This window comes from Salvelinus fontinalis, chromosome 13 (genome assembly GCF_029448725.1).
Source record: "Salvelinus fontinalis isolate EN_2023a chromosome 13, ASM2944872v1, whole genome shotgun sequence".
Classification (NCBI taxonomy): Eukaryota; Metazoa; Chordata; class Actinopteri; order Salmoniformes; family Salmonidae; genus Salvelinus; species Salvelinus fontinalis.
The window spans coordinates 44,464,542-44,608,720 of NC_074677.1; the positions used below are offsets into that span (position 1 = coordinate 44,464,542).

The 144,179-nt window shown below is 43.9% G+C and overlaps 2 protein-coding genes across 3 annotated transcripts; one reads left to right on the forward strand and one right to left on the reverse strand.

Moving 5' to 3' along the window:
* Positions 1-12,124: 12,124 nt before the first annotated feature.
* acadvl (acyl-CoA dehydrogenase very long chain) lies at positions 12,125-43,955 on the forward strand. The gene is made up of 20 exons (XM_055942992.1): positions 12,125-13,060; positions 13,153-13,222; positions 16,523-16,597; positions 16,870-16,942; positions 17,066-17,130; positions 17,366-17,500; positions 19,759-19,903; positions 20,225-20,354; positions 21,827-21,952; positions 22,784-22,982; positions 23,135-23,239; positions 25,220-25,306; positions 28,740-28,802; positions 30,451-30,552; positions 30,792-30,889; positions 33,814-33,886; positions 34,001-34,073; positions 35,786-35,858; positions 40,792-40,867; positions 41,800-43,955. The coding sequence occupies exons 1-20, from the start codon at positions 12,990-12,992 to the stop codon at positions 41,935-41,937; spliced, it is 1,977 nt and encodes a 658-aa protein (XP_055798967.1). The 5' UTR covers positions 12,125-12,989; the 3' UTR covers positions 41,938-43,955.
* A 3,952-nt stretch (positions 43,956-47,907) lies between these two features.
* Positions 47,908-100,709, reverse strand: LOC129868773 (integrin alpha-X-like). 2 transcript variants are annotated; one of them, XM_055942993.1, is made up of 30 exons: positions 100,521-100,709; positions 100,213-100,345; positions 95,845-95,939; positions 95,414-95,469; positions 94,912-95,026; positions 94,610-94,740; positions 94,233-94,378; positions 93,570-93,723; positions 93,135-93,267; positions 92,806-92,879; positions 92,414-92,543; positions 78,292-78,440; positions 77,980-78,129; positions 75,891-76,091; positions 72,439-72,575; positions 63,256-63,416; positions 62,522-62,679; positions 58,684-58,812; positions 57,871-57,938; positions 57,626-57,758; positions 56,845-56,958; positions 56,685-56,764; positions 56,422-56,508; positions 56,266-56,326; positions 56,031-56,132; positions 55,647-55,718; positions 55,421-55,528; positions 49,696-49,797; positions 49,178-49,288; positions 47,908-48,936 (listed from the first exon to the last, which is right to left on the reverse strand). In XM_055942993.1, the coding sequence occupies exons 1-30, from the start codon at positions 100,573-100,575 to the stop codon at positions 48,799-48,801; spliced, it is 3,483 nt and encodes a 1,160-aa protein (XP_055798968.1). In that variant the 5' UTR covers positions 100,576-100,709; the 3' UTR covers positions 47,908-48,798. The 2 variants fall into 2 exon arrangements, with proteins under 2 accessions (XP_055798968.1, XP_055798969.1); XM_055942994.1 differs by lacking the exons at positions 95,414-95,469; positions 100,521-100,709 and having other exon boundaries at positions 100,213-100,302.
* Positions 100,710-144,179: the final 43,470 nt, after the last annotated feature.

Sequence of the window (144,179 nt, forward strand, 5' to 3'; positions counted from 1 at the left end):
TTTCAGGATTTTTGTTATAGATTCTGTCTCCCACAGTTGAAGTGTACCTATGATAAAAATTACAGACCTCTACATGCTTTGTAAGTAGGAAAACCTGCAAAATCGGCAGTGTATCAAATACACCGTGGTATAGTCTATAATACCTATCAGAGATATTACAGCACCGTGAAGGACGGCAGGAGGAAACAGCGGGCAACTGAGTGCTCTGTAGCAGCGCAGCCCGCAGGGTCATTATAGCCTGAAGGAAAGACAGAGGTATAAGGTTACAGAAACCAAGAGAGAGGGGGGGTCTGGAGAAACTCAGTGAAATAGGGACTGGCGCTGAGAACAGATAGTAAATTAAGAATAAAGCAATAAGTAACAATAAGATGGGATAAAGTAAATAAATAAAGATAAGACATTATAAATAACTAACTGAAAAGGTATCTGATCAAATCTAAAAACACTAAGTATAGTTGAAATAACAAAGTAGACAGTTGATAAAATGAATGGAACACCAGTAGAGATCTTAGAGGCTAGACACCCCCTAAGCAAAGAAGAAATAATAAAAACGTCTATAAAATGGGAAAAGCGCACATGAAAGTTGAACACCAAATGGCCAGTGGTAGGGACACACATTCCTCCTGTGTGTGAGGAAATGGAAATGGAGACTCTGATAAAGAACCATAAACCAAATGACAAGAAACAGAAAAGGAAAAATAAACGAGAAAGAGAAAATGAAATATTAAACATGTTCAAAGAAGAAGGTGTTGGTTTGTTACAAAGCATGAAAACAGCAAGAGAAATGCTGAAGAAGGATGACAAAGGAAAAGAAGAGTGGGTGACTAACCCCCCACCTTATTCCAATGGACAATTTCCAATGATAATTGGACACATGGAAATAAAAGGTGAAGTAGAGATGACGGAAGAAAGAGAAGAGGTTGTCACACCTGGTGCAACATGTGCACCCTCTCACTCAACAGACAGAGACAAGAAAAGGACTGATGCACACAAGAACAGAAGAAGACGGGTTCAATTGCTATGGAGGCCTGAGAAAAGCCCTGGCAGCAATGGAAACAGCAATGGATGAAAGAGAGTCATCAGAGCCACATACAAGAGAAAAAAAGAACAAAAGACAAAAAGGAAGAAAACCTCAGGAAAGGCCTAAAAGTATTAGCAGACTACCAAGCAGAACAGAATCTCAGTGAATCAGAAGAAGAAGAGGAAGAGAGCGACAGATCCTATAGGAATAAAGTAGAAAGAGAAAATCAAGTAATGGAACAAAAACTAAGAGGAATATGAACGACTAAAATTAGAACTAGAGGAGAGTAATAGAAGACCAGAAAGAGAACATGAGGCTTCGGCCCGCAATGCATATGAGGGCACGAGGAATGAGTCTGCAGAAAACTATCCCAGGGCACGTAGAAGAGGGTCAAAGAAAGAATCTGGCTTTTATAGGAAAAAGTGTCCAATCCTGATAAAAAGGCACTCAGGGACACTATATACTATGGGCTACGCAGGACCTGGAGGGGTTGGTTGTCCGCCTGCCAGATCTCCATGAGGGGGCTGGAAAGTGGATCAGAACCTTTGAAGAACATACAGTGGGGAAATGACTGGCAGTGGGTGACATAAAGGCATTGTTAGCAAGGGTAACGAGCGTGCATAGAATGGGAGAGATCATGCAGGACGGTGGCATCGACGGCACAGAAGGGGAAGTGATAATGGATGGACTAATGTTCAACAGACATAGACCAGCCATCTGGCAGGCTTTAAGAGCAGCATACCCAAGAAAGTTGACCCCAAAACACTGAGAGGTGAAGCTATTGGGGCCACATAAAACCCAGCCACATACCTACATGGACAACTGAAAAGATGGAGGATGGAAACAGAACAAGATCCAGAGGGAAACGAACTAATGACAACAATGTTCCGGAGTTCAGTGATAGAAGCCATGCCCCAGCCAGTAAGAAGCCAGCTAAAGGATGTGGTAGGACTTACTTCAAAACCCTACAAAGAATTCTGTGACTGTGATTCATGCTGTGGAACAACATAAGAAGATGACCAGAGACAGATTGAACAAGGAAAAGACATTCAAAGGAGACTGACCCAGTTGCAGCTGGATGAACTAACCAACAAAGGGAAGAAGAAAGTCCAGGCCCCAGTAACGACCCCTGTGCCAGAGATGGGAACAATGGCTGCTGTCTCCCCAGGAGGGCCACAACTGCTCGACCCCAGGCAGGCTCAAATGCCAACCACACTGCCAGTAGTAAATGTGTACACACAGCCCCAGAATTGGAATGGTGGGAAAAGACAACAGAAAAATGTACAGCCCGATCAAGGGAAAGGACCCAGGAGCCCTCGAGGGCCACCTCGTGTCTGTTGGGGATGCCAACAATCAGGACACACCAGACGAGAATGCTCTACAAACCCTTGGCAGGATCGGACTGGAGGAAACACAAATAACAGGCAACCACCAACAAACAATAGCCCAAGGGGCTGGCAGCCACCTGGTACTGAAAACCAGAGTGGTTGGAATCCGAATGGTGGATGGCGGGGCGGCCCAAACCAGCCTTCGGGCCCTGTGAACCCATGGTCAGGGCCTAATCAAGCATACTAGGGAGGCCCAGAGAATCCTACAGGGGAGGGTCAGTTTCCAATAATAACCACAAGGGCTGACAAGAACCTATGCTGCAGGTTCAGATAGAGAACAGAGGCACGTCCATGATGATAGATACTGGAGCCACTTACACATGTGTGAGTTCAAATTATGCCTCTCATCTCCCCATGTCTGGAAAATATGCCAAAACAATAGGATTCTCGGGAAATACGCAGTTAATTCCAATGACTGTTCCAGTTCGTCTGACTGCTGATGGCAAATTAGCTACAATTCCAATATTAGTATCAGATCAAACACCAGTTAATCTACTGGGAAGAGATGCTCTATGCAAAATGGGCATAGAAATGAAATGTTCTCCTGAAGGAGTGATTATAGAAAGAACAGGATTACAACTACCAGTGGTGACTGCAGGTGAGACAGCTAATGTATATTGGTTAGGAGGCATTGAGGCAGATGTAGACAGAACTGTAAGGAGATGGGGTAAATTTATGCAGGCCCAAATACCTAAAGCAGTTAGAGCAAAATCTGAATATCACTGCACAATGCAATTTGACCCTCATCAGGACCCCCATGTTAGAACAACTCTGGGTTATGGGGGCAAATGGCAGGAAAATACCAATTATGTCTCAGTATGTGATCATTGGGAAGCAGGGAGCTGCAATGGATGTGATGGACGGAGACGGATCTGAATTTGTGCAAAAATGGTTCAATGTCTCTGACTCTGTCCCTCACATTACATTGCTAGTAAATCAGGGATTTACATCAAAAGATCTAGGGCCTATGATGAAGAAAGCTGGGGCAAAGAGATGGGATAAAACAGACAATCCACTGATTTTCCATTCAAAAGATAAGGCATTTATCAAAAATAATAACCACTACAATGATGATGGGTGATCCTAGGGAAATAGAGGTCAGTGCAGGCCAACAGGTAGTGTTAGGTGAGGGAATAGGACTGATTAGTGAACTCAGAACAGAAATGGAGAAAATCATACCACCAGAGGTATGGTCACAACATGCTACAGATGTCGGGTTAGTAAAGTCAGCAAGTCCCGTCACCATCAAAATAAAACCTGATGCTAAACCTCCGTGGAAAGCCCAGTATCATATGAAGCCTGAGGCTGAAGAAGGGATAAGATCAACAATTGAAGGACTGCTCAGGGCAGGTGTATTGATAGAGATGCCCAGCCATTGTAATACCCCTTTGCTACCTGTTCTTAAAGCCGATGGTAGAAAATGGAGACTGGTACATGACTTAAGAGCTGTCAATGACATTGCACAGGATTGTCCTGCGGAAGTTCCAAACCCTCACACACTGTTGACCAATGTTCCCCCTGATGCCAAGTACTTTACTGTGATTGACCTATGTAGAGCATTTTTTAGTATACCCCTGGCGGAAGAATGTAGGCATTTGTTTGCATTTAGATACAGAGGCAAAACTCTGTCTTACACAAGACTTCCCCAGGGATTTAGGCATAGCCCGCATTCATTCAATCAAATACTGAGAGCTGATTTGGAAGAATTAATGCTTGATGGCACTCTGATCCAATATGTGGATGACCTGTTAATCTGTGCCTCAACAGTGGAACAGTACCCCTTTGACTCATTAAAGGTACTGCAGCGATTAGCAGAAGGAGGACACAAAGTCTCTAGAACAAAACTTCAGTACTGTCAACCCCAGGTTGAGTACTTAGGTAGAACAATAGCTCATGGAACTAAAGCAATAGCTCCAGGACAGCTAGAGGGTATTAGCAAAGCGCCGTTGCCACAAACAGTAGCACAAATGATGACCTTTTTGGGAATGACAGGATTCAGCGCAGACTGGATAGAGGAGTATGTGATCAAGACATCTCCTCTGAGAGAAATAATGAAAGAAGCAGAACAGCTTAATCTGAGAACACAACTAGATTGGAACACTGATGCTTTGGTTGCATTTGAAACACTTAAACAGGAAATGCAAACAGCACCAGCTCTAGCAGCCCCAGATTACACCAAACCATTTTTATTATACGTAGCAAATAGGTGTGATAATTATGCAGCAGCTGTCCTTATGCAGGAAACATGTAGTGGTAGGAAGAAACAGCCTATCGCTTACTACAGTTCTAAACTAGATCCGGTAGCTCAGGGTTACCCACCATGCTATCAAGGGTTGGCAGCATTACATTATGCTTATGACAAGGAGTCAACTATCACCATGGGGCATCCTGTGATCATAAGCACTCATCATAAAGTTGTGGAGATGATAGAACAGGGTAAATTGGTATTAACTAATGCTAGGACTTTGGACTCTATGACTTTACTCACCTATCCTGATGTCTCCATTAAAAGATGTAGTACTGTTAATGCAGCCGAAAGAATTCATTTGACTTTGAAGGGAAAGCTCATGACTGTGTTGCAGAAGCCTTAACATTTACCAAACTGTGTCCAGACCTAAAATATATTCCATTAATAGACAGAGAGGGATGGAATATGGAGAACTACTTTGTAGATGGTTCTTGTTTCAAGGACTACACAGGTAATCATGCAGGGTTTGCAGTAGTTAAACAACAGGGGAAGGCTTTCACTGAGGAAATATTGGAACATTGTCCTCAACCTTGTTCAACCCAGCTGGCTGAACTACAAGCACTAACTGCAGCATGTTTGCTAGGAAAAGGAAAGACCGTGAATATCTATACTGATTCAGCATACGCACATGGTGTATGCCACTTGTTTGGTGCCGTCTGGAAACAGAGAGGATTTAAAAAGAGTGACGGAAAATTGTCAAACTAATGACAGCTTTAATGTATCCTCGGAAACTAGCAATAATCAAATGTCAAGCACACAAAAAAGGTAATGACTTCGTTATTTGGGGTAATAATGCAGCTGATGAAGCTGCCAAAAAGGCTTCTAGATGTATTGCCCCAATTCTAACTGCACCTTTGATGGACATGGTTGGCATTGTGCCTATTACAACTCCGGCTGAGCTGGTTCAAATTCTGGCTCGTGCTGGAATTGATGAGCAAAATACCTGGCTACAGAGGGGAGCCTCTGGATAGACATGGGATATGGAGAACACATGATGGTGCCATACTAGCCACCAATACCTTATTGACTTGACTTATTAATGATGCACATGATCTAGATCATTGTGCAAGGGGGGAGGTGATAAGAAAAATCTAAAAACCTTATCTACAGGCAACAGTGAGATCTTGTCAAGATGCGAAATATTTGCGAAAAACAACATACGTAAAGGTATAACAACGCCCATAGGTCACATACCGGTTCCAGAAGGCCCATTTCGACACATTGGAATAGACTATGTAGACATGATAAAACCTATACGTGGTAAAAGGTACAAGTTAGTTATCATCGATAGGTTCAGCAGATGGATAGAAGCAATACCATTGGCTGATCAAGGATCAGGCACAGTGATAAAATTCCTATCAAAAGAAGTAATACCCAGGTTTGGTATTCCGTCCGAAATTAGTTCACACAATGGTTCAGCGTTTATACAAAAAGTTGTAAAAACATAATACAGCAGCTAAGAATGAAACAAAGATTGGGATGTGTTTATCATCCGCAATCACAAGGTATAGTTGAAAGGGCTAACGGTTCCCTGAAAAACAAGTTAATAAAGATCTGTAAGTCTACAGGGCTTAATTGGGTGGATGCTTTGCCGCTTGCTCTGAGCTGTCGCATGGAGACCAACAGAAACACGCAATTATCACCGCATGAAATGCTTACGGGTCGACCCGTGCCTATACTAACGTTAGGAGGACTTTATAAAGGTCCCTCAGATATATTGCAAGATGAATTAAAAACATATGTACAGCACCTAACTAAGATGCACAAAGCTATATATTCACAGGAGAAAAAGAAGGTGCCCGAGCCGGAACCAGAAGGACCTCTCCTGGGGATACCAGGAGATCTAGTCTACATTCGAGTGTTCCCGGAGGAAGTGGGATCAGCCGAGGAGAGAAGGACCCTACGAGGTGGCCAAAGCAACGAGAACGGCCGTCCAAGTGAAAGGAAGCCAGACGTGGTACCATCTGAACCACTGCACCCGAGTCCCATCAGAGAGAAGGAGACAACCGCATAGAGATGAGGACACAGAGGATGCTGATTCACCAGGTGGGAGCCCGGAAGGAGCAGGAGCAGCGGAGATCGAGATGCCGGGGAGGAACCAAGAAATCAGCTGACCAAGTGGAAGCCAGGATACAACGAATGCACCTCCTAATGCACCCAGAAGAGGACGAAGGAGAGACAACACTGGGGGAAAAAACCTGCGAACAACCAATATTCTCTCCTGTGGGGCCAGAGAGCCCAGGGATGGGGGGGAGTGACATGCCTGCTACTCCTAATGACATACCTGTTGTGGCAGACCCCCTTGACAGAAGCCCTCTACAGTGGGACCCCGAAGTACTACCTACAGAATGGGAGCGACTCTTCCCTGATGGAAGTCCAGTCAGTTCTGAGGAAGGGGCCCCACAGGAAGGAGGAGAGGAAGGAACCCCACAGGAAGAAAGAGGAGAAATCCCACAAGAAGGAGAGACCTCACGGGGAGAAGGAGGAGTTCCACAGGCTGGAGAGGAGGGCGACTTCCCCACAATTGACTTTTCAGCTCTTGAATGGTCTCCTTAACAGACAATTGAAGTTAGAACAGAATAACAATGACATTGACATGACAAGAGCAACAGTGAACACTGGTACAGAAACAACAGACTCACGCAACAGACTCTCACAATCGAGCAGTATGGTGGAAGCAGGAAGAGAAGAGAGGAACCTGCCGAACAATCTGAAAAGACTGACAAGGTTAGCATTTCTGTTCCACCTCAAATCATAACAGAAACAGGAGAACAGAAGTCAATCTCAATCAAGAGGATCAAACCTCTACCTGAGACTGCATTTTGTGGATGGACACATCATCAGATAAAGGGAGAAGTCATCTAGGACCCTAAAGGATGTGACCTGACATTAACCAAAGAAGAAGACGAGTGGTTTCTTACCATGAATAAGATTGAACCTGTTGAAGGTGAAGAATTTATAGTTAAAATGGCAAGAACAAGATTAACTGAAGGGAATAGCATAACTGTTATTAGAATTGGTCCTACGCCGATACCGGAACAAGAAGAGCCTGTGACAACTAGAACAACGTAAACAACAGTGGCAGCTGCTGCAAAGACTACAGTAGTTACCACTAGGATACCATCTACGGCCCTTACCAAAGAGTCCACTGTACCCACAAAGAAACCTGAAGCATCAGAGTCAGGAGGGTTCTTTACTGACATTTGGAACTTTCTGACAAATTCTAACAATCTACCTCCAGACAAGAACATTGTAACAACAACAAATATCTTAGAATCGGAACCACTCAAGGACACCACACTGGAAGTAGTGAAGAACGACTGGTATAAATGGGCTAGATATACAGCAGCTAAACATAGAATGGACAGTTGCATTTTGTGTAGCAAGTCACCTTTGTCTGATCTTTTAATATTACTTGAACCTGCATCATTTAAAGACTGAGTTGGAAAAATGTTCATTGTACTAATAGAAAGTACTATATTCCCTTGTGCAACATAGAATGCAGAATTGCTCTAGGTAGCACTAGGGGTAGGAGTATGTTGAATGAAACCATGTTGGGAGATAGTGAATGTGCTGCCTATGACATTAGAACTGAATTGAATGGACCTCAACTGGACAAAAGAACCATTGTTAAAGGAAAATATGAATGTTTCTAAAGCTATGGTACTGATAGAAGTGATGTAGGAAACACTACTGTCAAGTGTGATACTATTTGGGTATTAGAAACTGCAGGGGTTCGTAAATTTGATGAGAAAGGGTTGATTGAGAATAGAAAAGGTTTGTGTGGTCACATAACTCAGGTTGCACCATCTCTCACGATGTTGAAAAATCAAGACAGAGGTGTTGCTGATAGTTTCTGGATGTGTGGGCTGGGGGGGTGAAGAAATGGGCTGGGGGTGGTGAAGAAATGGGCTGGGGGTGGTGAAAAAATGGGCTGGGGGGGATGAAGAAATGGGCTGGGGGGGCTCTTTAAACCAAAATCTGCAAGACCTGTATTGAAGTAGTAAAAACAGCAACAGAGGTACTGTGACCGAAACACCAACGAGATGCGTTATGCATTTTGTATAAACAAATAGCATATTCTATAATTGTGGTACAACAAAGGTAAACAGTAAAGGGCTTACTATGACATGTAAGCCCTTTACTGTTGCTAAAGCTGTGGAGCATCATCTGCTCATTCTCCTCTGCTCCCTTCTTCTCCATCCCTCTCTGTCACCAGTGAGGTTGCCGTGGTTCCGTTGGTCTCTGAACTCTTCTCCTGCTCATTTACACATGTACACATGTTAAAGCTGTGGAGCATCATCTGCTCATTCTCCTCTGCTCCCTTCTTCTCCATCCCTCTCTCTGTCACCAGTGAGGTTGCCGTGGTTCCGTTGGTCTCTGAACTCTTCTCCTGCTCATTTAAACATTTACACATGTTAAGCTTGCTGAAAATAAACGCAGTTGACAGTGAGAGGACGTTTCAGAGAGGACAGTGAGTTTTGCTGCTACGGCACTGGGTTGGTTCATTTGTTTTTGCAGACTAATATTATTCTGTTTGTCCTGTGGGTACCTTTGCCACTGTTCCACCCCTTGTGTATTGCGCTGTCATGGTGTATTTGTTTCAAAATTTCAAAGTTCTTGAAATTTTCTGGATTGACTGACCTTCATGTCGTTTCCCTTTGCTTATTTGAGCTGTTCTTGCCATAATATGGACTTGGTCTTTTACCAAATAGGGCTGCCTTCAGTATACCACCCCTACCTTGTCCCAACACAACTGATTGGCTCAAAGGCAGTAAGAGGGAAAGAAATTCCACAAATGTACTTTTAACAAGGCACACCTGTTAATTGAAATGCATTCCAGGTGACTACCTCACGAAGCTGGTAGAGAGAATGCCGAGAGTGTGCAAAGGTGTCATCAAGGCAAAAGATGTCTACTTTGAAGAATCTCAAATATAAAATATATTTTGATTTGTTTAACCCTTTTTTTGGTTACTACATGATTGCATGTGTGTTATTTCATAGTTTTGATGTTTTCACTATTATTCTACAATGAAGAAAATAGTAAAAATAAAGAAAAACCCTTGAATAAGTAGGTGTGTCCAAACCTTTGACTGGCACTGCATGTGCCAGGAAAAAAAGAAGTTATAAATTCTTCTGTCCTAGTTAAAAATAATCCATCTACCTTGTGGATCTGTTAGGACAATTTGCACATTAATCAATCAATCAAGTTTATTTTATATAGCCCTTCGTACATCAGCTAATATCTCGAAGTGCTGTACAGAAACCCAGCCTAAAACCCCAAACAGCTAGTAATGCAGGTGTAGAAGCACGGTGGCTAGGAAACACTCCCTAGAAAGGCCAAAACCTAGGAAGAAACCTAGAGAGGAACCAGGCTAGGAGGGTTGGCCAGTCCTCTTCTGGCTGTGCCGGGTGGAGATTATAACAGAACTATGCCAAGATGTTCAAAAATGTTCATAAGTGACAAGCATGGTCAAATAATAATCATGAATAATTTTCAGTTGGCTTTTCATAGCCGATCATTAAGAGTTGAAAAACAACAGGTCTGGGACAGGTGGCGGTTCCATAACCGCAGGCAGAACAGTTGAAACTGGAATAGCAGCAAGGCCAGGCGGACTGGGGACAGCAAGGAGTCACCACGCCCGGTAGTCCCGACGTATGGTCCTAGAGCTCAGGTCCACCGAGAGAAAGAAAGAGAGAAGGAGAAAATTAGAGAGAGCCAAGATTTTCAAAATGTTCATAAATGACAAGCATGGTCAAATAATAATCAGGAATAAATCTCAGTTGGCTTTTCATAGCCGATCATTAAGAGTTGAAAACAGCAGGTCTGGGACAGGTAGGGGTTCCGTAACCGCAGGCAGAACAGTTGAAACTGGAATAGCAGCAAGGCCAGGCGGACTGGGGACAGCAAGGAGTCATCATGCCCGGTAGTCCTGACGTATGGTCCTAGGGCTCAGGTTCTCAGAGAGAGAGAAAGAAAGAGAGAACGAGAGAATTAGAGAGAGCATATTTAAATTCACACAGGACACTGGATAAGACAGGAGAAGTACTCCAGGTATAACCAACTGACCCTAGCCCCCCGACACAAACTACTGCAGCATAAATACTGGAGGCTGAGACAGGAGCGGTCAGGAGACACTGTGGCCCCATCCGAAGATACCCCCGGACAGGGCCAAATAGGAAGGATCAAATAGGAAGCAAAATTATTGTTAATAAATATCATCACCTCTTTTGAGTTTCGTTGCCCATGGGATAAGTATATTTCGCCCCCAGTCATCTTTTCACAGAACTTCAGATGTATTTTTTTGTGAACTTGTTCTAATAGCCTTTTGGTAACGTTCTCCATGTTTGTTGTCAAGGAAGCGAATTATTTTTATACAGGATGTACCGCCCCCACCTACTGTCAACCAATCATGTCAATACAGAGCTATACGGAGCTATGTGGAGCCCTCCACATTGTTACAAAATTTGGGAGGCTCATGGCATCACCTACTGAGCTCGATTTGGCCTTCGCAAGCCTCGGAGGCTCTGCAACTGTGTCACACCCTCCACACAGAGCCTCTGGACCACATGTTCGGATCAAGCATACATAGGCTTTAATCCTGCTGTAGAATTCATTCCAGCCAGCAGTAACCAGTCACTCAGAAAAAAAGAAAAAAAAAAGACTCTGGAGTCAGTAAAATGAGTGGTTCAAAAAGAACGAATCATTCGCGAACTGCAAATCACTATTGTTCACACGCGTATCTTTGGGCAGATACGTGTTGGACTTTAGCTACGTGGGCTAAAGTCCAACTCCAAAACATAAATGAACAAAAGAAAACTGTAACAATATGCAGATCAAAAACGTGAAAACAACCCATTGATCATGTCCTGTGTTGTCAGGAAGCCACGACTATTAAATTGGTCAAAACGTAGAGCATGGCTTGAACCAGAACCGATCATTAAAAACACAACATTTGAATAATCAAATCGTTATTCAATTCCTCGTTAAGTAATGTTTCTTTAGACAATAAAAACAAAAAACAAAACCATTTATGTTTGATTTCAGATTCAAATAAAATAAGAGGCAGGACTCTTAACTCGTTTATCTTGTCATGTAATAGGAAATATTAATTGGACAAAAAGTACAACTAGATTTCATCCACATTGCCACACTTCACAAATACTGCACCCTCAACTTCAAAACTCCTAGTTATACAACCATGTAATTTAGAAATTCGCTCGAAAGAAACTTGACAAATATTTATTGCTTTGGCGAATAGTCATGACTGGTTCAGTCTATCTGTCATGTGGTAAAACAAGGATTATATTGCTGCTTACACCTTGATCACGCCAACAGTATGTTGGTACATCAGAAGTACATTCCTTTCCAATGGGATGCGGCATTAGCCTTGCAGCATTGCTTTGCAGAGGAAGTTACAGTGTGTTCTGTGTGGTGAATGTGTTGGATTTATCGAACGTATGCGTCAAACTGTATGCTGCGGCTTGAGTGAAATTGTAGGCAGAAGGTGAATGTTGAACTTTTGTTGCACACATATTCAGATGGTGACGCGTTCTATTTTGCGCAAACGTACTATCGGTGTGATCAAGGCGTGACAGAAATGATAGCAGAAGGTGAATTATGAACTTTTGTTGCACACATATCCAGATGATGCTGTGTACCATATTGCGCAAAATACTGTCGGTGTGATCAAGGCGTTAATCTGGATGCAAATGCAGTTTTGAGATCCACAGGAGTCATTTGCGTAGCTGGACGTTTCTGACTGGTCTTGGAACTATGACAACTGGATGGGATATGTAGTGATTTTGCCAACACAGCCTATGCCCCTTAACCTTTTTTAAACTATCGCTTTTGTTGATTTAAATCGGAATATATGAGTATAATGACTAATTCGGGAATGGAACAAGCTAACTGGCTCGAGAAAAGTAGATAAAATAGACTACAGAGCTACAATGAATTGCTAAATTACCTCTGGACACGAAGGGTCTACGGAGCTCCTCCTCCACCTTGTCACTCTATGCAGCCTACATTTCCGTATTTCCTGTGCATAGATTCCAAGAAGCTAGACAAGTCTTCCGTATGAGCCGTCTAGACCCGGTCAGACAGGCAGCTGGTGTGTCTAGAATCCTTCTTTCTATGCTCTCGCCATTTTCTTCAGTGGATTTTTTTCTACGTTACACAACGGCAGTAGCCTACTTTAATAAGTCACCGGTTTTGACTCAGAAGGACAAAGTCGTCCATTTGGAGCGCTTATTCGGGACACAAGATCAAACAGATCTCTTTAACCTTAATTTCATTTAATTCTGAAGATAGTTAAGGCGGTCGTTCAATATGCTTTTGGGCAAAGTGAGCTTGACTCCTGCTTTGTGCACAGCACTTCGTATCTCCCCTGCCTTTTCCGGGTAAGTAAATACGTTCTCACTGACAAAACAGCTTTAAAAATATGTATTTATATACGTTCAATAATTTTCAATTCGTATTTATATTCGTGTAGGATTCAGAAGCAGATCGGAGCAGCAGCCACGCAGAATGCCCGCCTCTATGCTTCTTCTCAGGCCGCGGAGGTAGGCTATGTATGGACAGGGCGCTGTCATAAAACAGAACACTCACAGCCACGTACTCTTTTTCCTGGTAAAATTGGAAAAATTGTATCAATGATCAAACATTGTAGAAGTGATTATTCTAAACAGGAGCGTTTGTTGCCATCTTGACAGCTCATAGGTTATGTGTTCAGGTGTCCAAACAAACGATTCTGCGTCATAATGTTGTATTAATAAAATGTTATCCAAATGAGATAAAGTGTAACTGATAAAAGGATGACATTGCTTCCAGTGGAGGTAACCTATATGGACCTACCATATCCATTAGGATATGTAATAGCATCGAGAAGTGGGGGAAAGTTCACCGTGGACTCACGTGACTCCAATGTAGGTTATAGGTGGTGCTGAGTTCTATTTCCATTCAATGATAGACAGGGGACAGCCAGGTCACACAGTGCATGTGTCTGACCAATGACCATGTCAATAGAGTACCACATGTGTCATAATACCCATAAAACCTAGTGGTCAAACAGGGAAATGGTTCCAATTGTTTTTCCACCATACATTTTTCCCATAGGGGATTGTAGAAACACTTAAAATAAGGGCTGTTGGGTGTAAGCTTACCCTGGCATGAAGTTTTGATAACCATGTAAATCTCTCTCAGACAAGGTGACTTTAATCAATATATTTGCCTGTATTTACCTCCCAAAAATGAAACGCTAATTAGCTGCTAATGTGGCTATCATAAAGGATATTTTCTCCAAATCATTTGAGGGAGTGTGCACATGTGGCTATTCTGTGAGTGTTAACAAAGAAACAGGTACTCCAATATGCTTAATTTAGAGTTATGTAACTTTAGTTGTCATGCATATGTTGGGCTATATGCTTTTGATTTTTAATGCATTGTAAGGCTGCATGATGTGACTAATGAGGATTTGAAAAAAGTCACATGAAAGGCATGAGCTCTGCTTAGTTTTTTTTTGCGCAGGCTGTACACTTTTCATCAGTCCCTCATTCACAATTTGACAAGCACTTGATAATGCCTCAAATTTCCCAGCTGCGTCCCCTATATGTGTGGCTGTAATGCCCCCTAGAAAAAATCCATGCCTTTTGCGGTCGGTGGCCGTTGTGCCCTTGGGCTGAAATAATAATAATTTCCTTCTCCTGGCTGCGCGCCAAAGCACCTCTCATTCACATGGTTCTCTGTCACACGATTGGGTCTTTCTCACAGGCTAGTGAGAAAGTGTGAAGACTGACATATCGGGGTCGCAACTGCACACGTCCTTATCCCATTCCAAGGTGCATATTGGAAGAACTGTCCACATTTACTTGTCGTCAGCCAACAAGATGAGTAGGCCTAACGAACAGCAAAAGCACAAGCCTATGTCAACCTGATAGGCCCCCATAGTACAAAAGTTGACCTATTCTGTGCAATAAATAATTTCCCAGACATAGTCTGGGACAGTTGTGGGATGCGATAGATCCCAAATTAATATAACCACTAACATCAAAACTATTTTACGTAATGTGGCTCACACAACCGATCAGAACGTTTAGCTTAAAATGTTGAGAAACTATTAGGCTATTTCTACACATTATAAGCGCAGCAGTGCGCACACCGCTGTAGGCTAGAAGCGTGAATGTCCCATTAACTTGAAAACACCATTTATCAAAAGTGACCCAAATGCGATTATGCATGTAATGCTTTTATTATAAAGGTGCATTCTTATGGTGAAAATTATCTTCCCCAAACTTGAAACTCACGCTCTGTGTAGGTATGCCAGTTAGACTCTACACACACATTGTAAAGCGGATTAATGTGGTTAATTTTAACAAGTTATTTGGCCACTTTAGTTGTGATACAAACCTTATTAAAACATATAGGATGTTATAAAACATGAGGTGTGCGACTATGATTTGAAAAAGTTGCAAAAAAAAGGCATTTGGCAGTTTTTTGCCTTAAGCTGGGCATCATTCACAAGTGATGGGCTATTGTTGCCATAGACATCCGGCACTTACAAAATATCACTGGTAGACCAGATGGTGGCGCTATAACAAGTGATTGACAATACATACATGAAAAGGTCATGTCTCACCCCGTTTGATCTAAAGTCATGAAATTCGGTACATATGGTGCTTTCACTTGAACTGGGAACAGGAAAAAAAGAGGTCAATGATCTCCAGGTCGGAAAGTGGGAGCTCTAGAAAGATGCCCAAGTTTCCCGACTTGGAATTTTAAGTTGGATGACCGTTCCAAAAAAAAATCCCATTAGGGGCTTGTTTTTCTCCAGAGTTCCCAGTTGTCTTGAATGCGACAATAGGTCCCTCTCCTCACAAGGAACAAATTTGCCTCATGGACCCATACGGTCCGCCATGATGGATTTTCTGCCATTAACAATTTAGTGAAAAACATTTCAAACGCTACTCTTCTGGCACCGAATGACCGATCTGTACGAAACTTGATATGTGGAATCTATGGACAACTGTCTCTCAACGCAATATTTTCTAGACTAGTATTGACCAATAAACATTCACAGGGGCGTGGTCTTAAAATATATATATCAGTCAAGGATATTTGTTTTGTCACACAATTTGGTACACATGTTGCAAACACTGTCAACACTTAACATATGCAAGAACCTTCATATCAACCACACGGTGGCGCTATAATTAACACATGTTTATAGCTCTTGATTTGTTTGACTCGGTGCATAAATTTGGCACACGTTCAGGGATATGAGTCTTGCTAACCCACTCGATATCCCAGACACCACTGGCCTGATTTTGAAAACTTGGGTGAATGATGCGTCTTTCCATAGATATCCGTAATTTACAAAATTACACTGATAGGCCCAAGGGTGGCACTATAATAATCAACTGAAATTCAGAACTTATATCAAGCATGTTGTCCCATTATGAGCTTAAATTGTTGTCACTAATTGGCCCGAGATGCGGCGCGGGCATCATTTGTGTGGGACATGTTTAATGTTGCCTTGTTTTTAAATGAACACTCAGATTCTTAAGAGTAATATATTACTGTTTCTCTTTCATATTTAATCCTTGTGTATAGGAAGGATCAGGGTCTTCTACTCTATCTTTGACAAACCCCTTCGCTATTGTTGCCTGTTTCCCCTGTCTAAAGTACTGTACCACTCCATTCAATTATCCTGATCCCCCCTATCAATAATCCATCGGAAATTCAGTTCTTTCAGTCCCTATCTCTCTAACATATTGTAACCATAGAACTAGAATGAGATTATATTTTTATGGTTGTAATCTCTTCTCTCTGTATGACATTGCTTGGTTGTGTTTGTCCCTCTACAGGCAGTGCTGGACAAGCAGGCTGTTGGCACCACCACAGCAACCAAGGCAGCCACTGCCAAGAAGGCACAGAGCGTGGTATGAGTGGAAGACTTATTTTTGTCATAACAACACTCATATTCACCCTTGTATGTTTTAAATCAACCTTCCTCCCTATAAAGTACTGCTTTACTGAAGTTGTCCATACTGGATGTGGCTACCGTTTGGGTCTCCATGTTTTCAAAGTTCAAGATCAACAATTATGACTGAGCTGCGCTTAGATCCCTCTGAAATGCGTTAGAAAGTACAGTATGCATTTCCTGCTTTTTTTTGTGTGACAGTATCAACATGACTCCATGTATCTCTTGTAGGAGTCCCAGTCTTTCGCCGTCAACATGTTCAAGGGCCAGATCAACCCCTCACAGGTCTTTCCCTTCCCCTCAGGTGAATGGACTAGTCATGTTTAGCTGTCAAGGCATCCATGTATTGTTATGCAGCCACTTAGCTGTTATGTAAAGGAGACCTGTTGGAACAACTAACAGTTGAGGTCTTTTTGCTGTTTCCCAGTGATGAACGAGGAGCAGACCCAGTTCCTCCAGGAGTTAGTCCCACCCGTTTCCAAATTCTTTGAAGTGAGTTTCAATTCACCTTTTTTTTTGTGACCAAATTTTTATTTTGCAAATAGTAAACCACAACACATATTTCCTCTTAAGTTATTCAAGCTACATTTCTTTACTGCCATTAGATTTCTCAGCGGAAAACAAAAACAAGCGTTTCTTATTGGACAAGTTCAAAAATGAGTTTTAATGACTCCATCCTAAGCGTATGTAATCTTCCGACTTCAACTGTATATATGGTGTGCTGTAGGAGGTGAATGACCCAGCAAAGAATGACTCCCTGGAGAAGGTGGAGGACAGCACCATGGAAAGCCTGAAAGAGATGGGGGCCTTTGGCTTACAGGTCCCCCAGGACCTGGGGGGCGTGGGGCTCACCAACACACAGGTGAGAACATACACTTTTATCTCTATACACACACAGTCTTGTACAACTAACCTTGTGGAGACACACAATTCAAAAAAAGTATATTTTCCCTAACCTGTACCCTAGTTTCTAACACTAAAACCCATTGAAATAGCATTTGACCTTGTGGGGAGAACAAAATGTCCCTATTTGGTCAAATGTTTGTTTGTTTAATATTGTTGTGGGGAGTTCTGGTTCAACAAGTATAGTTAGAACACACACACACTGACCTGGGGGGGCGTGGGGGTAACAACACACAGGGACACAGACAGACACACACACACACACCTTAAGAGCTATACCCCAACCAGTACGCAGGTAAGCAGGGATACCCTTTTACCTCTATACAGTAAGAACACACTATTCCAACACATAATACACAGGTTAGCAGAAACACCAGCACACGTGTGCAAGGATGCATATACAGTGCCTTTGGAAAGTATTCAGACCCCTTGATTTTTCCCCCACATTTTGTTATGTTACAGCCTTATTCTAAAAGGGATTAAATAAATAGTTTAATCGTCAGCAATCTACACACAATACCCCATAATGACAAATCGAAAACAGGGTTTTAGAAATTTTTGCTAACTTATTAAAAATAAAAAACAAATACCTTTGATTGGACATGATTTGGAAAGGCATGATTTGGAAAGGCACACACCTGTCTATATAAGGTCCCACAGTTGACAGTGCATGTCAGAACAAAAACCAAGCCATGAGGTCGAAGGAATTGTCCGTAGAGCTCCGAGACAGGATTGTCTCGATGCACACATCTGGGGAAGGGTACCAAAATATATCTGCAGCTTTGAAGGTCCCCAAGAACACAGTGGCCTCCATCATTCTTAAATGGAAGAGGTTTGGAATCACCAAGATTCTTCATAGAGCTGGCCGCCAGGCCAAACTGAGGGAGAGAAGGACCTTGGTCAGGGAGGTGACCACGAACTCGATGGTCACTCTGACAGAGCTCTGGAGTTCCTCTGAGAACCTTCCAGAAGGACAACCATCTCTGCACTACTCTCAGGTGCCTTTATGGTACAGTGGCCAGACGGAAGCCCCCCCTCAGTAAAAGGCACACGACAGCCCGATTGGAGTTTGTCCAAAGGCACCTGAAGACTCTCAGACCATGAGAAACAAGATTAACTGGTCTGATGAAACCAAGATTGAGCACTTTCTGACCTGAATGTCAAGCGTCACATCTGGAGGAAACCTGGCACCATCCCTAAGGTGAAGCACGGTGGTGGCAGCATCTTGCTGTGGGCATATTTTTCAGCGGCAGGGACTAGCAGACTAGTCAGGATCGAGGGAAAGATGAAAAAACTAAGTACAGAATACTTAGTACTAAGTACATCTCTCTGTACTTAGTTTTTTCATCTTTCCCTCGATCCTGACTAGTCTCCTAGTCCCTGCCGCTGAAAAATATGGTTTATGAAAACCTGCTCCAGAGCACTCAGGACCTCAGACTGGGGCAAAGTTTTACCTTCCAACAGGACAACAACCTTAAGCACACAGCCAAGACAATGCAGGAGTGGCTTCAGGACGAGTCTCTGAATGTCCTTGAGTGGCCTAGCCAGAGCCCGGACTTGAACCTGAAAATAGCTGTGCAGCAATGCTCCCCATCCAACCTGACCGAGCTTGAGAGGATCGGCAGAGCAGAATGGGAGAAACTCCCTAAATACAGGTGTGCCAAGCTTTTAGTGTCATACCCAAGAAGACTCAAGGCTGTAATCGCTGCCAAAGGTGCTTCAACAAAGTACTGAGTGAAGGGTCTGAATACTTATGTAAATGTGATATTTACTTTTTTTTATTTTTAATACATTTGTACACATTTCTAAAAACCTGTTTTTGCTTTGTCATTATTGAGTATTGTGTGTAGATTGCTGAGGGGGAAGTTGATATATTTTAGAATAAAATTTGGAAAATGTCAATGGGTCTGAATGCTTTCTGGAGGCGCTGTGAGGTGTTGGTGGTGACACTGCTGTTTGTGAAGGATGCTACCATAAGGTTCAAGCCATGTCCACCGGATAAAGAATGATGTGCCGGTAGTAGAAAATCCATCCCTATGTCGAAACAAGTCAGCACGAAACTGAGCTACGTATGTTGCTCTTGATAAGGATGGCTGCAGAATAACTTTTAAGACTTTTTTTAAACTTTTGTGTCCTCTGACAATACTACACCAGACTGGTAGAGTGTACTGTGTAAGTGAAGGACACTCATGTTTTAACGTCCTTTATATTGAACAGTATGCCAGGCTGGTGGAGGTTGTGGGCCAGCACGACCTGGGGGTTGGCATCACTCTGGGTGCCCACCAGTCCATCGGATTCAAGGGCATCCTGCTGGTTGGTAGTCCCGCCCAGAAGGAGAAATACCTGCCCAAGCTGGCCACAGGTGAGAGAGAGGCGGCAGGTAGCCTAGTGGTTAGAGCGTTGGTCGAATCCCCGAGCTGACAAGGTACAACTCTGTCGTTCTGCCCTTGAACAAGGCAGTTAACCCACTGTTCCCCAGTAGACCGTTGTTGAAAATAAGAATTTGTTCTTAACTGACTTGCCTAGTTAAATAAAGGTCAAATAAAAATAGAGGCTTTGTCGTTACTCTCTCTTAGTCATTTTATTTGGTTCCGCCTATGTATTATTATACCTAGACTGTATAATTCCACGTATAAGGCATTTAAAATCTGTTGTCCTTATTTCTCCTTCCTCTTTTATCTAGGTGAGACCCTGGCTGCTTTCTGTCTGACTGAACCAGCCAGTGGCTCTGACGCTGCGTCCATAAAGACCCTCGCTACCCTCTCTCCCTGTGGAAAACACTACATCCTCAATGGAGGCAAGATCTGGATCAGGTACTGCTGGACCACCGACATCGTGCTATTATTTAGTATGGCAAACACACGGTTTAGTGTAGTTTATGTCTTGTACACATTCATAGCTACATTGGAAGTCTGAAGTTTACATACACCTTAGCCAAATACATTTCAACTCAGTTTTTCACAATTACTGACATTTAATCCTAGTAAAAATTCCCTGTCTTCTGTCAGAATAATAGTAGAGAGAATTATTTATTTCAGCTTGTATTTCTTGATCACTTTCCCAGTGGGTCAGAAGTTTACATGCACTCAATTAGTATTTGGTAGCATTGCCTTTAAATTGTTTAACTTGGGTCAAACGTTTCGGGTAGCCTTCCACAAGCTTCCCACAATAAGTTGGGTGAATTTTGGCCCATTCCTCCTGACAGAGCTGGTGTAACTGAGTCAGGTATGTAGGCCTCCTTGCTCGCACACACTTTTTCAGTTCTGCCCACAAATTATCTATAGGATTGAGGTCAGGGCTTTGTGATGGCCACTCCAATACCTTGACTTTGTTGTCTTTAAGCCATTTTGCCACAACTTTGGAAGTATGCTTGGGGTCATTGTTCATTTGGAAGACCCATTTGCAACCAAGCTTTAACTTCCTGACTGATGTCTTGAGATGTTGCTTCAATATATCCACATAATTTTCAACATAACGATGGTCATTATGGTCAAACAGTTCTATTTTTGTTTCATCAGACCAGAGGACATTTCTCCAAAAAGTATGATCTTTGTCCCCATGTGCAGTTGCAAACTGCTTTTTTTATGGCGGTTTTGAAGCAGTGGCTTCTTCCTTGCTGAGCGGCCTTTCAGGTCATGTCAATACAGGACTCGTTTTACTGTGGATATAGATACTTTTGAACCCGTTTCCTCCATCTTCACAAGGTCCTTTGCTGTTGTTCTGGGATTGATTTGCACATTTTTCACCAAAATAAGTTAATCTCTAGGACACAGAACGCGTCTCCTTCCTGAGCGGTATGACGGCTGCGTGGTCACATGGTGTTTATACTTGCGTACTATTGTTTGTACAGATGAACATGGTACCTTCAGGTGTTTGGAAATTGCTCCCAAGAATGAACCAGACTTGTGGTCTACAATTTATTTTCTGATGTCTTGGCTTGTTTCTTTTGATTTTTCCCATGATGTCAAGCAAAGAGGCACTGAGTTTGAAGGTAGGCCTTGAAATGCATCCACAGGTACACCTCCAATTGACTCAAATGATGTCAATTAGCCTTTCAGAAGCTTCTAAAGCCATGACATCATTTTCTGGAATTTTAGAAGCTGTTTAAAAGCACAGTCAACTTAATCTATGTAACTTCTGACCCACTGGAATGTGATTAAGTGAAATAATCTGTAACAATTGTTGGAGAAATTACTTGTCATGCACAAAGTTCCTAATGTAAAGTTGTGGTTGTATACAGCATTGCTATTGTTTTCTTTGACTTATCCTGACTCTGTGTTGTCAGTAATGGTGGTCTGGCTGAGATCTTCACAGTGTTTGCCAAGATGCCCATGATGGATGAGAAGACGGGACAAATGAAAGACAAAATCACAGCCTTTATCGTGGAGAGGAGCTTCGGAGGAGTGACACAGTGAGTGATGGGCGAAAGGATGGAGAGCGGCTGGGAGATGGATACAGATATGGAAGGATGGAGGGATTGGAAGAGGGAGGTCTGAAATGGGGGAATTTAAGTAAGAGTATGTATTGTATGTTTCTTGTTAGAAGCTTCACATGATTGTTGATTTAATGACTATCCCAGTCTCTATATTACTTTTCTGTCTCTCCATAGTCTTGTTTTTAGTGAATATTTTAAGAAGTTTCTGTCCTGAAGATGCACATCCAAATTTTAAAGAAGTTGCAGACAAAGACAAAACAAAAACATTTTAATTTCGGGCTTTAAGCAACCACTCTTTTCGTATACACCCCCCCCCCCCATTTTTCAATTACGACCTTGTCTCATCGCTGCAACTCCCCAACGGGCTCGGGAGAGGCGAAGGTCGAGTCATGCGCCCTCCGAAAAGGAGCGCGGTTTGGCGGGTATTTTAACTCCCATCCGCTTAACCTGGAAGCCAGGTGCACCAATGTGTCAGAGGAAACACCCGCCTCAAGGAGTCGCAAGAGCACAATGAGCCAAGTGAAGCCACTCCGGCCAAACCTTCCCCTAACCCGAAAGATGCTGGGTCAATTATGCGCTGCCCTATGAGACTCCAGGTCACGGCCGGTTGTGACACAGCCCGGGATCGATCCCGGGTCTGTAGTGACGCCACTGCGATGCAGTGCCTTAGACTGCTGCTCCACTCGGGAGGCCCTAAACAAACACCCTTATCCAGGTGACATGTTGTCAATGCATTCATCTAAGGTAGATAAGACACAATGGGACTACATGTATCGTCGACATTTCTGTACCTTCTACCTCCTCCAGCGGTCCCCCTGAGAAGAAGATGGGCATTAAGGCATCCAACACGGCGGAGGTGTACTTTGAGAATGTCCCGGTACCCATTGAGAATGTCCTGGGAGAGGTAGGTGGCGGCTTCAAGGTGGCCATGGCCATCCTCAACAACGGCCGCTTCGGCATGGCCGCCGCCCTCTCCGGCACCATGAAGGGAGTCATCACCCAGGCTGTGAGTAGCGCTGTGTGGGACTATCCAAATAAAGTGTTACCTCTGTTTGCCCTTCAGTTGAGTCTGTCGGGTCTCATTGAAGCTCTGTTACTGTGTTTGTTTTAGCACTTCTTGACCTCCCATACTGACTCCTGTCCTGTCTCCTTGCCCAGGTGGACCATGCAGCCAACAGGGTCCAGTTTGGCAGTAAGATCCACACCTATGGAGCTATTCAGGAGAAGTTGGCACGCATGGCTATGCTGCAATATGTCACTGAGGTACACAGAGTATCTATTGATTGATAATCAATTTATATCTTTCTTTTCCACACACTCAAAACTCTTTACATAGTATGAGGAGAAACTCAGCTCAACCGCCACCATGTGTAGCACCCTGTGGGTGATGCCCTGGCAGCCATTTTAGTTCAGAATGCTCACCACACTTCAGCTGACATGGTGTCAGTGGAGGCTGCTGAGGGGAGGACAGCTCATAATAATGGCTGGAACGGACCAAGTTGAATGGCATCAAATACCCGGAAACCATGTGTTTGACGCATTTGAAACCATTCCACCTATTCCGCTCCAGCCTTTACCACGAGCCCATCCTCCCCAATTAAGGCGCCACCTGTGCATGGTATGCTTACAGCCACTGGCAGAAAGACGGAAGCAATCGCATAATGCACATCATAATCCATTACTCAATCAATCAACCAAATGTATTTATAAAGAACCTCATCAGATGTCACAAAGTGCTGTACAGAACCCCAGCCTAAAACCCCAAACGGCAAGCAATGCAGGTGTAGAAGCACGGTGGCGAGGAAAAACTCCCTAGAAAGGCCAGAACCTAGGAAGAAACCTAGAGAGGAACCAGACTCTGAGATGTGGCCAGTCATCTTCTGGCTGTGCCCGGTAGAGATGATAAAAGTACATGGCCATTAAGGCCAGATTGTTCTTCAAGATGTTCAAACGTTCATAGATCACCAGCAGAGTCAAATACTAATCAGTGGTTATTGAGGGTGCAACAGATCAGCACTTCAGGAGTAAATATCAGTTGGCTTTTTATAGCAGGTCATTCAGAGGTCGAGACAGCAGGTGCAATAGAGAGGGAGAGAGCGGGTCGAAACAGCAGGTCCGGGATAAGGTAGCATGTCCGGTGAACAGGTCAGGGTTCGATAGCTGCAGGCAGAACAGCTGAAAACTGGATCAGCAGCATAGTCAGGTGGGATGGGGACAGTCAGGAGTCATCATGCCAGGTAGTCCTGAGGCATGGTCATAGGGCTCAGGTCTGCTGGGAGAGGACGAGAGAGACATGGAAGAATTAGTGAGCATACCTAAGATCACACAGGACACCAGATAGGACAGACTGAGCCTAGCCCCCCCCCCCCCCCCCACACACACACACACAGACTATTGCAGACTACTGGGCACTTAGACAGGTGGGGTTGGGGGACATTGGCCCCGTCCGACGATACCCTGGACAGGCCAAACAGGCAGGATATAACCTCACCAACTTTGCCAACGCACAGCCCCCACACCACCAGAGGGAGATCAACAGGCCACCAACTTACAACCCTGAGACAAGGCTGAGTATAGCCCACGAAGATCTCCCCCACGGCTGGAGCCCGAGGGGGTGCAAATCCTGACAGGAAGGTCACGTCACTGACTCAACCCACTCAAGTCGAGTATAGTGAAAAAAGCATGGCAAGACGTGATGCACCCCTCCTAGGGTCAGCATGGAAGAGCACTAGCAAGCCAGTGACTCAGCCCACGTAATAGGGTCAGAGGTCAGACTACATTCAATTATAGGACCTACTACAGAGATGAGTCTTCAGGAAAGACTTAAAGGTTGAGACCGAGTCTGTGTCTCTCACATAGATGGGCAAACCATTCCATAAAAATGTAAATCTATAGGAGAAAGCCCTGCCTCCAGCTGTTTACTTAGAAATTCTAAGAACGATAAGGAGGCCTGATTCTTGTGACCGTACATATAGGCACAGTACCAGTCAAAAGTTTGGACACCTACTCATTCAATGGTTTTTCTTTCTTTTTACAAATTTCTACCTTGTAAAATAATAGTGAAGACATCACAACTATGAAATGACACAGATGGAATCATGTAGTAACCAAAAAAGTGTTAAACAAATGTATTTTATATTTGAGATTCTTCAGAGTAGCCGCCCTTTGCCTTGATGACAGGGAGCTTCTTTTGGTATCCTGTTGTGATTTTCATGTCCTCTTCTCCCCTCCCCTTTCTTTCAGTCCATGGCATACATGATCAGTGGGAACATGGACAGTGGATCCAAAGATTACCATATTGAAGCTGCCATCAGCAAAATCTTTGCCTCTGTGAGTACAGCACTGTCTGGTTTTATCTTCTTTTAAGAATTTCACAACAATTACTTCAATTGTGTAAATATTCCATAAGATACATTGCAAAATGAATGCATTTTCATCAGAAACTTCAGGACACACAATGTATTTGAATCAGTCAGAAAATGTATTGATTTGATCCAGAAGATCCTGCATAGACTGTAAATACTGAAATAAGACGATTAGTGTGTTTTCTGACTGTAAGACAACAGTTTCCTGCCCAGAATGCAACCATTTGAAAGGCTTGACTTAACAAAAGCCCATTGAGATGCGCACGATTCAAGACGGGTGCGCTTCACACTAGAGGTGTCCAAAAAGTTAGATCTGTTCTGGATCCTTGGCTTTTCCACCCGACCAGATATGCATAAATATATATATATATATTTTTAAACGTAATCGTTCTGAATGGACCTAAGGACAGTCGGACCCAAACAGACCGTGCCGGTTCGGATCTGAGAGACCCGTTCAGATTCGAGAGTAGAAAGAGAGAAAGAAACCTCCTCAATAAACAAGCGATATTGGCCAAATGATCCACAGTTACGTGTCCTTAACTCTCTTTAACAAATAAAAATTGATATGTAGCACCCTCAAATTTATAGCATATTGTTTTATTGGTTTTTAATTTCCTAAAACAATGGTTCAGCTGTCTGAGATTTGAGCGCTGAATGCAACAGGGCATTGTATGCCTGTAGGTCTAGGCGTCCACTGTATGAAATGAATATTTACAATCCAAGTCTAAAGGAAGAGAAGTTTAGGCCTAGATAGACCAGCGCCATGTTCCCAACACCGACATGCATTTCTTTATAGGGAAAGGGGGATACCTAGTCAGTTGTACAACTGAATGGGGAACAGTGGCTTAACTGCCTTGCTCAGGGGAAGAACGACAAATGTTTACCTCGTCAGCTCGTTGATTTGATCCAGCAACCTTTCTGCTACTTGTCAGATAGGCTACTACTGCTATACAGATAGGTGTACAGAAGGAGGCTAATTTGTACATTTTCAATCAGCTTATTTAATAAAGATGAGCATTTATATTGTTAGATTAATGGAGTTACTCTGCTAGGCCCAAAACATTCTTCCTCACCTCCTCACTGTCGGAGTTAATTGGAACGCTGCTGCGCATGTAACAGTATAACTTTACGTCGTCCCCTCGCCCCGACACGGGCGCGAACCAGGGACCCTCTGCACACATCAACAACAGTCACCCACGAAGCGTCGTTACCCATCGCTCCACAAAAGCCGCGGCCCTTGCAAAGCAAGGGGCAACACTACTTAAGTCTCAGAGCAAGTGACGTAACTGATTGAAATGCTACTAGCGCGCACCCGCTAACTAGCTAGCAATTTCACATCCGTTACACTCACCCCCCTTTCAACCTCCTCCTTTTTCCGCAGCAACCAGTGATCCGGGTCAACAGCATCAATGTAACAGTATAACTTTAAACCGTCCCCTCGCCCCGACACGGGCGCGAACCAGGGACCCTCTGCACACATCAACAACGGTCGCCCACGAAGCACGGTCGTTACCCATCGCTCCACAAAGGCCGCGGCCCTTGCAAAGCAAGGGGCAACACTACTTAAGTCTCAGAGCAAGTGACGTAACTGATTGAAATGCTACTAGCGCGCACCCGCTAACTAGCTAGCAATTTCACATCCGTTACACTCACCCCCCTTTCAACCTCCTCCTTTTTCCGCAGCAACCAGTGATCCGGGTCAACAGCATCAATGTAACAGTATAACTTTAAACCGTCCCCTCGCCCCGACACGGGCGCGAACCAGGGACCCTCTGCACACATCAACAACGGTCGCCCACGAAGCACGGTCGTTACCCATCGCTCCACAAAGGCCGCGGCCCTTGCAAAGCAAGGGGCAACACTACTTAAGTCTCAGAGCAAGTGACGTAACTGATTGAAATGCTACTAGCGCGCACCCGCTAACTAGCTAGCAATTTCACATCCGTTACACGCACAGCCTTCGTAAGCCTGCCTAATAAGACGTACCCCACCAAACCTTCACAAAAGTTTCTGAACTCTATTAGGGTACTATCAAGTCTACAAGTCAATTAAATGTTTATAAGGAAAATACGAACAGGTTATTATATTGCGTCATTAAGTTTTGCGTCTCGCCTTAGGTTTTTCCTTTCCATGGTTTGAGTGAGAGTAGGCCTATAGGGCTACGGTAATTCTATTATGGCAAAACGCAACATTAGCTTAATTTGCCTCAACAGAACTCAACAAATGTCAGCAATTGCTAAGGCCACTTATTTTCCAACAGCCATATTTTTAACCCATATCTAACTAAATATAGCACAAAATTAAAATGACAGTTCGAACTTAATTGAGCCAATTAAAATGTATCAACAAAATTAAACAAAACACTTTTTGCATATATAAAGAATTGGTTTCGATTCTTAAATACATCTAAAATAATAATAGTAATGATTATAGCGTAATGATAAAACATTATAATAAATACGAAAATAAGTTCGAAAATTTGCATCAAACCTGAATAGCACACAGTCTATTTGACCGGGCCAACATTCTTATTACATTTGTCCTCTAAAACTTGTCCCCAAGGACATCCCCCTTGTAGGCTTCTTTTCACTATAATCTTCCTCCTCCAACTTGTATTTTACTTAAATGAAAAAGGCCTCCATCTTTGCTATCAACAGTAGCCAAGGCTCCTTTCACTTGCGCGCTCTCTCTCTCTCCTCAGCAGCAGGAACATGTGACGTGAGCAGCCAAAACCAGTTTCAGCTGGACATAAGCTATACGTTTTATTGTTGCAATTGGCTGACACCGATAACAACACAGTTCTCATCCACTCGCATACATTCAATTAACTGAGCATGGGTCCAGTCGGTAAATCCATTTGAATTGCACATACCTGAGACTCATGGCAATTATATCAAACTGACCTAGATCCGAGACAAAAGTCAGAGTTTAGGACTCGTACCCGCTCGGGGTCGGATATCGGATCTGTCGGACCCGTGCCTCTACTTGGCGCTGCTACAACTCGTACGCTACGGGACCGCAACAGCAGAGAAGTTTAGCCTCGCGCTCCAACGCTCCTAGTTGTTGCGGGAATTGACCCACTACTACTGTTTACTTTGTGCATCTATTCTAAGTCATCTCACTCGGTCTACCTTTAAACCCAACCTAACTTGTGACATCACCTTATGCACTACTGCCCCACAGTGGCAAGAAGTGACATCCCCAAAAACACACAAACTATACCACACATGAATAACTCCTAGCCTCCCACGCATAGGCTATTTTCTGTCCTTAAGACTCAAACTGAAAACGAAATAATATAAAAATGAAATAGAAATGTTTTTGTAAAATGAAATAATCTTAGCTAATAGTAATAAAAATGAATATAAATCTATAATAACCTTGTCTCTCTCTCGTAGGAGGCTGCCTGGGAAGTGACTGACGAGTGTATCCAGGTCATGGGAGGAATGGGCTTCATGAAGGTTAGTCTGCGTCACTGGCTGCTGGGATTGTTGGGAGTGGTTGTGTGTGTGTGTGTGTCGTACATAGAGATGTAGTGTATGATTTACAGGGGTGAAAATAGCGTTTGTTCCCGGTATGCGAATGCACCCCCCAAAAAATGATGGGCCTAATAGAATTACATCTAGAATCCCTATTCATTCCATTGGATCTCTTTGGACCTGGAAGAAAATATGTTACATCTTTTTAAATGCATTATTTGAAAAAAAAATTGCAGTATTTTTTTTTTATTGTACTTTCACAATTTTCACCCAAATTTAAGAGATGCCAAAAAAAAATCAGTAAGCACTTACACACACCTGCATACATGTATAGAGATATTTATATATATATATATATATATATATATATATATATATATACATACACATACATACATACATACATACATACATACACACACACACACACACACACACACACACACACACACACACACACACACACACACACACACACAGTGGGGAGAACAAGTATTTGATACACTGCCGATTTTGCAGGTTTTCCTATTTACAAAGCAAATAGAGGTCTGTAATTTTTATCATAGGCACACTTCAACTGTGAGAGACGGAATCTAAAACAACAATCCAGAAAATCACTTTGTATGATTTTTAAGTAATTCATTTGCATTTTATTGAGTGTTAATTGGAACGGGGTTATTGCAGTGATCCTTTACAGATTTGAAGCTTCTGAAAAATGAAAGATCCTGTAAGGAGTATTTAGAAAAAGAAGTCTCAATGTCTAACCAAATAGAGGAGTCATTGTTTGCGATCCAGATAAAGCCTTCATGACCTTTGTAATGTGTCATAAACTTTATGGGATCACTCACATAAGAGGACGAAACAGATTTAAAACTGCAGTTCATCACAATAAAATGACAGCTCTTAATAAGGATTGTTTAAAAAGACCAGCTCTATACAACATTAGAACATTGTTTTGAGCTGTCGAACAATCAATTCAGTAGGCTCCTGTAAGCTTGCCTACCTGCGCGCATTCGTCCACTCTAAAAGAATTCCTGCAACCATACAGTGCGCTGTACACCTGCCATTTAATGAATGGAAAAGACATCTGTTACAAAACACACCAAAAATCGAATGAATGAAATTCAGTGATTTTTGTCATTTATTAGGCCTACCTACACTTGTAGCCTGAATTCATGTGTCATCTGCTGTCTGTGCGTTTCGGTCTCAGCCACTCATCTCTGCCTTTTGTAGAATGTCACTGTTATCATCCAACCACACTGCATTTTGGAGCATATTCTACATGTTTTCAAGTCCATTCGCTCATGTTTCATGCGACTGACATGGGGTAATGATAAATAATAGCCTACAGGTCTTGGCATCTTTGTTTTAACAATTGCGATAGACTCCTGTTCGACTGGTACGGCGTACCCGCACTATTTATTTCCAGCTTACTTTCATCCCTGGTTTAATGTCAGCGTCTTACATAGAAATAGATTTAGATCACTACAATGGACATTGTTGGTGTGTAGACATGACTACAGAGAGGCGCTATTGTTTTATGCCGGGTGTGTGTGCTTACTGTGAGTGACTAGGAGTGGTGCCTTTGAAGACTGACATCTTATGGCTGTTTCCTGTGGTCTGTATGCAGGGCTCTGGTGTGGAGAGGGTGATGAGGGATCTTAGAATCTTCAGGATCTTTGAGGGAACCAACGACATTCTCAGACTGTTTGTGGCTCTCAACGGATTCCAGGTACACTACATGTCACCTATTTTGTCTGAACGATCATACTGTCTTTGTTTTTGAAATGGAAATAGAATTGCATGAACGGCAATCCCCATTCAAGTCACTGTCTCATGATGGGTGGGCCGGAGGCCATATTGAGTCTACCCAATATATGTTCCTTTTGTAGTAATTCTATTCCAATGTGGTTTTCTATGTCGGTGTGAGATATGGAGAGTGAATGGTATTGATCTTCCTGTTGTTTTCAGGATGCAGGGAAGCACCTGAAGTCTCTACAGCAGGCTCTGAAGAACCCTCTGGGAAACGCTGGGCTGCTGGCTGGAGAAATGACCAAGAGGGCCAAGAGGTCAGTGTGTAACACGCTGTTTAAGAAGCCCACTTGTCAACACACTAGGGCTGACCCCATTTAGTCGACTAGTCGATAGTTTGGTCGACCGAGATTTCTTTAGTCGAGCAGTAGCAAAAAAACAAATACAAAAAAAAATATCATGTTGTACAAGACACCCCTCTGATTTGCGCTGAGTGGACTGATCCATTGTGGAGGCCGTGGGGATGGCTCAGTCCAAGATGTGCTACTGAAATTGTATATGGATATATTACATAAAAACGATGGTGTAACACTAATAAAACATTTATTTTAAAACAAATGCGCTCTCTCCCACGTTGGATAGTGGTCGCTGTCCGTGGTTCTGAAACGCATCATAGCGCTGTTGAATTGGCGCCATTTCCTAGACCTTGTTGCTTGTTAACAAAGTTAACCAGCATATTGGTGTTGAGAACAATGCGGCGGAGGTGGCAGCAGAATGAGGAGATGAGAAGACAGCCCTTGACTTATTGCCTAAGAAAAGTGAGGAGAGGGGAGACCCCAACATAACTAGGTCTATAATCGACAGTCTAACTGTTTAATGTGCCTGGCTTTATAAATCATCAATATATATATATATATATCTACATAAATAAGACAGATCCTGCTTCTGTTGCCTGTTTGAGTGTTTCTTTAATAGCCTACTGATGAGCACCAAGCCTAGCACAACATGTCAAGTAAACAATTTCACAAATTCAGCTGTTTTAATCTTTACTTTACTGTAATAATGACTACACTTTATAATTAGCTTAAACAATAAATAAGCCGTTAGATTTTGGACATTTAATTCCCGAACGAATGCAACTGTTTTTAGTCTTTGCGGTAATAAAGGTGGACAATCAGAGTTTCACCCCATTGTCATGATCGATGGTTTCAAGTTTGTATCCGTCATTTTTTTTTTTTGACAAGCTGATCATAACAAAAAAGAAAATACTTATGCATTTCCCGCAGTGTAAATGCATTGCACATAGGCTCGGGATAACTCCTAACAAAGTTGGGTAGCTGAAATTCAGTGCTTATGTAACGGATGTGAAATGGCTAGCTAGTTAGCGGGTACGCGCTAGTAGCATTTCAATCAGTTACGTCACTTGTTCTGAAACCTAGAAGTAGGGTTGCACCTTGCTCTGCAAGGGCCGTGGCCTTTGTGGAGCGATGGGTAACGATGCTTCGTGGGTGTCAGTTGTTGATGTGTGCAGAGGGTCCCTGGTTCGCGCCCGTGTCGGGGCGAGGGGACGGTTTAAAGTTATACTGTTACACTTAAATAGCCAAATTGATTAGTCACAGGAATCAGGACTAATAAAGCCAACTCAATGGCCTGTTTTACAAACGGTGGCCCTACCATTGTAGGCCGACATGGTAGGCTAAAATCTAGTAAACACGTGAGCACGAGCGTACATCTTTTTTTGGTCCTGTCTGGATGTTGCTTTTTGGTGTTTTACAAACGGTAGGCTTATCACAGATGGGCGTTATTTTCAGGCAAAACTGTAGGCTACACCTCGGTAAGCACGGACCGACATCTTTTGGGTCTCGCCTAAGGAGAGTAACATTTCCAACCAGAATAACCTACAATTGTTCGGCGAACTCCAAGGTCCTCTGATAACACTAGTCCCATGCGAATCGACATCCCCGTGGTTTGAGAGAAATGCCCGCGTTTGACAGGTGTTTGCTTGCGGTTTTCACAAGAAAACAACAACTGATTGGATAAATTGAACTAAGCGCTGTGCACAGGCTACACGTAGGCCATTCATATAGAGTTGATCAACTTTTACAGTGAATGCTTTTGTTTGTTTTGTGCTTGTCAGTTGAATATTACCAAATGCAGCAGTAAGAAATATTGAGCCTATTTAATGCAACCTTTGCTGTTAATAGATGACAAAGTAGCATACAACTGACCTAAACACTTGGAAATGATAAGTTACTTTCTCATCCATAGCGTTTAAAATGTATCTCACGGGCAATTGCGCTGTTTAGCTCACATCTGAAGGCTGGGGGGGAATTTAGGACGTACTGCGGCTTGCTAAAGTATCCTAATGATTTATGATCACACTTCCTCAATTCAAATATTATGGCGACATTTAAAGGGGAGATGGTTTAGAAAGTTGGGACGAAAGCTGGAGTTCTCAGTGTGACCTAATCACCTGGACATGTTGAAATACTTTATCTTCACGCCTAGAGTAAAAACCTCCAGGCTTCCGTCATAACTGTCAGTTTATTGGGAAAAAATTAAGAATTACATGGGGCAGTCTGGGGAAAAAAACACGAATCCCATCCGAATCATCCTCTGGAATAAGGGACATTCTGGAGTAATAATTACACAACCAACGTTCTCTATTAATACTAGTCCCTTGCGAACAGGTTCTAGGTTACTTGCATGCGATGCGTACATGTGTCACGTAAAGAGAGCAAGGGTTAAGGGAATAGGGAATGTTTTTCCTAAACAAATGATGGATTTCGAAAACAACTTTTAGGTCAGAAATGGCTGTAATTATGTTTTAGCTCCTGCAACACGGACAGCGCGATGAACATTTTGATGTTCTGTGGTGGTCGCTACAGCAGGGAGGAGAGAGCGACAACGGGTGCTAGTCAGTCACTCGCTGTCTTTTTCTTTTTAGCACAGCAAGTCTGAGCCCGGCCCTGCACAATCAAATCAATTGCTGGTCGGACTCCCTCGTCATTTGTCTTAATTATTTAATCAAACCGTGTGCTTAAAGCATCAGACAAGCTCAGTGAATATAGTTGATTTGATTCAAACACATAGGATGTGTCAATATATGGGAAAATGCATGTTTCAAAATGTCAACCAATCGATTGATCGAAAGAACAGACAACTCTTGGTCGATCTATTTTTTTTTAATCTGACAGCCCTACAACACTCCCTAACCATCTGTCTCTTTCTTGTTATCCAGGAGGGCAGGTCTGAGCACTGGCCTCTCTCTACAGGGATCAGTCCATCCGGAGCTCTCTCACAGTGGAGATCTGGTGAGAGAGATTCAAAGCTTGCATTGACCTCCGTGGCTGTATGTAATCCATCCATGCCATAATGTCACTGTACGTCTAAGACTCCCAGTTGATTGACGTCCGTATTTCTTCCAGGCTGTTAAAGCTATCGAGCACTTTGGAGTCACTGTCGAGGATATGCTGCTCAAACACGGCAAGAACATCCTCCGTGAGTATTTATAATACACTGTCAACCTACAGTACATAAGAAGAACTAAATGTGTGAACCTGATTTTTAAGGATGCCCAACTAGCACATTTGGATCCTTTAAAGTTGTGGGAACGTACGTTTTTGTTTCCCCCATTGGTTCTGGGAACGAAGCCGTACATTTCCTGACTTCTAAAACGACATGTTTTTTTAAAAGCTCTGAGAACGGAAGTGAACATTTTCCACTGTTCTGGGAACATCACTTTTTAGGTTGCTGGGAGGTTATGAGAACCAGGATGAAGGTAGCAAGTTTTTTTTTTTTTTTTTTTTTTTTTTTTTACTGATACAAAGCTGTACATTTTTGTCTATTCAAACACACCCCATAACAAGTGAGAGGATATAGAAAGGTTTTGTTGAAGCTCGGAATGTATGTTTTTAAATAATTCTTAGAACGTTATTTGAGCGTTACTAATGTTTTCTTGTGTTTGTGATGGAAAGTTTTCTGAATGTTCTGAGAAGTTGAGTTTTTAAAATGAACCATGAGGAAATCTGCAGAAAACGGTGGTGGAAATTCTACCTTTAACTAGTGAGGAGAGGCAAAATCAATAATCAATCAAAGTATTACTTTTATAAAAAACATATTATAATAAGGAGGCTGGTCGCGCCACCCACGCAGGTGAAATGGAGTGAGAGCCTCCTGTACAAAGAGTACAGGATCATTTATATAGTCAAGCTACCCAACGCAAGCATCTGCAAAGCACGTGACCCTGTGTGTGTGAGGGGAGACAACTGGGTGAAAAGGTTGCCTCAGTCTGTCACAACTGAGTGAGGACAATATGGCCAGAATGACAGGAAGTCACCCCAGACATACTACCTTTAACAGTAGCTCAACGGTTCCCCCAAGCTGGGCAAGCAAGTGCCTTTGACTGTCGGCCCAGATGATGTATGGCCGTACTGGTCACACACAAACCTTGAATCTTTCGCCCAGAAACAGGCTCCAAACAGAACAATAGTTCTATCACTGGTGTGCAGAATTTAACACTTTTTTAATTTAACACTGCTCTGTCTTCAGTTAAGCGAAGAGGAACTAGTTAGTTTCTGTCAGCTCTTGGGTAAGCACCCAGATATCATGGGGTCATTCTACACACACACACACACACACACACACACACACACACACTGTTCTATCTTTATATGAGTTAGTTTCTGTCAGCTCTTGGGTAAGCACCCAGATATCATGGGGTCATTCTACACACACAGAACAGTTAGAGCAGGCCTCTTATTACTGCGCAGACACGCTCCTCCATCTTATGAGTTATTTTCTTTGACAATCTCAAGCCCAACGCCTAGGCTCAAAGACAGATATTTCAGTGCACAAGCATTAGTGAGGTTTAACTTCAAAATGCCCTCACAAAACGTTATGCAGAAGTACTGAAATTCTCACAGAAGAACGTTTTCTTAACATTCTCTGAATGCTCTGAGAACATGCCTTTTTAAATAGAACCGGGAGTAAACCTGTAGAAAACGTTATGCTGCTTGCCGGGTATCCTGCACCGTACCCAGAACGTTGTGGGAAGGTTGAATGTTTGAATGTAAAATAACCATAGGACAACACGCTCTGACCAAGCTCTAAGAAACATATGGTTCTCAGAACGTTATGTGCTAGCTGGGTAGTGTTTAATGGCCAATATTATATGGTTCGTATTCTAATGTTATTTCTCCTCTCCATTGCAGATGAGCAGTTTGTGCTGAAGAGAGTGGCAGACAGTGCCATTGACCTGTACGCTATGGTTGTTGTCCTGTCCAGGTAATACTGATCCTTACTAAACCATGTTTTATTTGTAGAAATGCTGTATTAGAATCTGTATGTTGTCTGGTGTTCTTTGCTTTTGTGATGTCATCGCTGCTCTCTGGTCCACTCTTACCCAATGGGTCGTTCCACTTCAAAAAGCACAAGAGGATTTCCACACCCACCATCTCAGATTGCGCTGAAATAATTTGTTGTTAGAAACAAACGAGATTAGCATTCCTGCATCATTATTTTTTTGAAATATAATTGGATCTCTGAGAAATTGAATGGAAAATTCCACCCCAAAACGATATTTTGGTATTTGTTTCATTAGTCCCAAAATGTTTTGCATGTCAGCCATCAAGAGCTGCAGCATCATACCAGCTGTGTTTCGGTATTTTGAAAGTTATTGATCTTGATTGCTGACATGCAAAACGTTTTGGGACTACATCAACAATTGACAAATGAAACAAATACCAAAATTTAGTTTTGGGGTGGAATTTTCCTTTAAGCTGTTTGTGCTTCCAAATTGGCTGTTTTTAATTTAAAGGAATCATATATAATATAGTACCTAACATCTGATTTGGACAACTTTTTTTCTAACAATGAGTTAGACGAGGAATCCCGCCACACCATCGCCAATCCCACCCCAACAACGAGTATGTAGTATCACTTCTCTTTCTGACATGTATTATGGAGCTGTGGCTCAAGAGTATTGTTTCTTCATCCCATGTAATGTATTCTCAGTGAATTTATTTTTCTGTTCAGAGAAATTAGTCATCACATTTTTTGTCACATGTGCCCGAATTTCAATGGGTGTAGACTTTACCATGAAATGTTTGCTTATGAGCCCTTTCAAACTATGCAGAGTAAAAAAAAATAATAATAATAATAACTCGGAATAAAATGCACAATAATGGAGCTATATACAAGGAGTACCAGATCAATGTGGAGCTATAAACAGGGAGTACCAGTACCAGATCAATGTGCAGGGGTATGAGGTAATTGAGGTAGATATGTTCATGAAGGCAGGGTAAAGTAACTAGGCGTCATTGAAATGTAGGTTTATGTCCCATCCTACATGCTGATATTATCAGATTCTGAATGGTGCTATTCCTGCGATTAGGTGAAATTCTTTTTTTTAATCCCTCCCCAGTATTAAAAGTCCTAGTTTCATGTCAGGTCAAATAGCAGTTACCTAGCCATGTTTTCTATTAGAGCTGTCTTCTACCTCTCCACTGTTTTAAGAGAAAAATCCTGATGTTCACTGCAGCTGCGTCGATGTGCTAGTCCCAAAGCCAGCCAGCCAGGCAAAGACCCTTCCCGCCAGCTCTGAGCAGTCCAAATGGTCCTAAACTGCATTTGCCTTTGCCTGATTTAGTAGCTAATTTTTTAAAATTGTTGTTGAGTTAGGGTATGAAGACTGGGAGTGGCAAGTAGCCTAGTGGTTAGAGCGTTGGACTAGTAACCGAAAGGTTGCAAGATTGAATCCCTGAGCTGACAAGGTAAATATCTGTTGTTCTACCCCTGAACAAGGCAGTTAACCCACTGTTCCTAGGCAATCATTGAAAATAAGAATTTGTTCTTAACTGACTAGTTAAATTGACGCGCCTGTCTATAAGCAGTCTATTAACTTATGGCTGCAATCCCGGTAACGGGATCGATATGATATAACAGCCAGTGAAAGTGCAGGGCGCCAAATTCAAACAGAAATCTCATAATTAAAATTCCTCAAACATACATGTGTCTTATACAATTTTAAAGGTAATCTTGTTGTTAATCCCACCAAAGTGTCCGATTTCAAATAGGATTTTCAGCAAAAGCACCACAAACGATTGTTAGGTCACCGCCAAATCACAGACAAACACAGTCATTTTCCCAGCCAAAGATAGGAGTCACAAAAAGCACAAATAGAGAAAATGAATCACTAACCTTTGATCTTCATCAGATGACACTCATAGGACTTCATGTTACACAATACATGTATGTTTTGTTTGATAAAGTTCATATTTATATAAAAAAATCTGAGTTTACATTGGCGTGTTACGTTCACTAGTTCCAAAAACATCCAGTGATTTTGCATAGTCACATCGTTTCAACAGAAATACTCATCATAAATGTAGATGATAATACAAGTTATACACATGGAATTATAGATATACCTCTCCTTAATGCAACCGCTGTATCAGATTTCAAAAAAACTTTACGGAAAAAGCAAACCATGCAATAATCTGAGACGGCGCTCAGAACAATAGTCAAATTAGCCGCCATGTTGGAGTCAACAGAAACCAGAAAATACATGAGAAATATTCCCTTTGATGATCTTCATCAGAATGCACTCCCAGGAATCCCAGGTCCACAATAAATGCTTGATTTTTTTTTCGATAATGTCCGTTATTTATGTCTAATTAGCTACTTTGGTTAGCGCATTTGGTAAACAATTCCAAAGTCACGAAGCGTGTTCCCTAAAAGCTGACGAAATGTCCAAAAGTTCAGTAGAAACATGTCAAACGATGTATTGAATCAATCTTTAGAATTTACATTTAACATTTAAGTCATTTAGCAGACGCTCTTATCCAGAGCGACTTACAAATTGGAAAGTTCATACATATTCACCCTGGTCCCCCCGTGGGAAATGAACCCACAACCCTGGCGTTGCAAGCGCCATGCTCTACCAACTGAGCCACACGGGACCACGGGACCAGAATGTTGTTAACATAAATCTTGAATAACGTTCCAACCAGAGAATTACATTGACTTCAGATGAGCGATGGAACAGGGCTCCCTCATGTGAACGCGCATGGTCAAAGCATGGTCAGGTCATGGCAGACCTGACTAATTCCCCTCTCATTCGGCCCCCCTTCACAGTAGAGGCATCAGACAAGGTTCTACAGACTGTTGACATCTAGTGGAAGCCGTAGGAAGTGCAAACTCATTCATATCTCGCTGTGATTTCAATGGGATCTTGGTTGAAAATCAACCAGCCTAATAATTTCCACTTCCTGTTTGGATTTTTTCTCAGGTTTCTGCCTGCCATAGGAGTTCTGTTATACTCACAGACATATTTCAAACAGTTTTAGAAACGTTAGTGTTTTCTATCCAATACTTATAATAATATGCATATATTAGCAACTATGACTGAGGAGCAGGCCGTTTACTCTGGGCACCTCTGTGTACCTTTCATCCAAGCTACTCAATGCTGCCCCTGCAGCCGCAAGATGTTAACAAGGTACACTACATGACCAAAAGTTTGTCAAACATCTCATTCCAAAATCATGACCATTAATATGGAGTTGGTCCCTCCTTTGCTGCTGTAACAGCCTCCACTCTTCTGGGAAGGCTTTCCACTAGATGTTGGAACATTATTGCGAGGACTTGCTTCTATTCAGCCACAAGAGCATTAGTTTGGTCGGGCACTGATGTTGGGCGATTAGGCCTGGCCCAGTCAGTGTTCCAATTCATTCCAAAGGTGTTCGATGGGGTTGACGTGAACGCTCTATGTAGGCCAGTCAAGTTCTTCCATGCCGATCTCGACAAACCACATTTTCTGTATGGACCTCTCTTGTGCACGGGGGCATTGTCATTCTGAAACAGGAAAGCGCCTTCCCCAAACTGTTGCCACAAAGTTAGAAGCACAGAAAGGTGTAGAATGTCATTAATTGTATTCTGTAGCGTTAAGATTTTCTTTCACTGGAATTTAGAGGCCAAGCCCAAACCATGAGAAACAGCCCCAGACCATTATTCCTCCACCGAACTTTACAGTTGGCACTGTATTGGGGAAGGTAGCGTTCTCCTGGCATCTGCCAAACCCAGATTCGCACTGCCAGATGGTGAAGCATGATTCCATAGAACGTGTTTCCGCTGCTCCCGAGTCCAATGTCGGCGAGCTTTACACCACTCCAGTCTACACTTGTCATTGCGCATGGTGATCTTAGTCTTGTGTACGGCTGCTCGGCCATGGAAACCTATTTCATGAAGCTCCCGACGAACAGTTCTTGTGCTGACGTTGCTTTCAGAGGAAGTTTGGAACTCTGTAAGGAGTATTGCAACCGAGGACAGAATATTATATAGACGATTTTTATGAGCTACACGCTTCAGCACTCAGCGGTCCCGTTCTGTGAGCTTGTGTGGCCTAACACTTCACGGCTGAGCCGTTGTTGCTCCTTGACATTTCCACTTCGCAAAACAGCACTAACAGTTGACCAGGGCAGCTCTAACAGGGCAGAAATTTGAGGAACTGACTTGTTGGAAAGGTGGAATCGTATGATGGTGCCACATTGATAGTCAATGAGCTCTTCGGTAAGGCAACTAAATTATGCTACTTGTAGATGATTTGGATATGAAGCGGGAAATGCTAATATATACCATTGACTTGTATTGGATTTGTGCCACAAGTGCTAAAATGTTAGCATTTGAAACAGTGGCCAAGAAAACAAAACCAAAGCTTGGGTTGCTGTCATACCTTGTCCATAGACTAAGGAAACCAATATGTTGTTTTGTAATTTGAGTAAACTATCCCGTTAACATTGAGGGGGAACAGCACCATCTAGAGGTCAGAACCTGGTAATATCAGGGTGTAGGATGGGAATTAAACCTAATAACTTCAATGACAGATTTCTCTTAACAGGATAAAAAAATCTATATAAAATTCCCAGAGAATGCATTACTTAGGTTGACTAAACAATACATTATATGAATCCTATAAATTTAAAATGGGCAATTTGGATGGAACCAATTAGCTTAGATTCTCAGAAATGTTGTTGCAGGAATGCTAATCTTATCTGTTTCTAACTACAGAAACTATTTCAGAACAATCTGAGATGGTGGGTGATATGGCTTGGAACGACCCCAGTAGAAATATAGGTTGCCATTTGTGTAACGTGCTATATTCTGTGAAAAAGATGAAAGCATGAATTGGAATGATATCTCCCTCTCTCCTTCTCTCTTTCAGGGCATCCCGCTCTCTGAGCCAGGGTCATGCCTCTGCCCAGCATGAGAAGATCCTGTGTGAAACCTGGTGTATCGAGGCGAGTCTCTCTCAAACACACACACACACACACACACAAAGTTCATTTTTAAACAACACAATTCTAATGTTTTAACTTAGGAAGAGTTCAGAAATCAATATTTGGTGGAATAACCCTGATTTTTCAATCACACCTTTCATGTGTCTTGGCATGTGCTCCACCAGTCTTTCACATTGATGTTGGGTGACTTTATGCCACTCCAGGCGCAGAAATTCAAGCAGCTCGGCTTTGTTTGATGGCTTGTGACCATCCACCTTCCTCTTGATCACATTCCAGAGGTTTTCATTGGGGTTCAGGTCTGGGGATTGGGCTGGCCATGACAGGGTCTTGATCTGTTGGTCCTCCATCCACACCTTGATTGACCTGGCTGTGTGGCATGGAGCATTGTCCTGCTGGAAAAAACAATCCTCAGTTGGGGAACATTGGCAGATCAGAAGGAAGCAAAGATAAAACTGCCCAATTGCAGCCTTGCTGAAAGCAACCTCAGATCATCACCGATCCTCCACCAAATGTCACATTGGGTGAGAGGCCTACGAGCCACAGTGTCTCGCACCCACTGTGAAATTTGGTGGAGGATCGGTGAAGAGGACAAGTACATTAGTGTCTAGTTTGAGAAAATGACGCCTCACAAGTCCTCAACTGGCAGCTTCATTAAACAGTACCCGCAAAACACCAACACTAACACCAACACTAACGTCAACAGCCTCTTCACTGTTGACGTTAGAAATGTCCTTGTTTTTTAAAGAAAAGCAAAAAAAGTGTCCTTTTAAAATAACGTAACATTTATGAGAAATACAATGTAGACATTGTTAATGTTGTAAATGACTATCAGGTATTTCCAAAGGGTTCACAAACTTTTTCTTGCCACTATATTGTGTGTGTGTGTACACTGTACATACATGTCTGATCTCTGTCCCCCCCTCCACCACCAGGCCTATGACAGGATCATGAAGAACGTCAAGGACCTGAAGTCTAGTTCCACCACCCAGGTCTTCAAGAACATGAAGGCCATATCTGCTGCCGTAGTGGAGAATGGAGGCATCGTCGCTCCTCACCCTCTGGGTTTCTAAACCAACTCATAGAACATTTATAACGCTGACAGAAACATACTACTCCCTGAGAGAGAGCTCCTTTTCACGCTACTGAACCAATCCAAGCTGTACTGTACTGGCTGAAACCATGCTAGAAAGGGAAATGTGAAACCAAAATCTGAGCCAGTACGGTTTGGGTCGGCACGATAATGCGAAAAGGGTTGAGAATGCGCTCTTCTGTGGGAGAATCTCCACTGCATACTTCTCATGTCCTCGCCTCTTTCTCAAAACCCATTGGAGGAGAAGGTCAGAGGGGAGGTACCTTTGGGTTTCTCATCCAATGGGTCTTGAGAAGGAGGTGAGAAGAGGGGGGGGGGGGTGCAAGTAGTATGCAATTGAGATTATCCCATTGTCTCAAAGACCCTCTGCAGAAAAAAACGTAACTCTTCAAGCCTCAACGTCACAGTGCCATCACAAGCCAAGCGGATCAACTATCCTTCCACATGGTTCTGACTATAACTTACTGAATGTAAAGTCTGTTTTACTTTTACTATATTTATGGCCTTTTAAATAATATGTACTGTAGTCTTCATCTGTCCAGGATCTCATTTGGAACTAACCATATGTGCATGGTGGTATTTATCAAATGACTAAGATGTGGGGAAAGACTAAGTTAGTTTGTTGAAGATTTTTGTATTAAGTTGAGATTTGGTTCTGGGTTGCCGAGACTGTTTGGGACAATTCTGAGGAAGGACAGTTTGAGGAAGTATAGTGACATCAGCCTTGTATCTGGGCTCTTTGAATACATCACTTTGCGTTCATTGTGACTAAATTCTCTCTACCTGTCAATAACCTGATATGTACAGAGTTGTGTGTGTGCTGCACTCACAAATGGCCTCCATCCGAAATGGCATGCAAGGGAAAATAGGGTGCCATTTCAGAGTCACTCATGGTCTCTACCCTACTAGTTATTTGTTGAATGTCCTTTGACAGTTGACCTTTGACCTTGGTATTGTGGTCAGGTGTCAATACGTCACATTCCGTGCAATCAACCATCTGCCCTTCTGTTTTCTCTGCTTTTCAAATCAAATTTTATTAGTCACATACACATGGTTAGCAGATGTTAATGCGAGTGTAGTGAAATGCTTGTGCTTCTAGTTTCGACCATGCAGTAATATCTAACAAGTAATCAAAAATTTCACAACTACCTTTTACACACAAGTGTAAAGGAATAAAGAAGAATATGTACATATAAATATATGGATGAGTGATGGCCGAACGGCATAGGCAAGATGCAGTAGATGGTATAGAGTATATACATATAATGTAGGGTATGTAAACATATAAAGTGGCATTGTTTAAAGTGACTAGTGATACATTTATTACATCCAATTTTTAACAATTAAAGTGGCTAGAGATTTGAGTCAGTATGTTGGCAGCAGCCACTCAATGTCAGTGATGGCCTTGAGATTGAAAAACAGCTTCTGTCTCTGTCCCAGCTTTGATGCACCTGTACGGACCTCGCCTTCTGGATGATAGCGGGGTGAACAGGCAGTGGCTCGGGTGGTTGTTGTCCTTGATGATCTTTTTGTTTTTTTCACCACTTCACTCGTTTGTGCACGGTGATCATTTGTTCCCTGTTTTATGGATTCTACATTTTGTCTTCATATGACAAGGATTGGAAAGGATTGTACTCACAGTTTGAGTGTGTGTAACTCACGGTTTTACGTAAGTATTTTTGGGGACAGCCTGTTTGTGAAAGTATTGTCACAACCATACAGTCACTTTTTTTGACAAGCCTCTAGGAATAGTGGTGCAGCACACACAAACTCAACCACCAACGAACAACTAGTGCCTGATATTCCAATTGCCTTTGCCAGGGGTTGCAGGTCTATTTCTAAAATTAATTTAATGATAGTACCGGTATGTCGTGTTGCTAAATATGTACCATAATCAATAGAGATTATAATAGAGGCTTGTGGCTACTTCTTCGATCATGTTAATGTCAAACTGAATGCAGCATTGATGATAATAAAGGAAGAACTTGTGTTTGGTCATATTGTTTTATATGTTCATTATAAACATACTGTAAGAGACAAGTTTCCCTGCTTTAAGAGAAACCTTAGGAATTCTAACAAAGACCGTGCTCAATGAGTTAATATAACTAACAAAGAAATGGATGAAAGGAATTGTACAGTATAGGAAAGACATTGTATCCTAAAAAGTGTAAATATTGTCCACAAAAGGAATGCCGCTGCCTCAATTCTGTGAAGCTCGCTACCCTGATGGCTCAACACAAAGGATTTCAGATAGGCCTTGGTAATCAGAGTGCAGATAAGTACCTGAGGAGATAGTTGCACCAGAGGGGTTCAGCAGGTTTGGGCTGCGTTCCGATTCTCTACCCTTCTCCAGAAGTGTGCACGTGTTCACTACCCCCATGCATTGGATTTGGTCAAGCATGGCTGGAGGCAGGGGCAATTTTAGCATGTAAATCTTGATGGGGCAAACTAAAACATTACATTTTTTATATTTTAATGCATGCCAGCAAAGCCACTACACAATACATTAATTGCACTATAACGGTGATAAACGGTGCCCACAAACTGTAGGGCCTACATACAGCTTTCCCAACAGCAGAGCTTTCCTTTCAGCACCATGGAGTGAATCCTTACCACCGCTACACCTGGCTTTCAGCGGAGACTTGTCTGGCAGCGAAACAGTTCCTTCAGCCTCATATACTGCCTTTTTAGAAAACATAGCTGATATGGCTGACTTGCTTAAACAAATGTGGTTTCTACTGACAATTGAGCCGTACAAACTATTGCATAAGGGAACCTACGAGAGGATAAGAGGAAATCCGTAATTTCGTTTAAGACATTCTTGTGCGAGCTAGGACAGATGTAGTCAAAACTATTTGTTCAGCACTTTTGAAATGTATAGTGACAGAATTCAGAACATGGGATGTTATTGCAGTATTCTCCCTGTACACCAAGTCAGAACCGTAGGACAAATAAAGTGGGCATATTAACAGAAAATGAAAGTTCTTACAATATTCTATGATTACATTTCTCTAAACAGGTTATAGGCTACATGTGCACCAAGTCAGAACAGTAGGTAAGTTATGAGGGATATTACATCATTTATGCAGCAGCATACATTTTTGGACTCACCTTGTGCTGTGCTCCCTTGAGCAGGAAGGTGGAGCGGCTGTCCTTGTAGGCTCTAGAAAAATCTCAACTTGGAATTCCGCGTTGGATGACTATTCAAAATAATTTTCAGTATTTTCCCCAGTCGGAGCTAGTTTTATCCGAGTTCCCAGTTGTCTTGAACTCACTGAAGTCGTAGATTTCCGAGTTTCCAGGTGTTTTGAACGTGGCAGAAGTCATGCTGTATTGACAGCATAGCCAATGTATTAAAACTTTTCTGGCCCATGGTGTTATCCCCTTTTTTGTGATATCCAATTGGTAATTAGGATATTGTCTCATCGCTGCAACTCCCTTACGGACTAGACTAAGGTTGAGAGCCAAGCCACACTGCTTCTTGACACACTGCTCGGTTAACCCGGCAGCCAGCTGCACCAATGTGTCAGAGGAAACAACCGAAGTCAGCTTGCAGGTGCCTGGCTGCCACAAGGACTTGTTTGAGCACGATGAGACAAGGACATCCCGGCCGGCCAAACCGTCCCCTAAACTGGACGACGCTGGGCCAATTGTGCGCCGCCTCATGGGTCTCCCAGTCACAGTCGGCTGGGATCAAACCAGGGGCTGCAGTGGCGCATTTATGGCCGATGAGCACCGATACGTTTTATCTATAATTTCACTTCATATGTCAAGGATCAAAAAGGATTTGCCTTTTAGATTGCCGACGATGACTGCTTGTCTAGCTTGATAGCTACGATTTTGAAAGTATTTTCTTTATGTAACCAGGCAAGTCAGTTAAGAACAAATGCTTATTTACAATGATGGCCAAACCATAACCCGGAACGGCGCTGGGCCAATTGTGAATCGCCTTATGGGACTCCCAATTACAGCTGGTTGTGATACACCCTGGAAATGAACCAGGGTCTGTAGTGATGCCTCTAGCACTGAGAGTGCCTTAAACCGCTGCACCACTCAGGAGCCCAATGTATGATGTTGACATGATCAGTCCAATCAAAGCTACGGTAGATATAACGTGATTTTACGTAATTTTACCTGTGGCCAATGACCTTGAGCCTTCTTGGATGGGCACTTCTAATGTAACTCTATGGCAGCACCCAAGGGGCTTGAATTTTCGAGCTCTGACGTAGTTTCTCATGAGTGACAGAACACTGAGCCAATCACAGCGCAGCTAGGGAACATTACGCTCCGTATTTTCCGCTGGCTGCCCCACCACCACAGAAAGCACTGAGCTAGGCTGAAATAAAGCAAAAAAGAGACCATGTTTGTATGCAGCTTTATTAACTAAATTTTTATTTGATTTTACATTGTTTGCAAACTGATCTGTGACACATATTAATGGAAAAATAACATGCAAAACAGGCAAAAAAAACTAGTTTACACCATATTCCTCATACCAATCCATACCTTTTAGATATGAGTGCACACTTCGAGATGTATGAGTGCACACTTCGGGAGAGAATCATAATGTAGGCATGGTGTCTGACAGAGGTATCAGAAAGGCTAAGGTGGCTGGGTGAGTCAGCCCAGAATACAGCTACAGCAGTGGAGGCTCCTCAGAGGAGGAAGGGGAGGACCATCCTCCTCAGTGAATTTGATAAAAAATTTAATTGTAAAACATTTAAAAATGTATCCTTTAGATAAAACTATACTAAATATAACCACGTCACCAAATAATTGATTAAAACACTATTTTGCAAAGGTCTACAGTAGCCAGAACAGCACTCTGTAGGGTAGAACCATGGTGTAGCCGGAGGACAGCTAGCTTCCGTCCTACTCTGGGTACATTGACTTCAATACAAAACCTAAGAGGCTCATGGTTCTCAACCCCTTCCATAGACTTACACAGTAATTATGAAAACTTCCGGAGGACGTCCAGCAGCCTGTCAGAGCTCTTGCAGCATGAACTGACATGTTATCCACCCAATCAAAGGATCAGATAATTAATATAGTACTGAAAGCATAAGCTGCAGCTAGATAGCACTGCAGTGCATAAAATGTGGTGAGTATTTGACTCAAAGAGAGAGAAAGACAATAGTTAGCCTACCTAATTAGCCTACTGAAACACCCTGCTCAAACAGAGGGATGCCATGTTAGCTAGAGCCTCTACAGGATCGCCCCCCCCCCCCATGCCGGTTGAGCTAACGTGCGCTAATATGATTGGCATGACATTGTAAGTAACAAGAACCTTTCCCAGTTGACATGTTTTATATGGGTAGAAAGCTTAAATTCTTGTTAATATAACTGCACTGTCCAATTTACAGTAGCTGTTACAGTGAAATAATACCATGTTATTGTTTGAGGAGAGTGCACATTTATGAACTTGAACATGTATCAATAAACCAATTGGGCAAACTTGATACAACATTTTGAACAATAATGCAATGGTTCATTGGATCAGTCTAAAACTTTGCACATATACTGCTGCCATTTAGTGGCCAAAATCTAAATTGCACCTAGAGTCCTAAGCCCTTCTCTTGCATTTCAAAGATGATAAAAACATTTTATTTTATTTTAAACATGTTTTTTTCTTTGTATTATCTTTTACCATATCTAATGTGTTATATTCTCCTACATTAATTTCACATTTCCACAAATTTCAAAGTGTTTCCTTTCAAATGGTATCAATAATATGCATATCCTTGCTTCAGGTCCTGAGCTACAGACAGTTAGATTTGGGTATGTCATTTTAGGCGAAAATTGTAAAAAAGGGTCCGATCCTTAAGAGGTTTTAAATGGGGAAAAACGGGGATAAACTGTCGTAGATGAATCAGAATTAGTTAGGTAACATAGATAAATAAGATGTTTTATTTACTTTCATAATATGCAGAATATCAGAAAGGGAGAAGGGGGGGGGGGGGGGGGGGGGGAGTATGGCAGTGTCTGGAATCATTGTATTACCCCTCTGATGTTGTATGAATCTTGACCTGGTATATGACCTAGAGAATCACTCCCCTTTCTGAGCTTGTCCAGGAGGGGGGTTATTTGAGATGGGTGTATCTAGAATTGACAATTGATATATGCCATTGGATGAGGTAATGTTTTGGTCCTAAGTGGTACCAAGAACGAGATTAGAATCTCGTCTAAAGAGACCAAACTGAACAATAATTTATAGCTAATGCTATCTGGCTATGGGATACTCCTCTTTCAAGTAAAAGGCCTAAGATCTGTGGTTCGTCATGTGAGTTGAGAGGGGTGTATCTTGGCTATAAAAGATACTAAGTATTCTTTTGTAAGGGACTCTCAGAGAATTCATTTATAGACACTGAATTGATCTGAGAGTCAAAAGGGCTATGGTGAAGCTCATAAAATTTGAGATGGAATGTAAAATATAACTCTGACTTGTGTGTGGTTTGTAAACTCTTTCCATTTAGTAATACAGGAAATTACCACGACAAAACATACTTGAATTTGTCCAATAGAAACTTTTGTTTGCAAATGTTGGACTAATGACTACACCTTGTAGCAGCTAGATGAAGGCAAGAGTGTGCAAGGTGTCACTGTCTGTCACTTCAAATGTCTCTCTTGACCTGTGTGCACCTACGTTGTAAGCTTTCATTCATAGGCTAAGTTGTAGAACCCTCATGATGGGTACAGGGAAAATTCTAGTATCATGTAGTAGCCTAAACCTATCCGATGTTACATTGCCCTGGGTGAATGGAATATGAATGACAGTCATCCGATATGCTTTAATAGAAAAAATCTTCCTCCCTCAACTTAAACGGCACTGACCGCCACTGGGCTACAGGGTGTTCTCCCCCAGTGGGGTAATATTAGCGGTCAGACCACGGTCATCATCAGGGGCTGCAGTCCGACCAGGAACAGCTGTACTATAATCTACACCACCAGAGGCAATTCTTCTGCTCTTGAAAAAGCCCTTCTGAGGAAAAAAAGCAACAATCTTTAGTCAATATATATTTATATGGTTGGATGATGTATACATAATGTTGTTCGTACAGACAGACAGCCTTGGAGAGGGAATGGGGTGTCAACTCACACTCCCTCCTCCCCACGCCAGAACCACTGAAGCAGACAGGGTTATGATTGTGGTTGCGGTTGAACTGGGATGCGGACATGAGGCTAGGGTTATGTTAGGATTTAGGGTTAGAGGAGTGTCTCACCTTGTAGAGAACCGCAGAGATTATCGTCAGTAGCAACAGTGAAAACACAACACTGATGGAAGCAATGAGAGCAGTGTGGGATTCAGGCGTCGTCTCCAGAATGGACAGAATCTAGAAGAGAGATATGACGGAGTGAGTGGAAGAAATAAGAACGATCATTGTCATGAAGCCCACCTGTCCCAATCCCATTAGAAGTTTAGAAAGAGAAAGTGTAGGCTTTATAGAAATAATGCACTCAAATTGAAAATCCCGAAAGAAAATAATTAGCATTTCTATCAGCCTAATCGAGGTGGAGACTACATCTCACATTCCAATGTTTGAATTTGTAAACAAGACTGCATGGGATTCCTCTTCACGCGACTCCATGCCAATGGCAATGTCCACGTCAGGTACAATGCCAGGAGACGCTTGTGGATTTGACAGCTCTAACGCAGTTCCAACAACCACTATGCAGATGTGGGCTACAGAGGATCTGATGGAATAGAGCCCTTAGAGAGCATTTGAAATGATTGGCTCACCTTCACACTCTGAGAACCAACCGCAGGGTACTGGGAGTAGACACTCTGGTCGAAGGACAGCGACCCCCAACTGACCACCTCCACCTGCTGCACCGCTGAACCCTGGGAAACAAACAACACTACTGAAACTCAACCACAACAACTCATAACGTGAATCTCGGCCTCGATTCAATCAGATGGAGCGCAAACCTGCCTTGGCATTTTGGCTGTGTTGGGAGGTGGAACTGCGGTAGAAGCTGACGAATAGGTGAGCGGCTGCTCTTGTGTGTGTCACAAACCACTCCCTTCCGTATTATCCCTACCGTGTTAGAAGTTCAAAATGGCGATAGAAAGTGTAGGGCTCGATTCAATCCGTATCGCCAAAGTTCATCGCTATAGCACGATAGAAATTTAAAAAAGGCAATGATCCTGCAATCGCGGAGACCACATTCATGGTAAATGCCACATATGTTGGCACAATCAGAAATTACCTTTAAGGGGAGTGTAGCACCTATTTCTGAGAAGCCCCGGAGCCAGGCTTTCTTTGGAGGCTGTGGATTGTGGATTTTGCTCAATGGGATTATAAATGTTTCTTGCAATAGCTAGCTATTCTCTTCCTCCGTTTCTGAATGAATTTGTGGCTATTTCTTTCCTGCTGGCAAAATAAGTGAGCTAGATTTTGTTTGTGTTCTGCCATATGTCGATAACATAGTTAGGTTTGTCACTGGTATGGGCTACTAAATATCCTAAACCCAGCCAGCTAGACAGTCATAGATCGTAAGGGTGTCAACATGTGAATATTGTAGAAAAATTCTCACAGCCGTTTTCCATGTACAGTAGGCTACAGGTAATATGTTCCTCCACCGTGTGAGTCATATAAATGATGATCTTTCTGGCCGTCTTCTTGGTTTTAGTATATGTGAGGCGCTCCGAGCACTGCCATTTATACACTGATAAAACCTATTGAAAAGAACTAGGTAAATGAGTAATCCGTTTGTGGAAGGGGATTGTAAATACACTTAGCAATTGTTTTAGATGATTTTTCCTTATGATCCCTGGAGATTAATGTGAAACCAGTCAAATGGAAGCAAACTTTTCCACAGCGAGCTAGGCTATAAATAGCTGTGCCTTTATTCAGAAATGTTATTGTATGCCCTAGTAATTTGCAAGGAGGAATTTTGGGAGGCCCGGGCTTTTCTCAGTTATATTGAACAATTTGTATCATGTTAAATATTAGCCACTATTGGGAGCCACCGTCAGTATTACACACATACATTTATAACTGTCACTTTAGTATTAGTTTCCTTCAATTTGTAGCCTACATTTATAACTGTCACTTTAGCGTTAGTTTCCTTCAATTTGTAGCCTACATTTATAACTGTTAATGTAGTGTTAGTTTCCTTCAATTTGTATCCTACATTTATAACTGTTAATGTAGTATTAGTTTCCTTCAATTTGTAGCCTACATTTAGCATCATTCCATTCTGTTTACCTTTCTTTCCTCTGTCACATTGGTGTACTTGTTATTGATGATGCGTAGCAATGGATCATATCAGGCTAACGTTGTGCAATAATTGGGGATATGTGAGCTATTTGAATCGTTATGAAACTCAGACCACATGTAGTAGCTGAAACCTGCAACCTGGCGCACGGTTCAGGACGACTAGACCGTTGTCATGCATTTCAATAATTAGTGAATATTAGTGTAAATCTATAGGACTATTGTCCAACCTCTATTGTCCACCTTCCAATATGTCATGCATCGAACATTAACATGGCGACTTTCAGGATGAATCAAACCACCCTATTTTTTATGATTCATACTAACCCTAAAATGTGTCTAAACAAGAGTATCTGAGTCTTTTTTTCCCTACCAGTTGGTGCTGAAACGGAGACAAATATTCATATATTTAGATGTTTTCTTTTATTGATCTCTATATTCTGAACCCTTTCTCTCTATGTTATTCCAGTGAGTCTGTCGCCAAAATTCTAATTAATAGGTACACTTTAAGGGATGGCTTAAGAGAAATGTAGCCGAAGTCTACGCCCCTTCGTCGGGATTGGCCAACAGCCCTAACCGAACGTAGTTTGCTCCTTAAACTTCTTTTGCCTTTTTTTCTATATTTCCGCCTGAATGATGTACACAAAGTAAACTGCCTGTTGCTCAGGCCCTGAAGCCAGGATAAGCATGAAATTGGTACCATTGGAAAGAAGACACTTTGCACTTTGTAGAAATGTTAAAATAATGTAGGAGAATATAACACAATAGATCTGGTAGGAGAAAATCCAAAGAAAAACCAACCAGATTTTTTTTTTAAAGAGAGACCATCCTCTTAGAATGGCAAGTATAAGGTCATACTGAAAATTAGCTCCCTGGATGCAATTCATATGGCTTCCACAGGGTGTCTGCGGTCTATGTTCAAGGTTTCAGGCTTGTAACTTCAAAAACGAATAAGAAATATCAGTTTTAGTAGAGGGACAACGTCTTGGAGATTCATGTTTATGCGCGCCATGAAGACAGGACGCACCTGCTATTGAACATACTGCTTTCTGTAAGAAATATTATAGTTTGATTACATTTTAGGGTATCTGAGGAGTAAATAGAGACGTACTTTGACATGTTGAAACAAAGTTTAGGGGTAGATTTTCGTATTCCTTTCTCTGCACGTTGAACGAGTGGATTACTGAAATCGATTGCGCCGTGCAGTTAGATGAACAAGAATGTAAGCTTTCAACCGATATAAGACACTTATATGTACCTAAATGTTTAATATTCATAATTTTAGGATTATTTATTTGAATTGAGCGCCCTCCAGTTTCACCGGAAATTGTCCCGCCAGCGGGACACCTAGCCCTAATTAAACTCAGTTTTTCACAATTCCTGACATTTAATCCTAGTAAACATTCCCTGTCTTAGATCAGTTAGGATCACCACTTTATTTTAAGAATGTAAAATGTCAGAATAATAGTAGAGAGAATTATTTATTTCAGCTTGTATTTCTTTCATCACATTCCCAGTAGGTCAGAAGTTTACATGCACTCAATTAGTATTTGGTAGCATTGCCTTTAAATTGTTTAACTTGGGTCAAACGTTTCGGGTAGCCTTCCACAATAAGTTGGGTGAATTTTGGCCCATTCCTCCTGACAGAGCTGGTGTAACTGAGTCAGGTTTGTAGGCCTCCTTACTCGCACATGCTTTTTCAGTTCTGCCCACAAATTTTCTATGGGATTGAGGTCAGGGCTTTGTGATGGCCACTCCAATACCTTGACTTTGTTGTCCTTAAGCCATTTTGCCACAACTTTGGAAGTATGCTTGGGGTCATTGTCCATTTGGAAGACACATTTGCAACCAAGCTTTAACTTCCTGACTGATGTCTTGAGATGTTGCTTCAATATATCCACATCATTTTCCTTCCTCATGAGGCCATCTGTTTTGTGAAGTGCACCAGTCCCTCCTGCAGCAAAGCACCCCCCACAACATGATGCTGCCACCCCCGTGCTTCACGGTTGGGATGGTGTTCTTCCGCTTGCAAGCATCCCCCCCTTTTCCTCCAAACATAACGATGGTCATTATGGCCAAACAGTTCTATTTTTGTTTCATCAGACCAGAGGACATTTCTCGAAAAAGTACGATCTTTTCCCCATGTGCAGTTGCAAACCGTAGTCTGGCTTTTTTATGGCGGTTTTGGAGCAATGGCTTCTTCCTTGCTGAGCGGACTTTCAGTTTATGTCAATATAGGACTCGTTTTACTGTGGATATAGATACTTTTGTACCTGTTTCCTCCAGCATCTTCACAAGGTCATTTGCTGTTGTTCTGGGATTGATTTGCACTTTTCGCATCAAAGTACGTTCATCTCTAGGAGACAGAACGCGTCTCCTTCCTGAGCGGTATGACGGCTGCATGGTCCCATTGTGTTTATACTTTCGTACTAATGTTTGCACAGATGAACGTGGTACCTTCAGGCGTTTGGAAATTGCTCCCAAGGATGAACCAGACTTGTGGAGGTCTACAATTTCTTTTCTGAGGTCTTGGATGATTTCTTTGGATTTTCCCATGATGTCAAGCAAAGAGGCACTGAGTTTGAAGGTAGGCCTTGAAATACATCCACAGGTACATCTCCAATTGACTCAAATGATGTCAACTAGCCTATCAGAAGCTTCTAAAGCCATGACATAATTTTCTGGAATTTTCCAAGCTGTTTAAAGGCACAGTCAACTTAGTGTATGTAAACTTCTGACCCACTGGAATTGTGATACAGTGAATTATAAGTGAAATAATCTGTCTGTAAACAATTGTTGGAAAAATTACTTGTGTCATGCACCGAGTAGAAGTCCTAACCGACTTGCCAAAACTATAGTTTGTTAACAAGAAATTTGTGGAGTGGTTAAAAAATGAGTTTTAATGACGCCAACCTAAGTGTATATAAACTTCCGACTTCAACTATATGTGAGAATGATGTTCATTGACTACAGCTCAGCATTCAACACTATAGTGCCCAAGAAGCTCATCACTAAGCTAAGGACCATGGGACGAAACACCTCCCTCTGTAACTGAATCCTGGACTTCCTGATGGGCCGCCCCCCGGTGGTAAGGGTAGGCAACAACACGTCTGCCACACTGATCCTCAACACTGGGGCCCCTCGGGGGTGTGTACTTAGTCCCCTCCTGTAATCCCTGTTCACCCACGACTGCGTGGCCAAACATGACTCCAACATCATCATTAAGTTTACTGATGACACAGGGAGTATCCTGTGGACTACAGGAAAATGCAGGCCGAACAGGCCCCCATTAACATCAACTGGGCTGTAGTGGAGCGGGTCGAGAGTTTCAAGTTCCTTGGTGTCCACATCACCAACGATCTATCATGGTCCAAAACACACCAAGACAAAGCACACGACAAAACCTTTTCCCCCTCAGGAGACTGAAATGATTTGGCATGGATCCCCAGATCTTCAAAAAGTTATACAGCTGCACCATCGAGAACATCCTGACCGCCTGGTATGGCAACTGCTCGGCATCTGACTGTAAGGCGCTACAGAGGGTAGTGCATACGGCCCAGTACATCACTGGGGCCAAGCTTCCTGCCATCCAGGACCTATATAGTAGGCGTTGTCAGAGGAAAGCCCATAAAATTGTCATAGTCATAGAGTCATAGACTGTTTTCTCTGCTACCGCACGGGAAGAGGTACCGGAGCGCCAAGTCTTGGACCAAAAGGCTCTCTCACAGCTTCTATCCCCAAGCCATAAGACTGCTGAACAATCAATCAAATGGCCACCGGACTATTACATAGACGACCCCCCCCCCCCCCCATTTGTTTTGTACACTGGTGCTTCTCGCTGTTTATTATCTATGCATAGTCACTTCACCCCTACCTACATGTACAAATTACCTCTAACCTGTACCCCCGCACACTGACTCAGCCCCGGTACCCCCTTCTTAACTCTTCTTGAACTGCACTGTTGGTTAAGGGCTTATAAGTAAGCATTTCACGGTAAGGTCTACACTTGTTGAGTTCGGCGCATGTGACAAATAAAGTTTGATTTGATTTGACACTGCCAAAACAACCACTATGCGGGTGTCGTCCGACGCGGACCTGATAGAACCTAGCCCCTCATCTGCTTGACATGGACCCATACCAGAGCAATCTATATACGGCTGCCTCATCTAGCCCCATACAACACCTATGCTTACATACATTGTTCAACAACATGAAACGTATGTATGAAGTTAAGATTTTCCTTACCTCGGAGCTTCTACTGATATTCCCAACAAACTTGAAGATGGCTGGCTGATTGATGGATGACAGTCCTATGGTGCAGCCAAACAGATGACAGATGACCCCACTACAGTGCTGTGGTAGACCCAATCAGAAGGGTTAGAGTAGAAACGACTGTACTTGTGATGACAAGTGATTAGAGAAACACCCATGCTTCTATTTAGTTTATGTCTCTTTTAGAGGTCTTTCTCACCTGATAAAACAGGGTGTTTTTTTCCTGTTTAGAGAATACCTCCTTCCTCTCACACGTTCCTCTGCTGTTATCCTTTGGCACAAACACAGACGTGCACGCAAAAATAATAACACGTATAATACCAGAAGACATATGCAACTAACCAAATACCATATCCTGCCACTGGTACTTCATGCTGATTGACTGAGGAAAGTGCTGCTTGACTATTGTAGATGCTGTCAGGTGACCTGAGTCTGCTACAGACCAGGCACAAAACAAAAGGAAATGCTTCAAGTGAGTGAAACACGACGGTACTATCTAAACTTGCCCAATTACAAAAACACATTTTCGCTTCCAATGTTAAAAAAGGTGTACCCGAATGAAAAGGACCCAGGCTGCACTCACTGTTTGAAGAAGAGACACATTCCACCGGTAACCAGAGTCCAACTCCACTGGAATCACAAATGTAACAGTGACCGGTGCGGCCACATTTCCTATATTCTCCACCTCAGAGATGGAGATAGGACACGGGGAGATATAACAGGAAAGAAGTGTAATTGGAAACACTAACCGATAAGAGATAGACATGTATACAGAACCAGTAGGCAGCAGTACCATGCACAGTATGATTTATCCCTACCATGTATATGTGCTCCAGAAGCTTGTTGTCTGGGAAAGTTATGTATTGGGAGGAGTATCCTCTGAAATATAACGACAAGTAAAGATCGTTTATCCTGCCTCGGTCACTATTGTCATATTGAAACTTTGTCTGAAGGGGAAAATTGTATGCACCCACCCTTTCACAACAATATTGATAGGAAGTTTGACATCTACAGAGGTGCTTGCATAATTATCCTGAAGGGTGCCCTGCCCTTCATTATCACTGAGGACAGAAGAATGAATATACACAAACAGTGTTGACGTTTACCTTTGACGCAAATTACGATCGACAAATTCTGATTAGATAGATGAATGGAATAGAGTGAAATAGAAAATAACAACTTCATCCCCCCCCTCCCCATCACTGGTTAAGTTCTATCCGTGGAGATGGTGACTCACGTAGTAACAAACACATTGAAAGCCAGTCTTTCTCTCAAACAGGATGGCTCATACACTGTGAATGACATCAACACTGTCACCTGGGGGGGAAGGGCAGAAACAGATCAAAATATTTTCTCTCTCAGCTTTACAAAAATGCAGTAGGCTGAATGATATTTACCCGCGCCCCCTGTCTCAGGACAGTAGAGCTGAGGGGACACACTGTGTGTGTGATGTTTTCTAGTTCTGTGGTGTTGGACACACACCAGACAGCCACCTGGCCTGGTCCTGATGGCTGTAACAGATTGAACATTTACCTATGACATAATCAAAACCAAACTAAACCAGCTGATGAAAGCAAACACTTTATCATATCTCTATTCCTCCATCCTTCCCACCCCTGTTCACAACTAAATCCATCCCGTCCTATCATCCCTCCATTCCCACCCCTGTTCACAACTAAATCCATCCTTTCATCCCTCCATCCTTCCCACCCCCACTCACAACTAAATCCATCCCGTCCTTTAATCTCTCCATCCTTCCCACCCCTGCTCACAACTAAATCCATTCCGTCCTTTAATCTCTCCATCCTTCCCACCCCCACTCACAACTAAATCCATTCCGTCCTTTAATCTCTCCATCCTTCCCACCCCTGCTCACAACTAAATCCATTGCATCCCATCATACAGTATATCTCTATCGTTCACCCTTTCATCTCTCCATCCTTCCCACCCCTGCTCACAACTAAATCCATAGCATCCCATCATACAGTATATCTCTATCGTTCATCCTTTCATCCCTCCATCCTTCCCACCCCTGCTCACAACTAAATCCATCCTTTCATTCCTCCATCCTTCCCACCCCTGCTCACAACTAAATCTCTCCATCACACCCCTTCATATATCTCTCTAGCCCTTCATCCTACACCTGCCTCCATCCCTCCCGACAGTGGTGGGTCTTACCCGTTTGGCACGAACAAAGGGTATGGAGGAGGGGTGGACCAGTGTCAGCTCAGCCTCAGAGGAATCCTCTCCACTGTTAGCCACCTCTACAGACACTTCTACTGGGAAACCTTGGCTACACACCACCTCTGGACTGGAGGAGAGAGGAGGGGAGAGAGCAAGAGCAAGAGAGAGAGAGAGAGACTGTTTAACAAACAGTTCAATTACTACAATGACAAATTGGACAAATATTTGACATATTTCACCTGGTGACATTGACTGATAAGTCAGAGACACACACATGGTCCTCGCCACAAACCTTCTCCAGCAAGATCTGAAAGAAACAATCACAAACTGCTGCAAAAACTTGTATTTTATTTCACCTTTATTTAACCAGGTAGGCTAGTTGAGAACAAGTTCTCATTTACAACTGTGACCTGGCCAAGATAAAGCACAGCAGTTCGACACATACAACAACACATAGTTACACATGGAATAAACAAACATACAGTCAATAATACAGATGAAAAAGTCTATACACAGTGTATGCAAATGAGGTAAGTTAAGGGAGGTAAGGCAATAAATATGCCATGTTGGTGGAGTAATTACAATATAGCAATTAAACACTGGAGTGATAGATGTGCAAAAGATGAATGTGCAAGTAGATATACTGGGGTGCAAAGGAGCAAGATAAATAAATGCAGTATGGGGATGAGGTAGTTGGATGGGCTATTTTTACAGATGGGCTATTTAGAGATGGGCTATGTACAGGTGCAGTGATCTGTGAGCTGCTCTGACAGCTGGTGCTCAAAGTTAGTGAGGGAGATATGAGTCTCCAGCTTCAGTGATTTTTGCAGTTCGTTCCTGTCATTGGCAGCAGAGAACTGGAAGGAAAGGCGGCCAAAGTAGGAATTGGCTTTGGGGGTGACCAGTGAAATATACCTGCTTGAGCACGTGCTACGGGTGGGTGCTGCTATGGTGACCAGTGAGCTGAGATAAGGCGGGGCTTCACCTAGCACATTCACAGACACACAACCAAATTACACACACGCACACAGACACACAAACAGAGCGCTCACCATGTGTGCAAAAGAGGTTGGGTTGTCTGGGCTCAGGACTGACTTCAGTCCTCCTGTCCCTGGTACCTCCAGGCCCTCTACAGCCAATTGAACAGACAGAGGCACCTCACGGTAGTCTGATATACAATCCTGGAGGACAGAGCCAGAGAACACACCAAAACACTCCTCAAATAAACACCCCCAAAAACACGCTAAGCATTTACCAAGTGCAGACAGACTGGGAATAGTGAGGTGTAAATACAAACCCATACAAGTCGTACAACCATTGTGTGGTGTCTCCACAATGGTCGTGTAAATGTGTTTTGTGCAGACAAACTCATAAAATAAAATGTCTGTCGTATCACACCCAAATGCATTGTCAAATGCATTGTACATTTGCGGAGGGGACTAAGTACACACCCCCAAGGGGCCTCAGTGTTGACATTTGCGGTCACATTTGAGTTATTTAGCAGACGCTCTTGTACAGAGCGACTTGCAGGAGCAATTAGGGTTAAGTGCCTTGCTCAAGGACATAATGACACATTTTTCACCTAGTCGACTCAGGGATTCGAGCCAGCGACTTTTCGGGTTACTGGCCCAACGCTCTTAACCACTGGGCCAGCTGCACTGGGCCAGCTGCTTCCTCTGCCCCCCTGTACAACCTGAGTGTGCATGAACTACATACATGCAACATAATGTACACATATGCACCTAAAGGATGCACAGAGGGACAAAACTCACATCAACATGCACTAATTTAAAATAAAATGTTATTTGTCACATGCACCTTTATACAACGGGTGTAGTCTTTACCGTGAAATGCATACTTTTACAGTTTGGCGAAGGCCTTTTCCTGTTTCAGCATGACAATGCCCCCGTGCACAAAGCGAGGTCCATACAGAAATGGTTTGTCGAGATCGCTGTGGAAGAACTTGACTGGCCTACACAGAGCCCTGACCTCAACCACATCGAACACCTTAGGGATGAATTAGAACGCCGACTGTGAGCCAGGTCTAATCGCCCAACATCAGTGCCCAATCTCACTAATGCTCTTGTGGCTGAATGAAAGCAAGTCCCCACAGCGATGATCCTACATCTAGTGGAAAGCCTTCCCAGAAGAGTGGAGGCTGGTATAAGCAGCAAAGGGGTGACCAACTCCATATTAATGCCCATGATTTTGGAATGAGATGTTCAACGAGCAGGTGTCCACATACTGTTGGTCATGTAGTGTATGTGTGTGGGTTTTGTGTGGAGAGTGTGTATGTATAGTCTTGTGAGTGTGCATAGAGTCAGTGCAAGATAGGGTCAGTGCAGATAGACGGAGTAACCATTACATTAACTACACTGAACAAAAATATAAACGCAACATGTAAAGCGTTGGACCCATGTTTCATGAGCAGATAAAAACAAATCCCAGAAATATTCCATATGCAGAAAAAACGGATTTCTTAGTTGTTTTTTTACATCCCTGTTAGTGAGCATTTATACTTTGCCAAGATAATCGATCCACCTGACAGGAGTGGCATATTAAGAAGCTGATTAAACAGCATGATCATTACACAGGTGCACCTGTTACGGAGGCCAATAAAAGGCCACTTTAAAATGTGCAGTTTTGTCACACAACACAGTGCCACAGATAACTCGAGGTTTGAGGGAGCGTGCAATTGTCATACTGACTGCAGGAAGGTCCACCAGAGCTGATGCCAGAGAATTTAATGTTAATTTATCGACCATAAGCTGCCTCCAACGTTGTTTTAGAGAATTTGGCAGTACGTCCAACTGGCCCCCCAACCACAGACCACGTGTAACCACACCAGCCCAGGACCTCCTGGCTTCTTCACCTGCGGGATAGTTTGTGGGGGTGTGTCTGTAATACCACCCTTTTCTAGTGAAAAACCCATTCTGATTGGCTGGGCCTGGCCCCCCAGTGGACCTTCCTCTGAGTATATCTTCCTCTGTAGTGCTTTGTGGTCAAGGGTTGTGCAAGGGCCCATGTCAAATTGTTTCAGCTTCCTGAGGGGGGAGACGCGCTGTCCTTAAAAAAAAAAAAAAAATGTAACCTTTATTTAACTAGGCAAGTCAGTTAAGAACTAAATCTTATTTTCAATGACGGCCTAGGAACATTCCGTTAACTGCCTTGTTCAGGGTCAGAACAACAGATTTTTACCTTGTCAGCTCAGGGATTGGATCTTGCAACCTTTCAGGTACAAGTCCAACACTCTACCCAGTAGGCTACCTGCCGCCGTCTATGAAAAGCATTTTCACATAGTTATTTCCCCTCTTGTCCATGTGTGAGAGGGCAGTGTGAAGTGCAATTGAGATTGCTTCATCGGTGGATCTGATGGGGCAGTAGGCGAATTGGAGTGGGTCCAGGGTGTCTGGGATGATGGTATCAATGTGTGTCATGACCAGCCTTTCAAAGCACTTCATAATTATAGATGTGAGTGCTACAGGCTGATAGTCATTAAGGCAGGTTACCTTGGAGTTCTTGGGAACAGGGACAATGGTGGTCAGCTTGAAACATGTTGGGATTACAGACTTGGACAAGGAGAAATGTAAAATGTCTGTGAAGTCAGTTTCCAGCTGGTCTGCACATGCTTTGAAAATGCGCCCTGGTATTCCGTCTGTTCTGGTAGCCTTGCGAGTGTTGACTTATTCAAATGTTTTACTCACATCGGCCACAGAGAGCGAGATCACACTGTCACCCAGAACAACGGGGGCTTTCACGCAAGACTCAGTGTTGTATTCCCCAAAGCGAGCATAAAAAGGCATTTAGCTTGTTTGGTAGTTCTGCATCGTTAGGCATTTACAGTTTAAAAAAATTATTTAACCTTTATTTAACATCTCATAGGTGGGTTTTCCTTTCTTTTTTTTCTTTTTTTTAAATTAAAAAAAATGTTTTTATCCCCTTTTCTCCCCAATTTTTCGTGGTATCCAATCGCTAGTAATTACTATCTTGTCTCATCGCTACAACTCCCGTACGGGCTCGGGAGAGACAAAGGTCGAAAGCCACGCGTCCTCCGGAGCACAACCCAACCAAGCCGCACACTTCTTCTTAACACAGCGCGCCTCCAACCCGGAAGCCAGCCGCACCAATGTGTCGGAGGAAACACCATGCACCTGGCCCCCTTGGTTAGCGCGCACTGCGCCCGGCGCCCAGGCTCTGTCGCAGCCGGCCGCGACCGGGAGGTCCGTGGGGCGACGCACAATTTGGCTAGCGTCGTCCGGGTTAGGGAGGGTTTGGCCGGTAGGGATATCCTTGTCTCATCGCGCTCCAGCGACTCCTGTGGCACAGGAGTCGCTGGAGCGCGATGAGACAAGGATATCCCTACCGGCCAAACCCTCCCTAACCCGGACGACGCTAGCCAAATTGTGCGTCGCCCCACGGACCTCCCGGTCGCGGCCGGCTGCGACAGAGCCTGGGCGCGAACCCAGAGACTCTGGTGGCGCAGTTAGCACTGCGATGCAGTGCCCTAGACCACTGCGCCACCCGGGAGGCCTGGGTTTTCCTTTCTAATCCATTATCGTCTGCAAGCCCTGCAAAATACAACGAGAGTCAGAGCCAGTGTAATAGGATTCCACCTTCGTCCTATATTGTCCTTTTGCATGTTTAATGTCTCGTTAGAGGTCGTAGCGGGCTTTCTTGTCTGTGTCCATGTCTGTGTCCCGTTTCTTGTAAGTGGTAACTCTAGCCTTTAGCCCAGCTCGGATATTTCCTTGTAATCTATGGTTTTTGGTTTGGATACTTTCGTATAATCACAGTGGGGACAACGTTGTCTATGCACTCATTGATGAAGCCTGTGACTAAGGTGGTCAATTTCTACACACACATAGAAAGTGGTGTGGAGCTACCACTGACCGGGACACTGAGGGAGAAGTTGTGGCAGGCAGTGCCTGTAACTGTTTCATCCCAGCTGGAGGATGTTGATCTGGGGTAGAAGCGCAGACGGGCTGGCCTGGTCCTGGTCTGATCCTCCAGTAGATCCACTGTCACAGACACTGATGCCTGGAGAGAAGCTAGGGCAGAGAAACATACCAGTTACAGCAGTGATATTCAATGTCGTGTTCGCAGTGGGGTCGCCACATTTGAAAGAAAGTGGCTTTAATTGTCTTTTTTTTTATTACATATTGGTATTCAATATGGAACAATATACAACCTTATTGGAACGATTATTAGAAGAAAAAAATGAGTAAATGTATTTATTCATTTTGATAAGAAAGATGAAAATCTGTAAAAAAAATTAATTTACAGATTTTAAGGTTGCCTCATTAGATTTGGAGTGGGGTGTGATCGTGAAAAAAATGGGATCCCTGCTGAAAACGTTTGAATACTACTGAGTTACAAGATGGGTTATGTTACACAATGAAATTTAAAGTTAAAGTAAACAAAAGAGATAACATAAAATATCCAAAGTATTATAAAAATTTGAAATAAATGTAACAGGTGTTGTCTAACAGCCTAAGAGCCAGTTTCCCTGACTCAGATTAATGGACAAACAAACCGAGCCAATATAACAAATCCCTCTCATTCCAGTAATACAACTCAAAGTAGTGTGTGCTATGCTGTGTGTTGTAGGTGGAGATAATCTGTACCCTGTATGTTTCCCACGTGCGCCCCAGTGACAGTCACACACAGAATGGCTGTGGTTACAGGAGTGTTAAGGGCCATGGGGACGGCACAGTGGAAGGAGTTCTGGGAGATCATGGGAGGGTCCATGGTGACAGACACCAACACGCGCATCACTGGCTGGGACCTGGGGTGGACAAGAGAACAAAACAGATCAAACAGTCAAAGACTCTACTACTACTACAGAAAAAAAATGTCTACTCTTTCCATTGAATTTTTATGTTCCCCTGCTCTAAAACATGTCAAATCAGGGGGTCCAAAACATTGGATCACCTTGTGTCTTTTAAACATGCTCCCTCCTCACTGTCTCCCCGTTCACCTATCTCCCACTGTTTATACTCTGTCTGTCAATAAAGCATGAAAATGTACGGAAAGAGAGTGAGCAAGCCAGCAGTGGTATGCAGGGTGGTATGCTGCTGGCTATCTTTTACCCATCAGGGTTATCTTCTGTAAACAACCCCTACCTTGTCACAACACAACTGATTGGCTCAAACACATTAAGAAGGAAATAAATTCCACAGGAACACCTGTTAATATAAATGCATTCCAGGTGACTACCTCATTAAGCTGGTTGAGAGAATGCCAAGAATGTACAAAACTGTCATCAAGGCAAAGGGTGGCTACTTTGAAGAATCTCAAATATAAAATATATTTTGATTTGTTTAACACTTTTTTGGTTGGGTCAATGTGATATTGACCCAACCAAAAAAGTGTTATTTTTTTGTCAAGATAAATCATTCAAAATTGTATATAAAAAATATACACTGGATCAAATTTCAAAAGGATCCTTAAGTGTGTATGCCATCATGGTAATAGAAGCATAATGACATAGACTTCAAAGTAAATTTTATACATTTTAGACTATTTTATTTCAGTGGAAGGAGGCAGTTTTCAATGTCCCAAGTGCTGCTCAACTTCAACGAGAATAATTAGGAATAAAATTATACATACATTTTTTTTTTTCTCCTAATTTTCTTCATTAAATGTTATCTTGTGTATAGTCTTTTTATGTTAAATGCTGCACTTTTTATAAGAATATTGACTCTTTTCTGTACGTCCTCAAAGTTCTTGTCAACCCTGTTACATTGTGGTTACTGGCACTTTAAGAAAACGAAGCAGAAGTACCCTGAAGTCAGTCGGCTACAAAATACAAGCAAAAAGGGAACTTCTGCCACAGAACCACACAAACAAGGCTTTCAAGAGGTCAACTGGAATTTCTTTGAGGCCGGCCATGGCAAGGAGGCACCTGATGGTGTTGGAGGGGCCCTCAAGAGATGTGCAGATAGAGCAGTGCACCATGGAAAGGATATCCTAGATGCAGAAGCCCTGTAAAATGTCTTAAAGGATCTTAACTCCTCTGTGGAGATGTTCTTCAGTACTGAGAATGATGTTGAGGCAAGACCAGAGGTAACCCTCCTTCCTCCCCATACACACATTTGTATTGTACAGTAGCTGGTTGAGTATTGAAATGTATAAGGTTTTTGTCATATGCTATCTCTTCTCACCTCAGATGCCTGCCTTAGATGCCATTAAAGGAACGATGTGGATTCATCAGGTTATCAGTGTCTCACCAGGCCAGATAAAATACAGGGACAATACTTGTCTGTGCAATAAAGATAGTGGCATGTTGGACTGTCCTTGTTTTCAGCTCAAAGAGGCAACTCTGGGTGACCCTGCAGCATCTAACCAGTTCCCTACATCTCATGACGAGGCTGACACCACATGGCGACCTGGCACCATTGAATTTTATCATGTAGGGGAGTGGCGTGTTGCCAATTATGACCATGAAGGATACCCTGGCATCATCGTGGATGTAGAGGAACATCACATTAAGGGGAAGTGCATGCACCGGAATGGCATCAACAAATTCTTCTGGCCAAGTCCAAAGGAAGATATTTGTTTGGTACTCTGATGGACAGATACTTTGTCTGATGCCGGAGCCACAGGCTGTTAATAAACGCTCTGTGCAGATGGAAAAATACACCTGAAAGTATGTGGAAGAGCATTTGGGGTGACAAGTGGGAGATGGAAAGAGGGGGAGCGAGAGAGTAGGGAGAGGAAGAGAGGGACAGGAATGTGTTATAATGCTAATTCCAATGATTTTGTACCGGCAATGTATTTTTGTGTTGTTGTTTTTCACAATGAATATGTAACTAAATAGCAGTTCCAATGTTGTTACTACATGAATTACTATGTAGATGTCTATTCGGTGTTGAGTATTCAGTGTTTAATTTATGTTCTGTCCCGTTATAGCTGTCCACCATGTTATACCTTGGCATTTTTTTCAAATTAATTCAGTTACATTGTCAAATATCAAGAATTTGTGTAATGTATTTTAAAGAGTAAGACACGGCCAACACCACACAATTATAAACTTGGATAAAATATCATTAATAGATAAGGTGCAAATTAGATGAAGTTCTTTATAAAACACATTGTAAACAAAATCTGTTATTTCTTTATAATTTGACCAGAACAAATGGACAGGGTTGACAAGGGGACACAATAGCTTTATGAAAATGTAAATCTTATTAAAATAGTCCAATGAAAGTAATTAAAGATATTGACCCGGTTACTACATGATTCCATGTGTGTTATTTGATAGTTTTGATGGCTTCACTATTATTCTACAATGTAGAAAATAGTACAAATAAAGGAAAACCCTTGAATGAGTAGGTGTGTCCAAACTTTTGACTGTATATATTCAATTTTTTTTGTTGCCTGTTTTGCATGTTATTTTGGCAAACAGTATAATAAAAATAAATTATTGAGTTAATAAAGCCGCATACAAACATGGTCTTTTCTTTGCTCTCTTGTTTCAGCTTAGCTCAGTTCTTTCTGTGGTGGTGGGACAGCCAGGGGAAAATATAGAGTGTAGGGGTTGGTAATGTTCTCTAGTTGCGCCGTGATTGGCTCCGTGTTCTGTCACTCATGGGGACACTATGTCACTGCAAAATCTACGGGGAGAGCATGAAAATTCAAGCCCCTTGGGTGCTGCCATAGAGTTACATTAGAAGTGCCCATCCAAGAGGGCTCAAGGTCATTGGCCACAGATAAAATTAAGTCAAATCACTTTGATTGGTCTGATGATGTCAATATCATATTTTCAAGATCTTAGCCAGCAAGCTAGACAAGCAATCATGGCGCTCATAGAGATGGCAGCTTTGCTTCTAGTCCTTAGGAAACTATGCAGTATTTTGTTTTTTTATGTATTATTTCTTACATTGTTGGCCCAGAAAACCTTAAGTGTTATTACATTATTATTACATTATTACAGGAAGAACTATTGGATATCAGAGAGATGTCAACTTACCAGCACAACAAGCACTACAACCAGGAATACGACTTTCCCAAAGCGGATCCTTTGTCTGCACCTCCCAGGGCATTCGAACTGATTCCAGAGGCTGACCAAAAACAACGCCGTAGGAGGAGAGGGTGCTGGAGCGGTCTCCTAGTGAGGCTTCGGATGCGCACACTCCACCCACCGCTTCCGAACATATTACTCGCTAGTGTCCAGTCCCTAGTTGACAAAGTCAACGAAATTAGGGCAAGAGTTGCTTTCCGAAGAGATATCCGGGATTGTAACATACTCTTTCACGGAAACATGGCTAGCTTGGGACATGCTGTTGGAGTCAGTACAGCTAATGGGATTTTCAGTGAATCGCACCGACAGGAATAAACATCTCTCCGGTAAGATTAATGAATCATGGTGTAATTGTAACAACATACAGGAACGCAAGTCCTTTTGTTCATCTGACCTAGAATTCCTCACAATCAAATGCCGACCATATTATCTCCCAAGAGAACTCTCCTCCGTTATTGTCACAGCCGAGTATATCCCCCCGCAAGCGGATACCAAGATGGCCATCAAGGAATTTCACTAGACTTTATGCAAACTGGAAACCATATATCCTGAGGGCATTTATTATAGCTGGGGATTTTAAGAAAGCTAATTTGAGAACAAGACTAACTAATTTCTATCAGCATATCGATTGCAGTACACGAGCGAGTAACACGCTCGACCACTGCTACTCTAACTTTTCTGCGATGCATACAAGGCCCTCCCCCACCCTCGTTTTGGCAAATCTGTGTAACGGTCGTCATAGTCGTTCTCCTCCTCAGACGAGCATGGATCGGACCAACATGCAGAGTGGGTAGTGCTCATGATAATTTATTAAATCGAAACTGAACACTAACATGAAACAAAATAACAAAATGAAACAACCGACAACAGTCCCGTGTGGCACGAATACAAACACGGAAACAAACACCCACAAAACACACGTGAAACCCCGGCTGCCTTAGTATGATTCTCAATCAGGGACAACGATTGACAGCTGCCTCTGATTGAGAATCATACCAGGCCGAACACAAAATCCCAACATAGAAAATCACACATAGACAAACCCATCTAACTCACGCCCTGACCAACTAAATAAATACAAGACAAAAGAAAACAGGTCAGGAACGTGACAATCTGACCATGACTCCATCTTGTTGCTCCCCTCCTATAGGCAGAAACTAAAACTGGAAGCGCCCGTGCTTAAGTCTATCCAACGCTGGTCTGACCAAATGGATTGACTATAGTTGACTGTAGACTAGTTGAGTATCTGGAGCATCAGCATTTGTGGGTTCGATTACAGCCTCAAAATGGCCAGAAATAAAGAACTATCTTCTGAAACTTGTTGTTCTGAGAAATGAAGGCTATTCCTTGTGAGAAATTGCCAAGAAACTGAAGATCTCGAACAACGTTGTGTGCTACTCCCTTCACAGAACAGCGCAAACAAAAGAGTAGTGGGAGGCCCCGGTGCACAACTGAGAAAGAGGACAAGTACATTAGACTGTCTAGTTTGAGAAACAGACGCCTCACAAGTCCTCAACTGGCAGCTTCATTAAATAGTACCCGCAAAACACCAGTCTCAACGTCAACGGTGAAGAGGCGACTCCGGGATGCTGGTCTTCTAGGCAGAGTTGCAAAGAAAAAGCCATATCTCAGACTGGCCAATAAAAATAAAGATTAAGATGGGCAAAAGAACACAGACACTGGACAGAGGAAGATTGGGAAAAAGTGTTATGGACAGACTAATCTAAGTTTGAGGTGTTCAGATCACGAAGAAGAACATTAGTGAGATGTAGAAAAAATTAAAAGATGCTGGAGGAGTGCTTGACGCCATCTGTCAAGCATGGTGGAGGCAATGTGATGGTCTGGTGGTGCTTTGGTGATGGTAAAGTGGGAGATTTGTACAGGGTAAAAGGGATCTTGAAGAAGGAAGGCTATCACTCCATTTTGCAACGCCAATTTCCTCCTACAACAGGACAATGACCCAAAGTACAGCTCCAAACTATGCAAGAACTATTTACGGAAGAAGCAGTCAGCTGGTATTCTGTCTATAATGGAGTGGCCAGAACAGTCACCGGATCTCAACCCTATTGAGCTGTTGTGGGAGCAGCTTGACCGTATGGTACGTAAGAAGTGCCCATCAAGCTAATCCAACTTGTGGGAGGTGCTTCAGGAAGCACGGGGTGAAATCTCTTCAAATTACCTCAACAAATTGACAACTAGAATGTCAAAGTTCTACAAGGCTGTAATTGCTGCAAATGGACGATTATTTGATGAATGCAAAGTTTGAAGGACAAAAATATTATTTCAATTAAAAATCATTATTTAAAAACTTGTCAACGCCTTGACTATATTTCCTATTCATTTTGACTATATTTCCTATTCATTTTGCAACTCATTTCATGTATGTTGTCATGGAAAACAAGGAAATGTCTAAGTGACCCCAAACCTTTGAACGGTAGTGTACATGTGAGATATGTAAATATTATTAAAATGTAATTATTAAAGTGAATAGTGTTCCATTTATTAAAGTGGCCAATCGATATCAAGTCTTTAGGTAGGCAACCGTCTCTCTGTGCTAGTGATGGCTGTTTAACAATCTGATGGCCCTGAGATAGAAGCTGTTTTTCAATCTCTCTGTCCCAGCTGGTAGTTTGCCCCCTGTGATGCGTTGTGCAGACCGCACCACGCTCTGGAGAGCCCTGCGGTTGTGGGCAGCAAACTTGATGATTGAGTTGGAGGCGTGCATGGCCACGCAGTCATGGGTGAACAGGGAGTACAGGAGGGGGCTGAGAACGCACCTTTGTGGGGCCCCAGTGTTGAGGATCAGCGGGGTGGAGATGTTGTTTCCTACCCTCACCACCTGGGGCGGCCCGTCAGGAAGTACAGGACTCAGTTGCACAGGGCGGGGTCAAGACCCAGGGGCTCAAGCTTAATGACGAGTTTGGAGGGTACTATGGTGTTGAATGCTGAGCTGTAGTCAATGAACAGCATTCTTACATAGGTATTCCTCTTGTCCAGATGGGATAGGGCAATGTGCAGTGTGATGGCGATTGCATCGTCTGTGGATCTATTGGGGCCGTAAGCAAATTGGAGTGGGTCTAGGGTGACAGGTAGGTTGGAGGTGATATGATCCTTGACTAGTCTCTCAAAGCACTTCATGATGACAGAAGTGAGTGCTACGGGGCAATAGTCATTTAGTTCAGTTCCCTTGGCTTTCTTGGGAACAGGAACAATGGTGGCCATCTTGAAGCATGTAGGCACAGCAGACTGGGATAGGAATTGATTGAATATGTCCGTAAGACACACCAGCCAGCTGGTCTGCGCATGCTCTGAGGATGTGGTTAGGGATGCTGTCTGGGCCGGCAGCCGTGCGAGGGTTAACACATTTAAATGTTTTCCTCACGTTGGCCACGGTGAAGGAGAGCCCACAGGCTTTTGTAGCGGACCGTGTCAGTGGTATTGTATTGTCCTCAAAGCGAGCAAAGAAGTTGTTTAATTTGTCTGGGAGCAAGACGTCGATGTCCGCGACGGGGCTGGTTTTCTTTTAGTAATACGTGATTGACTGTAGACCCTGACACATACGTCTCGTGTTTGAGCCGTTGAATTGCGACTCTACTTTGTCTCTATACTGACACTTTGCTTGTTTGATTGCCTTGCGGAGGGAATAGCTTCACTGTTTGTATTCGGTCATGTTTCCAGTCGCCTTGCCATGATTAAAAGCGGTGGTTTACACTTTCAGTTTTGCACGAATGCTGCCATCAATCCATGGTTTCTGGTTAGGGGAGGTTTTAATAGTCACAGTGGGTACAACCTCACCGATGCACTTGCTAATAATCTTGTTCACCGAGTCAGCGTTTACATCAATGTTATTGTCTGACATATCCCAGTCATATCCCAACATATCCCAGTCCACGTGATCGAAGCAATCTTGAAGTGTGGAATCCGATTGGACCTGAGCACGGGCGTTTCCTGTTTTAGTTTCTGTCTATAGGCTGGGAGCAACAAAATGGAGTCATGGTCAGATTTGCAGAAGGGAGGGCGGGGGAGGGCTTTGTATGCATCGCGGAAGTTAGAGTAGCAATGGTCCAGAATGCTGCCAGCCCGTGTCGCGCATTCAATATGCTGATAGAATTTAGGAAGCCTTGTTCTCAGATTTATCTCTGTTAAAATAAATGCAGCCTCAGGATGTATGGTCTAAAGAAGGCCAGTTGTATTGCTTCTTGAATCAGCACAACAATATTTCAGCTGTGCTAACATAATTGCAAAAGGGTTATCTAATGATCAATTAGCCTTTTAAAATGATAAACTTGGATTCGCTAACACAACATGCCATTGGAACACAGGGGTGATGGTTGCTGATAATGGGCTTCTGTGCGCCTATGTCGATATTCCACAAAAAATCTGCCGTTTCCAGCTACAATTGTCATTTACAACATTAACAATATCTACACTGTATTTCTGATCTATATGATGTTATTTTAATGGACAAAAAATTTGCTTTTCTTTCAAAAACAAGGACATTTCTAAGTGATCTCATTAATGTACACTACTTTTGAATGTTAGTGTACATTAATAAAAATGTATTCACCCTGGAAATAAGACTTCCCTCTGGGTAAAACCCAAAGACGGGACCAAGTCACTATTATTCGAGTCACAAGCAAGTCTCAAGTCATAAGGTCAGAGTCTCAAGTCGAGTCCCAAGTCGAACGTTTCGAGTCTCGACTCCAAGTCGTGCATTAGAGCAAGTCAAGTTGCAATTTTTTTTCAAGTCAAGTAAAAAAAAAAATCTATACATGCAATAACTTGTTCAACTACAAATCTATCTATTTATTGAGGCTACCAGACAGCCCTTTCATTATTTTGTCTACAACACATTTTGAGTATCACATTTTTAAATAGGGATCTTTTAGGATTCATAAGCGCATGAAATCAGCAAAAGGCAAGGCAGGTTGACATGCTCAGTGTAGATGTATTTACTGGTCTTGGTGATCCAATGATGAAAGCCCATATCACACAAAAATACAAGTATCAGGCTTTAACTTGTCCTAACTGAATGGACACAGGTAGAGGGCAAGACTGTACACTATCGGAAAATATTGAATCTGTCCAACATGAGCTCAAACAGGTACTGTACATATAAGCACTTGGCCTCTCCCAGGACCACACAATCTTCCTTGTGTCAGCATTAATGTCATTATGTGTTCATGTCCAGACGCTGTCCTGATTCATGTCTGTTGTTAATTAAATGTTCACTCCCTGTACCTGCTTCTCGTCTACCAGCGTCAATCCGTACAGAAACCCAATTTATGAAGCTCCCGGCAAACAGTTCTTCTGCGTTGCTTCCAGAGGCAGTTTGGAACTCAGTAGTGAGTGTTCCAACCGAGGACAGACAACTTTTACGCGCCTCAGCAGTCCCGTTCTGTGAGCTTGTGTGGCCTACCACTTCACGGATGAGCCGGTGTTGCTCCTAGATGTTTCCACTTCGCAATAACAGCACTTACAATTGACCGGGGCAGCTCTAGCAGGGCAGAAATTTGATGAACTGACTTGTTGGAAGAGTGACATTCTATGACAGTGTCACGTTGAAAGTGACTGAGCTCTTCAGTAAGGCCATTCTACTGCCAATGTTTGTCTATGGAGATTTCATGGCTGTGTGCTAGATTTTATACACCTGTCAGCAACGGTGTGGCTGAAATAGCTAAATCCACTAATTTGAAGGGGTGCCCATATACTTTGGTATATATAGTGTATGTAAGAATAAATTCCTGTGTAATCTTTTTTTATTACTGAGTGTGTATGAACCTACCTCAGTATGAAAGCGGCTCCTTTAGCTCCCACCACCATATCAGCCAGTCCGTCTGAGTTCAGATCCCCAGCAGAGTGCACCGAAACCCCAAAGAACTGCAGCCCTCTACCCGCTCTCCCGCTCACTCCCTGGATCCTCTGGATGTACGGAGAGAGTAAGGGTGGGGAGAGAGAGACAGAGATAGTGAGGTCCTCCTATCCAAACTGAACACGGTTAACACGGTTAAGTTTGGATCATCCAACTTCAGGTTGACCAGACCTTTCCTTCCTCTGGAGGCCCTGCCTCCTGCGTGCTACGAGCTCTCACATCTGAGATATTGTCTCACATGCTGGTCACAAGCAGGAGCTACTATTCCTGAAACCAATTGAATCACTCTACAAAACAAACACTTTTGATAACAAACCAAACAGTTACCACCATTTGTCATATCATTTACAAACATAATGGATTTAGTCTGGATAGCTTTAAGCAGCATGTGGATGCAAGCCTCGTCTTTAAGATCATGTATGGTCTCCACCCCTATGCCGGCATATCATGCTCAAGGAGAGCACCTCCAGGATAACAATGGCATAGTGAAATTGGTCAATCGGCCTTCTCTGTTAGAGCTACAAGATACTGGAATGCAACGCCCATGGACTTGAGAGACTGCACTGATTATTGTATTTTTTTACATTTAAATTGAAAACATGGCTCAAATCCATCCAAACCTGTACACATGAGTTATCTGTGGTTCCTCATATGTAAGACGACAGTTGATGATAGTGTTGTTGTCGTTAGAATGATATATTATTAGATGTAATGTATTTGTATTGTTTTAGTGAGTATTTGTATAGTAGCTGTGCAAAGGCCCTTACCTGCCCAGGGACTAAGGGTGCAAATGAGCTTTTGGCATGGATGTTGCATTATTGTAATATTGATGTTGAATAATGTGCTTTGACTCCTATAAATAAATAAGAAATCGTTGCAATTTATTTATTGTATTTAACACGCTACTAATGGGAGATTGCATGGAGCTCAAAGCTAAAATAACCGTGGTTGCAATGAAAAGATCAGGGCAATAAACTAGTACACCAGCTGATCTGACACTGTTACGGTGTCAAGCCGGCTTGATACTAGACAGCGGAAATGGCATGGAAAATGGTAATTGTCTACGTTTACTACTCATGCCCCAATCAAGTAACCTGTCAGGAACAGCAAAATCGAAATAGGAAAACGATAAAATGGAAGAATATGACATTTTACAACTGAAATAAAAGGATTCAACTGGAAATGTAGCCTATGTCAATTACAATGATTTGGTTAACACTTCTAATTGCAGACAATTACTTAGCCAAATTATAGCTAAATTATGCCTACCATAAGGCTACTCTTCTGCAAAAATAAAGCTACTGGAGACCAATGTCAATATGGAATATGGAATGCAGCAACATGTGTGACTGGCTGCATCACCGGTTGGTATGGCAAATGCACCGACCGCAAAGCGCTACAGAGGGTATATCACTGGGTCCGAACTCCCTACCATCCTGGACATCTATATCAGGTTGTGTGAGAGGAAGGCCCAGAAAATTGCCGAAGACTCCAGCCATAGACTGCTCACTCTATTGTTCAGCAAACGATACCGGAAAAACGTCTCTCGGACCAAAAGGCTCTAAGACAGCTTCTACCCCAAAGCCATAAGACTGAGAATGGCGGTAAACAATTGGTTATATAGATGGTATATTTCATTTGTACATAATGTTTCTACCATCATTTCTTAAGTCCGAAAATAGCTTCTGGACATCAGAACAGCAATTACCCACCTCAAACTGGACGAGGATTTGTTCTTTAGGATTTGTCCTTCTGCCCCCCCCCCCCTTAAAAGATTTAGATGCACTATTGTAAAGTGGCTGTTCCACTGGATGTCATAAGGTGAATGCACCAATTTGTAAGTCGCTCTGGATAAGAGCGTCTGCTAAATGACTTAAATGTAAATGTTCTTTAATGAGTCAAACATGAAGGATATACTGCCCCTCCCAGACCTGGCCCAAATCCCCATCATTCGTATGAAGAGGAGACGTCAATACAGAGGTCGAAGAGCCGGATGCCTTGTGAGACTGCGTAAGGCGAGTGGATAATCTGCCTTTACCCTTCGTTCTACTGGCAAACGCACTTGAAAATAAACTGGATGCGCTCCGTTCAAGACTATCCTATCAACGGGAAGTTAAAAACTAATATCCTATGTAATAAAACAACAACGCACGTAAAAGCTTCATAATTCATAAAAGTCATGTTAACCGGCTGATATTGTCTCATAGAACAAAACATAAAAGATCTCATAAACCTGTGTTAACCTCAGGCCTCATTTTCTTTCCCCATTCATTTTGCCCATAGGAACGGCTGAATGAACAAGATGTAACTCATTTACGGTTTTTAGGACTACAAGTTGGCTAGCTCTATACATTTGTAGTATAGAAGTATACATTTGTAGTATTTGATGAATACATGATGAATTTATTAACAAGACGAACACGAAGTACACTTGAATAAATTACAAAACGACGTAGACAGACCTGAATATGAGAACTTACAATAAAACGAAGAACGCACGAACAGGAACAGACTAGACAAAACGAAACAGTCCCGTGTGGTACATAAACTGACACGGAAGACAATCACCCACAAACAAACGGTGTGAACAGCCTACCTTAATATGGTTCTCAATCAGAGGAAACGTCAAACACCTGCCCCTAATTGAGAACCATATCAGGCAACACATTGAACCCAACATAGAAACACATAACATAGACTACCCACCCAGTTCACGTCCTGACCAACTAAACAAAGTTAAACAAAGGAAAATAAGGTCAGGAACGTGACAAGTATAAACTATTGACTATAAAAGTGTGCCGTTTTCTGCCGATTTATAGACGGGTGAGCTGACAATGTCACAAAACGACGCACACACTTCAATGGGGCAGAAGTCCGTGGGCTGGTTGAAGTGGTAAAGCGAAAGCAACAAACTGTAAACGAAAGCCGAGGCGTGAAGTCGGGGGAGGTGCATCTGTAACAGCCAGAAGTCAGACACTAATGTGATTTTCCAACAGCAAGGCTCAGATCAACATGGCAGTGTAGCCATTGTTTATAAAAGTTTTTCTTTACAATGTCGAAATGAACATGTTTCTAACCGTCATTTCACACACACTCACAAAAAAATGTGTACATTGTACAATCAATGAGAGACCCTCAAATATCACATTCATTTGTATATATCCATCATATTAATTGAGGCAAAGTTGGTTCCTGTTTAAGTCATGTCTTTGGTTGGTAAAAAAAAAACACCTAATGATTGCTTGACGATAGAGCCTCCCACAATGCAGGCCATGGCTGCAGGATGAAGTTGGCAAAGAGTAAGCTTTTAGCTTATTTCAGAATATTTAGACAGAAACAGAGGGCTGTGTCTATTTAGTACTGACCTGACTGTATTTGGCCTGGATGCCCCAAGGGCGTCCCAGGAAGATGTAAACACTCCCACGTCCTCTGTCCTCCAGCGGGGCTCCTACAGCCAGCTCTGGCAACCCGTCCCCATTCAGGTCTGGACAGGGGGACAGAGACGTCCCAAACTGACCATGGACATTCCCCTGGACTCCACGCAGGGTGAGGGAGCAGTTGGGTGCCTAGAATGAAATCAAATTGAATTCAGGTAGGCATCCGCGCTTCAGCAAACAAAGGAGGTAGGATGGGTGATCAATAACAGTAATCCAGTGATACGGCTTACACAATAACAACGGCCCAAATTGATTGAATTGGCAGCAGTAGGGTGGCTGAGCGGGTATAACACAATTTGATACAGTTTCTCAAAGTCAAACTAACTCTGACCCAAAAACACTGAGTGAAATGACTCATGATGATACAAATGACAAGGAACTGATATACAGTGCATTCAGAAAGTATTGACTTTCCACATTTTGTTACGTTACAGCCTTATTCTAAAATAGATTCTCCCCCCCCCCCCCCTCAATCTACAAACAATACCCCTAATGACAAAAGTAAAATAGTTTTTTAGAAATTTAGGCAGATTTATTAAAAAAAGCGGAAATATCACATTTACATAAGTATTTTCAGACCCTTTAGTCAGTACTTTGTTGAAGCACCTTTTGGCAGCGATGACAGCTTCGAGTCTTCTTGGGTATAACGCTACAAGCTTGGCACACCTGTATTTGGGGAGTTTCTCCCATTCTTCTCTGCAGATCATCTCAAGCTCTGTCATTTTGGATAGGTAGCACCGCTGCACAGCTATTTTCAGGTCTGTCCAGAGATGTTTGATCGGGTTCAAGTCTAGCTGGGCCACTCAAGGAAATTCAAAGACTTCTCTCGAAGCCAATCCTGCGTTGTCTTGGCTGTGTGCTTAGGGTCGTTGTCCTGTTGGAAGGTGAACCTTCTGAGGTCCTGAGTGCTCTGGAACAGGTTTTCATCAAGGATCTCTCTGTACTTTGCTCCGTTCATCTTTCTCTCGATCGTGACTAGTCAGGACTGGCTTCCGTCTGGCAACTCTACCATAAAGGCCTGATTTGTGAATTGGTGCAGAGATGATTGTCCTTCTGGAAGGTTCTCAGAGGAACCATCGAGTTCGTGGTCACCTCCCTGACCAAGGTCCTTCTCTCCCTCAGTTTGGCCGGGTGGCCAGCTCTAGGAAGAGTCTTGGTGTTTCTAAACTTTTTCCATTTAAGAATGATGGAGTCCACTGTGTTCTTGTGGATCTTCAATGCTGCATATATGTTTTGGTACCCTTCCCCAGATCTGTGCCTCGAAACAATCCTATCTCTGAGCTCTATGGACTATTCCTTCGACCTCTGGCTTGGTTTTTGCTCTGACATGCACTGTCAACTGTGGGACCTTTTAATATAGACAGGTGTTTGCCTTTCCACATCATGTCCAATCAATTGAATTTATCACAGGTGGACTTCAAGTTGTTGAAACATCAAGGATGATCAATGGAAACAGGATGCACCTGAGCTCAATTTCGAGTCTCACAGCAAAGGGTCTGTTTTTTAGGCTGTAACGTAAAAAAAAATTGGAAAAAAGTGAAGGGTTCTGAATACTTTCCGAATGCTCTGTATCTTCAAGGATTTCATGTGTGCATGAAGCAACAACCACTCACGTGCCGTGCACACACACTCTCACTTACATACACTCTCACTTACTTACACACACACACACACACACACACACACACACACACAGAGGAAGCAGTAACGGCAATTGTGGAATGTGGTCAGTGTGCAATGTGTGTCTGAAATTCTGTTCTGTAGAATTTGAGTGTTTTGTAAGCTGTATATGAACGCAGCAGTGTTGGTTGGAGTCATTCAGACAAATAGTCAACTTGAATCATAACCATTCATGAATTGATAATGCACATTTTCAGTTTATGAATTATATTTCAATTATTCTACTACTGAATTGGTTGGTTTAGTATGATATTCACCAAACCATAGATTTGCAATATAGTGTTCTATTTAATTCCGTCCTTTGTGTATGTATGGGGCGTTATGTAGCCACTCTTACTCCAGTCTCCAGGGTACAGACGTGGACCTCTCCCCCAACATCCTGGGCGTGATACCAAGGAGCCCCAATAACCAGCAGCCCAGCACGGCCCTCCCCTGGCCCAGCATGGCTCTCTAACACACACAGCTCTGCCCCGAAGTAGGAACCAAGCTAGGGAGGGAGAGAGAGAGAAAGAGTGGAGGGAAACATTATTAGGTAAAGAGCAACATGGTAATGACGACTTGGCATTCTGGTTGCCTTCTTAGTGTCTTCTGATTTCCCCATAGGCTCTGGTCAATGGGGCATAGGGTGCCTCTCTGGTCTTTCTCTCACCTGAGATCCAGGTATCCTGTGGGTGACAGTCCACTTCTGTTGGAGAGGGTACCTCTGGAAGACCAGGACCAGCCCAGTGTGGTTGAACCTGGGAGCTCCAGCAAAATATATACTGCCATTCACCGTCTCTGCCACTGCCACCGAGTAACCTGTACAGACACATACAGCATTTGAGTTCAAGTTTAAGAAGTTTATTTGACATTTGCAGGTATTAAAAGTACTACATACAGTGGCATCGGAAAGTGTTCAGAACCCCAGATTTTTTCCCCACACTTTGTTACATTACACCCTTATTCTAAAACGGATTTAATATAATTTTTTCCTCAATCAATACACACAATACCCCATAACGATGAAGTGAAAACAGGTTTTTTGAAATGTTTGAAAATGTATAACAAATTTAAAACAGAAATAAAGAAGTACTCAGACCCTTTGCTGTGAGACTCGAAAATGAGCTCAGGTGTATCCTGTTTCCATTGATCATCCTTGAGATGTTTCTACAACTTGATTGGAGTCCACCTGTGATCAATTCAATTGACTGGGCATGATTTGGAAAGGCCTACACCTGTCTAGAGCTGGCCACCTAGCCAGTAATCGGGGGAGAAGGGCCTTGGTCATTGAGGTGACCAAGAACCTGATGGTCACTCTGACGGAGCTCTAGAGTTCCACTGTGGAGATGGGACAACCTTCCAGAAAGACAACCATCTCTGCAGCACTCCACCAATCAGGCCTTTGTGGTAGAGTGGCTAGACGGAAGCCACTCCTCAGTAAAAGGCACATGACAGCCCGCTTGGAATTTTACAAAAGGCACCTAAAGACTCTCAGACCATGAGAAACAAGATTCTGGTCTGATGAAACCAAGATTTAACTCTTTGGCCTGAATGGCAAGCGTCACGTCTGGAGGAAACCTGGCACCATCCCTACGGTGAAGCATGGTGATGGCAGCATCATGCTGTGGAGATGTTTTTCAGCGGCAGGGACTGGGAGACTAGTCAGGCTCGAGGCAAAAATGAACGGAGCTAAGTACAGAGAGATCCTTGATGAAAACCTGCTCTAGAGCAATCAGGACAGACTGGGGTGAAGGTTCACTTTCCAACAGGACAACAACCCTAAGCACACAGCCAAGATAATGCATTAGTGGCTTCGGATCTCTGGAGAGATCTGAAAATAGCTGTGCAGCAACGCTCCCCATCCAAACTGACAGAGCTTGAGAGGATCTGCAGAGAAGAATGGGAGAAACTCCCCAAATACAGGTGTGCCAACCTTGCAGCGTCATTCCCAAGAAGACTCGATGCTGTAATCGCTGCCAAAGGTGCTTCAACAAAGTACTGTGAAAAGGGTCTGAATACTTATTTAAATGTAATATTTAAGTTTTATATTTTTAATACATTAGAAAAAATGTCTAAAAGCCTGTTTTTGCTTCGTCATTATGGGGTATTGTGTGTAGCTTGATGGGGTGAAAAAATGATTTAATCAATTTTAGAATAAGGCTGAAATGTAACAAAATGTGGAAAAGGTCAACGGGTCTTAATACTTTCTGAATGCACTGTACATTTTCATTCTTTGTTGGAGCTCCCTCACGTAAGCCAGTACATACACACAGACAATAGATGATCAGAAAAAAAACATCAATCATAAAACAGTTCAGTTATATGTGCTAAAAGTATGATAAACAGCTCAGGTTGCATGGTTTATCGCACTGGCATATAAGCTGTTCTTGAAACTGGTCGTGGAGGTTTTGATGCTCTTGTACCTCCGCCAAGTTGGTAACTGATAAAATTGCGCCGAAGAGGATGTCTGATGTTTTACATGCCTGTAATCAGTTCATAATGTTGCTGCTACCGTCTCTTATGACCGAAAATAACTTCTGGACATCAGAACTGGGATTACTCACCACGGACTGGAAGAAGATTTTTCCTTTAACGAGTCCGACGAGAAAGATATATTGCTCTCCCGAGAACAGGACCAGATCCTCGTCATTTGCGTGAAGAAAAGACGGAGGAAAAGAGGACGCAGATCAGGCTGCCTTTTGAGAATCCGTAGGCGAGCGAGTAAACTCCCATTTCCATCAAATCTACTTGCTAACATGCGATCATTGGACATTTTTTTGAGATGAGCTACGATTATCCTAACAACGGAACATTAGGAACTGCAATATCCTCTGTTTCACCGAGTCGTGGCTGAACGACACGGACAACATAGCGCTGGAGGGATTTTCAATGCACCGGCAGAACAGAGAAGCTACGTCTGGTAAGACGAGTGATGGGGGTGTGTGTCTTGTCAATAACAGCTGGTGCGCAATTTCTAATATTAAAGAAGTCTTGAGGTATTGCTCGCCTGAGGTAGAGTAGCTTATGATAAGCTGTAGACCACACTATCTACCAAGAGAGTTCTCATCTATATTATTCATAGCCGTCTATTTACCACCACAGACCGATGCTGGACTGTTTTGTTTTTAGTAATTTCCGGTCACAACTTGCAGACTTGTTTACGTGCTGCTGCGCGTTTTGTTGCCAACCTTACTTTGCTACCTGACAACTTTAAATGTTTTACTTTTTAATTACCTTTATATTTTTAGTTTTTCCCTCACTCAACTTTTTCACTCCGGACGTTTTATCTGGACATGGTTCGTCAGGACTTCCAACAGCCGAAGCTAAGTAGTAACATTAACATGATGCCTTCTAATTGCAGTCGCTGTACTCATAATATACAGGAGAACGATCACCTTAAGGCGAGGATAGCTGTGCTGCAAGCCCAGCTTCAGACGCAATCGTTAGGCAAGGGTAATTTCAGTGTAGGAAAGGATGAAACAGCGTCTGTGCCACCAGTAAGTACAGATAGTAACGTTAGTACAAATCCCCTCGCACGGTCCCTGCAGCCGGACAACTTTCTCATGGCTTCTGGAAGGAAATGCTGTAGGAATGCTCAACCGGTGTCGCTCATTCAGCCGACAGAAACTTTCAACCGGTTATCCCCATTAAGCAGCGAGTCGGAGTCAGAGGCCGAGCCATCTCTGGTCTCTACTCCTCCCGTTACGGGGTCTGAGACGCCGAAGGCTCCCACTTAGCTCTGACAAATTGAAAACCCTATTCATTGGCGACTCCATTACCCGCAGTATTAGACTTAAAACAAATCATCCAGCGATCATAGACTGTTTACCAGGGGGCAGGGCTACCGACATTAAGGCTAATCTGAAGATGGTGCTGGCTAAAGCTAAAACTGGCGAGTGTAGAGAGTATAGAGATATTGTTATCCACGTCGGCACCAACGATGTTAGGATGAAACAGTCAGAGGTCACCAAGCGCAACATAGCTTCAGCGTGTAAATAAGCTAGAAAGATGTGTCGGCATCGAGTAATTGTCTCTGGCCCCCTCCCAGTTAAGGGGAGTGATGAGCTCTACAGCAGTTTCACAACTCAATCGCTGGTTGAAAACTGTTTTCTGCCACTCCCAAAAAATAGAATTTGTAGATAATTGGCCCTCTTTCTGAGACTCACCCACAAACAGGATCAAGCCTGGCCTGTTGAGGAGTGACGGACTCCATCCTAGCTGGAGGGTTGCTCTCATCTTATCTACGAACATAGACAGGGCTCTAACTCCCCTAGCTCCACAATGAAATAGGGTGCAGGCCAGGCAGCAGGCTGTTAGCCAACCTGCCAGCTTAGTGGAGTCTGCCACTAGCACAGTCAGTGTAGTCAGCTCAGCTATCCCCATTGAGACCGTGTCTGTGCCTCGACCTAGGTTGGACAAAACTAAACATGGCGGTGTTCGCCTTTGCAATCTCACTAGAATAAAGACCTCCTCCATTCCTGCAATTATTGAAAGAGATCGTGATACCTCACATCTCAAAATAGGGCTACTTAATGTTAGATCCCTCAATTCAAAGGCAGTTATAGTAAATGAACTAATCACTGATCATAATCTTGATGTGATTGGCCTGACTGAAACATGGTTTAAGCCTGATGAATTGACTGTGTTAAATGAGGCCTCACCTCCTGGGTACACTAGTGACCATATCCCCCGTGCATCCCGCAAAGGCGGACGTGTTGCTAACATTTACGATAGCAAATTTCAATTTACAAAAATAAAAAATAAAAATAAAAATCGTCTTTTGAGCTTCTAGTCATGAAATCTATGCAGCCTACTTAATCCCTTTTTATAGCTACTGTTTACAGGCCTCCTGGGCCATATACAGCGTTCCTCACTGAGTTCCCTGAATTCCTATCAGACCTTGTAGTCATAGCAGATAACATTCACATTTTTGGTGACTTTAATATGGAAAAATCCACAGACCCACTCCAAAAGGCTTTCAGAGCCATCATCGACTCAGTGGGTTTTGTCCAACATGTCTCTGGACCTACTTACTACCACAGTCATACTCTGGATCTAGTTTTGTCCCATGGAATAAATGTTGTGGATCTTAATGTTTCTCCTCATAACACTGGACTATCGGACTACCATTTTATTACGTTTGCAATCACTACAAATAATCTGCTCAGACCCCAACCAAGGAGCATCAAAAGTCGTGCTATAAATTCTCAGACAACCCAACGATTCCTTGATGCCCTTCGACTCTCTCTGCCTACCCAAGGACGTCAGAGGACAAAAATCAGTTAACCATCTAACTGAGGAACTCAATTTAACCTTGCGCAATATTTTATTTATTTATTTATTTACCGTTATTTTACCAGGTAAGTTGACTGAGAACACGTTCTCATTTGCAGCAACGACCTGGGGAATAGTTACAGGGGAGAGGAGGGGGATGAATGAGCCAATTGTAAACTGGGGATTATTAGGTGACCATGATGGTTTGAGGGTCAGATTGGGAATTTAGCCAGGACACCGGGGTTAACACCCCTACTCTTACGATAAGTGCCATGGGATCTTTAATGACCTCAGAGAGTCAGGACACCCGTTCATCCGAAAGACGGCACCCTACACAGTGCAGTGTCCCCAATCACTGCCCTGGGGCATTGGGATATTTTTTAGACCAGAGGAAAGAGTGCCTCCTACTGGCCCTCCAACACCACTTCCAGCAGCATCTGGTCTCCCATCCAGGGACTGACCAGGACCAACCCTGCTTAGCTTCAGAAGCAAGCCAGCAGTGGTATGCAGGGTGGTATGCTGCTGGCATAAAATACCCTAGATGCAGTTGCACCCCTAAAAACATTTGTCATAAGAAACTAGCTCCCTGGTATACAGAAAATACCCGAGCTCTGAAGCAAGCTTCCAGAAAATTGGAACGGAAATGGCGCCACACCAAACTGTAAGTCTTCTGATTAGCTTGGAAAGACAGTACCGTATAGTATCGAAGAGCCTTCACTGCTGCTTGATCATCCTATTTTTCCAACTTTCCAACTTTATTTTTGATACTGTCGCAAAGCTAACTAAAAAGCAGCATTCCCCAAGAGAGTATGGCTTTCACTTCAGCAGTAATAAATTCATGAACTTCTTTGAGGAAAAGATCATGATCATTAGAAAGCAAATTACGGACTCCTCTTTAAATCTGCGTATTCCTCCAAAGCTCAGTTGTCCTGAGTTGCACAACTCTGCCAGGACCTAGGATCAAGAGAGACACTCAAGTGTTTTAGTACTATATCTCTTGACACAAGGATGAAAATAATCATGGCCTCTAAACCTTCAAGCTGCATACTGGACCCTATTCCAACTAAACTACTTAAAGAGCTGCTTCATGTGCTTGTCCCTCCTATGTTGAACATAATAAATGGCTCTCTATCCACCGGATGTGTACCAAACTCACTAAAAGTGGCAGTAATAAAGCCTCTCTTGAAAAAACCAAACCTTGACCCAGAAAATATAAAAAACTAATCGGCCTATATCGAATCTTCCATTCCTCTCTAAAATTTTAGAAAAAGCTGTTGTGCAGCAACTCACTGCCTTCCTGAAGACAAACAATGTATACGAAATGCTTCAGTCTCGTTTTAGACCCCATCATAGCACTGAGACTGCACTTGTGAAGGTGGTAATTGACCTTTTAATGGCGTCAGACCGAGGCTCTGCATCTGTCCTCGTGCTCCTAGACCTTAGTGCTGCTTTTGATACCATCGATCACCATTCTTTTGGATAGATTGGAATCACAAATTGGTCTACACGGACAAGTTCTGGTCTGGTTTAGATCTTATCTGTCCGAAAGATATCGATTTGTCTCTGAATGGTTTGTCCTCTGACAAATCAACTGTACATTTCGGTGTTCCTCAAGGTTCCGTTTTAGGACCAGTATTGTTTTCACTATATATTTTACCTCTTGGGGATGTCATTCGAAAACATAATGTTAACTGTCACTGCTATGCGGATGACACACAGCTGTACATTTCCATGAAACATTGTGAAGCCCCAAAATTGCCCTCCCTAGAAGCCTGTGTTTCAGACATAAGGAAGTGGTTGGCTGCAAACTTTCTACCTTTAAAACTTCTTGTCAATAGGGGGTGCTGTTAGCACTTTGTAATAATGACGTTCCCAAATTAAACTGCCTCGTACTCAATTCTTGCTCGTACAATATGCATATTATTATTACTATTGGATAGAAACCACTCTCTAGTTTCTAAAACCGTTTGAATTATATCTGTGAGTGAAACAGAACTGGACTTAGAGCAATTTTCCTATGTGGATGTGAGAATGCCAAATTTTGCAAGCTGCTCTGAGATCTGTTTATAAATCTGCCTGTCTTCTATTGGTTGAGATGCACTGCATACGCCTTCCCCTGGATGTTAGCGAATAGGGAGACTTGAAATGGAGTCTCTACGTAGATCTGAAAGCTTATAAATCGCTTGGCAAGGACGTGTCTGGTCTTTTCCCTCTTCGCTCTGACGCACTGAGGACCTTGGCATATTGTACTAGAACCTTCGGTTATAGCTCTTAGAAATTTCCGGCTGTGTTTTTATTTGATATAGGCTTTAAAGACATCATACTGTTGTTATTTTAAACCGAATTATATCAGTTTATGTCAGTATATTGCGATTTTCGGGTATTTATTTTCATGGCGTTCTAGGGAGTTGGGTATCTCTCTCTCACATGCTAATGTTTACTGCTAATTGCAACGTTGAAGAGGACGTTCTACAACCGAGCAACGATTCTTTTGGACAAAGGACACCTTTCCCAAGATTCTGATGGGAGTTCATCAAAAAGTAAGAACTATTTATGCTGATAATTCGTTGTTCTGTTGAAAAATGTCAAATGCATAAGCCGCCATTAATTGCAGTGCAGCCTCGCTTTAACGCACGCTGTATGTTAAATAACGTTAATTTTAAAAATGTAACACAGCGATTGCATTAAGAACTAATTTGTCTTTCATTAGCTGTCCAACCTGTATTTTTTTGTCAAGTTTTGGATTAGTTACTGATTAGAATAGGTGCCTCTCCAAAGATTTCTCCCGACATTTTCTGGGCAGCTTTGCTACTTTTCTCATTGTATAACCACGATTTGTGCCGCTAAATATGCACATTTTCGAACAAACTATATGCATTGTGTAATATGATGTTATAGGACTGTCATCTGAAGAATTCTGAGAAGGTTAGTTAAAAAATTAATATATTTTGGTGGTTTATACGTTATTGCTATTTTTGTCTTGAATCAATGCTGTTGTGATGTTTGCTATTGTGGTAATCTAATATAACGCTATATTGTGTTTTCGCTGTAAAACACTTAGAAAATCTGAAATATTGGCTGGATTCACAAGATCTGTGTCTTTCATTTGCTGTACGCTGTGTATTTTTAAGAAATGTTTTATAATGAGTAATTAGGTAATACACGATGGTCTCTGTAGTTATTCTAGTTGCTTTGGGGAGAGTTGTGATGGTGGCTGCAATGGTAAACTATGATTTATACCTGAAATATGCACATTTTTCTAACAAAACATATTTATTGTATAGCATATGTTATCAGACTGTCATCTGATGAAAGTGTTTCTTGGTTAGTGGCTATTTATATCTTTATTTGGTCAAATTTGTGATAGCTACCTATGCAGGAAAAAAATGGTGGAGTAAAAAAAGTGGTGTCTTTTGCTAACGTGGTTAGCTAATAGATTTACATATTGTGTCTTCCCTGTAAAACATTTTAAAAATCAGAAATGATGGCTGGATTCACAAGATGTGTATCTTTCATCTGGTGTCTTGGACTTGTGATTTACCCTTTCACGCCTCTCTACCCCGGGTCCAGGAGCACCCCCCACCCCCCCCACACTGAGTAGCATCGCTAGCATAGCGTCACAATTAAATAGTAGCATCTAAATATCATTAAATCACAAGTCCAAGACACCTAATGAAAGATACAGATCTTGTGAATAAAGCCACCATTTCAGATTTTTAAAATGTTTTACAGGGAAGACAAAATATGTAAATCTATTAGCTAACCACGTTAGCAAAAGACACCATTTTTCTTTGTACACCATTTTTTCTCAACACCAGTAGCTATCATCCATTTGGCCAAATAAAGATATTGATAGCCACTAACCAAGAAAAAACCTCATCAGATGACAGTCTAATAACATATTTATGGTATAGGATAGGTTTTGTTAGAAAAATGTGCATATTTCAGGTATAAATCATAGTTTACAATTGCACCCACCATCACAACTCGACTAGAAAAAATACAGAGCAACGTGTATTACCTAATTACTAATCATAAAACATTTCGTAAAAATACACAGCGTACACTAATTGAAAGACACAGATCCTGTGAATCCAGACAATATTTCAGATTTTCTAAGTGTCTTACAGCGAAAACACAATAAATCGTTATATTACCATAGCACATGTGCAAACATTACCCCAGCATTGATTCACGGCAAAAAGAGCGACAGCATTATCACCACCAAAATGTATTAATTTTTTCACTAACCTTCTCAGAATTCTTCAGATGACAATCCTGTAACATCATATTACAACATACATATATAGTTTGTTCGAAAATGTGCATATTTAGCCACCAAAATCATGGTTAGACAATGAGAAAAGTAGCCCAGTTGGTCAGAAAATGTTGTGCGCCATATTAGACAGTGATCTAGTCTTATACATAAATACTCATAAACTTGACTAAAAAATACAGGGTGGACAGCGAATTATAGACAATTTAATTCTTAATACAATCGCTGAATTACATTTTTTAAATTATCCTTACTTTTCAATACAGGTTGCGCCAAGCGAAGCTACACCTAACAAAATGGCGGCATAAGCGTTTAACATTTTTCGACAGAAACACGATTTATCATCATAAATTGTTCTTACTATGAGCTGTTCTTCCATCAGAATCTTGGGCAATGAATCCTTTCTTGGGTCTAATCTTCTTTTGGTCGAAAAATGTCCTCTTGTCTGTCGAAATGCCCACTAACGTTCGACCGGGACCCCGAAACGTGCCAGGCGCTTCAAAGTGCACCACAAAGCAATGCCTCAAAATCGCACTAAACGGATATAAATTGCTATAAAACGGTTCAAATTAACTACCTTATGATGCTGTTAACACCTATAACGAGTAAAAACATGACCGGAGAAATATTACTGGCTAAACAACAGGTTGGAAGGAGGCGAGTCCGACGTCCTTCGTGCGTCATGCGCAGGCAGCAAAAGGAAGTTACTTCCGGTATTTGGTGATTTATAGAGGCCCTGATTCCGCAATCGACTCCATTCAAAGCGTCACCACGTACTGACATCCAGGGGAAGACGTAAGAAGTGTCTGTTTCTCCATAGCATTTACAGGGACCTTTAAACCGACCTGGGATCAGGGGCCAAGATGTCTGAAATCTGACTCCCCGTCATGAAAAGTGCTGTAGAAGGAGTTCTGTTTCACTCAGAGACAAAATTCCAACGGCTATAGAAACTAGAGAGTGTTTTCTATCCAATAATAATAATAATATGCATATTGTACGAGCAAGAATTGAGTACTAGGCAGTTTAATCTGTAGAGCAAATTATGCTAATGCGAAACAGCACCCCCTATATTGACAAGAAGTTAAGTTAATGATATTTAGATGCTACTATTTACTTGTGACGCTATGCTAGGCTATGCTAGTCAACTTTTTTTACTGATGGGGGTGCTCCCGGATCCGGGTTTGTGAGGAAGTAGAGGTTAAACTCGGACAAACCAGAGATGCTTGTTCTAGGTCCCAAGAAACAAAGAGATCTTCTGTTGAATCTGACAATTCAACTTGATGGTTGACCTCTGCATTACTCTGGACCCTGATCTCTCTTTTGACAAACATATCAAGACTGTTTCAAGGACAGCTTTTTTCCATCTACATAACATTGCAAAAATCAGAAACTTTCTGTCCAAAAATTATGCAGAAAAATGAATCCATGCTTTTGTTACTTCTAGGTTAGACTACTGCAATGCTCTACTTTCCGGCTAACCGGATAAAGCACTAAATAAACTTCAGTTAGTGCTAAATACGGCTGCTAGAATCCTGACTAGAACCCCAAAATTTGATCATATTACTCCAGTGCTAGCCTCCCTACACTTGCTTTCTGTTAAGGCAAGGGCTGATTTCAAGGTTTTACTGCTAACCTACAAAGAATTACATGGGCTTGCACCTACCTATCTTTCCGATTTGGTCCTGCCGTACATACCTACACGTACGCTACGGTCACAAGACGCAGGCCTCCTAATTGTCCCTAGAATTTCTAAGCAAACAGCTGGAGGCAGGGCTTTCTCCTATAGAGCTCCATTTTTATGGAATGGTCTGCCTACCCATGTGAGAGACGCAGACTCGGTCTCAACCTTTAAGTCTTTACTGAAGACTCATCTCTTCAGTAGGTCATATGATTGAGTGTAGTCTGGCCCAGGAGTGTGAAGGTGAACGGAAAGGCTCTGCAGCAACGAACTGCCCTTGCTGTCTCTGCCTGGCTGGTTCCCCTCTCTCCACTGGGATTCTCTGCCTCTAACCCCACTACAGGGGCTGAGTCACTGGCTTATATGTCACTGTGCATCACTTGAGTGGGTTGAGTCGCTGACGTGGTCTTCCTGTCTGAGATCTTTGTGGGCTATACTCGGCCTTGTCTCAGGATGGTAAGTTGGTGGTTGAAGATATCCCTCTAGTGGTGTAGGGGCTGTGCTTTGGCAAAGTGGGTGGGATTATATCCTGCCTGTTTGGCCCTGTCTGGGGGTATCATCGGATGGGGCCACAGTGTCTCCTTTCCCCTCCTGTCTCAGCCTCCAGTATTTATGCTGCAGTAGTTTGTGTCAGGGGGCTAGGGTCAGTCTGTTATATCTGGAGTATTTCTCCTGTCTTATCCGGTGTCCTGTGTGAATTTAAGTATCGCTAATTTTCTCTCTTTCTTTCTTTCTTTCTCTCTCTCGGCGAACCTGAGCCCTAGGACCATGCCTCAGGACTACCTTGCATGATGACTCCTTGCTGTCCCCAGTCCACCTGGCCGTGCTGCTGCTCCAGTTTCAACTGTTCTGCCTGCGGCTATACATTTACATTACATTTAAGTCATTTAGCAGACGCTCTTATCCAGAGCGACTTACAAATTGGTGCATTCACCTTATGATATCCAGTGGAACAACCACTTTACAATAGTGCATCTAAATCTTTTAGGGGGGGGGGGGGTTAGAAGGATTACTTTATCCTATCCTAGGTATTCCTTAAAGAGGTGGGGTTTCAGGTGTCTCCGGAAGGTGGTGATTGACTCCGCTGACCTGGCGTCGTGAGGGAGTTTGTTCCACCATTGGGGTGCCAGAGCAGCGAACAGTTTTGACTGGGCTGAGCGGGAACTGTACTTCCTCAGAGGTAGGGAGGCGAGCAGGCCAGAGGTGGATGAACGCAGTGCCCTTGTTTGGGTGTAGGGCCTGATCAGAGCCTGAAGGTACGGAGGTGCCGTTCCCCTCACAGCTCCGTAGGCAAGCACCATGGTCTTGTAGCGGATGCGAGCTTCAACTGGAAGCCAGTGGAGAGAGCGGAGGAGCGGGGTGACGTGAGAGAACTTGGGAAAGTTGAACACCAGACGGGCTGCGGCGTTCTGGATGAGTTGTAGGGGTTTAATGGCACAGGCAGGGAGCCCAGCCAACAGCGAGTTGCAGTAATCCAGACGGGAGATGACAAGTGCCTGGATTAGGACCTGCGCCGCTTCCTGCGTGAGGCAGGGTCGTACTCTGCGAATGTTGTAGAGCATGAACCTACAGGAACGGGTCACCGCCTTGATGTTAGTTGAGAACGACAGGGTGTTGTCCAGGATCACGCCAAGGTTCTTAGCACTCTGGGAGGAGGACACAATGGATTTGTCAACCGTGATGGCGAGATCATGGAACGGGCAGTTCTTCCCCGGGAGGAAGAGCAGCTCCGTCTTGCCGAGGTTCAGCTTGAGGTGGTGATCCGTCATCCACACTGATATGTCTGCCAGACATGCAGAGATGCGATTCACCACCTGGTTATCAGAGGGGGGAAAGGAGAAGATTAATTGTGTGTCGTCTGCATAGCAATGATAGGAGAGACCATGTGAGGATATGACAGAGCCAAGTGACTTGGTGTATAGCGAGAATAGGAGAGGGCCTAGAACAGAGCCCTGGGGGACACCAGTGGAGAGAGCACGTGGTGCGGAGACAGATTCTCGCCACGCCACCTGGTAGGAGCGACCTGTCAGGTAGGACGCAATCCAAGCGTGGGCCGCGCCGGAGATGCCCAGCTCAGAGAGGGTGGAGAGGAGGATCTGATGGTTCACAGTATCAAAGGCAGCCGATAGGTCTAGAAGGATGAGAGCAGAGGAGAGAGAGTTAGCTTTAGCAGTGCGGAGCACCTCCGTGACACAGAGAAGAGCAGTCTCAGTTGAATGACTAGTCTTGAAACCTGACTGATTTGGATCAAGAAGGTCATTCTGAGAGAGATAGCAGGAGAGCTGGCCAAGGACGGCACGTTCAAGAGTTTTGGAGAGAAAAGAAAGAAGGGATACTGGTCTGTAGTTGTTGACATCGGAGGGATCGAGTGTAGGTTTTTTCAGAAGGGGTGCAACTCTCGCTCTCTTGAAGACGGAAGGGACGTAGCCAGCGGTCAAGGATGAGTTGATGAGCGAGGTGAGGTAAGGGAGAAGGTCTCCGGAAATGGTCTGGAGAAGAGAGGAGGGGATAGGGTCTATGGAACCCTGACCTGTTCACCGGACGTGCTACCTGTCCCAGACTTGCTGTTTTCAACTCTCTAGAGACAGCAGGAGCGGTAGAGATACTCTCAATGATTGGCTATGAAAAGCCAACTGATATTTACTCCTGAGGTGCTGACCTGTTGCACCCTCGACAACTACTGTGATTATTATTATTTGACCATGCTGGTCATTTATGAACATTTGAACATCTTGGCCATGTTCTGTTATAATCTCCATCCGGTACAGCCAGAAGAGGACTGGCCAACCCTCATAGCCTGCTTCCTCTCTAGGTTTCTTCCTAGGTTTTGGCCTTTCTAGGGAGTTTTTCCTAGCCACCGTGCTTCTACACCTGCATTGTTTGGGGTTTTAGGCTGGGTTTCTGTACAGCAATTTGATATATCAGCTGATGTAAGAAGGGCTATTAAAATACATTTGATTTTATTATTTTGTTTGGGGCGCGTGACCTGAAGCTCGCTCCACTATGATTTTATCCGCTATTGAACGCAGTTTATCCCGTCTTAAATTTTATCGATTATTTACGTTTTAAAATACCTAAAGTTGGATTAGGAAAGTTGTTTGAAATGTTTGGACAAAGTTTACAGGTAACTCATTAGATATTTTGTAGTCATGGGAAGGTTGGAACTGGTGTTTTTCTGAATCAAACGCGCCAAATAAATGGACATTTTGGAGAACGACGGAATTAATCGAACAAAAGGACCATTTGTGATGTTTATGGGACATATTGGAGTGTCAACAGAAGAAGCTCTTCAAATGTAAGGCATGAATTATATCGTTATTTCTGAGTTTTGTGTCACGCCTGGTGGGTTAAAATGATTGTCTTGTGTTTGTTTGATGGGGTCCTCAGATAATCGCATGGCTTGCTTTCACCGTAAAGCCTTTTCAAATCTGACATCTGTTGAAATCTGTTGTCTAAGTGCCGGTATTATTTAGACTTTATAATTGGTGATATTGGTATACTGTAATTGGTGATGTCTTTTGTAAAAGCTTGAGTAGTGTATTTCCCATAGTCCTTCATTCTCACCTAGATAGGAGTTCTGCATGTCTGTCTCAAGCGCAGAGGCATTGATGAACGTGGCATTCACTCCTCTGGCTGCCTCCACAATGCCCCCAGACCATGCGTATGACCCTACTGCCCCAAACAGAGACACACCCTTCACAGAAGAGAGAAAATAACTTAATGTGTTACTTTACTTGAGCATACTTTTTATACTGTAATATGATGTAAAGTGATATAAATATTTCATGGAAGTAAGTACAAATGCTCTTTTAAGCAAGAACTCTCCAGACCCTGCTGAAATGGGAAGCATTACATTGGTTAAACATGATATTTAACATTGAAAGGATATTCTGTAATAATCAATAACAATAATAGTGGCCTTCAGTAGACACTTTCGACAGAGAGCAGTCACTAACCCCAGAGAGAGTGGTACTAAAGCCTCCCTGGGACAGTTCCTGTTCAAAAGAACTGGAGTTGGTCGAGTTACTTCCTGAACATGCGAAACAAAGAGAATAATCAACAAACCAATACACCAGTTTCCTAGACACAAAGCATTTTCAAATTGTGATTATCTTCTGTTCCATTTCCACTGTTAGAATTCACATAATTACACAAACTTCCAAATTAGGTGTCTATGTAAAAGGTACACATTCCTTATCCAATGTTTAAATGAAGATATGGTAAATACTGTCGTTATCATTTCAATGGATAGGTTGCGTTTTTTTAAACTCAAATCCTTTTGTACCTTCAATTGCAAAGATCTTCTCCCTAAGCTCATTCTGAATGGATTTCAGAGCATCAAAACTGTTTGTCTCAAATACAAAGTTTGGGAAAGACGCAATCTGCTCAAGCTCTTGTCGAGAGAATTGCTTCCCAACCTGGGAGGGGGGAGGGAGAGAAAGAGGGGGAGGGGAGAGAGAGCAAAAAAGAGAAAGATGGCACTTAACATTGAGACCAATCTAACACTTAACAGCCATATCATCTTACCAGAAGTGCCAGAGCCAAATCCTAGAATAAAGAGAGATCAGAGGAACACCACGGCTTCGTCCGAAATGGCACCGTATTCGCTACACAGTGCACTACTTTTGACCCTATGGGCTCTAGTCAAAAGTAGTGCACTATATAGGGAATAGGGTGACATTTTGTATGCAACTCACAAGTAAAAGATGAATGAAATCACCCCAATAGCAAATCTGATGACGGACTTCATCTCGGCCAATGGTATGACAGAGTTAAAGGTCTCTTTGGGGTCGTTAGATTTGCCGTCTGTTATCACAACCAACAGCTTCCTGGAATGTTTCCTCATCCCCCGTTCTTCTGTCATCATCTCTTCTCTGAGGACGGGGACAGTGCAAGACAGAGTAGAAACAGTGTAGAGGAGGGAGGGGAGTGAGACGGGGACTTTTAGAGTACTTTAGAGTAGACTGATTCAATTAGTGACTCTCCTGGCAATCGTGAGCAGCACAAATATAAAAGGTCTGTCTCAAAGAGGCCAGTTAGACGTTACTCTGCTTTTGTGCTGGTAGTGTCTCCATGTTGCAACTTGTAATAAACCGGATTGATTATTGATTGGCTTTACCAACGACTGCTCCCTCTTTTGGTAGGACGTTACTGTAAATAAGAATGTGTTCTTAATTGACTTGCCTAGTTAAATTAAGGATAAATAAATACAAATGGGATACTACAGTTTTATTAATCGTTCATATGAGCCATTTTTTTCCACTAACACCTCTGCATTTACCAAAGTGATCAACCGCTGACTCACAGAACGTAGCGGATGGCTGATGGGGTGTATGTAACTCACAGAACGTAGCAGATGGCTGATGGGGTGTATGTAACTCACAGAACGTAGCGGATGGCTGATGGGGTGTATGTCGCCTCCTGGAAATGGTCCACGGATTGCATCAGAGTGTCAGGGTTAGGGTCAGACACAAAGTCCTCAAAGTGGAAGACAGCACTGGTGTCTGTCGAATACTGAGCAACTGCCACCTGGGAGGAGTGGACACACAATTATGGTTCCCATTGCGACCAATGCCCAAAGAGTCCATACTAGCATACTATTTAGAACAAAGCTAGTGTATTGGGCATGCATTCTACTATAAATGGCCATACTAGTGTGGACAGAGTCAATAGATACCAATAAGAAAGAGGGTGGTATAATCAGTAGTTCTGCGTGACAGAACGGACAGAGATGGGCACAGAGAAGGCCCATACACTCACCTGTGCACGGGGTGCAGTGAACATCCGAATAATGTTTTTGATGAAGTCGATCATGGTGACAAAGTCTCTGGTTGTGATACTCTGAGATCCGTCAAACAGAATCACTGCATCCAAGCCAAACTCACGGCACTCTGCAACACAGAACAGATTGATTGATTGGTTGGTCGATAGGTTGGATTTGTATAGCACCTTCACAGAAAGAATCCTCTCGTCCCGTGTAATGCAAACATGTTCGTTTTTGAAGTCAGTTACAGTTATTATCACAAAACCTGAAGTAGACATTGATCATTTAATAGTATAACCTTGAAAGGCAGGCTTCAGTGTTTGTGAGACCGTAAGCTGTGGCCCCAGCTCAACACAAAGTCCTTGGAGGTAGTTTAGAGTATCACAGCCATGGATCCGACGTGGTCCACACACCTAGCTCAGAGAAATGGAGAGAGAGGAGACTTGACAACAATGCCATCTCAGGAATGGCTGAGCCCAAACAAAGAATACATAGAGATCGGTGGAAGCAACCACGTGGCGAATCAAGTGAGTGAATTAGCATTACTCAGTTCATGTGTCAGGTCATAGGTCATAGCTCACAATGTATCTGAGTCAGGTCATACTGTGGGTCAGAATGTATTTACTGTAAATGGCACAAGAGGGTAAGCACGTAGCACAGGGTGTTTGTGAAGAGCAGCTAGTTCCTGATTATAATTGCAGAGGGGAAGGGAAATTGAAAGGGCCTGTTTTCAAGCCCAAATTCAAAAAGGTCAGAAATGAAATAGTACTCCGACTTAGAGTCAAGGATGAGCAACTCACCATAGCTCTGTCAGCATTACAAGCTAGTGACAAGCCTAATGAAACTCCCGGCTCCACTAAAATAAAACAAAATAAGTGAATATAGATGGATTTAACATACAATTATACAAACATTAAAAAAAATCTTGTATCAAAAATAATTTTGCACCAATTTGTCAATACAAGCCTACTAAAATCTGAACCTCAGCTTGACATAAGCACATGAGGTAAGTGAAACATTCCCACTAATCATGCATGAGACAAAATGACAACACACACTCCCACAAGATGTGAGTGAAGCAATTGTTGTGTGAAAAGAGGAAACGCATAGAGGACTTGAGAATTACTATAACGGAACATAACACAACAGCAGAACTTTATAGAGAGAGAGAGAGAGAGAGAACTGATTCTTGGGGTCCACACAAACGGGTTATAGTGAGCATGCATCTTACCTTGTACAGGTAGAGCTTTACAAGTGCCACTGTCATAAGAACATCTGTAAACCACTCCTGTCCCACTGTCTTGAAAAGGAGCTGTGACCAACACACTACAGAGAGAAGAGGGGATGGAGAGAATAGAGGAGAAAGACAGAGAGAAGGGATGGAGAGAATAGAGGAGAGGTTAATTGGTTATGTTTTAAATGCTCATGGAAGTGTGTTGTGTGTAACATTTCCTGTTTTAAAAATATATTGTTCAGTGACTGCTAGCAGTAGCGGCTCTGCTTCCGTGGGCTAATAGACCGTGCTAACATTGCTTGGATTGTAGGATTTTGGAGCGTTACATTTTAACAGCACAAAGTAAATGTGCGTCTGTTGAGTCAGAACTTCTGGGTCTGCTGAGCAATACACTAGCTAGAACCTTCTCATCGTGTATCTGGTAGGACAAAAAAGCATGGCCAATTTTGTTTCCCCCCCATTTTGTTAGTCAGGTTCTACTGTAGGCGACAGGGCGACATGTTGTGTGGACTAAAACAGCATGAATCCAGGTGTATCACAAAGCATGATGAAATTAATTAACCGGCTACAGTAATTTTGAGAAACATTGAGAAATTGTTTGGCCGATTTTCTGGGCAAACTAAAGTTGTCAACCTTTGATAAGCAGCTAGCTAGCTATGGCTCACTGGTAGCTTGCTAGTTAGTTAGCTTCCAATTTCAAAGTCTTTCGAAACCAATATCTGTGTAACTGGGAAATATGAAGTTATTTCAAAATGAAAGTCTTGTGACACTATGATAGCTATCTATCCTCAGTTAGATAATGTGTTTTCACTTATTGCATCAGCATGTTTGTTTTGATCTCCCTGGTTTCCACTAGCTACCACAGCCACAAAGTCAAGATTGGCTATATTGTACAAATTGCTGAAAACAAAAATGTACATTTTGGTCTGAATTTAAGGTTAGGGTTAGGCGTAAGATTAGCAGTTTTGTTAATATCAGGGTTAGGTTGAAAATCAATCACATTTGTGACCCGATTCAGGAAACTAGGCGTATGTCGCAAGTCACGACTTCACAGGAGAGCCGATTGAACTTAAACATTTTTTTTTAATCAAAATGCGTTTTTTGGCAGAAATGCCTTCTCGAAAATGTGAACTTTCATGTGCCTTAATAACAAACTTGTATGCCATCTGGAAATATGAATAAAATTGTACAATTTTGAGCATTTTTGGTTAAGCCACAGAAAAAGTCAGCAACCTTCCCACTAGCCATGATTGGCTGAGATAATGAGTGGGCTGGACATGCCGAGAGAGGAGTTCGGATTGGTCTGCTATATAGAAGGCTTCTGTGGTCAGTCTGTGTTGGTAATCCTGTTGAACGCTGCTTTTTTAATAATGTATTGTGTAGTGGAGCTGCATAAGTGTTGCTCTCCACTTTCTATAGGATTACGTTTTGAAATCAGTGGAATTAGAGTATGATAGCTAAAGAGATGGAGGAAACACTTGTCTCCGGATTACATCTTCAAACTAAGGGCAACCGTGGCATGGTCTTCATGACAGGGAGACGCCTCCATCATGCACGATGTATACAGGTAAGATAGTATAGCGTTGGCTAGCTACATTTTCACATATTACACGTTTCTAATTTTGAAAAAATGGTTTCATTTCAAGCTAAAGTGTACTGTTAGCTAGCTAGCTGGCTGGCTCCCTAGCTGACATTATTATTCGTATCCAAGAGCCGTTTGCTTTTCTAGTTAGAGCCTAATGTTAGCTAGCTAACATTGAACCTAGTTGGTTAGCTCCTAGCACTATGGCATTGTTGGTACTGTGTTCATTGCTGTTTAACTAGCTAACGTTGGCTGGCTCGTTAGCTAACGTTACGTGATGTTTGTACAACACCCGTTGAATATGGCCGGTGTCAGTACACGTCTGCCAATTTTTTTTATGAAATTGTTGCCAGCAGAGCTGGTTAAGCCATTTTGATGTTATCCAGATGTAAACAAATCATTGGCGTGAAGTGTGCGCTCTGAAAGCTCCGAGAGCGAAACGAGATGGGTGGGGCTAAAGCTTAAGAGGGTGTGAACGATGCTGAACGGGTGTAGACAAAGAAGAGGTCTTCACATTTTAAGAACATACATTTTAGAAATAGGCAGGCTTTATGACTTTGTAGCTGTGGTAACTACTGACGTCCATTCTCTCTGGCTGCTCGATCTATGTAGTATAACATAATCTGTTCAAAACAGTGGCAGCATGTGTAGCAGTTGTCATTTGTTTTTTTTTTACATGCAAAAGTGAAATATGTGTTTTTATGCTGTTGTTCAAATGCACAGATCGCTTTATATATCTTCTCAAAGAATCGACCGGTAGTTTGAAAACTTGGCATCATATATCTGTCATGCTGCTTTGTTGACAAATCCAACCACCTCACACCCTGGGTATTTAGCCAATCAGCGGACATAACTGGTATCAATAAAGTTACATTGGATCAAATCATTAGAGGACAGTGATGAAATACTGATAAAATACTGTTTGTTGTCGTTTTAGGTCTATATTCAATCTAGACCGCGGAAGATAACGCGATTGACATTTAAAGGTAATTGCCGATTGAGGCCACATATGCAGCGTTTACCGTGAATGCGCTCTCCACGAACACCGAGACAATGCCTTTAAAAGGTGAATGGCTGAAAACAGGCCGATGAAAATTTTGTTTTATATTGGATATTCGGTTTTCTCTCGTCTATTGCTTGTTTAGCAACAAAATCGACAGGTGCGTAACTATGGGGAAAAACAGACGGGGTTGGCTTAGATTGTTGACAACATGTAAGCTATATTTCATCTCCAATGTTTATTGAAAATATAAATATATTTGCACAATGAGCACTTGTTTCCTGTCAAATACATCCTTACAGTTGTTGGTAAGCTAGAATTTTAGCCATATTAGCATTAACATGAAATCAGTCAAAACACCTGAAAACAAGACATGGTATCAAGAACGAGATGAAACGAGCCACTTACAATTCCCCACGTGGCAGTTTCTTCTCATTCTTGCTAGCAATCTGGCCATCCAGAATCACAATAACACACTGACTTCTGCCCCATGGGGGCTTTCAATCTTCAATAGCTCTTACAAAGTGTGCCATGACTATGCAGGGAATTTCAACCACAGATTAAACAAACAAAAAGCAGGGAGGTTTTCCAATGCCTTGTAAAGAAGAGCATCTATTTATAGATGGGTAAAAAAAAGTAGACATTGAATATCCCTTTGAGCATGGTGAAGTTATTCATTACACTTTGGAGGGTGTATCAATAGGACCTAGTCACTACAAAGATACAGGCGTCCTTCTTAACTCAGTTGCCGGAGAGGAAGGAAACAGCTCAGTGATTTCAACATGATTTCAACATGAGGCCAATGATGACTTTAAAACAGAGTTTTACAGAGTTTAACGGCTGTGATAGGAGAAAACAGGATGAATCAACAACATTGTAGTTACTCCACAACACTAACCTAAATGACAGTGAAAAGAAGGAAGCCTGTACAGAATACAAAATATTCCAAAACATGCATCCTGTTTGCAATAAGGCACTAATGTAAAACTGCAAAAAAAGGTAGCCTAGTGGTTAGAGCGTTGGGCCAGTAACCAAAAGGTTGCTAGATCGAATCCCTGAGCTGACAAGGTAAAAATCTGTCATTCTTCCCCTGAACAAGGCAGTTAGCCTAGAAACAGTGGGTTGTCATTGTAAATAAGAATGTGTTCCTATCTGACTTGCCTAGTTAAATTTAAAATTGAAAGCCGTAAAATGTTTTTCTTTAAAAATCAAATGAACATGGATCTTTGTCGATCCTACCCGGGTTCAGAATATATCATTATCATAGTCATGGCACGCTTTGTGTAAGAGCTATTGAAAATTGAAAGCCGTAAAACTATTCTTATGTCTTTTTTCACAAAAAAAAGGTGTGGATTGTTCTCCATCCACCCCTGATTCAGAATACACCATCTTCATAGTCCAAGACCATAGTCTTGGTTTAATAGCTATTGATGAGAGAACCGAATAGCCACTGAATATCCAATATAAAACACATTTTACCTTGGTAGACTTGTCTAGTTCTTAGTCATGAGAGAAATATGCAGCATGAAAGTGTAAACCATTTTCTGATGAACATTCCCACCAGTGGGAGAGTGTCTTCACCATCAATTCCTCCTCTATCTTACTGGCAATAAGAGGTTATGACCTTTTCCTCAAAATAAATGAGTAACATATTAAACAGAGCACTGTTTAATAGCCTAAATCTTATCCTGGTGTCATACAACCACAGTGATATTATGATGATTAATTTCCAATTGTGAGATCTGAACCCAGTGGTTTGACTCTTTAATGATTAGTAACTTGCCTGCTGCCTCCCTGCGCCGGTCCAAACTGACAGACACGATAACCGAAATGGGACCCTGTTGCCTCCGAGTCCGAGACACTTAATGTTCTGGGATAGCGAATGTCGAAGCTGAACCCCACTGTCAACGGTGCGACTGCAACAACAAAAAATGAACAAACACATTTTAATTTATACATTTTCTTTTTACAAAAGTGTCTACAGCAAGTCTGATAGTCAATTGCTCAGGCAGGCCAGGTGCAACTCTTAACTATAACTCTACTATAAATGTATTCTACTAATACACTGTAGATTTGGCTATATAACCTTACATTGCAAAAGTCCCAGTAAACACCAAAACTGGATGTGTTCCAGGTGGTTGTCCATGTCGACTGAAGTCCGCGCTTACAGTCCTCGCATAGTTGTGAACGCCGAGAAGATGAGGAGAGCACCGGCTCGAAGAATATTATGTGGTGAAACCTTTCACGATAATGAAGGAGTGAACCGGTCGGTAAATGCGCCTTTTTTTTTACAGGGACGTTGTAAAAGGATTACAACTGTCTGTGACCGCCACCCGGTGGTGAGAGCTGACTGGTGCAGGAGAGGATGGGTGAAAAAAAACGTGAGTTTATTCTATGGAGGAGTGCACAATGCATAGCTAAAGCTCTGGGTCTACTCTAAATCACTTTATCATGTAAAAGGAGCCATCCAATGTGATGTGATGGATTGATCAATTGATTGGTTGGTAGGCTTGTTTGTTTTTTTGTTGGCTAATTAGTTGGTTGGTTGGTTGGTTGGTTGATTGGTCAGTGGCGCACAGCTCCCGTCCTCAAGTACAACAGTGTGACTTGACCTTTTGTGCACTAGAGGGCAGTGTCTCATTTTCTTGAAATAAATAGCTGACGCCAGGACTGGAGGACATCCCTGCTTGCAGAAGCTTGTAGTATATTTTCTGTTAAATTGTGGTTGTGATATGAAAATAAATGATAACCACCAAAGAGAGTTCACCAGAGATTTCACTAGCTGTCTTAGCGTGAGAAAGACCACAACATGCTGGGAAAGTTTGGCTGAATTACACTATTTCCTTACTTCATGAGCACAAGGTAAAACCGAAGTGAAATCATATTTAACAGTGGTCTGCTTCCCATCTTACAAAATACTGTTTTATTCTCAAATAATTTTCTCCTCAGTGAGACGTAGCTTAAACTGAACCAGAGAGGTCTCCAGTCCTATCCAGTTGGGTCAGTTACTGTACCCAAGTTTCAGTTTCAAGTATTATTAGTCTTGTTTTTATTTTTATTTTTTTATTTTTTATTTAACCATTATTTAACTATGTACAGGATACACATAGTATACATCTTCCAACGAAATGCTTACTTGCAGGTTCCCTCTCAACCTCATATTGTAACTGTCAGTGGAGCGACGCAGTCAAAGGTTGCCAGGTATCAAATCTATTGTCCCTGTTAATCTCCTGTATAACAAACCAAACAGGCTACAGTTAGTAACTACTCAAACAACCCACACTATCCCCCCTCTTCTCTCTCTTTCCTCCTCCTTCCCCATTTTCTCTGTGTAACAAAACAGAGTGTAAAACACACATTGTGCACCGGCATGTTTGAGCACATCGTTGTGCCTGAGTCACTGAGGCCAGACAATCCAGCCAACGTCACTGGTGATGACCTCACACACACTCTGACACCCACCATGTCATTATGTTAAACGGTGAAAAATGCCGTTTGACAGGTCATGGAAAACTCTGAGTCACTTGATTGAACTCCTTGTCTTTGTTCCCTCCAATAACCATTTGTATCAGTATTAGCTATATGAGGTGGGAAGCTGGAAGGTCACAGAAGTTGTGAAGAGGTTTGTCAAGATAGAGAGAGATTTGGGTTGAGAGAAAGAGAGAGAGGACAACGGAGAGAGAGGGCATACGATCCTGCCAGGTCACAGGCTTGGGGACACAGAGATTACAGGGGGTACAACAGTGTCTGTGTGAGGCATTTGGCCCAGCAGAATCAGCATGAGAGAGAGAAAATGAAAGATGGCTTGAAAGAAGTATGGGGGGGAAGAGAAAGTGAAAAGGAAAGATTTAAAGAGTGAAATAGATGGATTGAGAAAGACAGAACGACAGAGAGAGCGAGAGAAAGAGATGGATAAAAAAAAGGCAAGATAATAGAGAGAAAGGGAGAGAGCAAGAAAGAGTTTGAAAGAGAGCGAGTCGAGTCAGGTCGTGTGGATGTGGAGACAGTGTGGACCTAGCCTGTCTCTCTGGTTCTCCTGTTGACTGGCTCTGTCTGAGGTAGGGCGGGCCCTCACACAGGACCCATTGTAGAGGCCTATAATCTCTATCCTCCAGGTTCTGTTCATGTACCTTGTTCAGGTCCCCTCAGATGACCCCTAGCCAGGAGAGAGAGGCTACAGATACACTCTGGCTTTGTCAAGTCCTGTATCATTGTATGTGTATTGTACCAACATCTTATGTGGACTAACCGGTGCCTCCGCACATTGACTCTGTACTGGTACCCCCTGTATATAGCCTCATTACTAACCTGTACCCACGCACATTGACTCTGTACCGGTAAACCCTGTATATAGCCTCATTACTAACCTGTACCCACGCACATTGACTCTGTACCGGTACCCCCTGTATATAGCCTCATTACTAACCTGTACCCACGCACATTGACTCTGTACCGGTAACCCCTGTATATAGCCTTGTTACTAACCTGTACCCACGCACATTGACTCTGTACCGGTACCCCCTGTATATAGCCTCATTACTAACCTGTATCCCCGCACATTGACTCTGTACCGGTAAACCCTGTATATAGCCTCATTACTAACCTGTACCCACGCACATTGACTCTGTACCGGTACCCCCTGTATATAGCCTCATTACTAACCTGTACCCACGCACATTGACTCTGTACCGGTAACCCCTGTATATAGCCTTGTTACTAACCTGTACCCACGCACATTGACTCTGTACCGGTACCCCCTGTATATAGCCTCATTACTAACCTGTATCCCCGCACATTGACTCTGTACCGGTACCCCCTGTATATAGCCTCATTACTAACCTGTACCCCCGCACATTGACTCTGTACCGGTACCCCCTGTATATAGCCTCATTACTAACCTGTACCTCCACACATTGACTACGTACCGGTATCCCCTGTATATAGCCTCATTACTAACCGGTGCCCCCGCACATTGACTCTGTACCGGTACCCCCTGTATATAGCCTCATTACTAACCTTTAACCCCACACATTGACTCTGTACCGGTACCCCCTGTATATAGCCTCATTACTAACCTGTACCCCCGCACATTGACTATGTACCGGTACCCCCTGTATATAGCCTCATTACTAACCTGTACCCCCGCACATTGACTCTGTACCGGTACCCCCTGTATATAGTGGATAATGGATACCAAGATGGCGTAGCAGTCGGACGTGTGTTTGTCTTGTCCCGTCTTGTCCCGCGTAAATAGTCCTCGTATTTTTCGTATACATTTCGTATATATTTTAATTTCACTTTCCATCTAGGAACTGAATATACATTCCTGCAACCCGCCTCACCCAATGTGGTACGGATCTGCTATTTTTTATACTTTAGAACCGTATCCCCAATCAGAAGCTAGCCAGATAACTGCTACTAGCTAGTAGTCAGTTAGCCACTGCTGCGGTCTTCACCCTTAACTCGGACACCAGCCAGCTTCAGCTCGGGCCAATACCTGCCAGTCTGCAGGCGCGATATCAACCCAGAGCATATAGGACTGCTTTTTCTCTACCACATCACCGGATTCCTGACGCAAGCTCTGGACAATTACACCGGATCATCGCAGCTAGCTAGCTGCAACCGAGTGGCTACTACTGGCTAACACCTCTGTCCCAAAACAAGCACCAGTTAGCCTTGAGCTAGCCTCGAGCTAGGCCCATCTGCCGGCTAGCCGAAGAGGTCTACCAGCGAATTCTTGGGCTACAATACCTCTTTTGCCAATTGGACTGGACCCTTTATTGCCGACACGGAGCCCCGCCGATCCATCACGACTGGTCTGCCGACGTAATTGTCCGAGGTGGTTTCAACAGGCTTTTCCGTTGCGATGTTCCCGAAGACCCGTCTGCTAATCATTAGCTGTCTTATCGGCTGCTATCTGAATAAGTATATCGGACAATATTTATTTTTTTCTTTTTTTTCTTGGGTCACTATATCTATTTTGCCAATTGGATCGATCCCCTCTACCACACGGAACCCCACTAATCTACCGACGGAAACGCATGAGGTGACTAAAAATAGACCTCCATCCTATGTTATCTTGCTACCGATAGCCAGCTACCCGGCCAGCTGTCTGGATCGCCGCGACCCCAACCAACCTCTACTCACTGGACCCTTATGATCACTCGATTAAGCATGCCTCTCCTTAATGTAAATATGCCTTGTCCATTGCTGTTCTGGTTAGTGTTTATTGGCTTATTTCATTGTAGAGCCTCTAGCCCTGCTCACTATACCATATCCAACCTTTCAGTTCCACCACCCACATATGCGATGACATCACCTGGTTTCAATTATGTTTCTAGAGACAATATCTCTCTCATCATCACTCAATACCTAGGTTTACCTCCACTGTATTCACATCCTACCATACCTTTGTCTGTACATTATTCCTTGAAGCTATTTTATCGCCCCCAAAAACGTCCTTTTACTCTCTGTTCTAGACGTTCTAGACGACCAATTCTCATAGCTTTTAGTCGTACCCTTATCCTACTCCTCCTCTGTTCCTCTGGTGATGTAGAGGTGAATCCAGGCCCTGCAGTACCTAGCTCCACTCCTATTCCCCAGGCGCTCTCTTTTGATGACTTCTGTAACCGTAATAGCCTTGGTTTCATGCATGCTAACATTAGAAGCCTCCTCCCTAAGTTTGTTTTGTTCACTGCTTTAGCACACTCTGCCAACCCAGATGTTTTAGCCGTGTCTGAATCCTGGCTTAGGAAGACCACCAAAAATTCTGACATTTTCATCCCTAACTACAAGATTTTCAGACAAGATAGAACGGCCAAAGGGGGCGGTGTTGCAATCTACTGCAAAGATTGCCTGCAGAGTTCTGTTTTACTATCCAGGTTTGTTCCCAAACAATTTGAACTTCTACTTTTAAAAATCCACCTCTCTAAAAACAAGTATCTCACCGTTGCCGCCTGCTATAGACCACCCTCTGCCCCCAGCTGTGCTCTGGACACCATATGTGAACTGATTGCCCCCCATCTATCTTCAGAGCTCGTGCTGCTAGGCGACCTAAATTGGAACATGCTTAACACCCCAGCCATCCTACAATCTAAGCTTGATGCCCTCAATCTCACACAAATTATCAATGAACCTACCAGGTACCACCCCAATTCCGTAAACACGGGTACCCTCATAGATATCATCCTAACCAACTTGCCCTCCAAATACACCTCTGCTGTTTTCAACCAAGATCTCAGCGATCACTGCCTCATTGCCTGCATCCGTAATGGGTCAGCGGTCAAACGACCTCCACTCATCACTGTCAAACGCTCCCTGAAACACTTCAGCGAGCAGGCCTTTCTAATCGACCTGGCCGAGGTATCCTGGAAGGATATTGATCTCATCCCGTCAGTAGAGGATGCCTGGATATTTTTTTTAAATGCCTTCCTCACCATCTTGAATAAGCATGCCCCATTCAAGAAATTTAGAACCAGGAACAGATATAGCCCTTGGTTCTCTCCTGACCTGACTGCCCTTAACCAACAGAAAAACATCCTATGGCGTTCTGCATTAGCATCGAACAGCCCCCGTGATATGCAACTTTTCAGGGAATCTAGAAACCAATATACACAGGCAGTTAGAAAAGCCAAGGCTAGCTTTTTCAAGCAGAAATTTGCTTCCTGCAACACAAACTCAAAAAAGTTCTGGGACACTGTAAAGTCCATGGAGAATAAGAACACGTCCACCCAGCTTCCAACTGCACTGAAGATAGGAAACACTGTCACCACCGACAAATCCACTATAATTGAGAATTTCAATAAGCATTTTTCTACGGCTGGCCATGCTTTCCACCTGGCTACCCCTACCCCGGTCAACAGCACTGCCCTCCCCTCTGCTACTCGCCCACGCCTTCCCCATTTCTCTTTCTCCCAAATACAGTCAGCTGATGTTCTGAAAGAGCTGCAAAATCTGGACCCTTACAAATCAGCCGGGCTAGATAATCTGGACCCTTTCTTTCTCAAACTATCTGCTGAAATTGTTGCCACCCCCATTACCAGCCTTTTCAACCTCTCTTTCGTGTCGTCTGAGATTCCCAAAGATTGGAAAGCAGCTGCGGTTATCCCCCTCCTCAAAGGGGGGGACACTCTTGACCCAAACAGCTACAGACCTATATCTATCCTACCCTGCCTTTCTAAGGTCTTCGAAAGCCAAGTCAACAAACAGATTACCGACCATTTCGAATCCCACCATACCTTCTCCGCTATGCAATCTGGTTTCAGAGCTGGTCATGGGTGCACCTCAGCCACGCTCAAGGTCAAAAACGATATCTTAACCGCCATCGATAGGAAACAATACTGTGCAGCCATATTCATTGACCTGGCCAAGGCTTTTGACTCTGTCAATCACCACATCCTCATCGGCAGACTCGACAGCCTTGGTTTCTCTAATGATTGCCTCGCCTGGTTCACCAACTACTTCTCTGATCGAGTTCAGTGTGTCAAATCGGAGGGTCTGTTGTCCGGACCTCTGGCAGTCTCTATGGGGGTGCCACAGGGTTCAATTCTTGGACCGACTCTCTTCTCTATATACATCAATGATGTCGCTCTTGCTGCTGGTGAGTCTCTGATCCACCTCTACGCAGACGACACTATTCTGTATACTTCTGGCCCTTCTTTTGACACTGTGTTAACAACCCTCCAGGCGAGCTTCAATGCCATACAACTCTCCTTCCGTGGCCTCCAATTGCTCTTAAATACAAGTAAAACTAAATGCATGCTCTTCAACCGATCGCTGCCTGCACCTGCCCGCCTGTCCAACATCACTACTCTGGACGGCTCTGACTTAGAATATGTGGACAACTACAAATACCTAGGTGTCTGGTTAGACTGTAAACTCTCCTTCTAGACTCACATCAAACATCTCCAATCCAAAGTTAAATCTAGAATTGGCTTCCTATTCCGCAACAAAGCATCCTTCACTCATGCTGCCAAACATACCCTTGTAAAACTGACCATCCTACCAATCCTCGACTTCGGTGATGTCATTTACAAAATAGCCTCCAATACCCTACTCAATAAATTGGATGCAGTCTATCACAGTGCCATCCGTTTTGTCATCAAAGCCCCATATACTACCCACCACTGCGACCTGTACACTCTCGTTGGCTGGCCCTCGCTTCATACTCGTCGCCAAACCCACTGGCTCCAGGTCATCTACAAAACCCTGCTAGGTAAAGTCCCCCCTTATCTCAGCTCGCTGGTCACCATAGCAGCACCTACCTGTAGCACGCGCTCCAGCAGGTATATCTCTCTGGTCACCCCCAAAACCAATTCTTCCTTTGACCGCCTCTCCTTCCAGTTCTCTGCTGCCAATGACTGGAACGAACTACAACAATCTCTGAAACTGGAAACACTTATCTCCCTCACTAGCTTTAAGCACCAGCTGTCAGAGCAGCTTATAGATTACTGCACCTGTACATAGCCCATCTATAATTTAGCCCAAACAACTACCTCTTTACCTACTGTATTTATTTATTTTGCTCCTTTTCACCCCATTATTTCTATCTCTACTTTGCACCTTCTTCCACTGCAAACCAACCATTCCAGTGATTTTTTTAAACTTGCTATATTGTATTTACTTCGCCACCATGGCCTTTTTTTATATTTTTATTTATATATATATTTTATTTGCCTTCACCTCCCTTATCTCACCTCACTTGCTCACATTGTATATAGACTTATTTTTCACTGTATTATTGACTGTATGTTTGTTTTACTCCATGTGTAACTATGTGTTGCTGTATGTGTCGAACTGCTTTGCTTTATCTTGGCCAGGTCGCAATTGTAAATGAGAACGTGTTCTCAATTTGCCTACCTGGTTAAATAAAGGTGAAATAAAAAATAAATAAATAGCCTCATTACATACCTGTACCCCCGCACATTGACTCTGTACCGATACCCCCTGTATATAGCCTCATTACTAACCGGTGCCCCCGCACATTGACTCTGTACCGGTACCCCATGTATATAGCATCATTAATAACAAGGCGGTGGCCCGTTCCTGTAGGTTCATGCTCTACAACATCCGCAGAGTACGACCCATCCTCACACAGGAAGCGACGCAGGTCCTAATCCAGGCACTTGTCATCTCCCGTCTGGATTACTGCAACTCGCTGTTGGCTGGGCTCCCTGCCTGTGCCATTAATCCCCTACAACTCATCCAGAACGCCGCAGCCCGTCTGGTGTTCAACCTTCCCAAGTTCTCTCACGTCACCCCGCTCCTCCGCTCTCTCCACTGGCTTCCAGTTGAAGCTCGCATCCGCTACAAGACCATGGTGCTTGCCTACGGAGCTGTGAGGGGAACGGCACCTCAGTACCTTCAGGCTCTGATCAGGCCCTACACCCAAACAAGGGCACTGCGTTCATCCACCTCTGGCCTGCTCGCCTCCCTACCACTGAGGAAGTACAGTTCCCGCTCAGCCCAGTCAAAACTGTTCGCTGCCCTGGCACCCAAATGGTGGAACAAACTCCCTCACGACCCCAGGACAGCGGAGTCAATCACCACCTTCCGGAGACACCTGAAACCCCACCTCTTTAAGGAATACCTAGGATAGGATAAAGTAATCCTTCTGACCCCCCCCCCCTTAAAAGATTTAGATGCACTATTGTAAAGTGGCTGTTCCACTGGATGTCATAAGGTGAATGCACCAATTTGTAAGTCGCTCTGGATAAGAGCGTCTGCTAAATGACTTAAATGTAACTGGTGCCCCGGCACATTGACGCTGTACCGGTACCCCCTGTATATAGCCTCATTACTAACCTGTACCCCCGCACATTGACTACGTACCAGTACCCCCTGTAAATAGCCTCATTACTAACCAGTGCCCCCGTAAATTGACTCTGTATCGATACACCCTGTATATAGCCTCATTACTAACCTGTACCCCCACACATTGACTCTGTACCAGTACCCCCTGTATATAGCCTCATTACTAACCTTTACCCCCGCACAGTTGACTCTGTACCGGTACCCCCTGTATATAGCCTCATTACTAACATGCACCCCCACACATTGATTCTGTACCGGTACCCCTGTATATAGCTTCATTACTAACCTGTGCCCCCACACATTGACTCTGTAACGGTACCCCCTGTATATAGCCTCATTACTAACCGGTGCCCCCGCACATTGACTCTGTACCGGTACCCCCTGTATATAGCCTCATTACTAACCTGTACCCCCACACATTGACTCTGTACCAGTACCCCCTGTATATAGCCTCATTACTAACCGGTGCCCCCGCACATTGACGCTGTACCGGTACCCCCTGTATATAGCCTCATTACTAACCTGTACCCCCACACATTGATTATATACCGGTACCCCCTGTATATAGCCTCATTACTAACCGCTGCCCCCGCACATTGATGCTGTACCGGTACCCCCTGTATATAGCCTCATTACTAACCTGTACCCCCACACATTGATTATGTACCAGTATCCCCTGTATATAGCCTCATTACTAACCGGTGCCCCCGTAAATTGACTCTATATCGGTACACCCTGTATATAGCCTCATTACTAACCTGTACCCCCACACATTGATTCTGTACCGGTACCCCCTGTATATAGCTTCATTACTAACCGGTGCACCCACACATTGATTCTGTACCGGTACCCCCTGTATATAGCCTCATTACAAACCTGTACCCCCGCACATTGACTCTGTACCGGTACACCCTGAACATAGTCTCATTAATAACCGGTGCCCCCACACATTGATTCTGTACCGGTACCCCCTGTATATAGCTTCATTACTAACCTGTACCCCGCCCATTGATTCTGTACCGGTACCCCCTGTATATAGCCTCATTACTAACCTGTACCCCCGCACATTGACTCTGTACCGATACCCCTTGTATATAGCCTCATTACTAACCGGTGCCCTCGCACATTGACTCTGTACCGGTACCCCCTGTATATAGCCTCATTACTAACCGGTACCCCAGCACATTGACTCTGTACCGGTACCCCCTATATGTAGCCTCATTACTAACCTGTACCCTCGCACATTGACTCTGTACCATTTAAGGCAGCCATAGGCATTTGGGTTTTGTGGGTAATTGTCTGTGTCTATGTTGCATGTTTGCACTTAGTCGTTTATAGCTTCACGTTCGTCATTTTGTTGTTTTTGTTTTGTTTTTTCTTCTTCTAAATAAAGAGAAGATGTATTTTGCGCACGCTGTGCCTTGGTCCTCTCTCTCACCCTTAGACGATCGTGACAGTACCGGTACCCCCTGTATATAGCCTCATTACTAACCGGTGCCCCCCGCACATTGACTCTGTACTGGTACCCCCTGTATATAGCCTCATTACTAACCTGTACCCACGCACATTGACTCTGTACTGGTACCCCCTGTATATAGCCTCATTACTAACCTGTACCCACGCACATTGACTCTGTACCGGTAACACCTGTATATAGCCTCGTTACTAACCTGTACCCACGCACATTGACTCTGTACCGGTACCCCCTGTATATAGCCTCATTACTAACCTGTACCCCCGCACATTGACTCTGTACCGGAACCCCCTGTATGTAGCCTCATTACTAACCTGTACCCCCGCACATTGACCCTGTACCGGTACCCCCTGTATATAGCCTCATTACTAACCGGTGCCCCCGCACATTGACTCTGTACCGGTACCCCATGTATATAGCATCATTAATAACTGGTGCTCCGGCACATTGACGCTGTACCGGTACCCCCTGTATATAGCCTCATTACTAACCTGTACCCCCGCACATTGACTACGTACCAGTACCCCCTGTAAATAGCCTCATTACTAACCAGTGCCCCCGTATATTGACTCTGTATCGGTACGCCCTGAATATAGCCCCATTACTAACCTGTACCCCCACACATTGACTCTGCACCAGTACCCCCTGTATATATCCTCATTACTAACCTTAACCCCCGCACAGTTGACTCTATACCGGTACCCCCTGTATATAGCCTCATTACTAACCTGTACCCACGCACATTGACTCTGTACTGGAAAACCCTGTATACAGCCTCATTACTAACCTGTACACCCACACATTGATTCTGTATCGGGTACCCCCTATATGTAGCCTCATTACTAACCGGTGCCACCGCACATTGACTCTGTACCGGTACCCCCTGTATATAGCTTCATTACTAACCGATGCCCCCGCACATTGACTCTGTACCGGTACCCCCTGTATATAGCTTCATTACTAACCAAGGCCCCCGCACATTGAATCTGTACCGGTACCCCCTGTATATAGCCTCATTACTAACCGGTGCCCCCGCACATTGATTCTGTACCAGTACCCCCTGTATATAGCCTCATTACTAACCTGTACCCACGCACATTGACTCTGTACCGGTACCCCCTGTATATAGCCTCATTACTAACCTGTACCCACGCACATTGACTGTACCGGTAACACCTGTATATAGCCTCGTTACTAACCTGTACCCACGCACATTGACTCTGTACCGGTACCCCCTGTATATAGCCTCATTACTAACCTGTACCCCCGCACATTGACTCTGTACCGGAACCCCCTGCATATAGCCTCATTACTAACCTTTACCCCCGCACATTGACCCTGTACCGGTACCCCCTGTATATAGCCTCATTACTAACCTTTAACCCCGCACATTGACTCTGTACCGGTACCCCTGTATATAGCCTCATTACTAACCTGTACCCCCGCACATTGACTCTGTACCGGTACACCCTGTATATAGCCTCATTACTAACCTGTACCACCGCACATTGACTCTGTACCGGTACCCCCTGTATATAGCCTAATTACTAACCTGTACCCCCGCACATTGACTCTGTACCGATACCCCCTGTATATAGCCTCATTACTAACCGGTGCCCCCGCACATTGACTCTGTACCGGTACCCCATGTATATAGCATCATTAATAACTGGTGCTCCGGCACATTGACGCTGTACCGGTACCCCCTGTATATAGCCTCATTACTAACCTGTACCCCCGCACATTGACTACGTACCAGTACCCCCTGTAAATAGCCTCATTACTAACCAGTGCCCCCGTAAATTGACTCTGTATCGGTACGCCCTGAATATAGCCTCATTACTAACCTGTACCCCCACACATTGACTCTGCACCAGTACCCCCTGTATATATCCTCATTACTAACCTTAACCCCTGCACAGTTGACTCTGTACCGGTACCCCTGTATATAGCCTCATTACTAACCTGTACCCACGCACATTGACTCTGTACTGGAAAACCCTGTATACAGCCTCATTACTAACCTGTACCCCCACACATTGATTCTGTATCGGGTACCCCCTGTATATAGCCTCATTACTAACCGGTGCCCTCGCACATTGACTCTGTACCGGTACCCCCTGTATATAGCCTCATTACTAACCGGTACCCCAGCACATTGACTCTGTACCGGTACCCCCTATATGTAGCCTCATTACTAACCTGTACCCTCGCACATTGACTCTGTACCATTTAAGGCAGCCATAGGCATTTGGGTTTTGTGGGTAATTGTCTGTGTCTATGTTGCATGTTTGCACTTAGTCGTTTATAGCTTCACGTTCGTCATTTTGTTGTTTTTGTTTTGTTTTTTCTTCTTCTAAATAAAGAGAAGATGTATTTTGCGCACGCTGTGCCTTGGTCCTCTCTCTCACCCTTAGACGATCGTGACAGTACCGGTACCCCCTCTATATAGCCTCATTACTAACCGGTGCCCCCCGCACATTGACTCTGTACTGGTACCCCCTGTATATAGCCTCATTACTAACCTGTACCCACGCACATTGACTCTGTACCGGTACCCCCTGTATATAGCCTCATTACTAACCTGTACCCACGCACATTGACTCTGTACCGGTAACACCTGTATATAGCCTCGTTACTAACCTGTACCCACGCACATTGACTCTGTACCGGTACCCCCTGTATATAGCCTCATTACTAACCTGTACCCCCGCACATTGACCCTGTACCGGTACCCCCTGTATATAGCCTCATTACTAACCGGTGCCCCCGCACATTGACTCTGTACCGGTACCCCATGTATATAGCATCATTAATAACTGGTGCTCCGGCACATTGACGCTGTACCGGTACCCCCTGTATATAGCCTCATTACTAACCTTAACCCCCGCACAGTTGACTCTGTACCGGTACCCCCTGTATATAGCCTCATTACTAACCTGTACCCACGCACATTGACTCTGTACTGGAAAACCCTGTATACAGCCTCATTACTAACCTGTACCCCCACACATTGATTCTGTATCGGGTACCCCTTTGTATAGCTTCATTACTAACCGGTGCCACCGCACATTGACTCTGTACCGGTACCCCCTGTATATAGCTTCATTACTAACCGATGCCCCCGCACATTGACTCTGTACCGGTACCCCCTGTATATAGCTTCATTACTAACCAGGGCCCCCGCACATTGAATCTGTACCGGTACCCCCTGTATATAGCCTCATTACTAACCGGTGCCCCCGCACATTGATTCTGTACCAGTACCCCCTGTATATAGCCTCATTACTAACCTGTACCCACGCACATTGACTCTGTACCGGTACCCCCTGTATATAGCCTCATTACTAACCTGTACCCACGCACATTGACTCTGTACCGGTAACACCTGTATATAGCCTCGTTACTAACCTGTACCCACGCACATTGACTCTGTACCGGTACCCCCTGTATATAGCCTCATTACTAACCTGTACCCCCGCACATTGACTCTGTACCGGAACCCCCTGTATATAGCCTCATTACTAACCTTTACCCCCGCACAATGACCCTGTACCGGTACCCCCTGTATATAGCCTCATTACTAACCTTTAACCCCGCACATTGACTCTGTACCGGTACCCCTGTATATAGCCTCATTACTAACCTGTACCCCCGCACATTGACTCTGTACCGGTACACCCTGTATATAGCCTCATTACTAACCTGTACCACCGCACATTGACTCTGTACCGGTACCCCCTGTATATAGCCTAATTACTAACCTGTACCCCCGCACATTGACTCTGTACCGATACCCCCTGTATATAGCCTCATTACTAACCGGTGCCCCCGCACATTGACTCTGTACCGGTACCCCATGTATATAGCATCATTAATAACTGGTTCTCCGGCACATTGACGCTGTACCGGTACCCCCTGTATATAGCCTCATTACTAACCTGTACCCCCGCACATTGACTACGTACCAGTACCCCCTGTAAATAGCCTCATTACTAACCAGTGCCCCCGTAAATTGACTCTGTATCGGTACGCCCTGAATATAGCCTCATTACTAACCTGTACCCCCACACATTGACTCTGCACCAGTACCCCCTGTATATATCCTCATTACTAACCTTAACCCCTGCACAGTTGACTCTGTACCGGTACCCCTGTATATAGCCTCATTACTAACCTGTACCCACGCACATTGACTCTGTACTGGAAAACCCTGTATACAGCCTCATTACTAACCTGTACCCCCACACATTGATTCTGTATCGGGTACCCCCTGTATATAGCCTCATTACTAACCGGTGCCCTCGCACATTGACTCTGTACCGGTACCCCCTGTATATAGCCTCATTAATAACCGGTACCCCAGCGCATTGACTCTGTACCGGTACCCCCTATATGTAGCCTCATTACTAACCTGTACCCTCGCACAATGACTCTGTACCATTTACGGCAGCCATAGGCATTTGGGTTTTGTGGGTAATTGTCTGTGTCTATGTTGCATGTTTGCACTTAGTCGTTTATAGCTTCACGTTCGTCATTTTGTTGTTTTTGTTTTGTTTTTTCTTCTTCTAAATAAAGAGAAGATGTATTTTGCGCACGCTGTGCCTTGGTCCTCTCTCTCACCCTTAGACGATCGTGACAGTACCGGTACCCCCTGTATATAGCCTCATTACTAACCGGTGCCCCCCGCACATTGACTCTGTACTGGTACCCCCTGTATATAGCCTCATTACTAACCTGTACCCACGCACATTGACTCTGTACTGGTACCCCCTGTATATAGCCTCATTACTAACCTGTACCCACGCACATTGACTCTGTACCGGTAACACCTGTATATAGCCTCGTTACTAACCTGTACCCAAGCACATTGACTCTGTACCGGTACCCCCTGTATATAGCCTCATTACTAACCTGTACCCCCGCACATTGACTCTGTACCGGAACCCCCTGTATGTAGCCTCATTACTAACCGGTGCCCCCGCACATTGACTCTGTACCGGTACCCCATGTATATAGCATCATTAATAACTGGTGCTCCGGCACATTGACGCTGTACCGGTACCCCCTGTATATAGCCTCATTACTAACCTGTACCCCCGCACATTGACTACGTACCAGTACCCCCTGTAAATAGCCTCATTACTAACCAGTGCCCCCGTATATTGACTCTGTATCGGTACGCCCTGAATATAGCCTCATTACTAACCTGTACCCCCACACATTGACTCTGCACCAGTACCCCCTGTATATATCCTCATTACTAACCTTAACCCCCGCACAGTTGACTCTATACCGGTACCCCCTGTATATAGCCTCATTACTAACCTGTACCCACGCACATTGACTCTGTACTGGAAAACCCTGTATACAGCCTCATTACTAACCTGTACCCCCACACATTGATTCTGTATCGGGTACCCCCTATATGTAGCCTCATTACTAACCGGTGCCACCGCACATTGACTCTGTACCGGTACCCCCTGTATATAGCTTCATTACTAACCGATGCCCCCGCACATTGACTCTGTACCGGTACCCCCTGTATATAGCTTCATTACTAACCAAGGCCCCCGCACATTGAATCTGTACCGGTACCCCCTGTATATAGCCTCATTACTAACCGGTGCCCCCGCACATTGATTCTGTACCAGTACCCCCTGTATATAGCCTCATTACTAACCTGTACCCACGCACATTGACTCTGTACCGGTACCCCCTGTATATAGCCTCATTACTAACCTGTACCCACGCACATTGACTCTGTACCGGTAACACCTGTATATAGCCTCGTTACTAACCTGTACCCACGCACATTGACTCTGTACCGGTACCCCCTGTATATAGCCTCATTACTAACCTGTACCCCCGCACATTGACTCTGTACCGGAACCCCCTGTATATAGCCTCATTACTAACCTTTACCCCCGCACATTGACCCTGTACCGGTACCCCCTGTATATAGCCTCATTACTAACCTTTAACCCCGCACATTGACTCTGTACCGGTACCCCTGTATATAGCCTCATTACTAACCTGTACCCCCGCACATTGACTCTGTACCGGTACACCCTGTATATAGCCTCATTACTAACCTGTACCACCGCACATTGACTCTGTACCGGTACCCCCTGTATATAGCCTAATTACTAACCTGTACCCCCGCACATTGACTCTGTACCGATACCCCCTGTATATAGCCTCATTACTAACCGGTGCCCCCGCACATTGACTCTGTACCGGTACCCCATGTATATAGCATCATTAATAACTGGTGCTCCGGCACATTGACGCTGTACCGGTACCCCCTGTATATAGCCTCATTACTAACCTGTACCCCCGCACATTGACTACGTACCAGTACCCCCTGTAAATAGCCTCATTACTAACCAGTGCCCCCGTAAATTGACTCTGTATCGGTACGCCCTGAATATAGCCTCATTACTAACCTGTACCCCCACACATTGACTCTGCACCAGTACCCCCTGTATATATCCTCATTACTAACCTTAACCCCTGCACAGTTGACTCTGTACCGGTACCCCTGTATATAGCCTCATTACTAACCTGTACCCACGCACATTGACTCTGTACTGGAAAACCCTGTATACAGCCTCATTACTAACCTGTACCCCCACACATTGATTCTGTATCGGGTACCCCCTGTATATAGCCTCATTACTAACCGGTGCCCTCGCACATTGACTCTGTACCGGTACCCCCTGTATATAGCCTCATTACTAACCGGTACCCCAGCACATTGACTCTGTACCGGTACCCCCTATATGTAGCCTCATTACTAACCTGTACCCTCGCACATTGACTCTGTACCATTTAAGGCAGCCATAGGCATTTGGGTTTTGTGGGTAATTGTCTGTGTCTATGTTGCATGTTTGCACTTAGTCGTTTATAGCTTCACGTTCGTCATTTTGTTGTTTTTGTTTTGTTTTTTCTTCTTCTAAATAAAGAGAAGATCTATTTTGCGCACGCTGTGCCTTGGTCCTCTCTCTCACCCTTAGACGATCGTGACAGTACCGGTACCCCCTCTATATAGCCTCATTACTAACCGGTGCCCCCCGCACATTGACTCTGTACTGGTACCCCCTGTATATAGCCTCATTACTAACCTGTACCCACGCACATTGACTCTGTACCGGTACCCCCTGTATATAGCCTCATTACTAACCTGTACCCACGCACATTGACTCTGTACCGGTAACACCTGTATATAGCCTCGTTACTAACCTGTACCCACGCACATTGACTCTGTACCGGTACCCCCTGTATATAGCCTCATTACTAACCTGTACCCCCGCACATTGACCCTGTACCGGTACCCCCTGTATATAGCCTCATTACTAACCGGTGCCCCCGCACATTGACTCTGTACCGGTACCCCATGTATATAGCATCATTAATAACTGGTGCTCCGGCACATTGACGCTGTACCGGTACCCCCTGTATATAGCCTCATTACTAACCTGTACCCCCGCACATTGACTACGTACCAGTACCCCCTGTAAATAGCCTCATTACTAACCAGTGCCCCCGTAAATTGACTCTGTATCGGTACGCCCTGAATATAGCCTCATTACTAACCTGTACCCCCACACATTGACTCTGCACCAGTACCCCCTGTATATATCCTCATTACTAACCTTAACCCCCGCACAGTTGACTCTGTACCGGTACCCCCTGTATATAGCCTCATTACTAACCTGTACCCACGCACATTGACTCTGTACTGGAAAACCCTGTATACAGCCTCATTACTAACCTGTACCCCCACACATTGATTCTGTATCGGGTACCCCCTTTGTATAGCTTCATTACTAACCGGTGCCACCGCACATTGACTCTGTACCGGTACCCCCTGTATATAGCTTCATTACTAACCGATGCCCCCGCACATTGACTCTGTACCGGTACCCCCTGTATATAGCTTCATTACTAACCAGGGCCCCCGCACATTGAATCTGTACCGGTACCCCCTGTATATAGCCTCATTACTAACCGGTGCCCCCGCACATTGATTCTGTACCAGTACCCCCTGTATATAGCCTCATTACTAACCTGTACCCACGCACATTGACTCTGTACCGGTACCCCCTGTATATAGCCTCATTACTAACCTGTACCCACGCACATTGACTCTGTACCGGTAACACCTGTATATAGCCTCGTTACTAACCTGTACCCACGCACATTGACTCTGTACCGGTACCCCCTGTATATAGCCTCATTACTAACCTGTACCCCCGCACATTGACTCTGTACCGGAACCCCCTGTATATAGCCTCATTACTAACCTTTACCCCCGCACATTGACCCTGTACCGGTACCCCCTGTATATAGCCTCATTACTAACCTTTAACCCCGCACATTGACTCTGTACCGGTACCCCTGTATATAGCCTCATTACTAACCTGTACCCCCGCACATTGACTCTGTACCGGTACACCCTGTATATAGCCTCATTACTAACCTGTACCACCGCACATTGACTCTGTACCGGTACCCCCTGTATATAGCCTAATTACTAACCTGTACCCCCGCACATTGACTCTGTACCGATACCCCCTGTATATAGCCTCATTACTAACCGGTGCCCCCGCACATTGACTCTGTACCGGTACCCCATGTATATAGCATCATTAATAACTGGTGCTCCGGCACATTGACGCTGTACCGGTACCCCCTGTATATAGCCTCATTACTAACCTGTACCCCCGCACATTGACTACGTACCAGTACCCCCTGTAAATAGCCTCATTACTAACCAGTGCCCCCGTAAATTGACTCTGTATCGGTACGCCCTGAATATAGCCTCATTACTAACCTGTACCCCCACACATTGACTCTGCACCAGTACCCCCTGTATATATCCTCATTACTAACCTTAACCCCTGCACAGTTGACTCTGTACCGGTACCCCTGTATATAGCCTCATTACTAACCTGTACCCACGCACATTGACTCTGTACTGGAAAACCCTGTATACAGCCTCATTACTAACCTGTACCCCCACACATTGATTCTGTATCGGGTACCCCCTGTATATAGCCTCATTACTAACCGGTGCCCTCGCACATTGACTCTGTACCGGTACCCCCTGTATATAGCCTCATTACTAACCGGTACCCCAGCACATTGACTCTGTACCGGTACCCCCTATATGTAGCCTCATTACTAACCTGTACCCTCGCACATTGACTCTGTACCATTTAAGGCAGCCATAGGCATTTGGGTTTTGTGGGTAATTGTCTGTGTCTATGTTGCATGTTTGCACTTAGTCGTTTATAGCTTCACGTTCGTCATTTTGTTGTTTTTGTTTTGTTTTTTCTTCTTCTAAATAAAGAGAAGATGTATTTTGCGCACGCTGTGCCTTGGTCCTCTCTCTCACCCTTAGACGATCGTGACAGTACCGGTACCCCCTCTATATAGCCTCATTACTAACCGGTGCCCCCCGCACATTGACTCTGTACCGATACCCCCTGTATATAGCCTCATTACTAACCGGTGCCCCCGCACATTGACTCTGTACCGGTACCCCATGTATATAGCATCATTAATAACTGGTGCTCCGGCACATTGACGCTGTACCGGTACCCCCTGTATATAGCCTCATTACTAACCTGTACCCCCGCACATTGACTACGTACCAGTACCCCCTGTAAATAGCCTCATTACTAACCAGTGCCCCCGTAAATTGACTCTGTATCGGTACGCCCTAAATATAGCCTCATTACTAACCTGTACCCCCACACATTGACTCTGCACCAGTACCCCCTGTATATATCCTCATTACTAACCTTAACCCCTGCACAGTTGACTCTGTACCGGTACCCCTGTATATAGCCTCATTACTAACCTGTACCCACGCACATTGACTCTGTACTGGAAAACCCTGTATACAGCCTCATTACTAACCTGTACCCCCACACATTGATTCTGTATCGGGTACCCCCTGTATATAGCCTCATTACTAACCGGTGCCCTCGCACATTGACTCTGTACCGGTACCCCCTGTATATAGCCTCATTACTAACCGGTACCCCAGCACATTGACTCTGTACCGGTACCCCCTATATGTAGCCTCATTACTAACCTGTACCCTCGCACATTGACTCTGTACCATTTAAGGCAGCCATAGGCATTTGGGTTTTGTGGGTAATTGTCTGTGTCTATGTTGCATGTTTGCACTTAGTCGTTTATAGCTTCACGTTCGTCATTTTGTTGTTTTTGTTTTGTTTTTTCTTCTTCTAAATAAAGAGAAGATGTATTTTGCGCACGCTGTGCCTTGGTCCTCTCTCTCACCCTTAGACGATCGTGACAGTACCGGTACCCCCTCTATATAGCCTCATTACTAACCGGTGCCCCCCGCACATTGACTCTGTACTGGTACCCCCTGTATATAGCCTCATTACTAACCTGTACCCACGCACATTGACTCTGTACCGGTACCCCCTGTATATAGCCTCATTACTAACCTGTACCCACGCACATTGACTCTGTACCGGTAACACCTGTATATAGCCTCGTTACTAACCTGTACCCACGCACATTGACTCTGTACCGGTACCCCCTGTATATAGCCTCATTACTAACCTGTACCCCCGCACATTGACCCTGTACCGGTACCCCCTGTATATAGCCTCATTACTAACCGGTGCCCCCGCACATTGACTCTGTACCGGTACCCCATGTATATAGCATCATTAATAACTGGTGCTCCGGCACATTGACGCTGTACCGGTACCCCCTGTATATAGCCTCATTACTAACCTGTACCCCCGCACATTTACTACGTACCAGTACCCCCTGTAAATAGCCTCATTACTAACCAGTGCCCCCGTAAATTGACTCTGTATCGGTACCCCCTGTATATAGCCTCATTACTAACCTGTACCCACGCACATTGACTCTGTACTGGAAAACCCTGTATACAGCCTCATTACTAACCTATACCCCCACACATTGATTCTGTATCGGGTACCCCCTTTGTATAGCTTCATTACTAACCGGTGCCACCGCACATTGACTCTGTACCGGTACCCCCTGTATATAGCTTCATTACTAACCGATGTCCCCGCACATTGACTCTGTACCGGTACCCCCTGTATATAGCTTCATTACTAACCAGGGCCCCCGCACATTGACTCTGTACCGGTACCCCCTGTATATAGCCTCATTACTAACCGGTGCCCCCCGCACATTGACTCTGTACTGGTACCCCCTGTATATAGCCTCATTACTAACCTGTACCCACGCACATTGACTCTGTACCGGTACCCCCTGTATATAGCCTCATTACTAACCTGTACCCACGCACATTGACTCTGTACCGGTAACACCTGTATATAGCCTCGTTACTAACCTGTACCCACGCACATTGACTCTGTACCGGTACCCCCTGTATATAGCCTCATTACTAACCTGTACCCCCGCACATTGACCCTGTACCGGTACCCCCTGTATATAGCCTCATTACTAACCGGTGCCCCCGCACATTGACTCTGTACCGGTACCCCATGTATATAGCATCATTAATTACTGGTGCTCCGGCACATTGACGCTGTACCGGTACCCCCTGTATATAGCCTCATTACTAACCTGTACCCCCGCACATTGACTACGTACCAGTACCCCCTGTAAATAGCCTCATTACTAACCAGTGCCCCCGTAAATTGACTCTGTATCGGTACGCCCTGAATATAGCCTCATTACTAACCTGTACCCCCACACATTGACTCTGCACCAGTACCCCCTGTATATATCCTCATTACTAACCTTAACCCCCGCACAGTTGACTCTGTACCGGTACCCCCTGTATATAGCCTCATTACTAACCTGTACCCACGCACATTGACTCTGTACTGGAAAACCCTGTATACAGCCTCATTACTAACCTGTACCCCCACACATTGATTCTGTATCGGGTACCCCCTTTGTATAGCTTCATTACTAACCGGTGCCACCGCACATTGACTCTGTACCGGTACCCCCTGTATATAGCTTCATTACTAACCGATGCCCCCGCACATTGACTCTGTACCGGTACACCCTGTATATAGCTTCATTACTAACCAGGGCCCCCGCACATTGACTCTGTACCGGTACCCCCTGTATATAGCCTCATTACTAACCGGTGCCCCCGCACATTGATTCTGTACCAGTACCCCCTGTATATAGCCTCATTACTAAGCTGTACCCACGCACATTGACTCTGTACCGGTACCCCCTGTATATAGCCTCATTACTAACCTGTACCCACGCACATTGACTCTGTACCGGTAACACCTGTATATAGCCTCGTTACTAACCTGTACCCACGCACATTGACTCTGTACCGGTCCCCCCTGTATATAGCCTCATTACTAACCTGTACCCCCGCACATTGACTCTGTACCGGAACCCCCTGTATATAGCCTCATTACTAACCTGTACCCCCGCACATTGACTCTGTACCGGTACCCCCTGTATATAGCCTCATTACTAACCTTTACCCCTGCACTTTGACTCTGTACCGGTACCCCCTGTATATAGTTTCATTACTAACCGGTGACCCCGCACATTGATTCTGTACCGGTACCCCCTGTATATAGCTTCATTACTAACCGGTGCCCCCGTACATTGATTCTGTACCGGTACCCCCTGTATATAGCCTCATTACTAACCGGTGCCCCCGCACATTGTCTCTGTACTGGTACCCCCTCTATATAGCCTCATTTTCTAACCTGTACCCCCGCACATTGACTCTGTACTGGTACCCCCTGTATATAGCTTCATTACTAACCGATGCCCCCGCACATTGACTCTGTACCGGTACCCCCTGGATGTAGCCTCATTACTAACCTGTACCCCCACACATTGATTCTGTACCAGTACCCCCTGTATATAGCTTCATTACTAACCGATGCTCCCGCACGTTGACTCTGTACCGGTACCCCCTGTATATAGCTTCATTACTAACCAGGGCCCCCCACATTGACTCTGTACCGGTACCCCCTGTATATAGCCTCATTACTAACCGGTGCCCCCACACATTGACGCTGTACCGATACCCCCTGTATCTGTATATAGCCTCATTACGAACCTGTACCCCCACACATTGATTCTGTACCGGTACCCCCTGTATATAGCTTCATTACTAACCGGGGCCCCCGCACATTGACGCTGTACTGGTACCCCCTCTATATAGCCTCATTTTCTAACCTGTACCCCCGCACATTGACTCTGTACTGGTACCCCCTGTATATAGCCTCATTACTAACCTGTACCCCCACACATTGATTCTGTACCGGTACCGCCTGTATATAGCTTCATTACTAACCTGTGCCCCCACACATTGACTCTGTACCGGTACCCCCTGTATACAGCCTCGCACCTGTTATTTTACTGCTGCTCCATTTTTTACTAAACACTTATTTTTCTTAAAATGGCATTGTTGGTTAAGGGCTTGTAAGTAAGCATTTCAGTTTAAGGTTACCTGTTGTAATCAGCGCATGTGACAAATACAATTTCATTTGACTTGAGACGGACCGTCCGGCATCCACAAATTTGGTCACTTTGCTAAGACGCAAGTCTAAATGTTTCTAAAAACTGGCTGTTGTGTTTCAGGTGTAATATGGGAGTATATAATACCTTCGACTCTTCATAGAAGGTGTAATGTATAGGCCTCATTTACTTTGGCAGCAATATTACATCCTTGCGGGGTTTATACAGTTGAAGACGGAAGTTTACATACACCTTAGCCAAATACATTTAAACTCAGTTTTCACAATTCCTGACATTTAATCCTAATAACAATTCCCTGTCTTAGGTCAGTTAGGATCACCACTTTATTTAAAAAATGTGAAATGTCAGAATAATAGTAGAGAGAATGATGTATTTCAGCTTTTCTTTCTTTCATCACATTCCCAGTGCGTCAGAAGTTTACATACACTCAATTAGTATTTGGTAGCATTGCCTTTAAATTGTTTAACTTGGGTCAAACGTTTCGGGTAGCCTTCCACAAGCTTCCCACAATAAGTTGAGTGAATTTTGGCCCATTCCTCCTGACAGAGCTGGTGTAACTGAGTCAGGTTTATAGGCCTCCTTGCTCGCACACGCTTTTTCAGTTCTGCCCACATATTTCTATGGGATTGAGGTCAGGGCTTTGTGATGGCCACTCCAATACCTTGACATTGTTGTCCTTAAGCCGTTTTGCCACAACTTTGGAAGTCTGGTTGGGATCATTGTCCATTTGGATGACCCATTTGCGACCAAGCTTTATTTTCCGAACTGATGTCTTGAGATGTTTTTTCAATATATCCACAAAATTTTCCTCCCTCATGATGCCATCTATTTTGTGAAGTGCACCAGTCCCTCATGCAGAAAAGCACCCCCACAACATGATGCTGCCACCCCATGCTTCATGGTTGGGATGGTGTTCTTCGGCTTGCAAGCATCCCCCTTTTTCATCCAAACATAACGATGGTCATTATGGCCAAACAGTTATTTTTTGTTTCATCAGATCAGAGGACATGTCTCCAAAAAGTATGATCTTTGTCCCTACAGTTGCAAACTGTAGTCTGGCTTTTTTTATGGCGGTTTTGGAGCAGTGGCTTCTTCCTTGCTGAGCGTACTTTCAGGTTATGTCGATATAGGACTCGTTTTACTGTGGATATAGATACTTTTGTACCTGTTTCCTCCAGCATCTTCACAAGGTCCTTTACTGTTGTTCTGGGATTGATTTTCACTTTTCGCACCTAAGTACGTTCATCTCTAGGAGACAGAACGCGTCTCCTTCCTGAGCGGTATGACGGCTGCGGGGTCCCATGGTGTTTATACTTGCGTACTATTGTTTGTACAGATGAACGTGGTACCTTCAGGCATTTGGAAATTGCTCCCAAGGATGAACCAGACTTGTGGAGGTCTTGGCTGATTCCTTTTGATTTTCCCATGATGTCAATCAAAGAGGCACTGAGTTTGAAGGTAGGCCTTGAAATACATCCACAGGTACATCTCCAATTGACTCAAAGGATGTCAATTAGCCCATCAGAAGCTTCTAAAACCGTGACATCATTTTCTGGAATTTTCCAAGCTGTTTAAAGGCACAGTCAACTTAGTGTATGTAAACTTCTGACCCACTGGAATTGTGATACAGTGAATTATAAGTGAAATAATCTGTCTGTAAACAATTGTTGGAAAAATGACTTGTGTCCTGCACCGAGTAGATGTCCTAACCGACTTGCCAAACTATAGTTTGTTAACAAGAAATTTGTGGAGTTGTTGATAAACGAGTTTTAATGACTCAAACCCAAGTGTATGTAAACTTCCGACTTCAACTGTTTGTCCTTTGTGTTTGTGTGAAATAGATCAAATCAGGGTGTGGTGTGTGAATTTTTTTGCTTGTTAGTTTGACAGGTAGCATGAGCTGTGTGTGTGTGTGTGTGTCTTTGCCTGTGTGTCCGTGTGTCTGTGTGTGTGCACGTGCAAATGTGTTTGTGTATGCAAGCGAGTGTGTGTGTGTGTGTGTGTGTGTGTGTGTGTGTGTGTGTGTGTGTGTGTGTGTGTGTGTGTGTGTGTGTGTGTGTGTGTGTGTGTGTCTAACACAGTATTTTGTGCACGTGTGTGTGTAGCGAGCCTCCATGGCGGTGCCACGTCTATCCAAGGCTGTCGTCTTGGAGATGATGATATAACAGCACGAAGACATTAAAAGAGACATGCCTGGGCAGAGCTAAACACCCTAGCTATCAGGTCAAGTTATATAAGGTATGCTACTAGGAAAACGTCTGTGGAAAACTATACTAGGTACCATGTAGGTACTAGACACATTGCTATGGAAAGCTACAGGTGATAAGCATTGCTGCAGAAGGCTACACTACCGGTATGCTACTGTAGGTACATTGCTATGTAAAGCTACAGGTAGCAGGGACTGGGGGTTGAGGTATACTGAAATTCTAGGTATCAGAGATTGAGGAACTAGTTAAGAATGTGCTGGACTCCCATGGACACTTACTGTACATGGTACAGTTATTCTGAATGGCAAAGGCCAGGAAAGAGCGGATCCTCAGCCAAAGATGTTATCAGCCATCAGCACCAGGTGTGTCATGCACCCATTATTTTAAAGAGGGCACGAAATACGTGAGGATGGTCTGGAGGGGGGCTGTCCCCATGTCACGTTCCTGACCTATTTATGTTAGTTTTTGTGTGTTAGTTGGTCAGGACGTGAGGTTGGGTGGGCATTCTATGTTATCTGTTTCTATGTTGGTTTCGGTTTGCCTGGTATGGCTCTTGATTAGAGGCAGGTGGTTTGCGTTTGCCTCTAATTAAGAGTCATATTTAGGTAGGGCATTCTCACTGTTTGTTTGTGGGTGATTGTCTCCTGTGTCCGTATGTTATGTTCGTACCACATAGGACTGTAGCGTTTGTTTGTTTCGTTTTCGTTTCGATGTCGTCTGTTACCTGTACGTAAGTTTATGTTTAGTTATGTAAGTTTATGTTCAGGTCTCGTCAACGTCGTTTTGTTATTTTGTAGTTTTGCAAGTGTTTGTTTCGTTTCGTGTTTCCATCTTTATCGTTGTTTAATAAAGATGGCTTATTTCCCTGAAGCTGCGTTTTGGTCTGAGGATCCTTCTCTCCTCACCTCGTCCGAGGATGAGGAGAGCGTCACCCGTTACACCCCACTCAGGAATTCTGAGAATGTAGCATTTTTCTAACACCTGAAGCAGCTTTTTTCCTGCAATCTAGAGCCATAATAATTATGCCTAATTCTGTGCATAGGTTATCTAAGCACACCTGTTCAATTGTAATTTTAATGAATGATACACATTGATGCTTTAATAACTTTTATGCATAAGGAGTTTAGTATAACTGCCACACTGGTATATAGTATCATAAACCAAGAATTACAGCAATTTTAGTCATCTCTGAAGTCCAGCAGGCATGCTAGCTAAAATAGCTTAGACATACTAATCCAACTTGGTTGATAGCCTGAAATGGAACGGTTGCAATATTTCTGTTTTATTTTTCATCAAGAAGGGTTAGGGTTATCAATAAATGATCAAAATCATTTACAAACATACCTCCTGCGAGTCCTGCCCATCACCGTCAGCTAAAATCATTTACAAACATACATCCTGCGAGTCCTGCCCATCATCGTCAGCTAAAATGATTTACAAACATACCTCCTGCAAGTCCTGCCAATCACCGTCAGCTAAAATCATTTACAAACACACCACCTGCGAGTCCTGCCCATCCCCGTCAGCTAAAATCATTTACAAACACACCTCCTGCGAGTCCTGCCCATCACCGTCAGCTAAAATCATTTACAAGCATACCTCCTGCAAGTCCTGCCCATCACTGTCAGCTAATATCATTTACAAGCATACCTCCTGCGAGTCCTGCTCATCACCGTCAGCTAAAATCGTTATAAACACTACTCCTGCGAGTCCTGCCCACTAACATACCTCCTGCGAGTCCTGCCCATCACTGTCAGCTAAAATAATATACAACCATACCTCCTGCGAGTCCTGCCCATCACCGTCAGCTAAAAGCATTTACAAACATACCTCCTGCGAGTCCTGCCCATCACCGTCAGCTAAAATCATTTACAAACATACTTCCTGCGAGTCCTGCCCATCACCGTCAGCTAAAATCATTTACAAACATACCTCCTGCGAGTCCTGCCCATCAACGTCAGCTAAAATCATTTACAAACATACGTCCTGCGAGTCCTGCCCATCATCGTCAGCTAAAATCATTTACAACCATACCTCCTGCGAGTCCTGCCCATCACCGTCAGCTAAAAGCATTTACAAACATACCTCCTGCGAGTCCTGCCCATCACCGTCAGCTAAAATCCTTGCTGTGTGTGTCACTCAACACTTTCTCTCCTCCTCCACTGATGATTCTGTTTTTGCGCACTTGTGTCCTGCCTGGCATATCTTTACTCAATGATGCACCTTGAAAGGAACCACTTCCTAGGTAGAAAAGGGGGGTGGGGGTATGCCCCCTGCAAAGAGGGAGAGAAAGAAAGAGCGAGAAAGAAAACAAGAGAGACAGAGAGAGAGAGTGAAAATGTGACACACAATCACTTTCACATTCTGATTATCATGATCTGCCAGTTTGTCAGTACGCTGAGCAGGGTTCACTATACTCTATATGAATTTATGTTTATTTTTCAAATGTACTTGATCATTTTTCAGAATTCTTTCAGTAGTTATAAATATCTGAGTTATAAATCATACTATTGAATGTTGATAATAGGATATTTATTTGATTGTGAGTTCCTTAACAGTGACGTGGCGGCAGGAAGCCTAGCGGTTAGTGAGGCGAGCCAGCAACCGGAGGGTTGCCAGTTTGAATCCCAGGTCCGACAGGAAAAATCTGTCGAAGTGAGCTGGTAACCAGAGAGTTGCAGGGTCAAATCCTAGATGCCATTACCTGCCATTGTGCCCTTGAGCAAGGCAAGACCCCCCACAACAACAGCTCCCCAGGCACCCAGTGTGGCAGCCCTCCGCACATCTTCAAAGCCTGTATATGTAGCCTTTGTATGTACAGTGTCCAGTGACTTTTTCCACATTTTGTTACGTTACAGCATTATTCTAAAATGGATTAAATCAATACAAATACTCAGTAATCTACACACAATACCCCCATAATGACAAAGTGAAAACAGGTTTTTAGAATATTTTGCAAATGTATTCAAAACAAAAATCAAAAATAACTTATTTACATAAGTAGTCAGACCCGTTGCTGTGAGATTCGAAATTTAGCTCAGGTGCATCCTGTTTCCATTGATCATCCTTGAGATGTTTCTACAACTTGTTTGGAGCCCACCTGTGGTAAATTCAATTGATTGCACATGATTTGGAAAGGCACACACCTGTCTATATAAGGTCCCACAGATGACAGTGCATGTCAGAGCAAAAACAAACCATGAGGTTGAAGGAATTGTCCGTAAAGCTCCGAGACAGGATTGTGTCGAGGCACAGATCTGGGGAAGGGTACCAAAAAAGCAGCATTGAAGGTCCCCAAGAACCCAGTGGCCTCCATCATTCTTAAATGGAAGACGTTTGGAACCACCAAGACTCTTCCTAGAGCTGGCTGCCAAACTGAGCAATCGGGGGAGAAGGCCCTTGGATAGGGAACGGACCAAGAACCCGATGGTCACTCTAACAGAGCTCTAGACGTCCTCTGTGGAGATGGGAGCACCTCCCAGAAGGACTACGATTTCATGTCTGGAGAAAACCTGGCACCATCCCTACGGTGAGGCATGGTGGTGGCAGCATCAACGGCAGGGACGGAGACTAGTCAGGATCGATGCAGAGATGAGCAAAGTACAGAGAGATCCTTGATGAAACCCTGCTCCAGAGTGCTCAGGAACTCAGACTGGGGCGAAAGTTTACTTTCCAACAAGACAAGGTCCCTAAGCACACAGCCAAGACAACGCAGGAGTGGATTCGGAACAAGTCTCTGAATGTCCTTGAGTGGCCCAGCCAGAGCCCGGACTTGAACCCAATCAAACATATTTGGAGAGACCTGAAAATACCTGTGCAGCAACGCTCCCCATCCAACCTGACAGAGCTTGAGAGGATCTACAGAGAAGAATGGGAGGAACACCCCGAATACAGGTGTGCCAAGCTTGTAGCGTCATACCCAAGAAGACTTGAGGCTGTAATTGCTGCTGAAGGTGCTTCAAGAAAGTACTGAGTAAAGGGTCTGAATAGTTATGTAAATGTGATATTTAAAAAAAAAACATTTCTCAAAATCTGTTTTTACGTTGTCATTATGGGGTAATGTGTGTAGATTGATGAGGACAAAAAACTATAATACATTTTAAAATAAGGCTGTAACCTAACAAAATGTGGAAAAAGTCAAGGGGTCTGAATACTTTTTGAAAGCACTGTATGTGTATGTATGTGTGTCTTTTGGACGGGTTGGGGTAAAAGCCTTGTGTGCAGTTTACCAATAAAGTGATCTTATCTCTTAATATGTGAATAATATAAACTCTGATTCATACTATCCTGAATACACAGGATAATCAATTGGCTATTGTCCACAACAAGCCCATTGTATATAGTTAATTGTCTAGTAGGGTAGGGCCATTGAATGGACTTATTGAAACTATGTGTTAAAGGTCCTGCCTTATAGTAATTACACCATGGTTTTGTGACTGAACACCCAGGTATAACTGCTTTGTCTTTTTCATTGTTGATGATGACTACAACATAATGCCTCCGTTGTGTAACACACTGTAAGAAGTTAGCTTTATATGTTGCTCAAACAATATTGATTCAGTTTGTTTCTTTTACGAAAGCAGCTTGCGCATCTCCTCCAGTACTCTTTAATCGTTAAATCAATATTTGCACGGCACATTGGTTCCTTGTTCGTTTGAAAAATAACTTTTTTACCACATGTGCGCTGAGGGCATGTACCAGCAGTCTTACATCAGTAAGTGGCCAATTAAACCTTTTTTTTCAACCGTCAGGTTACCATGGGAACCAGAGTAACATGTTGCACATCAGTGTCAACACACGTTGTGCTGAGCGAATGGAAAAAAAGCGGAATGTAAGATAGGAAGAGTGGAGGAGAGAAAATACAGTTGAAGTCGGAAGTTTACATACACTTAGGTTTGAGTCATTAAAACTTGTTTTTTTAACCACTCCACATATTTCTTGTTAACAAACTATAGTTTTGGAAAGTCGGTAAGGACATCTACTTTGTGCATGACACAATTGTTTACAGACAGATTATTTCACTTATAATTCATTGTATCACAATTCCAGTGGGTCAGAAGTTTACATACACTAAGTTGACTGTGCCTTTAAACAGCTTGGAAAATTCCAGAAAATGATGTCATGGCTTTAGAAGCTTCTGATAAGCTAATTGACATCATTTGAGTCAATTGGAGGTGTACCTGTGGATGTATTTCAAGGCCAACCTTCAAACTCAGTGCCTCTTTGCTTGACATCATGAGAAAATCAAAAGAAATCAGCCAAGACCTCAGAAAGAAAATTGTAGACCTCCACAAGTCTGGTTCATCCTTGGGAGCAATTTCCAAACGCCTGAAGGTACCACGTTCATCTCTACAAACAATAGTACGCAAGTATAAACACCATGGGACCACGCAGCCGTCATACAGCTCAGGAAGGAGACACGTTCTGTCTCCTAGAGATGAACATACTTTGGTGCAAAAAGTGCAAATCGATCCCAGAACAACAGCAAAAGACATTGTGAAGATGCTGGAGGAAACAGGTACAAAAGTATCTATATCCACAGTAAAGCGAGTCCTATATCGACATAAGTCCGCTCAGCAAGGAAGAAGCCACTGCTCCAAAACCGCCATAAAAAAGCCAGACTACGGTTTGCAACTGCACATAGTGACAAAGATTGTACTTTTGGAGAAATGTCCTCTAGTCTGATGAAACAAAAATACAACTGTTTGGCCATAATGACCATCGTTATGTTTGGAGGAAAGGGGGATCCTTGCAAGCCAAGGAAAACAATCCCAACCGTGAAGCATGGGGTGGCAGCATCATGTTGTGGGGGTGCTTTTCTGCATGAGGGACTGGTGCACTTCACAAAATAGATGACATCATGAGGGACGAAAATTATGTGGATATATTGAAGCAACATCTCAAGACATCAATCAGGAAGTTAAAGCTTGGTTGCAAATGTGTCTTCCAAATGGACAATGACCCCAAGCATACTTCCAAAGTTGTGGCAAAATGGCTTAAGGACAACAAAGTCAAGGTATTGGAGTGGCCATCACAAAGCCCTGACCTCAATCCCATAGAAATATGTGGGCAGAACTGAAAAAGCGTGTGCGAGCAAGGAGGCCTACAAACCTGACTCAGTTACACCAGATCTGTCAGGAGGAATGGGTCAAAATTCCCCCAACTTATTGTGGGAAGCTTGTGGAAGGCTACCCGAAACGTTTGACCAAAGTTAAACAATTTAAAGGCAATGCTACCAAATACTAATTGAGTGTATGTAAACTTCTGACCTACTGGGAATGTGATGAAAGAAATAAAAGTTGAATTAAATTATTAACTAACCTAAGCTCACTTGATCGTGTGCTAACGCAGAACACTCAGACAACAGTAAGACCGCAGCACCCACCTAACCAAGGGTACTCCTACAGGAAATACTGCAAGGTGTGTCACGGTTCAAACCACTCTACACGTGCACACCGTAGAAGGGAGGGTCTGTGTTGGTCATGCTTTGAGTCAGGTCACTGGAAGAAAAACTGTCTGACGTCTGGGCCTAGATACAGTGAGGAGCACACACGAGCAACCAATGGAGCGGAGCCGTTAAACTAGCGGGCCCGCATTTGGAGGGGGGATATGCGGGTCAAGAGAAACAAACCCTCGAGTGTGATGAAGATTTAGATCGACGATATATGAACGGATGTAGTGCAGCACCAGAAGGGGTTCGGGTCATAGCGCAGAATATACAAAGAGTAACGCCATTTGATGAACTGTTTTATGCCCCAGTCACTGTATATAACCAATTCCAATTGAAAGGGATGCTTGACATCGGCTTCATGGCCTGTACTTTAAGCGAAGCAGCAGAACAAAGAATGATTGTGGAAAATATTAGTCGAGAGAAGAAGCTAATATCAGAGCCAGTCATTCTCGTTGGTGTAGGGGGGGTGGGGGGGACGGCACAACCAAAATGCATGTATGAAGTTGACCTTAACATGTATGGGATTAGTTGTTTAGTCCCTGTCCTCATTGTCCCAGGTCAGCATGATGATCATATTCTCGGTACAAACTTGATAAAACTTCATGCATCAAATGAAGGGTACTGACGAGTACTGGAGACTCATATCAGAATGTACTTCGCAGCCATCACCTGCAGGTGAATACTTCTTGAACATGACTAACCTGACATGTTGGCAGAGTGAAGAAATGCCCAGAAAAATAGGGACAGTCAAACTCAACCAGGCTGTCACACTCATCGCTAAACAAGAGCATCTAGTATGGGGGAGGCTTCCCAACAGCGTGCCAATGTCTCCAGGGAGCACTATTGTGGTCGAACCCACTTCATCCAAGACCATGCAACGAAATATCATGATGGGTCGAGTCATCACACCCATGTGGGGCGACAGGTGGGTGCCCATGAAAGTCACTAACCTATCGGACAAACCTATCACTCTAAAGAGAAACGGCAAGCTGGCTGATGTCTTCCTGTCTGGCTGTGGAGGACTTCACTGTTTTCCAAGGCTCCTTCAAGATGGAAGGGGGAACTCGAGGAAAGCAGCCCATTACAACCGACCCCGTGGATTTGAAGCAGAGACTGCTAGATGCAGGGTTGGGAGAGGTTGACATCGAACCCTGTAAAATCAGTCAAGCATAATGAGAGGAATTAGTACAGTTACATATTAACTACAACGATGTGTTCTCCAAGAGCGCTCTGGATTGTGGCGAAGCCAAGGGATTTGAGCATCGCATTCGACTCACAGATGACAGACCCTTTCGCCTACTATATCGAAGGGTTCTGCCTGTGCATTACCAGAAACTACGACAAGTGTTGACGGAAATGGAGGAACAGGAAATAATCAGGAAATCCGTTAGCGAATATGCTTCCCCTCTAGTAATGGTGTGGAAGAAAGACGGTGGGCTTCGTATATGTACAGATTTCAGATGGCAAAATGCAAGGACACTCAAAGATGCACATCCACTTCCACACCAATCTGACTGTCTTGCAGCTCTAGGGGGCAACACCTACTTCAGTACAATGGACTTGACGTCAGGCTTTTACAACATACCTATGTGTGAGGAGAACAAAAAGTATACAGCCTTCACTATCCCACTGGGTCTGCATGAATACAACCGAATGCCACAGGGCCTATGCAATAGTCCAGCTTCATTTATGAGGATGATGCTTAGCATTTTTGGAGACCTAAACTTCAGTAGCCTGCTGTGCTACTTAGACGACCTCTTGGTGTCTGCACCAAGCGAAAGACAAGCCTTGGATAGAATGGAGCTGGTGTTCCAGAGACTGAGACAGCACAACCTGAAACTGAGCCCAAAAAAATGCAATTTCTTGCGGATGTCTGTGAAATTTTTGGTTCATGTCATTAATGGTGATGGGGTGGCTGTGGACCCGACCAAGGTGGATCCAAAATGACAAAGTCGGATCTAATGGAGGAAGGTGGGTGCACGCCTTCAGTACGAAGGATCAAATCCTTCCTAGGAATGATATTCTACTATCAATATTTAATTCCAAACTTTTCTGCTATTGCCAAGCCGCCCATCGCTCTCACTGCAGGTCAGAAGAGAAGGGGGAAGGTGAAGCCTGAGAATCAAGCTGGCATCTTCAGAAAGTTGAAACCTACTGACTGGACTAGTGAGTGTGATTCTTCACTTAACAGCCTTAAGGAGAAGTTGTTAAACTGTGCTGTTCTTGGTCATCCGGATTTCACAAGGCCATTGATCCTGTTAATTGATGCCTCCCTGGACGGGTTGGGCACTGTACTGTCTCAAATACCTGCTGGTGAAGATAGAGCACGTCCCATCGCTTTTGCCAGTAAAACATTGAGTGTCTCACACAAAAGATATCCTGCCCACAGACTTGAGTTTTTGGCCATGAAATGTAGTGTGTGTGAAAAGTTTAGCCACTGCCTCAAGGGACATTCATTTACACTTTGGACTGATAATAATCACTTCACATACATAATGACAAAACCAAAACTCGACGCCTGCAAGCAACGATTTGGGTAGCCAAATTGGCGCCCTACTCATTCGATCTGAAGCACATAGCAGGTACAAAGAACGTTGTGGCTGATTCCCTCAGTAGGGACCCATTTGCCAAGTTAGTTAGTCACAGGTTGATCAGTGAGAACTATGTCAGTCTGATTGCTGAAGCCGATGCTATAGGAGAAGATGGGATTCAAGATGTGTTTCGCTTGAAGGTCCAGTCACATAGTGAAAAAACAAGCAGAGACAATCTCTGGAAATAAGTCTGACAGCTGTCCTTTAACCTGTGGCTCTTCACTAGTGAAAGCGATTTGTGAAGTCTATGATCAGTGGGTTGTAGCAACCGAAGCTCAAGCAGTACAGTTAGTGCAGTCTGTGCAACAACTCATATCTCCAAGCCATGACTCGCTTCCTGCGATCTCTTTTGAGGAGCTTCAGTGGAGTCAAGAACTTGATCCTACGATTTCTAAGGCTATCCTGTTTGTCAACCGCAAAATACGTCCTTCAAGGCGAGAGAGGGATGGATTTGATTCACAACCCTTGCACTCGTCAAGCAGTGGGAAAGGCTCAGGATCCAAGATGGAGTGATTTACTGGGTGACAAAGGATCCCCTGAGCAAACAAAAGAGATTTATTTTTATTATTTTTTTATTTTTTATTTCACCTTTATTTAACCAGGTAGGCTAGTTGAGAACAAGTTCTCATTTGCAACTGCGACCTGGCCAAGATAAAGCATAGCAGTGTGAACAGACAACAACACAGAGTTACACATGGAGTAAACAATAAACAAGTCAATAACATTGTAGAAAAAAAAGAAAAAAAAGAGAATCTATATACAATGTGTGCAAAAGGCATGAGGAGGTAGGCAATAAATAGGCCATAGGAGTGAATAATTACAATTTAGCAGGTTAACACTGGGGTGATAAATCATCAGATGATCAGGTGCAAGTAGAGCTACTGGTGTGCAAAAGAGCAGAAAAGTAAATAAATAAAAACAGTATGGGGATGAGGTAGGTAAATTTGGTGGGCTATATACCGATTGACTATGTACAGCTGCAGTGATCGGTTAGCTGCTCAGATAGCAGATGTTTAAAGTTGTTGAGGGAGATAAAATTCTCCAACTTTCTGAGATTTTTGCAATTCGTTCCAGTTGCAGGCAGCAGAGAACTGGAAGGAAAGGCGGCCAAATGAGGTTTTGGCTTTAGGGATGATCAGTGAGATACACCTGCTGGAGCGCGTGCTATGAGTGGGTGTTGCCATCGTGACCAGTGAACTGAGATAAGGCGGAGCTTTACCTAGCATAGCCTTGTAGATTACATGGAGCCAGTGGGTCTGACGACGAACATGTAGCGAGGGCCAGCCGACTAGAGCATACAGGTCGCAGTGGTGGGTGGTATAAGGTGCTTTAGTAACAAAACGGATGGCACTGTGATAAACTGCATCCAGTTTGCTGAGTAGAGTATTGGAAGCTATTTTGTAGATGACATCGCCGAAGTCGAGGATCGGTAGGATAGTCAGTTTTACTAGGGTAAGTTTGGCGGCGTGAGTGAAGGAGGCTTTGTTGCGAAATAGAAAGCCGACTCTAGATTTGATTTTGGATTGGAGATGTTTGATATGAGTCTGGAAGGAGAGTTTGCAGTCTAGCCAGACACCTAGGTACTTATAGATGTCCACATATTCTAGGTCGGAACCATCCAGGGTGGTGATGCTAGTCGGGCGTGCGGGTGCAGGCAGCGAACGGTTGAAAAGCATGCATTTGGTTTTACTAGCGTTTAAGAGCAGTTGGAGGCCACGGAAGGAGTGTTGTATGGCATTGAAGCTCGTTTGGAGGTTAGATAGCACAGTGTCCAAGGAAGGGCCAGAAGTAAACAGAATGGTGTCGTCTGCGTAGAGGTGGATCAGGGAATTGCCCGCAGCAAGAGCAACATCATTGATATATACAGAGAAAAGAGTCGGCCCGAGAATTGAACCCTGTGGTACCCCCATAGAGACTGCCAGAGGACCGGACAACATGCCCTCCGATTTGACACACTGAACTCTATCTGCGAAGTAGTTGGTGAACCAGGCAAGGCAGTCATTAGAAAAACCGAGGCTACTGAGTCTGCCGATAAGAATATGGTGATTGACAGAGTCGAAAGCCTTGGCCAGGTCGATGAAGACGGCTGCACAGTACTGTCTTTTATCGATGGTGGTTATGATATCGTTTAGTACCTTGAGCGTGGCTGAGGTGCACCCGTGACCGGCTCGGAAACCGGATTGCACAGCGGAGAAGGTACGGTGGGATTCGAGATGGTCAGTGATCTGTTTGTTGACTTGGCTTTCGAAGACATTAGATAGGCAGGGCAGGATGGATATAGGTCTGTAACAGTTTGGGTCCAGGGTGTCTCCCCCTTTGAAGAGGGGGATGACCGCGGCAGCTTTCCAATCCTTGGGGATCTCAGATGATACAAAGGAGAGGTTGAACAGGCTGGTAATAGGGGGTGCGACAATGGCGGCGGACAGTTTCAGAAATAGAGGGTCCAGATTGTCAAGCCCAGCTGATTTGTATGGGTCCAGGTTTTGCAGCTCTTTCAGAACATCTGCTATCTGAATTTGGGTAAAGGAGAAGCTGGGGAGGCTTGGGCGAGTAGCAGCAGGGGGGGCGGAGTTGTTGGCCAAGGTTGGAGTAGCCAGGAGGAAGGCATGGCCAGCCGTTGAGAAATGCTTGTTGAAGTCTTCGATTATCACGGATTTATCGGTGGTGACCGTGTTACCTATCCTCAGTGCAGTGGGCAGCTGGGAGGAGGTGCTCTTGTTCTCCATGGACTTTACAGTGTCCCAGAACGTTTTGGAGTTAGAGCTACAGGATGCAAATTTCTGCTTGAAAAAGCTGGCCTTTGCGTTCCTGACTGACTGCGTGTATTGGTTCCTGATTTCCCTGAACAGTTGCATATCGCGGGGACTATTTGTCAGGACCCGGTGTGAGAAACAGTCACTAATAGTCAGCAGAACCCAGAAGATGAGGCAGACACAGCAGTACTAGAGATGGTGGTTTAATAAAGGAAAAAGATCTTCAGGCAAAAAATATAAATCCACAACGTCAAAAATAAAGCCAAGAGAAAAAATGGATATCCTCCAAAATACAAAGAAAATCCACAAAGTGGTAAGAACAGCAGGGAAAAAACAAACCTCAAAAGACTAATAAAAAATAAACAAGAACAAGAGAGAACCTCTGGAAAATCCAACAAGAGAAATATATGTTCACAGCAAGGCTGGGGCTGGGTGCTAACATACAAACACTGAGCAAAGAACTGAGGAACACACAGGGTTTAAATACCTATAAGGAAATGACACACAGGTGCAAATAATAATTAGAACAAGGAAAAAACTAAAAGGTTCAAAAAAGGCGCAATGGGGGCATCTAGTGACCAAAACCTGAACAATCCTGGCCAAATCCTGACAGAATCCCCCTCCTAGGAACGGCTCCTGACGTTCCTACCAGCCTTCTCAGGGTGGAGGGCCCTGAACTGACGAAGGAGGTCAGTGTCCAGTATGTCTTTGGCAGGAACCCAGGAGCGCTCCTCGGGACCGTAGCCTTCCCAGTCCACCAGATACTGCCAGGACTGCTGCACCCGGCGAGAATCCAGTATCTGATGGACGGTATAAGCCGACTGGCCTCCGATGACACGGGGCGGAGGGGGAGGTCTGCCTGCCGGGATAAGGGGAGAAAAAACAACAGGTTTTAATAAAGAAATGTGAAATGTTGGATTGATCTTAAGGGATCTGGGTAAGTGCAGGCGAAAAGTAATGGGATTCACTCTCCTGGCAACCTTAAAGGGACCGATGAATTTCTGGGACAGCTTGCGAGACTCCACCCGTAGCGGTAAGTTCTTAGTTGAGAGCCATACTCTCTGGCCGGGGTACAGGGTAGGCCCGGGACGGCGACGTCTGTTGGCTTGTCGTTGGTACTGCTGTGAGGAACGCAGAAGATTAAGACGGACCTTCTTCCACGTAAGCCGACAGCGTCTGATGAACCTCAAGGCTGAAGGCACTCTGACTTCTGCCTCCTGGTCCGGGAACAATAGAGGAGCATAGCCAAACTGACACTCGTGCGGGGATATACCAGTGGAGGAGGAGCACAAGGTGTTGTGTGCGTACTCGGCCCAAACAATGAAGGATGACCATGTGGACGGGTTGTTGGAGACCATACATCTGAGGGTGGTTTCCAGCTCTTGATTCATCCTCTCGGTTTGGCCGTTGGACTCCGGATGGTACCCTGAAGATAGACTGGCCGTGGCCCCTATGAGTTGGCAGAAGGCCTTCCAAAACCTTGAGGCGAACTGGGGACCTCTGTCGGAAACCATATCTTGCGGAATGCCAAAGACTCTGAACACATGGTTAATCACCAACTCAACCGTTTCCTTGGCAGAAGGTAATTTAGTCAAGGGAACAAACCTGGCCGCCTTAGAAAACCTGTCGATGATGACTAGGATAGTAGTATTACCATGGGACGGAGGAAGGCCAGTAATAAAGTCCAACGAGATATGGGACCAGGGTCGGTGGGGAATAGATAAAGGGTGAAGGAGTCCTTGAGGGCGGAGGTGAGAAGATTTGCCCTGGCAGCACACGGGACAGGCCTTGACGACAGTGGCAACGTCTTCTTTTATGGTGGGCCACCAGAACTTACGCTGGATGAACTCCAAGGTGCGACCTACGCCCGGGTGACAGGTGAGGCGAGAGGAGTGCCCCCACAGAAGGACTTGGGACCTTGCTGCCTTGGGAACAAACAACCGATTGGCAGGACCTCCTTTAGGACCCGGTTCGATGGCTTGAGCTTGTTTCACGGTATCCTCAACTTGCCACGAGATCGGAGCCACGATCTTAGCGGCAGGAAGGACAGTCATGTCAGTATCTTCTCGAATGGCAGGAGAGTAGACTCGTGACAAGGCGTCCGGTTTGAGATTCTTCGACCCGGGTCTATAGGTGAGGATAAACTGGAATCGATTGAAGAAAAGAGACCATCGAGCTTGTCTGGAGTTCAACCGCTTCGCCTGCTGGATATACTCCAGATTCTTGTGGTCCGTAAGCACTTGAAACGGTTGAGAAGCCCCCTCGAGCCAGTGTCTCCATTCCTTCAATGCCATCTTAACCGCTAGGAGTTCACGATCCCCCACATCGTAATTCCTCTCGGCCGGGGTAAGCCGGTGAGAGAAGAAGGCGCAAGGATGAAGCCTCTTGTCTTCACCCCTCTGAGACAGGACAGCTCCAACACCAACCTCTGATGCGTCTACCTCTACCACAAAAGGTTCATCCGCCGTCGGTAGTGTCAGGATGGGAGCAGAGAGGATGCGCTGCTTGAGTCCTTGGAAGGCCGTCTCAGCTTCTTTTCCCCACAGAAACCTTGTGTTGCCACCCTTGGTTAAAGCTGAGAGAGGAGCTGCCACCAAGCTGAAGTTTTTGATGAACTTGCGGTAAAAGTTAGTGAAGCCCAGGAAACGCTGAACTTCCTTAACGGACTTGGGGGTGGGCCAATCCGCTACCGCCCCTACCTTCCTGGGGTCCATCTGGACTCGACCGGGTTCCACTACAAATCCCAGGAATTGTACTCGAGAGGAATGGAATTCACACTTTTTCCCGGCTTAACGTACAAATGGCTGTCTAGGAGGCGTTTGAGCACTTGTCTGACATGCTTAGTGTGTTCTTGAAGGGAGCTCGAAAAGATGAGGATGTCATCCAAGTAAACAAACACGAAGATGTTAAGCATATCCCTAAGCACATCGTTTATGAGCGCTTGGAACACAGCTGGGGCGTTGGTCAGGCCGAAGGGCATCACCAAGTATTCGTGGTGACCAGTAGGCGTGTTAAAAGCGGTCTTCCACTCGTCACCGGGTTTGATCCGCACAAGATGGTATGCGTTCCGCAGGTCAAGCTTAGTGAAGACAACTGCTTCCTGGAGCAGCTCAAAGGCTGTGGCCATAAGGGGTAGCGGGTAGCGGTTACGGACGGTTATGGCATTGAGTCCCCGGTAGTCGATGCAAGGACGTAATCCACCATCTTTTTTGGCCACAAAGAAAAACCCTGCTCCCGCCGGCGAGGTGGATGGACGCATGAGGCCTGCTGCCAGAGCGTCCTTGATGTAGGTATCCATAGCAGCTCGTTCGGGAGGATATAGGGAAAAGATCCGACCCCTGGGGGGGCAGGTGCCCGGAAACAGGTCGATGGGGCAATCGTAAGGTCTATGGGGTGGTAGTTTGGTGGCCCTCTGTTTGCTAAATACCGGTTTGAGGTCATGGTAACACTCGGGAACTCGGGACAGGTCGATGGATTCTAGAGACTCGGGAGGGGAACTTGGGAAGATACAAGTGGCTTGGCACGTAGGACCCCACTGCTTGACAGTGCCCACAGACCAGTCGATGTGAGGGTTATGGCTGTGAAGCCAGGGGTATCCAAGGACGAGAGGGAACTCAGAACAGGAGATCAGATGAAAGTTCATCATTTCCTGGTGTTGGGAAACTGAAAGTCGCAAGGGGGTAGTGACACGAGTGATAAGTCCAGATCCCAAAGGGCTTCCATCCAACTTAGTAACCCTTATGGGGTCACTTAGAGGTTCAGAGGGAACGCCATTCTCCTTCGCCCAGACACCATCCATGAAGTTACATGCGGCTCAAGAGTCTACCAAGGCTTGAAGAGAAAGCTTGTGGTTGTCGAGGGAAAGGGTAACTGGAATGAGCAGGCGGGAGTTGGATGGATGGGAGGAGGTTATGTTTCCCGTTACAGTCCTCCCAGGCCTGCACGGGAGAGTGCATTTCCCATGGAGCCCGGGACACGTGGAGCGGAAATGGCCCGGTTTGCCGCAATATAGACAGCACCGCTACCTCATCCGGCGGTCTCTCTCAGCCTGGGAGATGCATCCAACCTGCATGGGTTCCGGTGGAGCCAGCGAGGATAAAGGTGGAGACTCGGAGCTGGGACCGATAGGAGCTAGGGTGAGAGGTCTACGGTTGAGCTCTCTCTCTCTCAGACGCTGGTCTATGCGTGAGGCCAATTTGATAAGGGACTCGAGATTGTCCGGTGGTTCCCGAGTGGCCAGTTCATCTTGGATGGTGTCGGAAAGTCCCTTCAAAAAGCACCCTGTGAGCGCCTCGTCGTTCCAGCCACTCGCTGCTGCCACCGTGCGGAACTGGATGGCATAGTCCGTCACGCTGCGCCGTCCTTGGCGGAGAGTCAGGAGCTGTTTGGCTGAGTCAGGGCCGCTGGTAGGACCTTGAAACACTCGCTTGAATTCTTCAGCAAAGGTAGAGTAGCTGGCACAGCATGGACTTTGGGCATCCCACACAGCAGTAGCCCAGGCTAGGGCCTTTTCCGACAACAGGGTGATGATATATGCTATCTTGGACCGGTCGGTGGGAAATGACGAGGGTTGCAGCTCGAAGGAGAGAGAACATTGGGTGAAAAACCCTTTACAAACACTCGGATCACCTGAGAACCGTTGGGGAGGTGGCAGACGAGGTTCAGCCTGGGGGTTAACTGCCACGGGCACTTGAATCTGATGTACTGGAGCAGAAGCGGTTGCCGGGGAAAGTCGATCAGAAATCTGCTTTATGGAAGTCAGCATCTCCGACAGAAGTTGAGAATGTCTAGCCATTAAGGCCTCTTGCTGAACCAGAGCAGCGTTGTGGCGTTGGACAGTCCCCTCATGGTGGGACAGCATGGGAAATAAATCCTGGGTACTGGCTGCCTCTGGGTTCATTTTAATGGCTCAGTGTTTCTGTCAGGACCCGGTGTGAGAAACAGTCACTAATAGTCAGCAGAACCCAGAAGATGAGGCAGACACAGCAGTACTAGAGATGGTGGTTTAATAAAGGAAAAAGATCTTCAGGCAAAAAATATAAATCCACAACGTCAAAAATAAAGCCAAGAGAAAAAATGGATATCCTCCAAAATACAAAGAAAATCCACAAAGTGGTAAGAACAGCAGGGCAAAAACAAACCTCAAAAGACTAATAAAAAATAAACAAGGACAAAACCAGAGAACCTCTGGAAAATCCAACAAGAGAAATATATGTTCACAGCAAGGCTGGGGCTGGGTGCTAACATACAAACACTGAGCAAAGAACTGAGGAACACACAGGGTTTAAATACCTACAAGGAAATGACACACAGGTGCAAATAATAATTAGAACAAGGAAAAAACTAAAGGTTCAAAAAAGGCACAATGGGGGCATCTAGTGACCAAAACCTGAACAATCCTAGCCAAATCCTGACACTATTCGATGCTATTGCAGTTCGCCACAGGATGTTTTTGTGCTGGTCGAGGGCAGTCAGGTCTGGAGTGAACCAAGGGCTAAGAATGAACAGGCATCCTCAACTGACGGGATGAGGTCAATATCCTTCCAGGATACCCGGGCCAGGTCGATTAGAAAGGCCTGCTCGCAGAAGTGTTTTAGGGAGCGTTTGACAGTGATGAGGGGTGGTCGTTTGACCGCGGACCCGTAGCGGATACAGGCAATAAGGCAGTGATCGCTGAGATCCTGATTGAAGACAGCAGAGGTGTATTTGGAGGGCAAGTTGGTCAGGATAATGTCTATTAGGGTGCCCATGTTTACGGATTTAGGGTTGTACCTGGTGGGTTCCTTGATGATTTGTGTGAGATTGAGGGCATCTAGCTTAGATTGTAGGACTGCCGGGGTGTTAAACATATCCCAGTTTAGGTCACCTAACAGAACAAACTCTGAAGCTAGATGGGGGGTGATCAATTCACAGATGGTGTCCAGGGCACAGCTGGGAGCTGAGG

What these genes read in the sequence shown, in the direction of transcription:
- acadvl (XM_055942992.1), top strand. Translation starts at nt 12,990, where the DNA reads ATGCTTTTGGGCAAAGTGAGCTTGACTCCTGCTTTGTGCACAGCACTT. An exon ending in TGCTGCAATATGTCACTGAG is followed by an intron (nt 23,240 to 25,219) that starts GTACACAGAGTA and finishes CCTTTCTTTCAG; the next exon opens with TCCATGGCATACATGATCAG. An exon ending in ATGACCAAGAGGGCCAAGAG is followed by an intron (nt 30,890 to 33,813) that starts GTCAGTGTGTAA and finishes CTTGTTATCCAG; the next exon opens with GAGGGCAGGTCTGAGCACTG.
- LOC129868773 (XM_055942993.1), bottom strand. Translation starts at nt 100,575, where the DNA reads ATGGACAACCACCTGGAACACATCCAGTTTTGGTGTTTACTGGGACTT. An exon ending in TTTACTGGGACTTTTGCAAT is followed by an intron (nt 100,346 to 100,520) that starts GTAAGGTTATAT and finishes TTGTTGTTGCAG; the next exon opens with TCGCACCGTTGACAGTGGGG. An exon ending in CATGCAGAACTCCTATCTAG is followed by an intron (nt 78,441 to 92,413) that starts GTGAGAATGAAG and finishes GTGTCTGTACAG; the next exon opens with GTTACTCGGTGGCAGTGGCA.